Consider the following 113626-nt stretch of genomic DNA (forward strand, 5'->3'; position numbering starts at 1 on the left):
CTTGGCAAGTTAACAGCAACTAAATTAGGGATCGTGAAGGTTTCGGTGTAAAGGTTCAGTATGAAACATTCATGCATGCGTTTGTTGTTTTATGAAGTTTGTCCTGGGAGGTCATTTATCGACATTAACTCAATCCATGACTGTCTGAGCTGCCTCCAAACAGACTATAGTCCAGTTTCTGTGCAACTGTATGGCAACTTTTTACCAAAGATTCAAAAAATCATCAAACCATCAATGACACATATATATCAGAGGTTGGTTCGGCAGTGGAATTCTATTTTAATTGTCCATTTTAGTGAAAAGGTGGAGGTTGAAACTAAACAGTAACCCTTCCCAATCCTGTCCTTCAGTATCTGAACCATTATCTGTTCATTGACTTCGCTTAAGTGGATTTTCAAAGTTTGCCAGTTAAATGTAGTATTTCATGCAATTACACTGTAGGAGTTGACAGGTATAGTAAGTCTTTTTAACCATTTTTTGTTTGTTTTTTTTATGTACAAACTGAAAATGTGCTTGATGGAAAAATAAATAATAATAAAAACAATAAAAGCATAAAATGTTGGCTTACTTTTATACAACACCAAATCCAACAGTTGGAGGAATATTGTGCAACTATTGAGGTTAATAAGCAACAGGTCAGTAACTTTACTGGGTGTAAAAAGAGCATCTTAAGACAGGTGGAGTCTGTCAGAGGTAATAAAGATGGACAGAGGTTGACCAATCCATGGAAAAGTGCATCTATAAAATGTGGGACAATTTCAGAATAATGCTCCTCTGCAAAGACTTTGAGCATGTCATTATTTACGGTACGTAATACAACGAAAATATTCTCAGAATCTGGAGATATATGTGTGTGCCAAGGGTATAATAGTTTTGGATTTTTCATTATAGTTTAGTTTTATTTAGTTTGGACTTTTTTTTCTCCAATTCAGTTAGTTTTAATCCGTTTTTAGACCAGGTTTACCAGTTTTTATTAGTTTTTTGGTTTTTTTCTAAATGCTTAGTTTTAATTTATTTTTAGAATTAGTTTCAGTTTTGTTGTATCTTTTATTTTCCTCACCGTCATATTCAAATTAATCCCATACAGGACTCTGCTGCTTTCTTCCAACTTTACTCTCCATGTTGCCAGGTAGAGTGGGGATGAGAAGACGACTCTAACGAGAAGTGATGGACCGTGAAGTGCCATATGGTGTCACTAGCTAAAATTACTAGAGCAAAATAAATCAATTTTGTATCAGTCCAACATTGACAAAGACGAAAACGAAGGGAATTTTATCCATAATTTTTATACGTTTTAGTTAGTTTTGTAACTACACAATACAGTTTCAGTTAGTTATCATTTTTTCTTTTAATAATAGGTTTGTTTTATTTATTTCAGTTAACGAAAATGTTTTTTCAATTCTAGTTTTTGTCATTTCGTTAGTTTTCGTTAACGATATTAACCTTGGTGTGTGTAAAAGACAAGGCTGACAATAAATACTGGATGTCCATGTTTTGTGGACCCTCAGGCAGCACTGCATTAAAACCAGGTATGATTCTGTAATGGACTGGACAGAACAGTGTGATCACCATGCCATCCAAAAATACAGGTTAAAGCTATTTTGGATATCCAACACAAGCAATGCCAAAATAACCACAGATTTAAACTGGTATATAGACATATGGTCTGGTCCCAGTATAAAGGCAGAGGGTCCTAATATTTATACTACATCAATATTCTGTCTTAACCCTTTCATGGATACTGGTCACTACAGTGGACAGCTATTCTACAGCTGTTCTCTTGTATTTTCATGGATTTTTTTTTTTTTTACACATATCTTTATTAAAGTTTTAAGACACTACATATCTTTTCTAACATGAATTGGTAACCTTGTGTAGATCTTCCCTGACCATAAACCCCCAGAATCACAAGCCCCCCCTGTTACAACCCGAAGGGTGAAACATATTTACAGAGGACACCGGGAGTCAAGGAGTATAATTCGAAAAACTTTTTTTTATTTATTTGCAGTTAGTTTTTTTTTCTTCTGCTATTCTCTTCGTTTGTACCCAACATGGTTCTAATGAAACAGAATCTAAGAACCCCTTTTAAACCCCGTGCCCAAAGTAACAAAAGAAAAGACCAGAGTGGACCGGCAAACTAAACATAAGGACGGTGCGCTGGACAGGCCAACCCTGTACAGGGCCGTAGAAGCTGCCAGCGCACCGCTACCCTATCAAATGAAGCAAACTTCAAAAATAAGCCCTAACGAAAGGAAAAGCGAAAACAGGACGTCCGGATCCACCTGGTCAAACAAAAGGATAAGCTAACAAAAAGCTAACAAAAACCCCGCTGGCATGGAGCAACCTGCGTGGACGAGTGGAGCGGATGCGCGCCTCAACGTGCGTGCTCCGGACGCCGGCATAGCTGGAGGAGGTGGAGAGAACAGGAGGCGAGAGAGCGAGAGCCCAGCCCTGGTCCAATTTATAGGCTCAGCCGGTGGGAAAACCAATTAGCCATCTATTGAAGAGACATACTAAATACATATTATTTTGCCCAAAAATGTTATCAAGGCAAAAAAAAACAGAGCAATATTTACCCAAAAGTGTCAAGTAAGAATTAAAAAAAAAAAACCACAAAAGACAAGGGGGAAAAATAGAAGTGCATCGGAACATAACACCCCCCCATAGTTTTCACACAATTTATCAGTAAATACATGTTTCTTTGCTTCAAAAATTAAACGTATGGTATCCAGCTGATTATTATTATTATTATTATTATTATTATTATTATTATTATTATTATTATTATTATTATTATTATTATATTTTATTGTGTTACTTTTGTATTTTTTAATGTTTTTTTTATTTTTATGTATTTTATCGATTTATTTATTTTTTATAAGACATTTTTCAATTACATTGTTTTTTTTCATGTTTAAAGAGAAATGAAAACACTCAGGTAAAAAATCTTGGCTAAGGTTCTCATAATTCGTGCATGAAAGGGTTAAAATGTTAATGTGTGTTTGTTGTTCCTCATCTTGTTGGTATGTGTTGTCCATTACCTTCTGCTATTGTTCTTACCATTGCTATTATGTGCTGCCCTTTACAATTTGTGGTATTGTAGTTTGTTTTGGGTTTTTTTTTTACCATTGTTGGAATGTAATTATTATAATGTAAGTTGACGGTTAACTGTTACCCATGGTAACACCACCAGGAATGTACTTTATTTCTATTTTTCACACACATTTTTGTTAAATAGTGTAAATACTGTCAAATGAGTTCATTCTAATTTGGTATAGGCCTATTTTGTTCATTGTTCTGGCTTGAAGTCTAAGGACAGGAGTGAGTATTTAAATGTTATTATGTTAAATTATTTGATGATGATAAAGGGGTGGGATTAAATAAGTTTTTCTTCATTCCACTCCTTTTCAAGTGTAACTGAATGATTTTGGAATTTTGAATTTGCATATATTCTGTAAATGCTCCAAATAAACAATAAATGAATGAATGAATGAATGAACGAATGAATGAATGAACGCTCGATCACGCAAATATGAAGCCATAAATGGACATGATCCACAAGCACTGCAGTTTTCTCTGGGACGAAGCTCATTTGAAATGGACAAATGGACTGAGGCAAAGTCGGAAACTGTTCCATGTGCATGATGTAGCGAATATTTATAGACATTCACATCAGCAAGAGCCCCCGAATGTAGATTCCTCTAAAAGTACAATAATAACACTCTGTACACAAGCAACTCCCTAGGGTTTTTTTTTTCTTTAATAATAAAAACCAAAATACATGGGCAGTCTTAAAGAATCCACAATCATTGTCTCACCTTGATCAGTTTGATTTATTTATTTATTGTTCTTTTTAATGAACAGATTATACACCATTAATTTACCATTTTCAATATTAATTAATTCATTTGTTTTCTGTTTTCTGGGGCAGGTATGGGGGGTTGGGGGGGTGGGGGATATGTGCTTGGGTTTGTTCTATGTAAATGAAACTATTTTATAACACACAAGCAATTCCCCGAGTCAATAAATGCTATTGTGTGTCATGTTACAATTTATGTAAGATCATGTTTACTGCTGTTAAGAAACTAGATCACAGGGTTTGAACACATACCCTCGGGTGATACGGAGCATGTCAAGGACTGACTTTGACATGCAGCTGGAAAAAGTGATCTTATCCTACCAGACACTTCCCTCAGAATGAACCAATTACAGTTTAGTCGTCTTTTTACATAAACACTGTCAGTCACGGCAGCTGTGTGACATGAGAGAGTGAAAACGTGTACATTTTCTATGTAGACACGTCAATCCAGATACATTATAGCTCTAAAATAGATGTAGTGTGGATGTTTATTTTGTCTGAAACTGCTTCTGAACAGTGAAACAATGACGGATCCCCCTGTGGACGATGTTAGATAAGCGACGGAGAGTCTCTCATTCCCAAACCATTGCCTATTACTGACTTTGGCATCCACGCCCGTTGTATTATTATACAAGCATTCCCCTCGACTATAGACAGGAAATCACAAGCTCAGAGTCCCTGCACTTTTCATGCAGCGGCTCAGTGAAAAATGTGCCCGTCCAAACCATGTGGGGTACTAAAACAACTTTCTCAAGCTGCAGATTTCGATTAGAAAAACAAATGTCTGAACTCCAACTGAGAGATAATGAGAAAAGGTAGAGGGATGTAAACACTCATGTAATGTTTTAGTTTGTTGTTAAAAGCAGAAAAACCTTGACATACAACAAAAGCAGTTTTCCATGAACCATAATACTCATTGGACTTAGTTGTACTTAATACTGTATGCATTAAAAACCTTAAAATATGTCACTTTATTTACTTATTCTAATGGATACCCGTTACTTATTTTTAACTTTTTCCCCCTTATTTCCTTCGTCTGTGATTATGTATTTTTCTTTAATTATCATATTAATATTATATTAGTACATGTTGTTCAAACTGCTGTTCTAATTGTGTCTTAATAGAGCATTTTAATATGTATATTTGGTATATATATTTATATTCAGAGGTATATATGTTTCTGTTTAGAGCTTTATATATATGTTTGTTTTGTTTTGTTTGTTTTTATGTTGTTTTATTCTAAATAAATAAATAGATAGATAGATAGATAGATAGATAGATAGATAGATAGATAGATAGATAGATAGATAGATAGATAGATAGATAGATAGATAGATAGATAGATAGATAGATAGATAGATAGATAGATACATACATACATACATACATACATACATACATACATACATACATACATACATAAAAAATAAGAGACCACTGCAAAATTATTCCTTTCTCTGATTTTACCATTTATGGGTAGGTGGTTAAGTAAAATGAACATTTTTGTTTTATTCTCTAAACTATCAACCACATTTCTCCCAAATTCCAAATAAAGATATTATTATTTAGAGCATGTATTTGCAGAACATGATACATGGTCAAAATAACAAAAAGATGCATTGTTTTCCGACCTCAATTAATGCAAAGAAAACCAGTTCATATTCATTTGTAAACAACACAATACTAATGTTGTAACTTGGGAAAAGTTCACACATCAATATTTGGTGGAATAACCCTGATTTTCAGTGACAGCTTTCATGTGTCTTGTCTCTCCTCCATTGCTGTTGGATGACTTTATGCAGCTCCTGGCACAGAAATTCAAGAAGCTCAGACATGTTCCATGGTTTGTGACCATCCATCTTCCTCCAGAAGTTTTGGAAGTGGGTTCAGGTCTGGAGATTGGGCTGGCCATGACAGGGTCTTCATCTGGTGGTCCGTCATCCACACCTTTACTGACCTAGCTGAGGCCAGGAGCATTGTACTGATAGAAGAACCAGTCCTCAGAGTTTGGGAACATTGTCAGAGCAGAAGTCCAGGAGTTTTCAATAGTTATTTTTGGATTCCAGTTACTTTTGTGGGACTAATAGCACTGTTTTTATCTATTGTAAGAAGATGGTGATGGCCCCAGTAGTGGTTTGATATTTCTCCTTTTTAAATAAGACATGGATCAGGTGTTTATTCAGTAGAATAAGGTGTGATTGTGTTGGAATTCAACACACACAGAAATGGAACAGCTGTCATACATGCACACATGCTGATTTCACAGGAAATTGCAGTGGTCTCTGAATTTTTTCCAGAACTATATATGTATGTATGTATGTATGTATGTATGTATGTATGTATGTATGTATGTATGTATGCATGCATGCATGCATGTATGTATTTTCTATATTTCTTTTTTGTTGTATTGATCATCTCTTTCCTGCTATTTTTTTATTATACTTGAATGGTGCAAATGTAACACACAATCATTTACAATAAATAAACAATAAACAATAAATTATTATGATTCTGAAAAAAATCAAAAGTATTTCTTACTTACTAATCAGAAATTACTTATTAATATAAAATGCTATGCTGCTTCCATTCCATCCACATTTAAATATACCCAACACACTTTCCACTCAAATGTGGCAGTGATGTAAAACCCTGTCTCGTTGCATCAACATTTCTGGTTCAACAATGTAAGCAATAACATGTGTGACAGCAACAGTTGTGGTTTACCAACTCACTGTTTCCCTCTTCCATTATATCAAGTTTTGCAACTGGGTCGAAGTGTTTTCCTGTCTGAGTAAGTGGCAATGTAACACCAGTTCTGTTATTTAAACAGATAAATGGTTTAATAGACCTGGAACACAGCAGAAATGACAGTAACAGCAGATGAAAAATACTGTGACCGTAAGTCAGTGTTTCTCAAAAAGTGGGGCGGGCCCCCCTGGGGGGGCACGAAGGCTTGCCAGGGGGGCATGGGATCATTCCTAGGTGTTTATTTTTTCTTCAGGTTCAAACATGTAGCAGGTGGAACTAATGTTTTAGCGTTGGAGCACCCTGGACTCATTTTAGGGACGTACAACAAACAGATCTACTGCCATGGTGATCTGACACTAGACTAGACAAAGAATTTAGGTTTGGAGAATGGACAAGGACTGGACTGGAAAAGAAAACTGTGCAATGTTTCTGTTTTTGCACAGTTTGTACAATTTGCACTTTGATGTTCTCAGATGTGTAATGTAAACGGGCTCATTGCAGCCACTGATGTTGTTAAAATTTTCATCTTTGTGACCAAAATGTGTTTGTTGTTCAAAAAAAAAAAGTACCTTATTGTCATAGTTGTAAGATAATTAAAAATTTCCTATTTTTATTTTGAAAAATAATGTCTCAGGGAGCAGTCTTGTTGAGTTCATTTGTATTGTTCAATCAAAAATCTTAGTTATTTTTAATTTGCACAACAAATTATTCAAGGAAAAGCAAAAAGTATTCTTACAACATTGATGTTTCTTTCAATAAAAGTAATAATTGCACCACAGGTACAATGTTGTTGGGGTTGAGGGGGGCTTGGAGATTTTTCGTGTTCAAAGGGGGGCCCGACAGAAAAAGACTGAGAACCACTGCCTTAAGTAAAGTTAAGAAAAACTTCTTTCAATGTCATTTAACTATGAGGGACATAATACTGGCTTTCATTCTAATCATAAAATCGAAGGATAGTATCAACAGTCAAGATGAGAAAGATGAGCCAATCAGCTGTCAGAATCAGACACATTCATCAGATACCCATAGTCACCACAATGTGTTCTTTCTTCTTCTCCTTCTGAATAGATGACATCAGATAGAAACAGCAGAAAATAGTCATAAACCTTGTGGGAAAAGACCTTTGAGTCCATTAAAAGAGAAAAAACAACCTTAAAGTCCAGAGATAAGCAGCTTTCCAGTAAATCCTAATGAAATGAAGCCACTGGGAGATAGAAAACATACAGAGTGAGATTAGGAGGCAGAACATGATGCCCTACATCAGTGAACTGGCAGGTTCAGCGCAGAGATAAACAGAAGTGCTAAGTGCTATCACGAGTGACTAAAATGAGTAATTAAATAAACGGGCATTGTCTTTTTGGCAGAGATAATGGCGCGGTGCTACCACGTGTAAAACTGGGTCGAACAACAAACGAACCGACTGAGTGTTTGAATAAGTTTATTATGATGAAGATCAGCGTGTTTTGATGTGGCCTGTGATAAAAAACTGAATGCTGCTGAGTGTACAGCGGGGCGGGGGTGTCTGATCTGAGACACTGTGTTCTCTGCAGTCTGCACGTTGAACGCCAGTCACAACAGTAGCTCCCCGGGCAGAGGCCACCCCAGTGTGAACCTCCATCCAGCACATGCTCCAGCCGGGCACGTGCACGGCTCCTCAGCATGACTCTGCAAAGGGATGCTCACATAAGACCTGGTGTCCTTGAGGTAGCACTGAGGTACACTCAGAATAAAGAACGCAGTACTTATTCATAGCATATTTGCTCTTTATTAGTATCATAAAGTACTGCATGATCATACTCAAAAAATAATATAGGACAAATGGATTTGTAGCATGTTCAATCAATAATAAATATCAAGTTGAATGTGTGAGGTTGTCAGGTTCTGTCTCTATGTTAGAGTCCTGGTCTGGATGCAAGGGATCAATCTCTCAATAGAAGTGGGTGGTACATATTGGAGTGGTATCCACAGGACTTTAATATCGGTCTTTAAGGTTCATATTACTTATAACTTTTTTATAAACTCCCTGTATTTATTCTTCATTTTATGTTTTTCTGCATAAACATGTGTAATGTTTAAAGACCCCAAAGATATTGTAACGCTATGACTGCTTTTAAGTGAGAAATACTGAAATTGTAAGCACCCAGTTTATGTTAGCTGTTTTTGTTTTGTTTTGTTTTTTTTACACTTTTGTATGTATAAAATAAGAAATACAAAAAAGGTTCTAATAGATAATATCAGTATGAATGGTAATGTTAGAGATATTTTGTCACCTTTTTCAATAAGAAAAAATAACAAAATGAAAAAAAAAAAAAAGAAGTGGGTGGTACTTTCACTGGAGGATAACTCTACTAAGTCAAAGTCCAAATATGAGTTCCTATCAGTGTTCAATAGTAACTATATTGATGTCTGTAACCATTTACATGTTATAAGCCATTAAATATGGACCATTATAAGTAAACGCAAATTTGTAATATTTCAAAAAATTTGCCAAACATTTAAAAATCTAAATTTCTCAAAACTGTGATTAAACTTTGTAGTATATAGACATTGGTCCAAGGAAGCTACATATAAGAATCTAAACAATGGGGTGGGGTGGCCATGGCTCAGATGATAGAGCGGGTCGTCCAATAACCAAAGGGTTGGCAGTTCAAATCCCACTCTGTCCTAGTTAGTCTGTTGTGTCCTTGGGCAAGACACTTCACCCTCCTTGCCTCCAGTGCCACTCACACTGGTGTATGAATGCGTATGAACGTTTGGTGGTGGTCGGAGAGGCTGCTGGCGCGAATTATCAGCCACGCTTCTGTCAGTCTGCCCCAGGGCAACTGTAGCTACATATGTAGTTTACCACCACCAGAGTGAATGTGAGAGCGAATGAATAATGGGTCAATAGTGTAAAGCGCTTTGAGTGACCAAAAAAGTGCTATATAAATCTAATCCATTATTATTACTAAATGAATCCAACCTGTAGTTTCATCAGAGAAGATGTTCACACCTGCATGTTTTGATTTGCTCTGACTCAACCAAATGAAGTATGAGTAAAAATGTCCTTAACCCTTTCATGCACGAATTATGAGAACCTTAATCAAAAATTTTTCCTGAGTGTTTTTATTCCTCTTTAGGTATGAAAAAAACAACGTGACTGAAAACTTTCTTCTGAAAAATAAATTTAAAAACTAATAATAAGATACAAATATTTTTTTAAAAATTAAAAAATACATTAAAAAAATAATAATGAAAAAAAAAAAAAAAAAAAAAAAATCTTCTGAACCTATTTTTCATGAAGTTGCAGAAATGTCCACACAACTGGACACCATGCATTTAATTTTTGATGCACAGAAACATGTATTTACTGATAAATTGTGTGAAAACTATGGGTAACGCTTGTGATTCTGGGGGTTTATGCTCAGGAGAGATCTACATAATGTTACCAATTCATGTCAGAAAAGATATGTAGTGTCTTAAAACTTTGATAAACATATGTGTTAAAAAAAAAAAAAAAAAAAAAAGAACAACAAAATCCATAAATATACACGAAAACAGCTGTAGAATAGCTGTCCACTGTAGTGACCAGTATGCATGAAAGGGTTAAAATGGACAGTGTTAAAGGTTCAATTTGTAATATTTGAACATGTGTGGTTATGTGAAATTTGTGTTGAAGTTTGCTTTATGCTGGTTATTTTTAAGTTGACAGCTTTAAGGTTCGTTGCCTCCATCCATGGTAACAGTTAGTACACTAATTTCTATGTAGAGTGCTTTATTTGTTTTTTGTTTTTTTAACCACAAAAATCCTTGTTTACACAATTTAGTTCTTTATTACCTCCTCTGCTCTTCTACAGTGACAACAGTGTATCATACTAGCTAACATTGGTATTAAAATGGAATTTGCATCAAATGACTTGCTCCAAGGACAAAATAGACTGCAACACAAACCCTATGTAAACTAAAAGCAGGCACAAAGTTACACATTATACTGCATATTTGATGTAAAAAAAAAAAAAAAAAAAAAAGATCATGTTCATTAACCCATAAGGACCCAATAAGACTTTCGTGTCAGTTCCCAAATGATTTTTCCTCTCTATTTAACCTTTCTTTAGTGATTTATCACCATTTCTTATAATATTATACTCTGAATTTTGCTTTTTGCCCATGTAAATGTTCATAGTAGCTCAGAGTACAGTCAAAGGTTATGGTCTGAACTGTAGAGGAGCAGAAGAGGGAATAAAGAACTAAATTGTGTAAACAAGGATTTTTGTGGTTAAAAAAAACAAAACAAATAAAGCGCTCTACATAGAAATTAGTGTACTAACTGTTACCATGGATGGAGGCAACAAAGCTTAAAGCTGTCAGTTTAAAAATAACCAGCATAAAGTAAACTCCAACACAAATTTCACATAACCACACGGTCAAATATTACAAATTGAACCTTTAACACTGTCCATATTAAGGACATTTTTACTCCTACTTCATTTGGTTGAGTCAGAACAAATCAAAATTTGCAGTTGTGAACATCTTTGATGAAACTACAGGTCGGATTCAATTAGAATCTTATACGTAGCTACCTTGGACCAATGTCTACAAATTACAAAGTTTAATCATAGTTTTGAGAAATTTAGATATTTGAATTTTTGTCAAATTTTTTTTGAATATTACAAATTTGCCTTTACTTATAATGGGCTATATTTTAATGGCTTATAATATGTAAAGGGTTACAGATATCAATATAGTCCAAATGGGTCATATCTGATCACCATAAACTGCATTTTACACCAGTTATTTACATGTATTGACAGGATTAGTGGATGAAGAGTTAAGATCATTTGATGCTTTCGGTCGATGGTGGATGTTTGAGTCTTTATGGGTTAAGAGGTCTCACTAACAATCTTTTAGACCCACACTGAGAAAATATGTAATTCATGAACAACTTCCTTACTTATAAAGCAGTAGTTAGGATGTTTACGAGGAAACTGTAGTAATATATGTAGAATTTGGAGGTGTTGTATAAAGACTAATGAACCACTACTATACTAGGAGGATACATTAGTTTTTAACGTGTACCTGAATGTGCCATCAGATGTCATGTCTCGTGCAGTCTGAAACTAATCCTGAACTCATTTCTATTCCACTATGTCTGTAAGCAACCTAAATAAATGCACAATAAAAAACACTTTGCAAAGACTTCAGTTTAATTCTTTATTTTAAACATTTGGCAGCAAAAAAAAGAACAGCAAAGAGGGAATGACTTCATCCCCCATTTAGATGGACAGATACAGTACATTTTCCTTCAGTATAAAGGTACCATTGGTATTACTAACATGTCTCTAATGCATTTTCATATGAACTGAATTCCAAGACATTTCCTTATAACTTTTCCATATTAAAAAGTCATATCTAACATTGCACAAGCTTCATTCAGAGGCCACCTGTTTCATACAGTACAGAGATTTTATATGTACAAAGTTGGTCTGACAGATACTGAACAAAAGTTTAAAGTGACGTTGATTTGAGCTACACTTCCTGTTCACACCTGCAGCTCTGAATACTACTCGTTCCTGAATAATTGTTTCGACAAAACAAGTAGAGGCTTAAACGAGGATCCACCGAACCACTTAGACTGTTAAAGGTGTTTCTGGGTAATCCTATTCTTTTGTGAAAAATGGTTACATGTATAAATAAAATTCATTTTTGGGAACAGAACACCCCCACTGCCCAAAATAATCATCCTCCCAATCACGTTCCCCACCAGTGACCTTTTATTACCCCCCCTACCTCTGCGGTTCAGAACCAGGCCGATTGCAGTGACGCGTCGCCAAGTTAACCAATGGGCGGCCTTCGTTAAGGGTTGTGTCCCGAGCTAACATCACCGTGAGGCCAAAGTGAGATTTCTGCCCAGTGATGTGTGAGTGGGGGAGGGGATAGGGGAGGAGCTTACAGCATGGGCAGAGGGGGCACGTGGTACCCAACGAGGTTTCAGCCTGTCAGGGAGCATCACATCATCAGCCAGTGAACAAGCAAACAGTTTTGGAGCTCCACACCCGAAAACAGACGAGGGACGCGGCAAATCTGCCTCAAACCTGTTTGAGTAGCAAGGGACTCTGGGAATAATCGACCAACAAAACAAAACACACAGAATTAACAGATGAAAAATGTGCAACTTAGGAAATTTAAATCTATGAAGCAGCAGAATGTTTCTTCAATCTTCTATACAGTGACGAATCTTGGTAGCTTAGAAAATAAATCACTTCACAACTATGTCATCCAACTGAAATCAACACTGGTCTGTTAAAATGTTCCTTCAACACTTCTTCATAAACCTTCAAAAAGTGCTTTATGTGGAGCAATTAAACACTAACAGTCAACATCTGTCCCACTGAACACACCTTCCTCCATTTTACTACAAAACACACAAGTTGCAAGAGAAAAGATTCCACATTGACAGATTTTTTTTAACACCAGTACTTCCTTCTAACCCTTCACTCTACACTTTGCCATCATTAAAAAACCCAACGATGGTACTCATGCATTTACTGCATTCGAGCACCACATTCCAAGAATAGTCAAACTTATCCCTACTGCTCAAAAATCTAAATTTGGTGTTGCGTTTGCACACTAGGACGGTTCAAAAACTGCTGTCTCAAAGATAGAATGTGTGCAACAGTCCGACCACTTCCTGTTGCGTGCCTATGACACCACAGAGTCTCTGCTACAGGAAACACCGCCGTCTGCAGTGTCAGCCTTCGGGACGGTTCGAACGCGACTCAGTGATTAAATCAAAATCAGTGGATTAACCAGTGTTAGCATCGAGTATCTCAAAAACTACATCTGTACATCATATTCACAGCTTTATTCAATCATTACAAAAAAAAAAAGTTATACATTCATTTATCAGTAAAAACATTTGTTGATTAAAAGTCAGCACACCCATGCAATGTTCAGTAAAGTTAAATGATTGCATTATCACAGAAGGGTTTTCAACCAGGGTGCTAACCATGTAGCCACACACATAACAGGACTTGAATAATATTAAACACAATGGAAGAAAAAGTGAAATTACAGACAAGAAAAAAAAAAAAACATAAAAAAAAAAAAAAAAAAAAAAAAAAAAAAAAAAAAAAGGTAGTGAGTCGCTTTAAGTCCCTTTACAGATGTACTGTAGTCTTTAAATTATTGCAGCAGAACTGTGGAAATATTGACTGAATGCCTGACACATTTCACAGGAATATACAAATTAGTGATGCAGCTCCTCTGTTCTGTTCAGGAGGCTCTGCAATGTTTTCCAACTTAAGGAAATACAAAAAAAAAATAAAAAATTAGAGCTAAGAATTCTTCCCATTAAACCATCGTCTGGGCCTGACATCACTTTGCTACAAGGTACATCTCATTGCAGACTGCCTTCCCTTACAAAGGCATTACTGTTCTGATCATGGAATCCTATCTAGTCTCGCTTTGGCAAAATTCACAGTAATTTCAGGGTTTTTTTTCCCCCCTTTTATAGATCAGAACAGTATTGACGGCGTCTTGCAAGCATGGACCTTTGTAACACCTAATAGTCAGACCCAGATGAAAGCTGGTTGTGACCACCCACCCAAACCGGCCTCATACAAACCAGATCCCCACCCCCCACAAATCCCTCAAGGTCCTGACTATAGAGAAGTCCAGAAAACACTAGCAGCAGCCCTGAATGGTGAGTGAGGGGTCCCAGAATTTCAGCATCTTGAGTGACTATGACTGAGGAGAGAAAAAGGACAGTCCTCTGCGACGCCATCGTGTCTCTGCTCCTGCTTCCTTCACTTCTCATTGGCTCATCCATCATCTTCAAAGAGGTCAGAGTCGCCCGGGTCCTGTTCAGGGCGCCGGCTCGGCCTGAACCTTTGCGGTCATCTGTTTGGCACTGTAGTAGGAGAAGCTCAGGCCCATGATGGCCAGCATCATGGCTATCTGGTTGACAGAACGGTCCTGTGGTTGGGTCTGCACCTCACCGGCAACTTGCCTCTGCAGAGAGAGAGAGAGAGAGAGAAAAAACAGATAGGAGAAAGGTCAGAGGAAGCAAATAGTGGAAACTATGATCTGATCTACTGAAAACGGCAACAGCTAAAACCTCACGCAAACTAAACAACACCCAAGTACTTTAGTTCTGTCAGGTGACCCAAGTAAGAGCAGTGATTAAACATTTAAAATGGGCACAGATTTAGTCAAAAGGGGAACACACTGTTCCACAAAAGCAAGATGCGTCAAGAGTTCAAGCATTTTCATTCAGTTTAACTTTTGTTGGTCCTTTCAGTTTGGTTTATGTCTGATGTGCAGAGGTTGTCTTTGAGGACCTATTGGTTGCGCTTTAGTTTTTTTTTACCTCCGCCAAGTGTATCGGTGGAGGTTATGTTTTCATTGGGGTTTATCTGTTAGCAAGACAAAAAATTATGGACAGATTTTCATGAAATGATACTGGCACAAGAAACAAATGATTCAATTTTGGTGGGGATGGGGGGGGGGGACTGATCTGCCTTGGCAGAGGTCTGGGCTCTGAGTGCTTTTCTAGTTTTTAATGCTGTTTAAGCTTTACTTATTTCCAGGTAAAATGAGAAAAGACTTGATAAATAAAATGCTTATTTCATATTAGACAGTCCACAATTGTGCAAAGCCATTTTAATCTCAAAACACCATGAACAACTACAATAATCAGATTTGGCCTACAATTCTACATTTTATTAGTTTGTTGCATTGTTCACTGTAGATTTTGCTGTAAGTATTTATGTCTTTGACACTGTGGGGGTATAATGTGAGCAATTGCTTATAACTTTGATTTGTTTCAATAATTCCATACAGACAGGTTATCAGGGTTGAGTTACAGACATTCTATTCTCACTGATCAGTTTTACTACAGTGATGATAACCCTGATGCACACATTCTACAAGCTTAACCATGTATGTAAACTCTTACAGTCTGTACAGTAGACCAGGTAGCTGATCAAATGCACAACAAATGTAGACCTGCTTTGCTGTGATCCCTGTAGGGCCTGGAGCCTCGAGTCAGGAATGTCAGTGTGTGAAAAGCTACCCCCACCTTTGGATAGACCATTCCTGCCCACTTAAACAATGTGTACCTGTAGGCCATCAGATAAGATCAGCTATTGGAAGGACACTGGTGGGATGGGCTTTTAACTGAGCTTAATGAGACACTTTTCTCTACATTGGAGGAGCTGAATAAAATCTAAATTATTTCTGAAAATGGCATTATGGTTTGATTTTATACAGAGTGGATATAAGGTGACATTTACATACATGTTTCTGTGGGTTTTCATTAAAATACTAAATATTAGCTCCTGGGGCTTTACATAAAATTGGCGGCTCTGTTAAACTTTTTTTTTTTTTTTTTACTAGAGCTTATGTAACATCCAGTCACTTTTCTCCGGTCTATTGAGCTTTTGAGTTAATGTAAAGCCATACGAGGGGACAAGCTTTGTCTTCAAATTAGTGTAAACATGTGAACACAAACTTTTATACAATGGCGCAGACATATGGAGGCTCACTCCTGCTGAGCGGATTATGTTACAGTGATATGAACAAAGAAAAGTGGGGAAATGATTTGTGTCAACGTTAATTAAATTAGTGATGAAAGACGAGTGAGGGTCCGAATCAGCACCGGGCCCCTTAAATGAAAAGGGTTCAGAGTCCATGTTACTTTGAACAGAAACAGTTTGTTCGGGGCAATAAAAGTCTAAAAACAAAGGCTTGTGAAGCTTGTAGAAAATGATTGCAGTGAGAGTTTAAACTCTGTACAGTCACAGATGGTTAGTGGGTGGTGGAGATTAGAGATAATGTGACACAAAGCAGCAGTCACTCGCCATTCTCATTAGTATTTACACCACAGACATTATTTTACTACAACCAAATTGAAGTTTTCAGTCTAGTGATGGGTCAGAATGTGCTGTTCTGTACCTGGAGGAGGCGGAAGTATCCGGGTGTCAGTCTGCCCAGTCTGATGATCATGGTGGTGGATGTGTTGTGAGGTGGCGGCAGAGACAAGAGCTGGGGAGGCTCTGAAGACCTGCAGAAGAAAAGGAGGAGGTTCAAACCAGCGTCACAGCAAGTCAACGATTAAGTTAATTCACTACCATTTTGAGGAAAACCAAAAATCACATCATTGAAGCTGAAAAACTGACTCCTCCCTATCAAATAAATGAATTCTGAAAACATCTACTAAAAGACAAAAGATGAAGAGAACCCTCTAATGCTGCTAGACTGGAAATGAGTAGAACCACCATCTAATCAATGCAAGTGGAAGAACATCTTGTGCATGAAGTGAAGCATTTTCGTTGAATACATGACCGATAGAATCGCCACCAAGTGACGGCCCGGAACAAGAACGACTTCTACTATACATTTCACATCCGGAATTTCTTCAGGTTTGACCGACTTGGCACCGTTTCTATGTTTCCCAGTTTGCCCCGAGTGCCCCCAAAACCCCCACAGTTATTAGATTACGATTTTCAAAACACATCGTGACTAAAGCAACAGTGGCTCTATTCATGCTGCGTCATAAAGCGCTGCAGCAAAGAAAATGACAATTTCATTCATTCGCAGAAGATAATCGCGCATGTTGTCGATTTTACACAAATGTTGGAAGGATTGTGAAAAAAGGCTGTGAAAGCATGGTGTCCAGGCGTGGCTGAACAAAGTGTACCACATGAGCTGATGCCAAGATTTTAGATCTTTCTCCAACTTTGATGATCTTTACTAGCATAAAGGATGTGGAATAAAGGGCCATACCAGGAGTTTTTTCAAAAGCAGCCACATCAGATTATTTAATGTAGATGAGACTGTGCATAAAAACAGTCAAAACAAACCCCAAAGTGTTAACTTTCACAATTTTAGGCGAAGATTTGATCACTGCATTTGCAATCCAGGTTCCACGGAAAGGGGAGGAGGTACACCTACAAAGTAAAATACATGTGCAAACCTGGTTGGAGTCACTGCCTTCGACAAATGGAAATGTGATCCAAACTGTAAAGTTGGTCCTCCGTCAAAAGTCAACTTGCTTTTTAAAACCGACTCCTCACCTTCCAGAGACTGAGGAAGGGAGGTCAAAAAAACCCTAGTCGAATACGTTGAAAACCCTAAACAGATGCCAAACAGGGTCCTGAACTTGAACTACTGAGAAAGCTCCAGCGCTGCCCGTGCTCCACCTTTTTATACCGCCTCCCTCTCACCCAACCAGCTCTGCAGGAGTGACTGAGACACGCCCACTTTCAGACACATACACCGCTGTCCAAATGCATTACTCTCAAGGGGCTGCCTTCCTGAACACACCCCCTCTGCCTCCTTCTAAAACAAGAAGCTGTCCAATATGGTTTCATCATTTAGGTAAATAGGAATACCATTGGAACGAAAGGAGAGGGAAGGATGTGAGCATTAGGAGTTGATTACATAACCAACTTGATGCTTCATACGAAACAAAAGCAAATATTAATGTCACAGATGCTCAGGACTTTTATCCAACGCTAACCTGACAGATTATGGAACAAAAGGGTGGTCATATACATCAGTTATGCATTTATTTGTTCCCCATGGTTGGCTTCTATGTTATATAATCCATTTCACTGAAGAAATGGATGAGTTCCTCTTTACAACAACTTTACATAAGTGAGTGTTTACATCATGTAGTTTGATTTTTCATTAAATGAAGAGCTGTGCAAACACAAGTCGATCGTCACAAGCCACACCTTCATTAAATACCATCCGAATCTTGTTCAAAACTATTGCACCAAGTAGCATCCATGTCACAGGGACGAGAATCATCAGGAACCAAAGCAGTAGTATTAAGTGCAGAGTAAGCTCATTATAACAGCACCAGGATTAAAAGATTAAGTCAAATATTTACGCGGCCACTCACAAGTCTGCAGGTGCGGACAATAATCTGGGTTAAGTAAGTTTCACCTGCAGCTGTGCTTTCCTGATGATACTTCAATGATCCACAGATCACCTTTGTAACCTGTGGCTCCATATTCTATTCTAAAAGTCTGTGAGATGGATGTGGTGCCAGGTTCTCTCCATACAATGATATAGTGAAACATTTTGTTACTTTAAATGAAAGTTCAACTAAACAGTGAAAGTTTAGAAATGGAATTTTAAAGTAATGAAGTGAACTGAAGTGAAAAAGTAGGCCTACTGCACAAACAAGAATATTATGAAGCCCCCCCGATCAGCACGGGTTTCAAACTAGCATTTCCCTGAATCAAAAGGACTAAATCATGTTTCAAACTCTTTTACAGTTCAACTCTTTGTTTAACATCTTTCTGCAGCTCTTCATACCTAATGGTGTTCCAATGCAGTTTTCCATCTAATAAGGCATTTTATTGATAAGCTGACTTTTCCACCTCTGCAAAGCAATAAAACTTATTGAAATATTCTATAAGGTATGAGTTTTTCCTAGTTTTTTTTCTGTGCACATTCAAAACATGAATAAAAAACACTCTATACAAAAGGTACATATTACAAATGAGTATGTACATGCAGCAGGAATAAGAACATGTTTAGTTAGCTGGGATGTTCTGACCTGCTGCAGCCACAGTTGACTGTATAGAATATGTGGTTTGTTCCTGCTTGTTAACAGCTCAGGTGTCACTTGCTGTGACTGTGAAATGGAAAAGAGTGACCTGGTGTTGTGTTTCAGGCTAAACGCTGTAATAATCTTGACATTTGTGTCATTTTGTTGATGGCTATCAGAAGTGAAAATGCCCACTCTACTGTGTACAAATCTGGTAAAAATTCCCATAGTCTTTGAATCAGCATTGTCACCATTATAGCTTTTGATGTCTCTACATGATCTCAGGTGCTGTTGAAGTGTATTTACAAAGGTGTGTGAAGTGAGCAGCTGCTTAGTCAGTGTCTTTAGGAGTGGTTTACTTTACATATTTCGGCCTGAGTCCAAGTGAATCACATGTGAAGCATGCAGGTTCATCCCAGGCTCATAACAGAAGAGGGTGTTTCCTATTAAAGCATTTCTTGTGACCATGTTAAAACACCAGCTGTATGTCAACAAGGTAAGGTGAGGCTGACAAAAACATTCAGAAATTGCGTTCTAAGCTCACAATGCATTAGCTTTTATGGGCAGGGGAGGGTTACAAATTTGATGTATAGAAATCTGGTGTATCCAATTATAGCCAACAGAAAAAAACACTATTGAAGAAAAAAAAAAAAAAAAAAAACAACAAGCTGAAGGCCATTGGTCATCGTGCATCACATTGGAACTGGCTCCTATACATTTAATGACTTCATTGGGTACACCGTGTACTCTACTCCAACAGCCAATGAAGACACCTCAACACTATTTTCTTCCTTCTTGGTCCCGCCTACTCTTTTCACAGCTGACTGCTGCGCCACCCCCCCTCTCCTCCTCCTCCTCCATCCATCCATCAGCCTGAACGAGGGGATCTCCTGTGACCGTGTGTGGATAAAGACTGTACGGTACTGAGGTGCTGCTACTGAACTGCACACAGACAGAGCAAAAGCCTATTAAACAAAACAGCAATATCGATATGACCAAGTGTCAAGACCTGTGCATGCTGTCTCATCCTTCTGATTCATGACTATAACATGTACACGGCTGTTGCTGCGGTTACTCTAGGAGTGACCAGGGTGGTTTTGGTTCGCTACAAGCACAAATCAAGGAGAAATCTTCAGTGCAAATACATTCATTGGCAGTCATTTTTACACTCCTACAACTTTATTTTTTAATTTGTCAAGATCCAAGGACATAAATCTACCATTCTTTGACTCTGTAATTCACCTACATATATTTGCAGACACTTTCACTGTTATCCAGCCATGCAACACACCGACAATTCACTGCTGTGATTTATTCTATATAAATTCTCCAGAAAAGCAAATACAAAAAAAGTCTTATAAGCGGCACCCCCTTCCCTCAGTCTACTCAAGCTGAGGCAAAAGTTGCTATCTCTGTTGTGCACCCCCCCCCCCAGCTATTAAGACATTAACGTGCAACACAAAGAACCTGCAAATTTGTATTCAAGATAAGCATTTTGAGTAAAAATGAGCTACATACAAAGACCACCACCTAATTATATTCAAAGTCTTTCTCACCTACTGTTAAAAAACGTCTCCGCCTAAGTTGCCACCTCAGGGTAAATCAAATAAAAGGGTTAAAAACACACAAAAAGACTCCACTCCACACTACTCTTACTGTAAAAACCAAAAGGACAACAGCTGGCCACCAAATGGTGTGTGCAAAAACAAAGATCAGAGAATTTTCCTAAAGCCCCCACAATGCAGATTTTAACACGTCAAAAATGATAAATATTCATCTAAATCATAGATTAGAGTAATATACCTAAACTGCATTAGGTTAGAAATCCTCAGCTAGAACTACTAGCAACAGAACACATAAAAAATACCTCGAGAGCAAAGGGGACAGCATGTTTGTGTCCTATAGTGCCTGGGTACACAATGTACAGCTGATATGCCCTGCACACTGAACTCCATATATAGGTTCAGATAAGTACTGGCATCCTCTACACACATACAAAATGTTAAATATACACAAAAACACTTGCAGTTGGACCTAAAAGGGCATCCATTAAGCATTATGACATTAATGAAAAGTGCACAATGCAAAAATGAGGGGTGGGGTGGGGGGGGGAGTGGGGTCTGGAGTTCAACATCTACCAAAATTAAGATGGTTTGATTATCATTTAGCCTATTCTGCATGAATAACTTGAAATTGTTTTTAAATACAAACAAAAAAATAAAATAAAAACAGGATCCTGTAGTTTTAATTATAAAGACTTGGGTCAATGCAAACCATGCAGACAGACAAACAATGAAATTCCATCAGCTTTACACACACACACACACAGTGTTTGCTCCTGGAGGATTCTGTTGGGTTTCTGTAAATTGGCTTAAAATTTGATTTGATGCATCTCCCCTTTATGTGAAGCACTTTGTAACATGTTTTAAAAAGTGCTATATAAATAAAGCTTTACTTACACACAAAAAAACAAACAAACAAACAAAAAAAACAAAAAAAAAAAACAACCTATGCACCCATAAATTCATGTATCCAATTTTACTACTGGGTTCAAAAAACAAGCTTTGATAGTATTTTCACTCCTTTCAGAATATGTGATTTATCCAGCAATTACACGAAAAACACCGATTCCGGTACTTTAAAATGAATGACAATACGTTTAAACCATTGGTATGTTCGGTATGAACCCGTGTTAAAATGAAGTTCTTCCACATTTTACATTAAACAGTTTAAGCTAACACACACAACTGAAAACTAACTGTTAAACAATGGGACACTTTTCTGGACTAAACAGTTGCCGCAACAAGCTTTACAGACTTGCTCCCAAAAAGACACACCTTTTCACTTTTTTTAGTTAAAAAAGTACAAAGACGTTGACTTACCTGTCTGTTTAGGGCAGTTTTTCTTTTTTTTTCTTTTTTTTTTTTTTTTTTGGATGGATGTAGAGCCGCAGTTTGGGATGGAGCTGATAGTACAGTGTGTCCACGCGCAGGTCTTTATAGGAAGCCGGGTGGAGGACATGTCTATATGATGGTAGGCAGGGAGGGGGGTGGGGCACCTCCACAGCCATGCAGCGGCACACACAAGCCATGCCTCAGAGTATGTTCCTGCACATGGACCCCCGCGTCTGCGTCAGAATGAACTCGTCCAACGCAGCCGCGCACGTGCGATTCGTGTGGGAACAATTTGTACAAAATGAATCTTTCTATGTTCAATTTAACATGTCAGCTAACCAAACACAGAGGAAAAACCGGTGTGTTGAACGGTGTACAGCCAAAAGTAAGGCCTAAATTAAAAGAAAAAGCGAATTTGATAATATCCAGGATGTTAAAACGATATTTTAAATCGTCTTAGAATTAAAACAATAAGAATTATGTCCAGTTTAATATAGCAAAAGGAACAGATGTAGCCTAGCATAAAATTGGCTACCTTTAACATGACTGAATATGCACGCTTTATATTTTATTTAGCTTTATCAGCTTTATCTTCGTCAATCTTCCATTTACATTCATCTGCTATGTGAAGATACATGTTTATGGTTGTTTATGTTTGCCTGCAGCCGCTTCCACCTTCAACTTTGACCTGCTTAGCTAATATGTAGGCTATTGCTATCATAACATCCACTATTGTGACCCCCCCCCCTTCTGTACGTGCACCCTCCCACATACACTACCTCACATGGTTTCACCTTTCACCCCAAAACCTCAAACCCCCCCTTATTCTGAAACTACTCTACACTTATGTTTTTTTTTTTATGTGAACATTCTTCTAATTTCTGGTCTAAAATTGAAAAATATATCATATCTAAAAGTAATGAAAAGATAACTATAACATCCCAAAATGTAATGACATATTTTAAACATAATATTCACAATTTAGAATTTGTTGTAAATTTGTTTATTTTATTTGGAAAAATTTCATATACATAAAAATAAATATACTAACACACCCAAATTTTAAAATCTTCCAATTGGAATTTGAAAATTATATTAAATCTTTAGAATTTATCTATAATAAAAAAAATAAAAAAAAGCTCTAACACGCTGGCTATTTATAAACAATTCTTTAATATTGACTGAACTCTCTGTTGCATTTATTTATTTATATTTGTTAGATTTGTTATTTTTATTTATTTATTTACTTTTTTATACTATTATTTGTATATTATATATGCTTTGTATCTTTAAATCTATGCATTATTTTCCTAAATGCTTTTCCCCTTTTGACATCTTGTTGTTTGTTCAAATTTTTGTACTGTATACTCAAATGTTTTCAGTAAAGTTGGAGAAAAAAAACAAACAAACCCTCAACCCCCTCAAACTCAAACCCCCGTGGAGAGATGTAACAGCAAACCCATGTACGAAATAGTTACACAGGAGTAAAGTGTGTGTGGTTTATTTAGTCTTCTGTGGGGAGTGGACACCATCCTTGACAACACGGATAGGCTTTTCAGTTTCTTCCGGGGCCACATGAGAAACTGTGACAGTTGTTCTGGCCCGAACAGGTGTTGTGCCAAGATATCTATCCCCTCATAGAATTGTTTCCACTAACTGCAGGAGCATAATTTGGTCTTTTTATCTCAGAATTTTGACTTACCATTGGAATTTTTGTTGAAACTTTGTTGAAAAAAAAAATGAACAAAAAGTCATAATTATGAGACAAGTCGAAATTATAAGATAAAAAAGTCATTAATTATGAGATAAAAGTCGAACTTATGAGGAAAAGTTGAAAGTATGAGATAAAAGGTCATAATTGTGAGATAAGTCAAAATTATGAGGAAAAAGTCATAATTATGAGATTAAAAGTCAAAATTATAAGATAAAAAGCCAAAATTATGGGGAAAAAGTCAAACGTATGAGATAAAAAGTCAAAATTATGAGGTAAAAGTCATAAATCTGAGAATAAAAGTCAAAATTATGAGGGAAAAGTCATAATTATGAGATAAAGTCAAACTTTTGAGGAAAAGTTGAAAGTATGAGATAAAAGGTCATAATTGTGAGATAAAAAGTCAAAATTATGAGATAAGTCATAATTATGAGATAAAAAAGTCAAAATTATGAGGAAAAAGTCATAATTATGAGATTAAAAGTCAAAATTATAAGATAAAAAGCCAAAATTATAGGGAAAAAGTCAAAATTATGAGATAAAAAGTTGAAATTATGAAGGAAAAGTCATAATTCTGAGAATAAAAGTCAAAATTATGAGGGAAAAGTCATAATTATGAGATAAAAAGTCATAATGGGCTCTATGCACAGCCCCACTACTTCCTAAACTTCAGATGAGTCCTTTATTTCCTGTCTTTCATTATTGGACACACTGATTAATCCAGATGTGCCTGATTAATCAGCAGTCACAACAAAATGTAGCAGACACAACTGGATTAATCAGTGTGTCCAATAATGAAAGACAGGAAATAAAGAACCCACCTGAAGTTCAGGAAGAAGTGGGGCTGTGCATAGAGCCCATTTTGAAATAAAGTCAAAATTATGCTCCCATGGCCAGGGGAAACAATTCTAAGCGGGGATATGTACCCTGGCACAACACCTGACCAATACAGTTGCAGCTCTGCTCAATATATATCTCTATAAAAACAGTAAATGAAGCAATACAATGATAATTGGGAACAGAATACACTTATTTCAGGAATATTCACAAAAAAAAAAAAAGAAATGAAAAAATTAAACTGATATCACTTTAATTTTAAGACATTAATTCATGATAACGGAATGAAAATCCAAAAAAGTAATGGTGAGGTGCTTGTTCAGTGTGACGCACCAGAGTAATAATAATCAAATCTTTTTAAGATACTGATAAAATTATCAGTCTTTGGCCCCATATGTTTCATTACTTTATTTTTTTTTTTTAAACATTCAAAATCATTATAGTGTATGATAATTATGAAATTTAAGATTAGACACAGGCATATTTTGAACATATATATTCACACATTGCTGTTTACATTCTGAATTTATGCTGTATACATTCATTTATAACCTTGACTGATCTTAATTTACACTGTATTCTCATATATTTTCTTATATATCCCGTTTTAATTCAGGTACAAATTAAATAAACACAGTTTTAGAAACTAGAGATATATGTCTTTCATGCTGAGTAATCAAAAGTATTGTTTTAGAGAAAAAAGAAATTGACCCTGATGTTCGCTTCTGCTTGGCCAGGCCCATAACTCAGTTGTTTTTGTTTCTCTTTACCTCTGACTTCAGTAAGGAAATACTTAGAAGTCCATATATTGTTAAAAACTGAATCAATCTTTCTTTTTTTTTTGGCATTAGCTGACATCATGAACTGAAACTGACCAACAAACCAATCACAGCATAAGCGTTATGTGGAAAATATGAAGTACTTTAATTTAGCAGATCCTTCAAAATAAAAGCAGTGTTGTATTGGTTGCATCTATTACATTGATATATATTTTTGTATTGACTTTTAATTTGCTAGTGACCTCATGCGGGCCAGTCAGGGTCAGCCATCGATGCCCAGCATGATGCCCAGGTCTGTTCCACAACCACAGTATGAACTCAGTGACCCAGCTGAACAGGATGGGGGTTGGTGGTCGGTGGTCTTCAGCCACCTTTGTAAATCCTTACCATGATCCTTTGCTTCCCATGTTAGACCAGATTCTTACCCCAATTCTCATCAAAGCTTCCATATTAGAAAGAAAACCATTATGAAGATAACTGGCTTCATTATTATTACCTCCGCCAAGGAGGTTATGTTTTTGCCAGGGTTTGTTTGTTTGTTTGTTTGTTTGTCCGTTAGTGTGCAACATAACTCAAAAAGTTATGGACAGATTTGGATGAAATTTTCAGGGTTTGTTGGAAATGGGATAAGGAAGAAATGATTACATTTTGGTGGTGATCGGGGGTGGGGGGGCCCACGGGGGGGGGGCACTGATTAGCCTTGGCGGAGGTCTGCGCTCTCCAAGTGCTTCTAGTTTACATTGTTGTTGCCTGACAAACAGCTTCTTATAATGAAGTTTGGAATCCTTTCATTTGTCTTGAGTGAATTACATTAAGGTATAATTTCCCATGTTTTTAAGTACATTTTTAAGATGTGGTGCTTGAACACTTAGAGAAAGAAAAAAAAAAACATCTATAATTTCTTCTTCTTTCTTTCAACTAGTGAGATTGACCTCACCTTAGTTAACCAGACCTGGAAAGTCAGTAAAAACACTTAAATGTGAGTAAAGCATCAGTGGAGTTACAGGTACAACTGCCTTTTACTTTTATTCCCTACATTTTAACACAAATATCTATAGCATGATTTCTACTCTTTACACTTTTAGCCTAAACTAAATGGTACAATAACACAGAAAAGACAGTCCCTTTGTGTATTATTATGTGCATATCCCATAAATGTAACAAGATGAAAATGAAGTAAAAGATGTAATAAGACAAAGAGAGTGTCAAATATGTAATATAAGGTAAAAACATCAAGACAAGATGCATTTAAATGCATAAAAGATGGAAACAATGTGAAACATGCAGCAAGAAGTAAGAAGTATCAAGATACAAACAGCATAATATTTAAAAAAAAAAAAATTGTAAAAGATGATAGACGGGAAAAAAAATAATGATAGCAACAAGACAAAAACTATACAAAAGATGCAAGAAGATTGATTGTTTATTTCGAATATGAAATAAACAAACAGAACATTTAAACATAAGACATACAATACATATTTGAAAAGGAGTAAGAAGAAGTAAAACTTATAAACTCCCACCCCTTCTCCTTAAGAAATTATTATTAATAACAATAATCTTCCTAGTCTAAACATATCTATACTCTCAATGCCTGATACTTATTGTTAGATAATTTTGTTTCTGACTTTATATTAGAAATGACATACAAGACATAACAGAACATGATAAAAACAATGTAAAGGATGCCATAAGAGGAAAAGGACATGTGAGATGTAACAAGGCAGTAATAATGTAAAAGATGTAACAAAAAGAAAACAAAGATGGAAATTGAAATAAACGACAGTTGGACCAGTGTACACAGAAACAAATGAAATGTTCTACAAACTTTCTATACTTTTTTTTTTCTTTTGTTTTTTACTTGGAGTGCATTTTTTCCTTCATTTTCACTGCTGTAAAGAAGTTGAATCAGCTTATTTCAACTTTTTACACCAGTATAAGTATGTGTTTACCAGAAGTTGTCACCTCTGATAACATGCATAAACATAAAAAATGTAATTATTATTGGCTATTATTGATAGCTGTAACCCATAAAGACCCAGTGTGACTGTTGTGGTAGATCCCAAATGAATTTTTCTCTCTATTTAACCTTTCATAAGTGATTTATCATCATTTATTGTAATAAATGGTATTTTAAGTCACTGATCATGTAGATGTTCATAAAAGCTCAGATTAAAGTTGAGGGTTATTATATCAGAAACAGAGAAAACTGAAGAAAAACTGACTTTTTCAGCAAATATATCAGTAACTGAACATAAACCAAGTGTCTCCATCAAACTCCATGGGTTTAATTGGTGAATCAATGTTGCAGAAGATGATGATGTTTCCACGGTAACTACAGAGCCTCTGAATGTCCAAATGGGTCATATCTGATGACCATGAAAAGATGACAAACTGTATTTTATACCAATTATTTACATGGATTGATAGGATTAATGGATCAACAGATATTAAACAGTTTAGATCAGTAGATGTTTTGGTCACTAGTGGATGTTTTTGGTCTTTTCTCCTTGGCTTTTGAAACCATGTGAGATGTTTGAAGGTATTGTTTTTATTCTATTGTTTTTATTTGGTAGTGGTTTATTCTGATTTTTTTGGTTGTTTTTAATTGTATGGCTTTTTATGTTTTTTTTCTTTTTTTTTTAATCTATTTTTGTATTTTATTCTTTTATTCGGGTTTTATTTATTCTTCTGTACAGCACTATTTTCTTTTTTTGTACAGTTCTATGTCTTTCAATCTATTGTATTTTATTCTTTCATTTGGGTTTTATTTATTCTTCTGTACAGCACTATCTTCTTTTTTGTACAGTTCTATCTCTTTCAGTCTATTCTTGTATTTTATTTTTTTATTTGGGTTTTATTTATTCTTCTGTACAGCACTATTTTCTTTTTTTGTACAGTTCTATGTCTTTCAATCTATTGTATTTTATTCTTTCATTTGGGTTTTATTTATTCTTCTGTACAGCACTATCTTCTTTTTTTGTACAGTTCATGTCTTTCATTCTATTCTTGTATTTTATTCTTTTATTTGAGTTTTATTTATTCTTCTGTACAGCACTGTTTTCCTTTCTTTTTTGTACAGTTCTATGTCTTTCAATCTATTCTGTATTTTATTCTTCTATTTTGGTTTATATTAGTCTTCTGTACAGCACTTTGGTCCACTGTGGTTGTTTTAAAGTGCTTTACAAATAAAGTTAGATTGGATTAAGTATTTTTAGTTTTTTTTTTTGTAAACTAATAATGTGGTGACAAATACATACAATACACTATTATGGACTCAGGCACACATGAACACTATTGTAATGTTTCACTATTTTACGTAGCAGTTACTTGTAATAGAAATACTTAATAAACTGCACTGAAAGGAGCGTCATACACACACCGACTAAACACTCCTACTGGTTCCAAAACAATACGCGTCATATTTGACCGACTTTCCCAGACTGGGGAAACCAAAGCAGAGGGAGACCCCCACTGGACACAACAGACATGTTTCCTGTCTGTGTACTGATGTGACACTGCCCCCTACTGGTGATACAGCATCAAAACACACACACGTTCAGTTGAGCATTAGACAGGAAGGAGCACAGGCTTTACAAGTGGATTAATCAGCAGGTTCACAGAGGCTTTATTTTGAAACACTAAGTACATTAAATATGTCCATGTAAATCATACCAAGAACACAGTTGTAAGTAGTGAAGTCACCATTTCTCATACATGTGATTTGTAAATTCATCAGGGGTTTCTTGTGTACAAATGTGAAGGAAAAACTTGACATTATGCAGATTTTATGTAGAAATCAGCTGGATTAAAATGACAAAAATACAATTTTCTCAATAAAAGGCAGAATTCTGACTGGAGTTCTTCCTTTACTTATGTGAAAATTGACCACTTATAAATACATGCCGTTACAAAGTAGAACTAACCTCATTTATCCAGTGTTAAAATGAGTATTGTGTTGTTGTATTGACAACTGTTCACTGAGACCATTCATAAATGATTATCACAAGATGGTCTGTATTATCAACTTCTAAAGGATGCATATAGGACTAAGATATATGTAGATTTATACCATGAAACAGTCTTATCTAGAAAAAGAAAATACAGAGAAGACATTTTGAAAGGTTTTATTCAAGAACATTAAGATCAACCATTGAAGCAAGAAGAGTTTACTTTTCTCCTAATAGAACATAATTTAACAGATTACTTCAGACAAGCAAGATCACTTCATTTTTTTTGGGATATCAAAGTTTTGACCAAATACAGGTTCCAAAAAGACATTTTATGTGGCATTTCCATTGACTAAAACTCAGGTCAAAATATAGTACTTCATAACATTTGGTAAGCCGTTTTTTTTTTTTTTTTTTCCCAGTCTGACATTAAAATAGAAGATAAAAGCAAAATTCCTATTCTTCCTAGAATTTTAACAATGTGCTTTAGCTGCCATATAGTGTTTAATATTAGCCTTAAACTCCAACTCGTTGGAAAATATCAATCAGCAGTTAAAAAGAAAAACAAAATTGACCGCTATGACACCACACCTACAGGATATGGACGGTAATCGTTTTTAAATGGATATAAAATTGATATGACTGTGACGACAACTTTTGTTACATCAAGTGCAAGCCCAAAACAAACCTATAAATGACATGTATAATATAAAACTTGGTAAAAAATACTTATTTTAAAACTGTACAATCACCAAGTACACAGAGTGAGCACATCAGTCATTATTCATTTGGCTTCAGTGGCTTCGGCCTTTGGCTCCTGTGGAAAGAAAACAGATGAGTTTGGTAAATATTAAAGTGGATTCTTTTCTATTATGATTATTAAGATACAATGCAAACCTCGGCCTTGCTGTTCCCATTTTCCGCTGGCTTGGCCTTCTTTTGTTTGGGTGCCTTCTAAAAAACAAGATGACAATAATCAACAGATTAGACCACTCCCACTAGTATACAATTATTGCACAACACAGAAATATAATAAAAACAGCCCTGGACTAAGGGAGGTCTTTTTTCCTCTCCACTAACTACAGATTTTGCATGACTTTAATATTTACCACATAGTATACAGCTGTGTCCTGTTGTAATTCAAGCATTACACCAGTCGGTTTCATACCTTTGCTGCCGGTTTTCTGGTCTTGATTTCCCCTAATGGTTTCTGAGGTCTCTGCAAAAGAAAAAGAGAAGAAATGTCTAAACTGTATAGCAAACCAAATAAACTACAAAGGTGTGGTTGGAGACACTGAGCAGATAATGCTGCGTAGCAATTAAAAAACACTGAAAATACATTGTCTTGATACATATTACTCCAGTAATACACCTGAGTGCCAAATAATAACCCAACTGCTAATCCTGTAACTCTTGGACTGTTTAATACATTGTTTTTATAAATCACTTTATTCCTCTTATTTATTGACTTTGAATGTTGAGATGCTGTTTGTTATTGTCTGTTTAATTATATTTATCTGTTCTATCTTATACTGGAGTTGCACTTATATTTTGTTGTAAACTGTGCAATACCAATAATGTTCATGTATTCATATTTCAGCTGAGAAAAAAAAAAACCTTCATCAGAGAGGAATTGTTGATTTGTAATATGCTTACCGTAGCAATCCGTACGGATCTTCGTTGCTGAAAACAGGAGAAAAACTGTTAGTTAAATTAAGTAAACCACACTTTAATAGCATTAGATGCATAAGCAAATGATTGATAATTTGTCTGAATTTTATTAACTAGATTGCATTAATCATGGATCTTCAAGTAGGCTGGAAACAATAAAAAAAAAACTAGATCATCATAAACAAAACTGAGTTTCAGATAATGTAAACAAACAAGTTAATTTAACCCACCTCTCCAGCGGGGGTCTGAAAAGGCAAGAAGAGAAAAATATAATGTTATATTACGATATCAACACTATAATTGTTAGGTCATAATGAATCAACACACACACACACACACACACACACACACATAACAGTCAGTAGTTTATTGCACACGACATCTGCAGAGCCCTGCTGTTTTTCCCGCTCAGATTTGAATTCGAAAACGAGGCTGTCCTGTCACCATGACACCCACTTGGCGCCTTGACAGCTTCCTTTGTTTTGTATCAGTGCGCGCCGACACACAGCTGTTGTCAAACTGATAAGATCGCTGCTTTGACCAAAAAAAAAAAAAAAAAAAAAAAATCACCGTCTACCGAATTGACATAAATGCAGCCAAATATGACGGATAGTGGTTTGTCTGAAAATTTAAATAACGCTTTTTTTTTTTCAAACCAAAAAAATACCGATTTTGTTTGGTATAAAGATATTTTTAGGCATACAATATCCTCCAAAGGGGATTAACTACCAAACCCCGTCATGCACATTAGCCTCCGCCTAAAGACACAATATTAACCTTTAAACACGATTATTTAAATTGGCTATCGTTCTCTTTTAAGCTTCAAATAAGATAAACTAATCCACACCGATACGTCACCGTTAGGACTCGCGCGTGCACTAATATATTTATTTTTATTTATTTTATTTTTTTTGCAAATCAAATTCGTCTCCGCTGATAGATAAGGTGTTCAGATTTTACTTGGTATGCATGTTCAAGTTTGACTTTTCTCATGCAAAACAACGTCAAAAAAAAAAAAAAAAAAAAAAAACAAGAACATGAAAAACCTCCCCTCCCCCAACTTCTTGAAATTAAAATAGGCTGAGCTTCATCTGCTTAACAGGGCTGTGGCGCAGGACGTGAATTTAGTCCAATACACTTCAACAGTCCCAGGTTAACCTTGACGGAGATGTAATATTGTATTATCTGGGGCAAATAAAATAAAAAATGTGTGTTGTAAAGCGTGGGAGGATGCCTAAACAGGTCCCCCGCTCTGACCGCCATGGCTGTAACGTTTGTTAGTGATGATGACGTTCCTCTGATGCACAAATATCCTTCACAGACCTTTTACGTTTAGCTCAACTTAACACCGCCAAACCTAGTGCAACGACTTTAACACACACATACTTAGAAATATCTTACCTTTGCTTTGCCCATGTTGGTTGTTAGAAATGCAGGAAAAAAAAGTCACAAAAATTTAACTGTAAAAACAGCCTTGTACAGAGAGGATTACACACGACAAGCGACCGCTCTCTGTGTAAAATGGCGAATGTATAATGCAAACCAATGTTTTCGTAGTTTATACACTGACATATAAGAACGAAACTGGTTTGAACCGGTTTTGTGTTTCGGCGGCGCTCATTGGATAGAGTCTGTCACGTGGTTACAGACACCGCCCATTAGTTTAAAAGTCTGGAAGACGGTCTAGCTCAAATATCGAAAAGTATCGCGAGGTGGCGCTACGTTAAAGGTTTCTATGACATTTATGTGGAGAAGATATTTATCTCACCGTGATTTCACAAAAAAAAATAATGATATTCCATGTTTTGAATTATATCATGTTATTTTTTTATATGGATAATTTGGCCTCATCTGTTTCAGATATTATTAACCCTTTCATGCATAGTGGTCACAGTTATTCTACAATAGTTCTCATATATGCATATTTTGTTGTTTTAGTTCCACATCAGCCAACACAGCGGACACTTAAATGCATCATCCCATACACTGCAATTCATACCATTACTGTAATTTTACTGTTCTTGATAAACCTGATCTAGAGTAACATGTTTAAGTGTAAATCAAGTGCTTGTTATTGTTGTAAGTCTGTAATTAACAGTTTTGTTTTGTTTTTTGTATTAACCCTTTCATGCATAGTGGTCACTACAGTGGACAGTTATTCTACAGCGGTTCTCTTCTATATTGATGGGTTTTGTTGTTTTATTTACATATCAACCAGCACAGTGGACCCTTTTCTGTTCTTGATAAACCTGATCTGCACTAGGGTCAAAACACAGTATTCGAAATCTCTCTGACGGGGCATTTTAGACACAATTTGACAGATTAGTGTTGTTAAATGACCCACATTTTTACTTTTAAGTTAATTTTTGTTTTAGTTGGACCATAAGGGATTATCCAAAACAAGAATCTACTTTATATTGAAATTAATGTTGGAATGGCAATCAATTAAAGTTCGCTCTCTGATGGGAAATTACTGTGTTTTGACCCAGTAACATGTTTGAGTGTAAATCAATTATTACTAATTGTTATTAGACTGTAATTGACAGTTTTCTCACACAAAAAGTTTTTTTTTTTTTTTGTGCATATTATCTCCATGAAGTGAGTAATAACCAGTATCAGAGTATGTTAAAACGTGAGAAAACATCAGATTAGCTGCAAGAAAAATGTTTTTATTTCATAGTTTTCACATAGTTTATCACTTTCTGATGATGAGTTTTAAATACAGGGTGTCCCATAAGTCTCCGTACATAGGAAAAATAAACGTTTTTTGACATAAACCATTTTTATTTATATAATATGCTCTATATGACTGCCATTTTGTCGGGAACACAATTCAATGCGTGTCCTCCACTGTTGAAGAACTATAAAGAAGAAATATAAAGAAATACATGTTAGAACCATATATGTATGGAATGTATTATGTCTCCTATGTATGGAGACTTATGGGACACCCTGTACATGTTTCTTTGCTTCAAAACTTAAACACACAGTGTTCAAATGAGTGGACATTTTTGTAACTACATGACAAATAGGTTAATTTAAAAAATTTCAATCGCATCGTTTTTTTCATGCCTAAAGAGGAATAAAAATACTTGGGCGAAAAAAATCTTGACTAAGGTTCTCATAATTCATGCATGAAAGGGTTACGTTGTCTTTTTTTTTTGTTTGTTTGTTTTTTGCATATTATCTCCATGAAGTGAGTAATGACTGGTATTAGCATATTAAAATGTGAGAAAACTGCAGATTAGTAGCATTAAAAATGTCTGGTAAAGGTTCATACTGTCTTCCACATATAATTATTGTAGGTAATTCATTTATCAGACAAACTAGTAAAGCAAGTAAACAAACAACTATCCCTGTCTGAGAAATGAATTACCTGTATGAAGCATTAAAAATGTTTTTATTTTGTAGTTTTCACACAATATATCAGTAAATACATGTTTCTTTGCTTCAAAAATTAAATGCATGGTGTCCGGCTGAGTGGACATTTTTTCAACTCCCTAAAGAAAAGGTTCATTAGAAAATTTTCTTTAGACATGTTTTTTTCATGCCTTAAGAGGAATAAAAACACTCAGGAAAAAAAATCTTGTTTAAGGGTCTCATAATTCATGCATGAAAGGGTTAATATCATTTTATTATTAGGTAAATATCATATCCATTGTGCAAAATGGAAAATTAACAAGCCCTCCTTTTCTGGTTTTACAAACAAATTTAAAATGTTTGTCTTGGCCTTAAGACAATTGGAAAAAAAACAAAATTGCAATGAAAATAAAGCAGAACATTGATCATTACTTATTTTAATTTTTAAAAAAGTCTTCTATGTTGCATCTCTGCTCCTTTACTTTAAATTGCCTGATTATTTACACTGCATTGTTTTTGAATGTTTTTTTCTTGCCCTACACATCCCCATGATTGTTGTACTTTATTTTATGTTCATTTGTATTACTATGTTATGTCCTCATTGAGAGTTTGTATTTTTTCACAAGTTCAATAAAAAAAAAAAAAAATCTTACCATGTTGATTTTTTTTTTCTCCATATAAAGTGGTCACTAGTGTCAAAGCGGAAGTAAGGATGACACTGTTTAAGTATAAATGGGTGACACGGGTATTAGATTATCACAAGCCTATTGCTAAATATTTGATTGAAACAAGAGAAATTATACAGACACATTTTAATTTGTTGTGTTGTTTAAAATTAAGATTCCATTTCAAGTATTAGAGAAGTATTACATATTTAATTTGTAGCTCTGTGGGTTAAACCTTTCTGTTTGATAAAATAATTTGCAAGTCAACAAATATACAGCAGTACATGAATCCAAGTGCAACTGTTCAAATACAGTCATAACCTTAAGAGAACAAAAGGACAGATTCCTACATTATTGTTACATCTGAAACACAGTAATCACTTTATTCTGTTTTATTATGCTTGTCAAAATGTAGTTATACTCATTACCTCACTCAATACTTGACACTTCCTTTGGGCTTGAACAAAAAAAAAATACACTAACAGTACAACAGTAACAATCTCTATTCATCTGGAGAAACGTTTTGGAAACATTTCCAGGATTCCTTGCTTGATCTTGTTGAATCTCACGTTCAAATCAACAGCATGCTTCTCACAGTTTACACAACCATTGAACTACATCTTGAACAGATATTTGCACATATGAGTCTCTCTTTTAAAAATCTACAATTGTAAAAATCACAGTTGCTCTGCCGCCCCATAGAGGTAATTTCCCTCTCATCTTGTACAAATCAGCAACAAGATGAACACATATCCAGTTACTGTTCACTGTTGTGTTTCCCACAGGAGCCCTTATGAGAAGTCTAAACGCACTTCAACATGGGGGTGTCCTTCTGCGACTTCCTAGGCATGGCTGACTTGGCTGCATAAGTCTTTAAAAAAGGAGTCTCTCTTATGCTTCAGTGCTTCTAAGAAGTCCTGGACCCGTTCTTCCCGACAGACGATGTACTGCTGCAGTGCTTCTTGTTGTCTTTGGGTGTCGGCGGGCTTTCCATTCCCATGGTGCTGCATTTGCTGTGCTACACATGCACGTTCTGCCTCAAGCTGTGCTAAGGCCTGGCGCTCTTGATGAAGCTCTCTGGCTCTCTGAAACACAACATGGATTATAATTCTAATTAATCATATGAGAATAAAACACAGAAAATGTTTTCGGTCATATAATCGAAGAGGGAAACTGAATTTACAAATGCATTACGTTAGAGCAACTATTAAAAGGATGTGTGTTTCAATCACAAGTGTTGTATTATGGAAAAGCAAAAACATAAACCAGGAAAATATAAAACACAATCTGTAAAGGGGACCATGAAGTGTTATGTCTGAAATGTACTCCATTTCGGACATAAAGTGATGTTGAGGAGCCAGAATGAGGTAGTTGTACATTATATGACTGTCTTTTTTTGTTTGGCTTGTTGCCTTTGATATTCTGGAGTGTTCTAATTAAATGTGTGGTTTCTTTTTGCCTTTTGTTCACCTTTGTATTTTATTCCTGCTTATGTTTGAAATAAAGTTTATTATTAAGTCATTAAGTAACTGCTTTAAATACAGGTTTCTACAAATTAAACTAAGACCTTTTTAAGACTTAGAACAGAATTTAATATCCATTTCATATCCTAATTTGTGGCCATACTGGCAAAAATGTGTGACTCCTACAATTTAGGAAAATTTATTTATTTACTCCAATGCCTTAATTCATATTGTTCAGAGTCATTTCTCAATGTGGGCTGCAAAGTTAGCAATAAGTGGTTCCTAATTTCAGTATAAATTGCTGTGTTGGAACAGGTAGAAACAGGTAGACTAATGTTACTTTCTTTGCAGCTTGGACATTTAACAGACACATTTAAACACAATACAGCCAACAAGTTTATGGAAATATAACTTAAAACCAAATATATCAAATTGAATACATTTTAAAGAGTTTTTTCAGGTATTAAATGAACATTTATAAATTCAAGACTTTTAAGAATTTTTAAGACCCCTGCAGGAACCCTGTAAATACACACCAGTAAATGAGAAATTATTTGTTTTGGAGAACACAATGTAGATCTACACTGAAATCTTGGGGATTCTCAATATTTAATGCATAAAATCAGACAAGTTTTTTCATAAAGCAAGGTTGCAGAAGAGACCTGTGACCACTAAATCTTCATTTTGCAAAAACATTTATAAGTGATGCCGTGCAATACGCTTGTGTAATGCAACGGCCCAAAAACATCTACTTCATATTCTCTTCTGTTCATCGTATATTTTGTTGTGATGGAAAGAACACTGCTTATGCAACTTATTTTCCCTATTTGGACAACCCTGTGTGTACTTCCTGTTGGTGTGGAGTGCCTGTCAAAAACACCAGGGCATTTCTGGGTGGCGTAGTGGCTGCAAACAGTCCTGACCAGTGACAATATATCTAGGAATGTGTTGACGAGATCTCCAGACGTTCCTCACATAAGGCGTGATTCTCACTTGCTGCAGTGTGTTTGGGAATTTGGTACTTGTGTACACATTATCATCTCCCAGTGTTTATTATAACTGTCTACGTGCTTCTGTAGACAAGTAGCCAGGTGATAATGCATGGTCAGAGGAAAAGAACAGGTGCAGCAGAGAGAGAATAGAAACAGTGAAAGGCCCATCACAAATGCAGTAAACGGCTGCAAAATCGTTGTCATCATAGATGCTAAAATTGCTGAAAGACACGTTTTTTTGTATTGGAGTTCTTTTTGGACTTATATTATCATATTATTTATATTTTGCATTGTTATTCAGTTTGTACCTTGCAGTCTGGATAGTCTTCTCCCCAGACAAACATAGTAGCCAAAATTAAAACCTGCGATTTTACTGTTGTAGGTTAAACTTGAATATGTTCCACGTTTCCATTTAGTATTTTATATACCAGTATTTATGTTAGAACACTTCTCCTGTTTGACTTTTATGTCCCAGACATTGGCATTTTAGACGACATTAACATTTTATTTCACTATTTATTTGAAACTACATTTGAAATGTATTTTCCATTTAACTTTATACATTTTTACACATGTATTTTGTTATATTTGTATTTCAAAATGCAATATGAGATTTTAATCATGTTGCAAGGCCTTATTAGAGTACTTGCTTTGTGACACTGAGACCTTATTTGCAATAAAAATGTAATGGCAGTTAATGGTGACAGAAAAATAATTTTTTTATAACCCCTCTGAATTGTGCTTTCAACCATACATATGATGTTTTGTCTAAAATAAAATATTACAAGTCAATCAAGGCAGTAACGAAACATTTAGAGTTGGGCAAAACAGTTCAGAGGACTGCATCTCTATTCTTGTATTTTATTCTTTTGTTTTGGTTTTTATTTATTCTTCTGTACAGCAATGTGGTCCACTGTGGTTGTTTTAAAGTGCTTTACAAATAAAGTATATACAGAGAGAACTCAATTCTTAATCTTCCCCTGTAAGTCGCTTTGGAAAAAAGCGTCTGCCAAAAGCATAAATGCAAATGTAAATCTCTTGTCTCAGGTGATACACATCACCAACACCAAAACACCCTGAGCATATTTTACCTCAATCTTCAAGAGCAATGTAATAAATTACTAAAAAAGTGGAAATCACTAAAGTCTGTTCATGTTGAAGATGCACAGAAAGGTTAACCGACTGAACAGACCGTGTGGAGAGAAAGTTATGATGAAACTATAACTCTACTGACATGAAAAAAGATCTTTTAAACTAAAAAACATCATATACGTAACTCATGGAATGTTTCAAACAGCATCAGAAAATTAGTTATTTCTTTCCATTGACTGTGATGCATTTCTTTTCCTCACACTGGAACTGGCAGGATCATCCATTTCTTCAGTCAGTTAAAAACATAGTATGCTGCTTATGGTTACAGCAAGGTCTCTTTATTATGATGACATATTATCATGCCAATTCTAATCCCATTTACCTTTTCCAGTGATAATTTCTGTACTGGGGACAAGACAAGAAACAGAATAACAGTTTGTCAAAGAGCCTTACCTGGATGGAACTGTGATTTAACTGATATTCGATAATAGCTTGACAAAAGTTCCAAAACGAATACTCGGGCCACAGAACAGACTGAAAGACTACACATGAGTGTGAGGTCTGCAGGATAGAAGATGAAAAGACAAGTTAGTCTGTTTCATTAGTACACATCCAAGAAGAGAATGTACCTCTGTGCTATTTCACGTCTCAAATGGAGGCATAATGACACGTATACTTTTTTATTCCTCACCTGCCAAAGGAGGAAGTCACTGAGACGCACCTCTCCAGAGGTTCGAATGAGCAGGTCAGGATTGGGGGAATTATTGGTGTACAGACATTCGCTAAGTAACGCTTCGGAAACATCACTGAGCACCACAGAGACACAAACAGCTTGTTAGAGCATGAACTCCCCAGGTTTCCTTCTGTTAAGCTACGCATGTCGTAACATGGGCGTTTGTAAGATACTGACAAGATCAACCTGTTATTTAGCTCTGTTTTTATCTTTACCTTGGTCTGATTAGGCCTTTCTCCACTCCCCAAGCCATTTCTCTGATTGCGTTGGCAATTTCATGCCTAGATGTGTAGGCAAAACACACATTCAGGAAACATCTGCAAAAACAAGAAGACATCACCACAGATCCAAATTAGTCCATGGCTGCTAAATAAACAGTATACAGCCTGGTGATATGTGTCTTTAAGTATAGTGTATGATTTATATCCATGGTCAACCTCAGATAAAAATGCCTCCAAATGTCATATAACCATTTTTGTGTGTATGTGTATACTTAATAATCCAGTAACTTAACTATTTTTGCTCATATTACAGATCTGTGGTTGTTAACCTGAAAGGTGGACTTGAAGCTAATATAAAATCTGTTGAGTCACTAATGATTAAGGCATTGCAGAGGCCAAATGTTTCCAAAAAATGTTAATATTTGGCTTATGTAATGCCTCCCAGTAATTTATTTCTACACCAGTTCTTTGTTCTAACAGAAAAGAAAGTACATAAGCAAGACAAAACGGATACATTTTTTAGCCCACTAACATTTTTTTTTTAATTGAAAGTAATTTCATGGCGTAATAATGTGGTTTAGATTAAGCTGTCTGTTTCACCTCTAATTTTACATTTTAGAACTTGGCCATTTTTTCCACTCATAACAGTTTTACAATGTAAAAAAAAAAAAAAAATCAACCTATTCACTATGACATGAAGTTAGCTGTTAATATTATTTCTAAAATTGTATCAACACTGTGTGTGCATGCTGCAGTGACATGAGATTTACTCCTTAGATACTCAAAGTTAGAACTGAAAAACATTTTTAACCCTTAAAGACCTAGAACTATATTTGTCATGGCTTCTAAAATGAATTTCCCTCTATGTTTACCTTTCTTAAGGAAAGGTTTCAGGTCATTTTGCAGTGAAAATCATAAATTTTCCTATATTTAATTTACTGACCACGTAGAGGTTTATAAAAGCTCAGAGTAAATTCAGAGTTTTTACATCAAAGTAAATTGAAGAAAAACCAGACTGATCTCATGAAATCGTGTTGTATGTCACACCAGTTCTTATGGCATTTGGCGTGCTATAGGTACGCATTTTCATTCTTCTGCGTGTTATTCAACACCATTTGATCGTGTGTCAATTTACACCAAGATCTTCGTAACTGCTAACCCTAACCGCTAATCGCATGGTATTTGACGCACCGTGAACATACATGCGGAAAGCTTATAATGCATACAGTTAACACACCAATTAAAAGTGGTGTGTATATTTACAAAATTCATGAAAAAAATGGACTTTTCAGCAAACAATACAAAGAACTGATTGTACAAACAATTGTCTACAATAATTTCCATTTGTCAAACTACATAGGTTTTACTGGTAAATCAGTGTTGTAAAAGATGATAGCGTTTCCATGTTCACTACAGAACCTCTGAATATCCAAATGGGTCAAATCTGATGCCAGTGAAAAGCTGAGAATCTGTATTTAACATGAATTATTTCAATGTATTGATAGAATTCGTGGTTCTTCAGTTATTTAACATTTTAGATCAATATATTCTTTTGATCACCGGCAACTGTGTAGGTGTTTGAGGGTTAAATACTTGACATGTGAGTACATATACTACATATACTACTGATAAAAGCACAAATGACAAAAACATTTACTTATTGTGATTCCTGGTTCGGACAACAGATTCAGCAATAAGCTGCTGAAGGTCAAGTGGCAGCATGTTCAAATCACCCAGCACTCGGATACACACTCCATGGCTCTCAAGCTTGTCCCTAGAGAAAAGAGAGAAGAGAGGTTCCTGAAAAACAAGAAATGCACGAGGGAGAACAGGTAGAACGAGAACACTGTTCCATTTATGTCAGAAAGCAGCAACATCGGCGTGTGCCCTACAAACACACAAAGGCGTCTACGTGTAGATGCCATGTTGTTCCGGGGTTCGAGGTATGTGTGGTATTTCATTTGACAGTTAGCTCAAAGGAATTTCAAGTTTTGTTTGGGAATTCCTCTAAAATGACATCATGATTTTCACTTGTACAACAAATGTTAGAGTTCCCAATATTGGTTAAGAGCCAGTATTGGCCCTAAAGTAAAGAAATGTAATCGCACTTGGTAATATATGCACAGAATTAGAACATATTGCAAACATATTACAGTACATTCTGTTATTTGATTTCTACATTGATGACACTTCTTTTGTGGGCCTATTAACTTGGTAGAAGACCCTGTATATTCAAGATTAATATGAGGGAAAGCAAGCCAGACTTTGCTGAATCCTATCACCTGCCTCACCCTGGCATCATCTGAGCAGCTCCACAGCTGCAGTACTGCACAGCTGCCAACAGGTGTCAGGAGTGCAGTCTGGGCCACTCTTCAGTGAGGTTGAAGTAAAGAATGTGAAGGGGAGACGGCGCTGATGAAATACCGAGTGGACTTTGATTTAAGATTTCAGTTGGCTTAGACGTGAAGGTGTTTAATGGAAAAGGTATGGTTCACAAGCACAAGTAACACGGGTGTTTTGAAGGGTTGTGATCACATTTATCTTTAAGCAACTTCAGTTCACTAACTGACCATCTCCAAGTTCTCCTGATTCATGTGGGTCAGAATGTCCATGGGTCTTAAACATTTTGCCCAGACAAAGTCTCAAAACTTAACCATGTATTTATTTATATTTTTACTTTTCTGGTATGTCAGTGTAGGTGTGTCTGTATGTATGTAGGTATGTGAAGATGATAAATGAAGTTAACTGATCCAAGGGACTTGATTTTTCATATTATGATGATAGGAAGCTAAATAATAGACTGTTTTGTGGAGAAGGGGTGGGATTAAATAAATTATACTTCCTCCCACTCCTTTTCAAATGTGAAAATGAAGTCATACTTTGTTTTCATGTATATGTACAGGTTTTGGATTTTTGTTTGTTTTGTTTTCTTATAATCTGTTTCATTTCTAAAGACTAAAAAGGATTACTTTGTTTTGTTGCATATTCGAACTAAACTAAACTTTTGAAGGACAGAAAAATAATTTCCAAGACTACTGACAACCTGTAAGTACACAAGCAGACATACTTCAGGTAATATAATAAACTCCAATTGTCGATTGTTTTCATATTCGCTTCAAATACTATGAAGGTAACAGGCCATTTGTAGGAACTGAAACATGAGAGATCAAAAATTATCCAAAAATGCATCATTTATCTTCAAATAGCGACATCACAAATCTATCCCAGCACCTTAGCCCTCCATAAACGGAGGTCAAATCCAGAGATCTACTCCAGTTTTAAAATACCTTTTCAGTGTCCTTCCCTAAATATGATAGGCTTATTCATCGATTTTGAGGATTTTATAGGAATAACACCCTCTGCAGACCAATACAGATACTTCACTAAATGAGTATTTTCCCCCTAAATATTACAATAAAAATTCTGTCCATGTTACCTTCGATTTAAAAAATATCTCTAGACACAATGAAATGCAAAAACAACTACAACAGCTACAAACACTCAGACAAACATTGTCCTGGTTAGACTTTAAACTGTGGATACTGTGAATAATACTGGACGCAGCAGTTGCAGAAGCTTTAATCTGTCATAAAGATGTGCAGCCACAAGTTAAGCTATAAACTTAAATTACTTTAAGTGTTTATTTGGCTTGAAGTATATTCTTTATATTCTTTGGGTTTCACCGCAACACCAGGACATGTATCTGTATCCAAGATGTGTGTGTGCTCACTGTAACCCCTTCTGCAGTTCATACACTGACTTATACAGATCTGTGATCCATATTTGATATTTCAGATATTTCAGGTTTCTGACATAAAGAAACAATAGACATGCACATATTGGGGTGTGATCCCATCATTTTCTAATTGTTCTATTTTTTTTTTCATCCACACAGACTGGACTTTTTAAAAAAAAAAAAAAAAAAATCACTCTGGAATATGTTTTTATCAGTTTTGCAGCCAAATACACCATTTACATATGGAATGAGAAACCCAAACATAGAGAAAAATAAACTGCCATATAGTATATTGTATTATATATGGATGCTTCTATGAAACTGGGTTCACTTTGGTACCTGGCACTTTGCCAGCTTTTTAAACCCAATAGTAAAAGAGAAATGTAGACATATTTCCCCCCATGATGTACCTAATGATGACCTCAGATAAATGCAAAAAACATTATACACTTGCTCTGAGCCATCCTAAAATTAATGAATTTTTAATAAAATATTGGGGAGAAAAATAGGACCAAAATTTGGACATGAAAAGCTACCTAGGCGATAGTGCATTTTATCTTGAAAACATGGCTGTAAATGGTCTTAAATAGCGCTATAAATAAAGACACTGTTAAATCTGACGTGGTTTTTCTAATCCAGACATGTGGGTTTTTCATGAATCTCAGTCTCATTCCAGCTTTCGTGTGTAACCCATCATGTCCACTGGCAATACATGCAGAACCTGTCCATTTAAACACATTTAAATCGCAAGTCATTTTGCAACAGCAGTCATTTTTGTGAAACACTCTGCCTTGCATAATTAGTTACATTCTCAAAATGTACCTGTGAGAGAATAAGAAGATATTCAAAGAAAGAGTAGCGCATAATTGTTGTGTCCTTTTCACTGTTGTGTGGATTTTTGTATAAAAATAATATAAAAATGTGTTTCATCTGAAAAATAGTTTCTCTTTTATCTCTGTGAATATTTAATTTTAAAATAGACCCAAAGTGCTTCCAAACTTGCTTCATAACATTAGTCTACATCTGGTTTGAATTTTTTGCCCCTCTGTCCTGTTTTTAGGGACCAGTTTCATAGAAGCACCCATCTAGTATATTGTCGGCTCTGCGATGAACTGGTGACACGTCCAGGTTGTACCCTGCCTTCCCTCATAGGTAGCTGGGATAGGCCCCAGCACCGCTGCAACCCTCTCGAGGACAAAGCGAGTCAGAAGATGAATGAATAGTATATCGCAAACTACACTATATTTTGCAGTACACTACATTGCAAAATATCCATTTTAGTGAGGAAATGGCAAAATATTCCCAAACTTTTCCAGGTTTTTCCTGATTGATGTATGTGCATTCTCCTCCCAAGTTTATTTTTGATAGATGACCATTTTTAAGAGGTGACTCATACCCATTTCAGGCCCCAACTCTGTAGTAAACGCTAGTGTAGCATCTGGGACACTAAAAGGTTTCTATTGGACTGTTCTGATGCTTCTGAAAACAAGCTTACAATTTGGTTAGATTGTGAAGCACCGTACCACAATAAGACAAACTCCTCTTATCTGTGCAGGTGTTTATGCCCTCATGGTATTGTGTGTGTAAAACTAATTTTATGATTGAGGATATTTGCACATACTGTACATCCCTTTGTGACGCAAGCATATCGGAAGGTTTATTTAACTCATAAAAATAAGAACCTGTATAGGCCTAGTATGACCAATAAAATGCAATGCTGGGCAACAGCTGAGTGTAGGATCTTTTTTATAAAAGATTTTGCTGAATTTTCTCTCAAAATCACAGAACAGAAACTGAAACATGTTGACTGCACATACAGACAGCAGTGTCTGAGCAGAATGTTTGGCTCCTCCTTATATGACTTTGACCGTGTTGTGAATCACATGGTGTATAAAATGTGACTTCTCCCACATTACAAATAGAAGGCCATTATCTTCAATCTGATACTCACATTTCCTCCAAGAGTCTGACAAACTTCTGTCTAGCCAGCTCCATCAACCCTTCCACTTCATCTTTAGTGCGCTTGAAGTTCTCAATGCTGAAGGCATACACTGTTACCTCCTGTATGTTCAGATGTTTGCACCAGCGTAGTGTCTAATGGGAGGAAAGGAGTTCATATTTTAGAAAAGTAAGAGTAATTTCCCTGGTCACACGGGTTTGAGAAGACTAAACACAGCCTCACCTCTGCAAGCTTGTTAAAGCCCTGCATGTGTCCTTCCTCACGTTCTAAGTTGTTCTTCTGTGCAAAGCGACGGTTTCCATCCATAATGAAGGCCACATGCTTTGGTATAGGTCCTTCCTGAGAGAACCAATGCAAAAGCAGTGATGAGAACTGATAAAATGTTACTAACACCAGTAACATTATTGAATAGTTACTGGCCCAACGATTTCCCTTATGGTCAGTTTTACAGAAATTACACCTATTGCCATTGCTGTCTTTCTATTTGAAATAAAACCACACTCTGGACTGTTTTTCATCTCTGCCATGAATCTGTCTTGTTTCCAAAGTTTATACAAAATAGTTTGACAGCATTGTTTTGCACTGAAAAACATGCTGGCAGCAAACCAAACTGAAAAGCTCAGAGGCATATGATTCTTATAGAACAAACTATTTGGATCAAGTCCTTGATTTCCATTTCTAGTCTCAAGAAACAAGTACTGAATTGGAAATAAAGAAACTTTGTCAAGCACTAAACTTTCCTGGTGGCTTCTTAGTTTTATTTGCGAGAGCTTTTGAAACAACATACAAAATGTGCTGAGTGAAGAAAGTAGAATTCTTGACCTTGGAAATAAAGTTTGGATACATCAACTCATGTGTCTAATATCTGCGTAAAATATACTCTGTGATGAAAAGTTTGAGATTGATCTGAATATCACAAACTAACAAATTTATTATTAAAGATCATAGGGCTATGCTATAGATAAAATAAACAAGTTAGACAAATTGTGATACATGTAGACAGTGTTGACTCAGAGATTCCTTAGTTGAAAATCCTATCATTCAGGAGTGAATGGCTGTAACAGGGGTCAGTAACCCTGGTCCTAGAGAGCCACCATCCTGCATGTTTTAGATGTATCCCTCTTCCAACACACCTGATGGTCATTATCAGGCTTCTGCAGAGCTTGATGATAGGTTTATCATTTGAATCACGTGTGTTGGAAGAGGGATCCATCTAAAACATACAGGACAGTGGCTCTCTAGGACCAGGGTTGCTGACCTCTGGGCTATGAGAATTTCTTGCGGTGCAACACTGATAGCTCTGTGCTCATAGAAATTTTTAATGCCAGTTACACATATATAAATAGATGCAGATATAGACTTACCTTCAGGACACTGGCCGTTAGCTTCTGAAAGAAGTTTAATTCACCTTCCCGTATCCACGACATTTTTTGGCTTGATCCTGCCTGAAAACAGCTGATTAAATGTATATGTGGCGGCCTGACGACTCAAACCACACTGAAAAAGAGAAGTAACTAAATCACTGCTTAAGTTACACGGACGGTTGTATTAACGCGTCATCTCGGCGGTTTTTTTCCACGCAGCCCCAGATGGATTTCTCCTTTTACTGCCAGTTTGGCTCTGAGGCATGCAATGAATTAAGTGATATGAGCTTCAGGAAGCACAAATGGATTTACAAAACCGCCGAGAAAGAGTCACTATTAACGACAAACGCTTCATTCATTCGCGCTATGCAGCCATAAGCTGCTCTATTCATTAAAACTAATCTAATTTCAGCGCATTCACAGCCCCTTCCAACCACTTCCAAGTGACAGTTTTTACGATGACGTCCACTTCCGCATTAGAAGGAAGTGACGTTTCCGCGCTGTGATTACTTCCGGTAAGAAGGACGTAGATTTAACAGTCAAGTGGATGGGATAAATATATGTCTAATGTTCAGGCTGGAATTATGTCTTTTGGGCGAATGCATTAATTAAACAAACAAAACGTATATTACATTTAAAAAGTGGACGACTACTAATGTAGTAACCCATACTCAACCACTTCTACCCATAGACTTTAAAGGGAAATAATGACCGTGCTCTTGTCAGACTTTACCACAGCGCCGCCATCTGTGGAGGACCGAATCACAGCAGTTCCTGAATAAGCGACAAAAGAATCTCAGCAATTTATTAAGATATGAACAATTCATGACAATAAATTTGTTTCCCATTTCAAATACATTACTAATACATTATTTATTGATTCTGGATTATTGAAATGGCAGGAGCTAGTTAAGTTACAGACATTACTTGTTATGTTCAAGGCCAAAAGTAAAACACTAGCAGCTAAATTACAAGAACTGTTTGTCTTCACTTCAGAGAATGAAGAGCATAGAAGGAAAGGTCATTTCAAACACCAGTGTGCACGGACAGCTTTGAAGCAGATGTGTGTATCAGTTGTTGGTGTTAAGCTCTGGAATTCTCTTTATAATGAGTTGAAGGACTGTAAAAACATATTCCAACGGAAAAAAGTGTATAAAGAAAGAACAATGAGATTATATGAACAGTTAGAAGTTTTACATTTGGCTTTGTTACCTCCGCCAAGGAGGTTATGTTTTGCCAGGGTTTGTTTGTTTGTTTGTTTGTTTGTTTGTTTGTTTGTTTGTTTGTCTGTCCGTTAGTGTGCAACATAACTCAAAAAGTTATGGACAGATTTTGATGAAATTTTCAGGGTTTGTTGGAAATGGGATAAGGAAGAAATGATTAAATTTTGGTGGTGATCGGGGGTGGGGGGGCCCACGGGGGGGGCCACTGATCAGCCTTGGCGGAGGTCTGCGCTCTCCAAGTGCTTCTAGTATTGGATTTGTATTTTGTGACATTTATTTACTTGCTTTGGACTGGTAAAATGTTTTTGCGTCATTTCATCAGGTTTATATTTACCTATGTTTTGTACTTTCTGGATATATAGTTTTGCACTTGGTTTTGTATTCATTTGGTACTATCTTTGGATGTATTTAGTTTGGTTTGTCTGACTTTATACAGTATGATTTTATAGCTAGTTGTATATGGCTAACCATTAAGGTTATTATTATTATTTAGAAGGGGGCAGGAAATATAAGATTTTCTTCATCCTGCTCCTTTTCAAGCATGGGTGTGTACATGTTTGTTTACTTTATGATTATTGAATGTTTACTGATGAAATGCACAACCATGAACTAAATAAATAGATAGATAGATAGATAGATAGATAGATAGATAGATAGATAGATAGATAGATAGATAGATAGATAGATAGATAGATAGATAGATAGATAGATAGATAGATAGATAGATAGACTAGAAGCACTCGGAGAGCACAGACCTCCGCCAAGGCTGATCACTGCCCCCCCGTGGGCCCCCCCACCCCCGATCACCACCAAAATTTAATCACTTCTTCCTTATCCCATTTCCAACAAACCCTGAAAATTTCATCCAAATCTGTCCATAACTTTTTGAGTTATGTTGCACACTAACGGACAGACAAACAAACAAACAGACAGATAGACAGACAGACAAACCCTGGCAAAAACATAACCTCCTTGGCGGAGGTAATAATACAACTATGTATTCAAAGCAGTCCTTAATGGTATTTTCTTACTGATAAAAGGTCAGTCAGTCTTAGTTATCAAACATCACAGACAGATAAACCTTATTAATGAATTAATTGCATTAATATTTTTAGCTCGAGCTGTAATAACAAGCATATATGCAATGCATTGCATGAAAAGAGGAAAATTTCCCCCAGAGGCCTTTCAAAGAATATAACTCAGTGATAAAAGCAATCCCCTCTGGCTTACTTCATTTAATGAAAAATCACTTATCCTTCTGTCAAGAAATTAGGCCAGTGGGCACGTCTGTGTTGCTTTTGAATGGTATCAATATACAAGACAAGAAATGTAACAATAAATATATAAGAAAAATTTTTCAATTTAAAAATAGGTTTTCACTACGAGGAAAATTTTATTGGCGCTCTTATTTCGAGGACATAGACTGGGAAAAAGCATGGCTTTTACCTCACAAATGCTGTATCCATAACAAAGTAAAAGAAATTCATTTCAAAATTCTTCACAAGATATATCCTGTCAACTTTTTCATTTCAAAATTCAAGGATGTGGATAACTCCTGTGTTTTTTGTGGACATGCTGATGAAACTTTAAACCATTTGTTTTTTGAATGTAATATCACAAAGCAATTTTGGTCTAACCTGTGTTCTTATATCTTCACCCAAGTTAACATGTCATACTGTTTTTCCCTGAAAGATGTTATATGTTTTTATGAAAATAAGGACGAATGTCTGCAATATTTAGTTAATTTTTTATTTTATTGGGTAAATATTTTATTCATAAACAAAAATTTTCAGCCTCCAAACCAACCTTTCCTCTTTTTTTAATTGAATTTAATTCACTTCATAAATCATTCACCCTTGTCAGTGATTTTAAAAAAAAGGACATTTCTTGATAGTTATGATAAGTTATTTAATGTTTCCTCTGACATTTGATGAAATTTTAGATGAGAAATTATTTATGTATTTATTCATTTATTATTTATTTTTTGTATATGAATTATTGAAAATGTATTTGTTTTTATATCTATATTCTCTTGTATTGTATGTATTGTGTTATATGTTAAACGTTTGACAAAGTTTGTAAATTGATGTTTAAATAAAGTTGGGAAAAAAAATAAAAAATTCCCGGGGGTCACTTGGAGCCTATCCCAGCTACTTATGGTTGAAGGCGGGGTTCATCCTGGACATGTCACCAGTTCATCACAGGGCTGAAAATATAGAGACAAACAACCACTCTCACATTCACACCTATGGGCAATTTAGATTAACCAGTTAACCTATCAGTGCATGTGTTTGGATGGTGGGAGGAAGCTGGAGTACCCGGAGAGAACCCACACAGACACGGGGAGAACATGCAAACTCCACACAGAAAGGTCCCACCCCCTGTCGACAGGTGTTGGAATTGAACCCAGGACCTTCTTGCTGCGAGGCACGAGTGCTAACTACTGCACCACCATGTAATTTCACTATCCTAGTTTTTAATACTGAGGGATTTCAATCTGCTTTTATTCCGTACCTTCATCTCTATCTTTATCCTTTATTGTCTTGTCAGATTTCAAGTCATTTAATTACAGGGGGATAGATAGGGATAATTATTCATTTCATCATGTTTTGTTTGTCTCTTACACTGGCATTGGACCTCGGAGGCAGCATGTGATGGCCTTTCCTCTGGACGGAGGTTTTTAGTCCCAAGGTGCAGGACACAGCGTTATAAAAACAGCTTTGTTCCTGTCGCCGTCACTGAGCTCAATAAGAAATAGTGACATTGCACTATATTAACTTATTTTAGTCATATTATTATTATTATTATTATTATTATTATTATTATTATTATTATTAATTCTATTTCTTTGCTCTATTTTATTAATTTTGTGACTTCAAATTTTAAAATTTTATGTTCTTATCCTGGTTTTTATCCCAGACTGTTTTTATCTTCTCTGGGTTTTTATTGTGTTTTATTGCATCTTGTTTTTATTTATTCAATCTTATTTATTTATTTTATTCTTTTACTTATCCATGCTGCTATACTGATGAATGGTGGAACACTGAACACTTTTTGCCCTGTCTGGAAGCTTGATCAAGTACCTGCCTAACAGGTTCAATGTATGTTTTGCTGTAGTGCCAAAGCAATCATTTCGTCTGCAAAACAAATCTACCCTCGAGTACAAATAAAGTAACCTTGAACCTTGAACCTTAAGTCCAGTTCTGTACTTAAAAACAAATACCATGTATTTGTACTTCACTTGAGTATTTCCATTTTATGACTACATTATACCAGAGGCACATTTTATACATTTCATTCCACTACATTTGTCTGAGGGCTTTTTCAGACTAATTTGGTTACTAATTCATTACTTTTCAGATTACAGTTTTTCATTCCTTCCTGGCCAGTGATAACCATGTACATCTAAGTATGTTTATTTTAGATGTTTTATGGGTTGGGAAAATTCTCCTCCTTCTTAAGCTAAATTAGCTCTATAAAATACCCCGCTTAGATTTGCTAGAAAATGCATCATAAAGCTGATAACAGACATGTTTCTCTTTTATAAAGGTATGTGGTTCTCACAGGTAGTGTTAGTAACATTGGTCTGGTCTTGAAAATCCTGGTCTCATCTTGCTCTCAACCACACTTTTGCTCAGTCCTGTCTTGGTTCTGGAGAAAGAAAATACAGGATTTTATTTCAAGACTAACCAAGACCACAACTGCAGGGATGTGACCAAACTGCCCATAGACTATCCAGTTTTACTATGATTTGAAATATAAAATAAAATAGAATCTAATTTATTTCAGTAATTTATTTTGTTGTGAAATGTTATTTTGCAAACTCTCAATTCTGCTTACACACTGAAAAATTAACCCATAAAGACCCAAACACCCACCATCAACCAAAACCACCTAATGATAAAAACTGTTCAATACCTGAGGATCCACTAATCCTATCAATACATGTAAATAATTGGTATAAAATGCAGTTTGTCATCTTTTCATGGTCATCCGATATGACTCATTTGGACGCTCAGAGGCTCCGTAGCGAAACACTGTCATCTTCTACAACATCGATTCACCAGTGAAACCCATGAAGTTGGATAAATGACAGTGGATGGAGACACTGGGCTTATGTTCAGTTAATAATAAATTTTGCTGAAAAAGTCCCTTTTTCCTCAGTTTTCTCGTTTTCTGATATAATAACCCTCAACTTCAATCTGAGCTTTTATGAACATCTACATGATCAGTAAATTAAATATAGGAAAATACCTGATTTTTGCACTGAAAAAAACACAAAATACAGAAGATAATATTACAAGAAATTGTGATAAATCAGTTAAGGAAGGTTAAATATATGTATGAAATGGAGTAGGAAGAAATCGAGCTTATATTGTCCTACCACAATTTTACATGACTAATATACAGGGGTTGGACAAAATAATGGAAACACCTTAAAAAATCAACAAAATATAATTTAATATGGTGTAGGTCCGCCTTTTGCGGCAATTACAGCCTCAATTCTCCGAGGTATTGATTCATACAACTTGTGAATTGTTTCCAAAGGAATTTTAAGCCATTCTTCAGTTAGAATACCCTCCAACTCTTTTAGAGACGATGGCGGTGGAAATCGACGTCTTACTTGAATCTCTAAAACTGACCATAAATGCTCAATAATGTTGAGGTCTGGGGACTGTGCCGGCCATACGAGATGCTCAACTTCATTAGAATGTTCCTCATGCCATTCTTTAACAATTCTAGCTGTATGGATTGGGGCATTATCATCTTGAGGTGAAGGTGTTTCCATTATTTTGTCCAACCCCTGTATACAGTCCATAAAAAAAAAAAAAAACAGATCCGCTACTAAGTTGCTGAAAAAGAGCTCAAGTTAACCCTTTCATGCATAGGCCACTCCAGTGGACAGTTCTTCTCCAGCTGTTCTCTTGTATATTCATGGGTTTTGATGTTTTAGTTCCATATCAGCCAACACAGTGGGCACTTATGCACCATCCCATACACTGACCTTCAGACCATTACTGTAACTTTGCTGTTCTTGATAAACCTGATCTGCACTAACATGTTTAAGTGTAAATCAGTTGTTATTTGTTAGACAAGAAGTTTTTTTTTTTGCATATTATCTCCATGAAGTGTGTAATTACTAGCATATGTAAAAATGTGAGAAGACATCAGATTAGCAGCATTAAAAATGTTTTTATGTCATTGTTTTCAGATCACTTTCTGATATTGGGTTTTAAACACATGTTTCTTTCCTTCAAAAATTAAATGCATGGGTATTTTTGTAATTCCATAGGAAAAAAAAACAAACTCGATCGCATTGTTTTTTTCATGCCTAAGGAGGAATAAAAACACTGAAGAAAAAAATCATTACTAAGGTTCTTACAGTTCATGCATGAACGGGTTAAAACATACCATAGAAAACAGAACAGCACAAAACATTACAGCTGTATTCTTCAAACACTTCTGTTACCATCCTGGGTTAAACTGCTGTCTCTCATCCTCATATTTCTTTAAAAATTGTATTTTATATTTTCCTTTTAAAGTAATTCATGTGTTTACTTTGCTTTAATTCATCTGTTTGACTGTTCCATAATTTAACCCCTGTGATTGAAACACCCATCCTTTTTTTCTGTTTGTTTTTTGAACTTCTTTTTATTGGGTTTTTCAAACACAAATATATTTCAAACAAAGTACAGTGACAGGCATATGTATATACTATCAGTTCCCAAAGGGGAAAGTGGAAGACAAATGAGTGAATATACGCACATAACAGACACACCAAACCAAACAAAAGAGGACAAAACACATCAACAACAGGAGAAAAACAAAACACACACACACACACACACATACACACACGGAGGATGTCATATATTCTTTGCTTTTTGTTGTTTTTGAACCTATTTATCATGGGTTATTTTTAATATAATAGTCGATGAATGGTTGCCATGCTGAATAAAATATGCCTACTTTGCCCTTTAGGGAGTATCGTATTTTTTCCAGCTGCAAGTGCTTCATAACATCATTGAGTAGAGCTAAATGAGCTGGAGGGTTTGAAACATAGATCCTTTTAACAGTTGTTCTGACACTGCATTTGTAAATCCAGTTTCCCTCTTAGATTATATCTCCCTTGTCTCTCTGTGAATAGCTTCTGTATTTCATTTAGAAGAAATTTATATCTTGCTTTAAATATTAGTTTTGCTTTTTTGAACTGAATTAAATCTGGAAATTTTTGAGTTTATAATCTTAAAGGAAAAGTTTATTTGTTTGTTTTCTATTTCCTGCATTATTTACAAGTTTAATGGCCTTCTTTTGCATTGTATATATTGTTTGTATATTGGTTTAACCCTTTCATGCACGAATTATGAGAACCTTAATCAAGATTTTTTCCTGAGTGTTTTTATTCCTCTTTAGGAATGAAAAAAACTATGCGATTGAAAATTTTCTTATGAAAAATAACTAAATTTTAAAAAAGTAAAAAAAAAAAAAAAAATTAAAAAAAAAAAACATTTAAAAAAATAGTAATAATAATAAAAAAAATTCTTGGGAACCTATTTTTCATGAAGTTGCAAAAATGTCCACTCAGCTGGACACCATGTATTTAATTTTTGAAGCGAAGAAACATGCATTTACTGATAATTGCGTGAAAACTATAACTATTACACTCAGGGGAGATCTACACAATGTTACCAATTCATGTCAGAAAGGATACGTAATGTCTTAAAACTTTAATAAAGATATGTGTAAAAAAAAAAAAAAAATCCATGAATATACAAGAGAACAGCTGTAGAATAAGTGTCCACTGTAGTGACCAGTATGCATCAAAGGGTTAATATGTGTTTTCCCACACCTCAACACAGTAAGTCAAATACGATAAAAATACGGTACAGTGCAGATGTCAAACATGTGGCTGACAAAGGGTCCAATCCGGCCCGTGGGATGAATTTGTGAAATTCAAAAATTACACTGAAGATATTAACAATCAATGATGTCAAAATCATTTTAATTTAGGTTCCACACACAGACACATACAGACCAATATGATCTCATTTGGGTCAGACCAGTAAAATACTATCATAATAACCTATAAATAATGAAAACCACTAATTCTGCCTGTTGCTAATGTATAGTGTATTTGTAATTATAATATAAGCTGTCATGCACATGTGTAAATGAGAAACTGAGGCAAAACATGGTTAAAATTGCACTTGTTTCTCTTAAGACATATCAAGTTGTTTGTGTTATTCAGATTTTTAAGGAAACTTTGTAGATGTAAACATTTTCATAATATAATTTTGCCTTTTTCACTGCTATTGTTTTACTGGTCTGGCCCATTTCAGATCAGATTTTGTGTCCAAGATCATACCAACAAATTTAATTTCATTAACCCTTTCTGTGTTTACTTTATCAGTGGTTACAGTTACTTCTGCATTTCTTTTCTGATTTCCAAATGACATGAATTTAGTTTTGTTCAAATTTAAAGACGATTTATTTATATCCAAACATTTCTTTTTTTTTTTTTTTTTACTGATTTATTCCCTTTGTGACCGCCTCCAAAAGCTGCTGCAATTCCTCATTAGAACACAAATATTTGTGTCATCTGCAAATAACACAAGTTTTAAAACATTTGATACTGTGTCATTTATATATATATATATATATATATATATATATATATATATATATATATATATATATATATATATATATATATATATATATATGTAATAAACCATTTAGGACCTAAAACTGACCCTTGAGGTACTCCCCAAGTTATATTCCTCAATCTATATTTATTCTAATTACTTTGTACATATTGCTGTCTACATAGCTCTTTAACCAATCCAAAACATTACCTCTGAAACCATATTTCTCCATTTTTCTAATCAATATATTGTGATTGACTGTGTTGAATGCTTTATTTAGATTTAATAACAGTCCATCCAAGTGCATACTTCTTAACCCACAAAGGCCCAGTGCTACCTTTCTGGTCATTCCCAAATGATGTTTTCTCTATTTTTAACTTTTCTTAAGTGATTTATCACTATTTATTCTAATATTATGCTCAGTATTTTGAATTCTGAAGTGAAAATCAAGTATTTTCCTATATTTAATTTACTGATTATGATTGATGTCCATAAAAGCTCAAATTGAAATTGAGGCTTATTATACCAAAAACAGAGAAAATGGAGGAAAAGTGATTTTTTTCAGTAGAAGATGTCATTAACTGAACATGAACCCAGTGTCTCCATCCACTGTCATTTATCAAACTCCATGGGTTTTGCTGGTGAATCAATGTTGTAGAAGATGACGGTGTTTCCATGGTAACCACAGAGCCTCTGAACATCCAAATGGGTCATATCTGATGACCATGAAAAGATGACAAACTGTATTTCACTCCAATTATTTACATGTATTGATAGGATTAGTGGATCAACAGGTATTAAACATTTTATATCAGTAGATGATTTTGGTCGCCAGGGGATGTTTGGGTCTTTATGGGTTAATATTGTGACATTCAGTTATTTGTTCTACCAAGTCAATCAGTGCCAAGGCTGTCAGTCTATTATTCTTAAATCCATTCTGGCTGTCTGTCAGCAACTCATGTTTCTCAATAAAATTGTCTAATCTTTTTATGAAGAGCTTTTCTAATATTTTAGCAACCTGGGAAAGTACTGATATGAGTCTATAATCAGTAAAGTGGTGTTTATCTCTTGGTTTGTCAAGAGGAATTACGGTACTTTTGCTACTTTCATCTTTTGTGGAAAAACCCCACTTTTGAAAGACAATATACTGTACGTTAGTGGTTTATGGAGACAGTCCTGAAGTTCTCCAGAGAAGGCAGAGTGACCAGTGTTTCTCTAATAACCTGAATATGATGTTTTGCTGAATATCAAACTACCATATTTTAAGTAGTAAACAAAGGCCAATCTTAGACATGTGCAGCACTAAAATACAATATACACAATAATGCAACTGTGAATGTATGTGTAATATATGTGAATATATGAATCAAAAACATTATTTATAATAGTGATGACACTTTAACCCTTTCATGCATGAATTATGAAAACCTTCATCAAGATATTTTTACTGAGTGTTTTTATTCCTCTTAAATTTGACATTAATTGTACAGCTTTTTTATGTTTTTAATCTATTCTTGTATTTTAGTCTTTTATGTAGGTTTTATCTATTCTTCTGTATTTTTATCTATCTATTTTATTTTATTTTATTTTATTTTATTTATTTATTAATTTATTTATTTATGTTTTTTTTTTTTTTTTTTTTTTTTTTTACAGTTGTTCTGTCTTTTAATCTATTCTTGTATTTTACTCTTTTATTTCGGTTTTTATTGATTTTTCTGTACAGTACTTTAATCCACTGTGCTTTACATGTTGGATTGGATTGGATTAAAAAAAAACAATGTGTTTGAAATTTTTTTTATGAATCTATTTTTCATGGAGTTGCAAAAATGTCCACTCAGCTGGACACCATGTGTTTAATTTTTGAAGCAAAGAAACATGTATTTACTAATATGCTGTGTGAAAACTATGAAATAAAAACATTTTCCCTGCTGCTAATCTGATGTTTTGTCACATTTTAACATACCATAATACTAGTCGTTACTCACTTCATGGAGATAATATGAAAAAAAAAAAAAACTTTTTGGTGTTAATTACAGTCTAATAAAAATAATAAGCAATTACTTTACACTCAAACATGTTACTGCAGATCAATTTTTATCAAGAACAGCAAAGTTACAGTAATGGTATCAGTCGCAGTGGGATGATGCATGAGCACTCACTGTGCTAGCTGATATGGGACTAAAACAACAAAATCTATGAATATACAAGAGAACAGCTGGAGAATAGCTGTCAACTGTAGTGACCACTATGCATGAAAGGCTTAAAGTCATGGAAGAATACACTGCTATTTAAAAGAGAATGCAAACAAGTGTTAATCGACTCATACAAATGCATTGAGTAATCAGACCACTTCCATATTTTGGTATGTGTAATTGGAGATGTTTTTGATGGGTCTATATGAAGTTTAGGGTTTATGTATTATGCCCTGCATAGTTTAGTCTGTATTTGTTTATTTTTTATTTCTTGGCAGAATGGTTGCGCACTGGTTATACAACCAATACAAAGGTGCTACGACTAGTTATTTATTGTTATCTGTTTTAATGTGATAGATAAGCCAACGAGGGAAATTTATTTGGTTAAGAATCTGACATGGAAAGTAAGGAAGGGGCAGGACTAGATAAGCCTTTGCTTCTTTCTGTCCCTTCTCAAACTGTGTTTTATGAGTTGATTTATATGTACATTTATGTTTGATTTATTGTATTTTGTTCCTTTTTCTGTGATTAATAACCATTAATGGGTGCATATATAATGGATTTCTTGGTTTTATTGTTTTTTTTTTAGTTTTTTTTTTTTTTTACTTCAAAGTTTGAGACAAATAAACTAAACTAAACTAAACTAATCGTAAGATGCAGACAGGGAACATGTTTTTTTTTTATTTCAAATATCAAAAACCAAAAACAAGGGAAAAAAGTAAAAAAAAAAAAAAAAAAAAAAGACAGAAAGAAAGAAAGAAAGAAAGAAAGAACACAAAAAAACAACAACATTTGAAAAGGAGTGGGATGAAGTGGAACTTATATACTCCCGTCCCCTTACCCCATCTTTTTCTAGTAAGTAAGTAACTTAAATCTTACACGTCAGAATAAATTCTAACCAAACTTGCACAAAATGCAAAAATATTATACATATCAAAAATAAATTGTCCATTTCATAATTGCATTTCACAACAGTGTTTGACATATCAAAATAAACTTTGTTCATTTCATAGCTGTATTAGATAGACTTCACTTCAAACATAAGTAGGCAAAAGAAATTCCAGATCCAAACGGACACTCCAATATATGGAAATAAATCAACCAAAAAAGAAAACAAATATCATACAAATGTACAACAATTTCACTCTGACTCTTCAACAACACTCAGTGTCTGAAAGGAACAGGAGGAAGTTTACTATTTATAAAATCACACACATTGAAATTCATGGATTTGGTTAAATTTAAAACAGCGCAGATAATGTACAGAGCAAGAAATAATTTACTGCCAAAAAATATTCAGGGAATGTTCACTGAAAGAGAAGGAGGCTACAATCTAAGGGGAGAGCTAAATTTTAAAAAGCATAAAGTAAGAACAACAATGAAAAGTATGTGCATAACAAGCTGTGGAGTGACTTTGTGGAACAATCTAGAACAGGAGATAAAAGAAAGTACAAACATAAATGTATTTAAAAAGAAGTAGAAAGAATTGTTTCTAAATAGGTATATGGAACATGAAGGATAAAAATAGTATTGTCGCAAAGATCAGGTGTGGTTTCTTGGAATTAAGAGAGAGTAATTCGAATTTCAGAGATTTTGATATGTGTGAGTGGATTAGAGTGGGGGCAGATGTGAAGTCTAGATGAATTGGGATTGTGGGGGTGAAATTATGGAATGGACCTTATGATGCATTTAAGTTATCCACTCCTTTGGCGAAGTTAAAAAAAAAATAGTACTTTAATTTTAAATTATTCAGAAATATTGAATTGAGATGGTAGATGTGTTTTTGTTGTTGACTTTTTTTTGTTGTTGTTATGATTATGGTGTAAATGCTCGATGCTGTACACATTTAAGTTGATGTAAGCAGTGTGTTAGTTGAAAAGGATAGGCAAAAAAAATAAGCTTTTGCTTCTAGCCTATTCCGTTTTTTTGGTTTTTATGTTTATTACAATTGATGTACTGAGTACAATGACTGATGTAAAACCAAAAATAAATTTATTCATTCATTCATTCAAGTTGAGCCCACATTGTCCCGCCCCAATTCCATATGACCTGGGAATCAGCCAATGGATACAGTCCACAACAAAGAACAGGCCATTGACCCTTTCATGCATGAATTATGAGAACCTTAGTCGAGTTTGATTCTTTTTTTAAGTGTTTTTATTCCTCCTTAGGCATGAAAAAACAATAAGATTAAGTTTTTTTTTTTTTTTTTTTTTTTCATGGATTTACAAAAATGTCCACTCAGCTACACCATAAATTTTATTCTTGAAGCAAAGAAACATGTATTCAAAACCCAATATCAGAAAATGATATGAAAACAATGAAATAAAAACATGTTTAATGCTGCTAATCTGATGTTTTCTCACATTTAACGTATTCCAATACTAGTTATTACTCACTTCATGGAGATAATATACAAAAAAAAAAAAAAAACCTTTTTGTTTAAAAAAAACAAAACAAAACAGCTGTTATTTACAGTCTAACAATTAACAGTTGATTTACACTAAAACATGTTAGTGCAGATCAGGTTTATCAAGAACAGCAAAGTTACAGTAATGGAATGAATTGCAGCGTTTGGGATGATGCGTAAGTGTCCACTGCATTGGTGATATGGAACTAAAACAACAAAATGTAAAAATACAATATGCATATAAAATATACAAGAGAACAGCTATAGAAGAGCTGTCCACTGGAGTAACCATTATGCATGAAAGGGTTAAATTACAAAAAAGAAAACAAATGATTGCGTACCATCAACAACTATTACTGTCGGACTCGCATTCACTGCCACTATGTCTCTGAAAAATAAGATTTTGGTTTTTTGGTAATTATCTTTTTATTATTTTTTTCAAGCAGCCTTATCTTATCAGCATTTTACATCATGTATATAACTTCTATATATGTAAAGAAAGATAAAGAAAAAAATAAAACATACTCATACAGGGGAGCAATGACAGAAATAGCAAAACAGTAACCAAAAATAGAGTTAATGGAAAATAACAAGCATATTTCCCATTCCATTCTTTCCTTCCAGAAACCCTTTTCCTCTGTATAAGATTAACACAGAACATTTAAAGTGTGTAGCAGGAACCAAGGGTTTACATGGGTCTATATGCACGTTACTCTTATCAAGTAGAGTCTGCTCCTAATAGTGTTATAAAATCAACCCAGTTTGTCCAATAATTGGTAAATTTGTCTGAATCAAGTCTGACAGAAAAAGTCAACTTCTCCATCCTATAGATGTCATCCAAAACCTCTACCCAGTCCTCCATTTTTGATGCATCCTTTTTCAGCCACTTCCTAGAGATGGCTTTTTTACCTTCCATGACAATATTCAGAATAGATATTGATCCTGTGAATGTGTTATCCCCTGGTTCTCTTTTCCCAAGTATATGGATTCAAACGTGAAAGGAAATTGGACTTTAAAAATTTTCTCCATGCTTTTCTTCAAAGCCAACATAAATAAATAAATAAATAAATAAATAAATAAATAAATAAATAAATAAATATAAGGTCAATCCCAAAATATATGAAAATGATTGGCTTTATTTTCACCACATAGTCTCCAGCATTTTGTATCGTGACATTTCTGTGCTGGTGTAACACAAATGTCTTACAATGTTCTGCCAACCATATTCCCTCCATGATAGGGAGAAAAATAAGGTTTTTATACATCTTTTTAAATTTTGTGATGTTTTCACACTGTTTGATATTTAGTTTCATTCTGTTCCACAGAACCACTCCACAACATGAAATGCATATCCTTTTAAGATGTGTGCTAATGAAATGTTGTTTCATACTTAGTCTCTGTAGTCATAACCACCCTCTCCAACTGTGAATAATTTCTGTATGTTACTTAAAAGTAATGGTAACACTTTACTTGAAGTTCTAGTTTATAATACATTAAGCGCACATTCATAAGCCATTATAATGCATTTATAATGCATTTTAAAAGTCATTACAACAGTTTATGATCATGTACAACAACTTATGCCAAGATTAATAAAGTATTATAAGTGTAGGCAGAATGTATTATAAATTCAGCTTTCATAATGTTTTATACATCCATACCAAAGCAGTGTGAAGGAATTTATTTTTTTAGGTGGGGAACTTTTGTTAGGTTTTTTCACTGGTCCCTCTACCCATCTATTTTAGGGATTTCATATTTATTAAAAAAAAAAAAAGTATGTGTTTGAATTAACAAAGATTTAGAGCTGCCACATTATTTTTTATTTATGTACAAAGCAACATTTAACACTTCTATTTACTGTCTCTGTTCTTTTAATGTTTTGTTTTTGCAAAATAAAGAGTTATTAAGAACACTTGGATGTATAATTTTTGATTTACACTTTACTTAGAGCCAGCAGATACTGCTCATACGTCATCATACTTGTGTTATAATATCATACAATTGATAATGTGTTACTTAACCCAGAACTTGAGATTCTTCCTACAAACACTTGTCACTTTGGTATGGATGTATAAAACATGAAAGCTGAATTTATAATACATTCTGCCTACACTTATAATACTGTATTAATCTTGATATAAGTTGTTGTACATGATCATAAACTGTTGTAATGACTTTTATAATGCATTATAAATGCATTATAATGTCTTATGAATGTGCGCTTAATGCATTATAAACTAGACCTTCAAGTAAAGTGTTACCAAAGTAATTTATTTCTTGCTTTGTATAATATTTGTGTTGTTTTAATTTCCACCAAATCCTTTAATTTGAGTGTATGTTAGAGTAAAAATAGTTATATGTTCCAGGTATCCTGTCATGTTGATTACCTTTACTTTTCAAACATTAACCCTTTCATGCATGAATTATGAGAGCCTTCAAGATCAAGATTTTTTTTCTGTGTGTTTTTATTCCTCTTTAGGCATTAAAAAAATAATCTGATTGAATATTTTTTATTAACCTATTTTTCATGGGGCTGCAAAAATGTCCACTCAGCTGGACATCATGCATTTAATTTTGAAGCAACGAAGCAGGTTGTTAGCGTGTTCTTTTGTTGGAAGCTCCAAGAATAAGTCCAGATTCATCTCGGTCTCATTTTTATAAAATTATTTTGACTTGATCTGATCACAAACAAAGCATTATTTAGTATGAAGGATCCACCCCAAGGAGGAAATGTATGCTGACCAAGATGCTACAACCAACCCATACTATCCTAAAAACTTACTAAGTGAAACAAAGGAATTCCATCTTAAAACATTAACTACTGACTAATATGTGATTATACTTAAGACGTTAACTATCTAAATTAAAATAATATTTCAGTGTATTTACTGATATACTGTTTGAAATCTATGAAGTAAAAACATTTTCAATGCTGCTAATTTGATGTTTTCTCACATTTTAACATATACTAATACTAGTCATTACTCACTCCATGAAGATAAAACAAAAAACAACCTTTTTGTTTAACCCTGCGCTATCCCGTCCAGTAAGGCCCTCACTAAGCACCAAGTGTGCCTTTTTGGCACACTTGTGGAATAATGTCAAAAAAATTTTCATACAGTTTGTTTTTAATTCTTTTACACTTTTTTTCTATTTCATCAACTTGAGCCATAAATAGAAATACCAAATACTCAATAATTGCCACATTTTTAACCCTTTAAATTTGTATTGTAAACAAACCATTTTTGGATGCAAAAAACACAAAAAATATTTTTTTTCAATATACTACATAAAAAGTGGATCACATATTATTTGATTTTTGCAGCCCGGCACATGTCAATGATTAACTCTAACACTGGTTAATTTGCATGATTATTTTTGGCGCTAGGTCAAATGTTCAAAAATACTAGCATCTGTCACCAAGTGTACGAAAAATGCACACCTATAAATCAAACTATTAAATATTATATATTATTATAATTTATTTTTCTGCTCTAATTTGATTTTATTTTTGTAAATCAAGGTCAGCCCTAATCATACATATGAAATGGAAGAAATAGTGCGTTTTATGCACACTTGGCAGACAGATGCGAGTCTTGTAATTTTCTTTTGTTTACAATGTGCACATTTTAGTTGGTGGCCAGAATTTTAAAGATCATGCAAAAATGAACAACTTTTGAATTCTAACCTTATTTCAATTGTGAAAAATAATATGAAGTTTTTTAAAACGAAGTGCAAAGTGTGCCTAAAAGGCAGATACCGGAGGGTTAAAAAACAAACAAACTATAAATTACAGTCTGATAGCAATAACAAGCAGTTGATTTACACTCAAACATGTCAGTGCAGATCAGGTTTATCCACAACAGTAAAGTGACAGTAATGGTGTAAATGTCAGTGTTTTTGGTGGTGCATAAGCGTCCACTGTGTTGGCTGATATGGAACTAAAACAACAAAACCCATGAATATACAAGAGAGCAGCTGGAGAATAACTGTCCACTATGCATGAAAGGGTTAAGTAGTCTACATTTTGTCACTTAAGTGCTAAAGTGAGGATTTGAATGCATCATTTTCTTGTGGTGGTATTACTATTTTTACTGTATCCTGTAGCAGTGAACTCTTTTCTTTCCTTTTCTTTTCTTTTCTTTTCTTTTCTTTTCTTTTTAATATTTATCGACAAAATATACAAAAACAACAGTATAACAGTGCCTTATAACAAACATGGCATTGTGAATGTGCATCGGCAACAAATGGGAACAATTAAATTTCAAGAAAGAGAGGGTGAGAGAAAAAAGAAAAAAGAAACAAAATCAGTCTGCAAGGGGAGGTTAGTTCATTGTTCATTTGCGTCCAGGGGAATGTCACATAAATAAGTGAAGTTTTACTGTAGCAGTGAACTCACACATGTCCAGTATGTGCATATCTGTGCTGCAGTTCCATCTTTGGCCGCTAGGTTGTGACTCTAAGTTCATTACCAGTTCCTTTGCACTTTTTTTAATGGTAAAGAAGAAGTTTCAGATTTTTGGGGGGTGAGGGGCTGGCCTTTTTGTTCCGCTGGAGAATCCTGCTTGAACGGTGAGCAGGAGCACAACAGACCGTCAAGAAATCCCGACGCCGCGGACAATCGGCGAAAGCACCGGACCGGAGCTGCTATCACTCCCCGACGACAGAAGGCTGAGTCGGAATAAGACGCTATCGTCCTCCAGCTCTGCCGTTAGTAGCTCCAGGGTCAACGGGCAGACAAGCAACGGGCTGCTATCGCCGTTAGCCTCAACTCCTCTGCGGGTCTGGGGGGCTCGGGTAGGGGCAGGGGGCGGGGGTACACCGAGAAGGGAAAAGACTACACGCCGAGAGGAGGGGGCTGGAAGTCTGAGACGCTTCCAGCCTGAAGGGGCCGGCGGTTTGGCCACAGCACCCCCGGACTAGCTAGCTTGTACCCGCGCGGCTAAGTGAATGGGATGGAGCCGGGACCGTCTGGCGCTGGTAGGTTTATTTTTATTTCTGTGGTTTAACATGCTATCAATCTGGATGTCCGCGTTATGGCTGCAGTCATAAATTGCAGCTAAAGAAAAAAAAAAAAAAGCGGGGCAGTGACTGTAGCCTGGCCGTAGCGTCAGGGGGATGTAGAAGGAGGAGGCTTGGTGACAACCCCGTGTGCTGCATCGTAGCGTTTAAAGAAGAGACAGAGGCAGATGAACGGGGCTCTGTGGGAGTCTGGACCACAACACTTTGTAGTAAACGACATAATTTAGCCAGATTTATAACTAAAGACAAGCCTTTGAAACGCTAACAATATCCCGAGCCGTGCGCAGGGGCAAGGAGGTCGTGGGAATCTCGGTGAGGAGGTTCGAGGTGAAGCCCGCCTTCAGGCAGCGGCAGCAGCTGTCTGCAGCCGCACAGCCCGGCTCTGTGACAGGCAGCCCGGCAGAGGTCCTGCCCTGGTACTGCTGTAAACACCGCTGTGGAAACATGCACACGAACAGGCCGAACGTCTTTGGAGACAGATGAATTATTAATTTGTGTGGAACCAAAAATAATCTTCAATTGTGTTGTCTGCACATCTGCAGTTGGAGTTGACAGACAGGGTTTTATGACTTTGCATGTGGAAACTATGCATGCATGCATTAAGTATAAATGTACAGCCGGTGCTTATTGGAATCTGTGCTGATCTCAGTGTCCAGTTTTGTCGGGTGACAGGTGTGCATCAAACGACAGACTAGGCAGCACTTGACTTTATGCTCAGGTCTGAAGTCCACCTATTGTGGAAAATCGTGAACTCTTACTGCCATAATTCAGCTTTGAATCAGTCTGGAGCATGTGTATGTAGTGAATGGAATAGAATAGAATAGAATAGAATAGAATAGAATAGAATAGAATAGAATAGAATAGACTTTATTTGCCATTTGCACAGATACATATAGGCGCATTGGATTTCTTGTGCGTTTCCCTGAGTCAGAAAAGGGAGCTTGAACAAAAAGTAAAGATATGATATGTCAAAAAACAAACAGATACAAAACATAAAACATAGCTAAAACATACAAGAAAACAGTTATTGCACATGCAGCTCAGATACACATTTGTAAAAATAGAGTATCATATCAAAAGAGGTCATAGTAATGATATTAAGAGTCCTAAGAGGTAGCAAACAAGTTATTGCACATTCAATTTAAAGTACTAGGAGGTAGATCAGTTTATTGCATATTCAATTAAAATACTGGAAGGTACCTTGTCTTGTACAGAGGTAGTCTTGTGAACTCATTGACCCTTGCCAGTATCTTGTTGCTTTCTGTATTTGTAAAATAGGTATTAGATATAATGTTTTGTGGTCACTCCAGATACTGAATTTGAATTCAGCTGAGCAGAGTGGTTCTATTTTTTAAGGATGGGGGAAGGGCCCCTGGCCCTGGGGCCCCCTCATCTACAAGTCTGCATTCGTGTTTTAAGTGTAATGATTCAATGAGATAGTTTCCAAGATAGTTTTTCTTTGCTGATTGCCACTTTAGCTCATGGTCAACGGCCAGTTATTTAAAGAGCCAACTAGTTTGGCCAAAACAATTGGTGCATAATTAGCTGTTCCTCTCATTGATGTACTTGGCCTCTTGTGATCGCCTAATGAAGGGGGTGCCCAGTAAACATCCGCAGTGATTTTTAATTTAGGATGTAATAAGGCCATATAAATTTTTAATGTTTGTGCTAACATTGAAAAACAGTATCTATAACCTGATAACATTAAATCAATGAATATTTATGTTGAAAATGCTGTATACAGAACACAGATATAAAGTGCACAGTTTGACAAAAATGTAGTTCTAGTTCACTCACAAGCTAAAGTCACTCCCATGTGAGTTTGAGTTCTTGCTCGTTATGTCATCGCAAAGACAGTACTGAGTGTCTTCATGTTGTGATGCAGAACCAAAGACGTGTTTTAAGTCTTCCCACCCAGGAAAGACTGCTATTGTCTTGGGATATGTGTGAGCCCTGGCTCTGCTTCTCACCATCTGCCTTCACTGGCACGTCGGTTAGGTGTGTGTCACTGCTGCGTGTGAGTGTGCAATGATCACCATGCAGTCTAGACACATATTTACACACGTGCAACACACTTTGCACATAGAATATGTTGGGTGAACACATGCTTAGAGTCTGTGTTTATCGTGTTTGTCAGATTGCATTGTATTGAAGTGTGATTCCACACGTTGTAGATACACACCCAGAGGCAATGTAGTGGAGAGATTTTCTGTATCTTACAGCTAATCTTCCTGTCAGTGTGGTATTTGAGATTTGGTGTACGTATGATTGAATAGCATGCTTGACCCAAGGGTTTTTGCATCGGCTATTTAAGGCAGGGCTTTTCCAGTTTGGGATACACAGGCGCCTTGGCCAAAAGTGGGAACATGCTCACTGTAGGACCCAAAAGGCCAAGGTCTCTTCTGCATGACCACAGTGGCACCCTGCCTCCTCCCATCTCCTCCACCAGCCCCTACTCACACCGGTCCCCTGATATCCATGACAATACTGTGTTGCCGTGGTGTCTCCATGGTGAGGCTGGGAATGTTGAGGGGGGCCCCCCTGTGTTTGTGTGTTTGTGTGTGTGTTCTCCATAGCGAGGGCGCTCCCTCTGTCGCACACCCGTGTGTTTGTGTGTGCGGCTGTGAGACAGAGGAGCAGGGCAGCTGGGGTCTTTGTTGTGGTGGAGGAGGGCTGCTCTCTGGGGACCCAGAGGTTAAGGCATGGGCCCCTCTCAAGCAGGAGTCACAGCTAACCTCACACCGAGCACCCAGTCTGGGACCCCCCCCCCTCCCATCCCACTCCTCCCTCTGCAGCAAACATCCTGACTGGCTCAGACTTGTTCTTTAAAAAATGGCAGTGCTACACTGATAATCTAATCCAACTAATCAGTCTCACTAATGGGCCTCTTGTCTTTCCAAATGGAGGTTTTTCTAGTGGAGAAATATTGCCTCTGTAATCTGGCTGAGATTAGATAAAATAATCCAGTAAAAGGGGTTATTATGTAGTTATCAAAAACTAAGTCTGAATGACAATTGAATGAAAACTACAATCAACAACACAACAGGAACTAAAATGTAACTGAAATGAATAAAGGCAAGTAATTGCATTTTCATCATCCCCAGATTGCAAATGTCTTCGTGAATCATAGTGAGTGTGCAAAATCATCATTTATATGTATGCAGCATACAAACATTTCCCCCACATCAGTTAAAACCCTAGCTAGTCATCAGATAACCTGAGATTAATTATTAGTTTGGTGGTTTAGGGTAGTGTATTTATTGCAAGTTATATCATTATTTAACAGTGCTATTGCACATAATAGCTAGATTGTTCAGGCTTTTTAAAAAAAAAAAAAAAATTTACAATACTTTGCAGGACCTGATGTTGCCATCATTTCTGATGAAAAGCAGTACATTAAGTTGAAGTTACATTTCATTTTACTTGGTGCATTAAGCAAATTTAGGTAAATATGAGCTCAGTTTGCACTGCAATTGCTGTACAACAAGAATAAAATGGCTAAACATGGGTTTGTCATGGGTTCTTTCATTCTGCCTTTTTTAGCTTCTGAGAATCAAGACTTTTCTCATAATGCTGTCCTTGGAAAAAAGAAAACTCAATTAAAAAGAAAAATCCAACAGTAAAACATAATGACAACTAACCTAAAACTAATACAACTAATTCAGTCCCTGAAATAAACAATGAATGATGCTCCAGTGATTGGCTATTGATCATAATAAAACAATAATCATTTTGAGTAGTGTGGTTGGCAGTTTCCATCGAGGCCAAGCAGATGACACAAAACTTAGACAACTTATTCATATGCAGTTTAAAATAGTTTTACCCTTTCAAATTGTGTCTCTGAACATTAAAAAAATAGTTTGTTGACTCATAGTAACTGTCTGTTTTCTTGATTGTAGTGTTTAAAATAAAAATGTTGTTAAGAAGAAGAATAGTTGATAGATAAGTAATGTTAAATTTCTGAAGTTTTCCAGTGGTTGGCCCTAAAGAAGCTTTCACTCAGGACTAAAAATCTGCTTTTAGTTGAACCTGAAAAAAGTATTGGTTTTACATTTATTGTAATAATTATTGAGATAGCCCAGCCCTATTTATAAAATTGTAAAACTAAACTGAATTCAAAATCCCAACTGAGAAAGACCTAACACAAACTAGGCTGCAACTAGAGATTATTTTCATCATTGATAGTTCGTTTTGTCTATACAATTCCAAAATGGTGAAGAAGTGTTTCCCAAATCCCAAGATGTCACAACCTAAAGATACTCAGTTTACTGTCACAGAAAAGGAAAGGAAGAGAAAAGAACCAGAAAATATTCCTGAATAAGAAGATACAATCAGAGAACTGAGACTTACTATTCTGACAATGAAAATGTCCATTATCAGTGACTCTGGTTTGAATAAATCTGTTGAAATGTAAACATCACTACAAAACCCCTAAAAAAACATGAGAGGGAAACAGAAAATGGTAGAGTCGAGCAACATGACCAAACAATGAAATCTTTTCACAGTAGACAATGTATGATTTTAATCAATTGTTTTCTGGCTACATCAACTGAAGACAAAGTATGAATGAAAAAAACACTCAAAACACAATTATCCAGCCCTCCAAAACACTAAGCTTTGTTGTGGTGATTAAAAAAAGAGAAAAGGAAAGAAAAAAACCTACAAAGAATTAACATTCAAATACAGGTAAATGTCCAGATTCTGTCCTATAACTGTTAATCCTTTGTGACAGTCATGAACGAGGCTTGTCCTGCTGTTACCCTGTGTCACCCTTTGACCTTTTATCTCTGTCCTTAAACACACTCTACCTCTGTCTCCTCTGCTTAGACTCTAGTGCACACTTTGCCATTTCCCATTCATTGTTTCTCTTCTTCCCATCTTCCCTGCCTTCCTGTTCCTGCCCCTCACTCTTCTGTCCACCTAGCTGTATCCTTTGGGACTCTGCCTACACTTCCTTCCAATGCTTATGCCCACATTTCCCTACCTCTTTGCCCACTTCTTACCTGCCGCCTTTAGCCTTCCTGTGTTTTGGCTCTGTTTCTGTTATCCCTGTCTCTGGTTCTGTCCTCTCTTAACTCTCTCCCTCTGTCCTCTAATGGCCTGTTTTGATGGTTTCTTGTTTCTTGTGTTTCCAGTGCCCATGGGGGTCTTCCCCCCACCTCTGCAGCAGGTGTTCCATGCCCCCCGCCGGCCAGGCATGGGCACTGTGGGCAAGCCCATCAAGCTACTGGCCAACTACTTTGAGGTGGAGATCCCAAAGATGGACGTCTACCATTATGAGGTGGACATCAAGCCTGACAAGTGCCCCCGACGAGTCAACAGGTAACAGCTCACAGAACCCACTAAATGTCCTCTTTCGTGTAATCAGTCATATGCTTCTAGTTTTTTAGCTCTTCAAACATTTTCTCCTCTTGGATTTATTTCACATTTTTTATGTAGCTTCTTTTGGACAATGTCTACAAAGTCAAATCACAGTTTTGAGAAATTTTGATTTTTGCATTCTTTTTACAAATTTTTGAAATATTAAAACTTTGTCTTTACTTATAATGGTCCATATTTTGATGGCTTTTAGCATGGAAATGGTTACAGATACTGCTATGGTTACTAGTGAGCACTGATAGAAGTCATATATGGACTTTCATTTAATTAGTTGAGTTCTCCTCCAGTGAAAATACCACCCACTTCTATTGGGAGATTGATCTCCTGCATCCAGACCACAGGACTCTAACATAGAGACAGAACCTGACGACCTTGCAAATTCAACTTATTGATTCTTGATAGAACATGCCGGTGAGATACAGGGCCATTGGTCCTATTTTATTTCTTGTGAGGTCCCACAGTAACCTGACAAATCAGTGCTTGAGATTTGTCATAAGTAGTTATTAAGTTCTGAACAGGCTTGTGTCTTTTAAGAAACCACGAAGTAGCTAAACTGTGTATGGCTTGAAAAAATGGATAATGACAGTCCAAGTACGACATAATCACAGTGTTGTCACTCCTCTACGAGGCAGAACTAACTACTACAGCACAAAATATACAACTTAGATTTTTAATGTAAGTTTCTGTTTATTGATCGGTTGACTTTAATGTCCTGGTGTGGGAGGGCTCGGTATGGCTGTGTTTAGGTTCAGCATGTGCTCAGTGATAATTCCAACATGATGTTGTTGTTTAGCACATGTAGTTTTCAGTCACCATTCCCAGTCATGTTCATTTACCACCAAGCTTCATATTTTCCTGAAGGCCTAGCCACACCAAATGGTACTCCACATCAGGCCCGTCACAACCATTACATAATCACCTTATCAGAGTTGTTTGAGCCAATTATTTTGTATAATACTGATAATTGGCTCCATTCAGCTGGATGAAACCTGACCGGACTGACTAAGTAAGTAATAGAAATGTGATATTTCCTTCACTACTTCCACATCATGTCATGCTGTTGAAGAGTTAGCGCTCTTTTGATGAACCTTGGAATAACCGTAATAGAAAAAGACAACTGAAAATAACTGGAGTTAATTTCAAGACTGGTACCTGTCAACTAAAATTTGCACATCTGCCAATCATTTGCACATAATTTTGCACATAAATTGCATTCAAACTGTACTACTGTGTCACTCTGCATAATGTGTTTTTACTTTTTTTCCTTATACAGGGTGGGGAAGCAAAATTTACAATGAACATTTAGTTGTTTTTTCTCAGCAGGCACTACATCAATTGTTTTGAAACCAAACATAGATTGATGTCATAATCATACCTAACACTATTATCCATACCTTTTCAGAAACTTTTGCCCATATGAGTAATCGGGAAAGCAAACGTCAAAGAGTGTGTGATTTGCTGAATGCACTCGTCACACCAAAGGAGATTTCAAAAATAGCTGGAGTGTCCATAAGGACTGTTTATAATGTAAAGAAAAGAATGACTATGAGCAAAACTATTACGAGAAAGTCTGGAAGATACTATTAAAGAACAATGGGAGAAGTTGTCACCCGAATATTTGAGGAACACTTGCGCAAGTTTCAGGAAGCACGTGAAGGCAGTTATTGAGAAAGAAGGAGGACACATAGAATAAAAAACATTTTCTATTATGTACATTTTCTTGTGGCAAATAAATTCTCATGACTTTCAATAAACTAATTGGTCATACACTGTCTTTCAATCCCTGCCTCAAAATATTGTAAATTTTGCTTCCCCACCCTGTATATGATGTACACAGTTCCCGAGGGGTCTTAAAAAGTCTAGAATTTACAAATATGCGTTTAATGCCTTAAAAAGTCTTTTAAAGGTATTAACATTTGATTTGGTAGGTCTTAACCCTAAGCCTAAAATGGTCTGTCTGGACTTTTTTTTGTTATTTTGACTATAAAAAGGTTAGAAATTATGCTGTGAGTGGGTCCTTCTGCCCATTTTTTTAGAGCACTTAGAACTTTCAAAATGTAGCATTCATTTACAATTGACTGTATGTTATAATTCTGCTAAAATGGCTTCTTCTCTAGTACAGGTGTGAGTGACAGTACCATAATGACCCAATAAAGCCTATAAGCACAACGTCTCGGGTTTCAGAAACCGTTAGGACTTTTCCAATTGCACAAACAGTGAAAGAGTTACAGCCATCCAAACTGCATATGTGCATGGTGTGTCAGTGATGACACATCAGGTTTTAAAGAGTTAACTTATGTCACCATAAACATCTTGGCTGTATTGTGTTTAAATGTGTCTGAAATGTCCAAGCTGCAATGAAAGTAATGTAACCCAACAATTTATATTGAAATTAGGAACCAATTATCACTAACTTTGCAGCCCCGGTGAGAAATGACTTGGAACAATGGGAATCAAAGTGTTGGAGTAAATGAACACATTTTCCTAAATTCTAGGAGGCACAAATTTTTGCCAGTGTGGCTGTGAAATGGGCATTAAATTCTGTTCCAAGTAGTCTTCAAAAGTCCTAAATTTAACTTGTAGAAACCCTGTATACATATTCTTATAGTAGTGTTTTACAGCTGTACATATTCTTTAGTGTGTTTTATATTTCTGAGTGTCATTTCAGCCCTGCCAAAAACCACCTGCCAAAATTTCATTATGTGCACATAATGACAATAAACATTCTCAAATATTGAATCTTAAATGTCCTGATCGTGACAGCTCTGCACCACATCGGGCCCCATGGAGCACAAAACAGAGGACCTCATTCACAAACGTGTGTAGAAATGTTGTTACATGATGCACAGCGCAAGTGCGTATCTTATTCGTGACATCTGCACATTAACCATTTCTGCTCTTGCCACTGTGCATATGGTTGCATTCCAAAGCACACACTGGTTATTTTTACTTGTAGTACGTGCTGCAGCTGCCCTTATAAAGCATGTACAGTTACATACATGATGAATACAACATGCTATGTCATCCTTAACATTGCACCTTAAACTTAGAACCTTTTACTCATACTCATCTGTCACAGACAACAACATGAAACTTTAAGTAATTAAAAAAAAAAGCAATTTCAAGTGCAGCCATAACTTCACTACACACTTTGGGCAGTTCAGTCAGTCTGCTGTATCTTATACTGCACAGATGAATAGAAAACAGTAGTGGGTTTGTAAAGGTCAATATAATAACAGTAATTTCAAGGAAGGAAAAGCTAATGATTTACTGTCCGATAAGCCCCATCCCAGTCCCAAATATTTCACTTTAGAGAAACAGGATTACTGTTGAACTGAACATCTGATTCAAAGTAATAGTGTCAATGAATAAATCTGATTTACTCAATGTTTTTTTTTTTAGCTTTTGCCAGAATACCTGTTTAAATTCCTGTTATTTATCATTGTCGCTATTGTTGCTAACTGTTGTGAAACGTCTTCTTGATGTCAATCGGCTGAAGCAATTAATCAGTCTTTCGTTACAGAGGATTGTGGGTAGGAATAGCCTGAACAGCATGCAGCCTTGCATACTGCGTAGTGCAGGCAGATCAATCCAGTAACAGATCCTCATATTTCACTGCATTTGACATGAAATGTATTGGGACGTACTAAATGTTTTGGCTTACTTCATAGTGCAGTAGTATGAGGCCTGGAATGCAGAGTATGGTAGTGAACGGGAATCATTCAAAACTGACAACCACTATTAAACTGACAAATCCTTACCCAAAGAAAATTGCATTTTTTTGTTTAACCTTAACATTTCAGCATGTTGTTTCAGCTTAGATGTTGTTAACATATGCTATATGGACAAAAGTATTGGGACATGTTGAATTCAGGTGTTTCTTTTCTAACAGGGTCTGGGATACAAAACAATAACCACAAATGTCATAGTATAGTTTTATGTTGTGATTAATATAATTGCATTGGTTAGTTTGGTTTAAATGGTTTTTACTTAATTTCTCTCAACATTGATTTACTGGGGGGGGGGGGTTTGTGTTTATTTTTATCCATGACTATGATTTTAAATGTTCCGCCTCCTAAATTTCTAAAATATTTCTTGTGCTCTAATAATTTTCTACCACAACTAACCATCGACTACTACTAGAAAAATCTCCCATTAAACTTTAAGGAAATGATCTTTGTATCTCAAATCCTGAATGAACAGGACATCTAGCCATGATGTGTCCCTGTATTTTTGTCCATATGGTTTAGAATAGAGAAATGAAGTAAAACCATCTGAGGCATTTTGGAAGCACAGATAACAATTTAAACAAAACTAACCAATCCAATGATATTTATCCCAACATAAAACTATATTATGACATTTGCCATTAATGTTTTGTAATCCAGACCCCTGTTAGAAAAGAAACACTTGAATTCAGTTTGTTCCTATACTTTTGTCCATATACCATAGGGTAGGAGACTTGGTAAAATTGTAACACACAGATAGCAGAAGGGAGGGGAATATTGACTGGATTATTCCTGCCGAGAACATCCTGTGAATCAGACTCACAAAAAGGTTAAGACTTTCTTCTGACCAACAGGCTTGAAATATGCGGTATTTTCCACTAAGATGTGATTTAAAATCTGAACACCAGCAGAAGGTAGATTTTAATCTTTTATCTAAAGCCTGTAAGTTGACATTGCAATGTGATGAAAACCTAAACTGTTAGATCACAACATGGTCTCTTGTACTTTTCTTAAATTTTTTCTACGCAAATGAGTGTACAAGTGATTGTTAGTGGTTCTAAATTTGTTAATGGAGTATATATTACATGTTCACACACCATTGGTTTTGGTAAATGTTGGAGCTGTTAATGGTTGATTGTTAATATAGGGGTTCTAAACTGGAAATACTTACTTCAAGGATAAATAACTAAAAAAAAGTATAAGAAATGGGCCCCAGATGGGTTTTTTTTTCCACAATATTTTGGAATTCACTTTCACATTTATCAGTGAATTACTTTGAGTCTGATGCTCGGTGATTCAGGTTGAATTGTTTAGGTACTGACTCAGATGTTCAGTTACTTGATGTTCACTTTAACCCTCTGGTATCCAGGTGCGCCTTTTAGGCACACTTTGCACTTCGTGTTAAAAAACTTCATATTATTTTTCACAATTTAAATAAGGTTAGAATTCAAAAGTTGTTCATTTTTGCATGATCTTTAAAATTCTGGTCACCAACTAAAATTTGCACATTGTAAACAAAAGAAAATTACAAGACTAGCATCTGTCTCCCAAGTGTGCCTAAAACGCACTATTTCTTCCATTTGATATGCATGATTAGACCTGACCTTGAGTTACAAAAATAAAATCAAATTAGAGCAGAAAAATAAATCAATATATAATATTTAATAGTTTGATTTATAGATGTGCATTTTATGCACACTTGGTGACAGATGCTTGTATTTTTGTACATTTGACCTAGCGCCAAAAATAATAATGCAAATTACCCAGTGTTGGAGTTAATCACTGACATATGCCAGGCTGCAAAAATCAAATAATATGTGATCCAATTTTGGGTAGTATATTGAAAAAAAAATATATTTTTTTTGTGTTTTTTACATCCAAAAATGGTTTGTTTACAATACAAATTTAAAGGGTTAAAAATGTGGCAATTATTGAGTATTTATTCATTGTTAGAATATTCATGCTGAAGGAGCGTGGTTTATATCAGACAGTTAACTGGTCATCTGCATCTTTCTCCTCTAAGGTATTTTGATAAGATAAGATAAGACTATTGATCCCACCATGGGAAATTACACAGTTGACGGCAGCAAATACAAAATAAAATGCAGGGAAAACAGAAAATATATACTTGTGAAACATAAAATATAAAGAGAAGAAAGAAAATCTTCTATTTATATAGATTTAAGATTTAAGTTTAGATATTATGTACATATTTACATTGTGGTTGCACATGCACTATTATGCATTATTAAGTCGACCTCTAAAATTCCCACCATCGGTCAACCTCTAGTACACATTCACACTTTGGATTTGTGCGTCGAATGTTTGTACACATGGTTATGTAGAGATTTTTGCCGACACTGAGCTGCAATGCGAGGCCAGTCTGTGTATCTTTTTTGGAGTTTCTGATGCTATTCAGCGTCAGTGGGAGGTCTTGTGTTCTGCAGCAGCACCGCCTAAGTGACCACACTAGACAGATGGCGGAGTCAAAAGCGAATCTGACTGAAGTGACCCGTTAGCCTCGGCTGTTTTTCGTGATGCAGAGTGTGAAGTCCAATGCACCAAGGAAAAATACCAGATAGAAACAACATACTTTATGTTCTAATTTCCTTTTTGACTCTGTGACATGAAAGAAAAATAAGCCAAAAGATGAAAATAACCATCTTACATTTCACTGGCAATTGGATCATACAAGTTCAATGCTTATGTTTAATAGAGGTTTATTCTCAAGCAGATGATTTGTTTATTGTAAACAGCGTTGCTTTGTATGTTGGGTAGCTGTCTCTGTGCTTGTGAGATAGAGAATTAATATTTTCCACGACCTAAAAACTAAAATCTTCATCTGGTGCAAATTAGAACCACCCCCCACACACACACACACGCACACACATCTTCCCATTTGTCAGTTCTATTACCCTGATTGGGACGGCGAATAGTGCACAAACATACATTACTAAATTCAGAAGGGCGGGCTGTCTGTCATAATGACTTTTGTCACGGCTTCCTTCGGAGTCATTTCCTTAAAATAAAACGCAGCGTCTCGTCTCCCCTGAGTCGACATCGAGACACACTGTGTAATTTTTTGTGATGTTTGATCACGTAGAAGTGAAGGTGTGAATGTCATTTTCCGTTTCAATTCCGACTTGTCCTGCTTTCACCTCCAGACAAATGTTAATACACACACGTCAGCGAGATAGGATTGATCACCCCAGTGCACAGTGGTCTAAGGTGTCAGGGGTAGGTGTATTATATATAGTGTACTCTTTTAGTGAACTTTAATTGTCAGCTTAAACCCAGCTCTGTAGCCCTGTCTCATTGTGACCCACTAATGACCGCAGCTTTAGATAAAACTCACTAATGATTTAAGCTTTAGAAGGAGTACAAACTGAGGACACTGTGCCATTTAGTCTAGAGCTGTACAGTTAATTGAATTGCAATCACATTGTCAGTCTGTGCAATTATATAATCACACAAGGCTACAATTTAAAGGTCCTGTGTGTGTGTGTGTGTGGTAACATGTTCGATTCAGTGACACTGAACAGAGGCGTATACTGTATAAAACGTGCAAAATGAAAGTTAATACATTTTTTTGTAGTTGTTTTGAACTTTTTTTTAATGCCTTTTCCATATTCATTGCATACAATCCATATTCAATTCAATTCAACTTTATTTATAGAGCACATTTCCTGTACAAGGCACACTCAATGTGCTTCACAACAGGTATATAACATAAAAACATAATTTAAAAAAAAAGTTGTAATATGGTCAAAGTATTTAAATTGTATAGTTTGTTAATAACACCTCAATCTGTATATTCCACCTGTATAATATGTCTATAATCTGTATATTATATCTCTACCACTCAAACATACCCATTATTATGTCTATTTACGTATTCATTGGACTTTAATACTGTATATTGTAATGTTTATTAATCTGTATATACAGTCGTGGAAAAAAAAAATATTAGACCACCCCTTGTTTTCTTCAATTTCTTGGTCATTTTATTGCCTGATACAACTAAAGGTACATTTGTTTGGACAAATATAATGATAACAAAAATAGCTCATAATAGTTTAATTTCAGAGTTGATATCTTGCCATTTTCCATGTTTTTTTTGATAATAACCAAAATCACTTCAGTTCTCACATCAATAGCTATGGCATTGTACTGCCAAAAACAGTGCTTTTAGGCACTCCATGTTTTCTTTTATTGTCTGTTTTAGTCACATGTTACACACAGGAGTTAGTACTTGATCGCATAACCATTGTTTTTGATGACTTTTGATGGTCTAATAATTTTTTCCGCGACTGTATCAATCCATATAGTATATTTATAGCACCCTAAAATCTATCCTGTATATTATACATGCTGTATCTACTGATTGCACTTTTGGTTAGATGCTAAACTGCATTTTGTTACCTTGTACTTGTATGTGTAATGACAAAGTTGAAAGTTGAATCTACTAGACATTTTTCTCTATGTTTGGGGATGTTATCGACATAAGCAGCATTTTTAGAACATATATCAAAGTGAGTAAATTTCTAAATGAGGTAAGAAAAAACATGGGAAAAGGATGGCGTCACAGCTCTATCCTTGCATGTTCATTGTTGTATCCATCATAATCATGATACGACTTTTTCACCAAATAGTGCAGGCCTGCAATTTAGAAAGCTTTGAGTTTTATTGTTTCCCGCAGAAGTTCAAACGGTATTCAGGATAAAACGTTTCTGCAAATCGATGCCAAACTACACTGAGAGGATGAAGGATTCAACGCTTTTTTTTTTTCTTCAAAGGCAGGAAGTGGTTTTGGACTTAGTGGAGGATGCATTCCTACTCCTAAACTTTTTTAGGTTTAGGCAGTAAAAGTACTTTGGTTGGGATCAGAAAAAGACTTAACGTTGGTTTAAATATTACTAAATACATGCAAGTCACTTTTATTTTTTTTAATCACATCTTTCCAGTCTTCTTCTGTTTGAAACCAAGCCCTGGTATCTTTTTCTCAAACTTAACCACAAAAACATTACATACATATGAACATGAGATGTTGAAACAGTCTATAAATACTGAAGGTGAAGTATTGAGCTTATATTGTACACATCTGTTTGCAGAAACATCCAAAGGCAATAGAGGCGTAAATGTTGACTGGTGTCATGATTCAATACTTTTACAATTCATTTGTCAACAGTTTAATGGTGGAGGGAGTCTCAATGCATCCGACTGTATCACATCTGTAATATTCTCCTATTATTGTACATTTGTGCTTTGTTATGAGCTAATACAAGCAGTCATGTAAATCTGAAATGTGTAACGTTTTTTCAGAAATCATACAAATAGAAAAACAGCTGCCTCTTTTCAGTATCTGGTATCAGTCTATAAACAGTGAAAAAACAGAATTTCTATACTTCTAAATAACAACATTTTTTAAAGGCGATTGCATTGCTATACCTTATGTTAATCCTACTGTTTCATGGTTTTTTTGACACATGGTTTTTGTTCTTGCATTTATTTTGCCTCTTCATTTTATTATGTTTTTACCTGTATTGAATGTTTCACCAAGGTTAATGATTCACTCTTAACGTAAGCATTTTCATTTCATATCTAGGTCTTAAAGGCTCTCAGCAGAAAGATGAGCTTTACCTCAGAACAACCAAACAAGAGCCCTCAAGTGTTCTTCGATTAGCAAATGAGGATATGAACAACAAAATGTGGAAATCCTCTGATCTTGTATATCTGAACATGAGTAGCTGGGTTGGAAACATTGCGTTTCTACCACATCGAGACGGTTTTTCAACTTCAGTCGCTTTTGCTTCGAAGATTTGTGACAAAGAGCCCAAGAAGGTATGCAGAGGTCAGGACCTTTGACCTCTCCCTTTCAGAAAGACTCCTCACCCCCCAGCCTTATATGAAGGCCAAGGCACCTCGCATTGAAAGGTGTCCCCCGTCCACGCCCACAGCCCTCGCTCTTTTTTGTCCTCGTCTCTCCCCCCGTGACCATGAGCTATATTGCGTCCAGCAGCTGGGCCCGTTTGATCGATATTCCCTCAATCATCGCTCACAAAGGATCCCGATCAGGCGACCGCTTTAATTGGCCGAGCGTCATCCCTTTTGTGCTTGCATTAACGCGATATCGTCCCTGTTTTTCCCTTTGTCTTCTCTCACAGGGAGGTGGTGGAATACATGGTGCAACACTTCAAACCACAGCTCTTTGGCGACAGGAAACCGGTGTACGACGGCAAGAAGAACATCTACACGGTGCTAGCACTTCCTATCGGGAGTGAGAAGGTACACGTCTGCAGCCGTTTTGGGTTTCACAGTTACACTACACCTTTATCGCCAGCTAGTTTCTCCTCAGGGATCAATATTGTCTGCTTTTAAGGTACTTTCCAACTTCAGGGTCATTCTACACCAGCTCACCTGGGCCTCCCGGTTCATGTCACAGATTTTTGTGAAGAAATTCCTTATGTGTAGTTCACAGGATCTAGCAAAATCCTAAAGTGAAAATCCAAATGGATAATTCTCATAAACATTCAGTAATTTACACTAACAGTGAAAGACCCCTGCATTCACATTTGTACCTTTTATGAGATCTAATTTCACTGTTCAAGTAGAAATTATGTTGTTTCAAGGTATGTGCAGACAGGAGAAGTTTGTGTGGATGTTCATAATAAAAGAGGAAAATGATCAGTTGTGAAGTGCAGAATAGTTCATTATTGCAGTCACTGTACGATTACTGTGATAAACAAGTTACATTTGCAGTGATTCATGCTTCTGACTCTGTCACCAGGTCCTACTAGTCATTACAGTTTAAACGAATAGAATAGAATAGACTTTGTCAGAACACAGGTTGTACAATGGAATTGTAAGTGGTCTCTGCACTTGCACTTGTAACTACTAACAACACAATAAAATACAGACATATATTAAGAAAATATAAAATAGTGTGCAATAGAAATATGTGCAAATTAGAGATATACTGTGTAACAAGATAGAATCAAGGTAAAATCTCTAATGTTACTTTCATGATCTAATAATTATTTGAAAATATCAATACTGAGTATTTGGTAGTAACTACACCATGGTGATAAAATGATAGTTAAATGCACCAGTGATAGATGTTGAATCATAAGGCTTGATTAGCTGAGGTTTTGCCAGCTGAAAACCTTGAAAATAATTAAGTTGCTAAATAGAAATGATCCCTATTGAGACTTTTATTGCTTAGCAAAAACTGAAAATGTGAAAGTACTTCTCCAGCTGTATATGAAATATTGTTTTATTAAAGACAGTGTTTTTGAATCATACTTTGTCTTCAATTTGTTGATTAAAATTGTAAATCATCTATAACAGTGGGGGGAAAAAATGAAATTTAGAGCTGGCCCAATCGCCTAGTTTTATGTTATAATAGCAAAAAGAAGTAGTTTGGTCAAATGTTTGAGATTTTTTGTCTTTAATGCAATAAACCACCAGAAATGCACATAGTGAATAACAAAAGTTCTGTCGCATGATCAGACTCCATAATTTCCGCCTCATCGGTTCATTAGATAATGCCTCCGATAAGGGAGTGAGTTATGAGTGACATGAACAGATGATCATGCTGTGTAGGTCTCAGCGTATTATGCAAAATCTAAACTGGAAAATATCAGTGAGACTTGGTAAATAGGAGCTAAAGCTGTTTACTGCAATAGAGTACATGACAGTAGGCATTTCTCAATATCAAGTTCGCAGAGTTCCCAAGTCTGACCAGCGAGTACGTTCTTAGTAAGAACGGTCTCAGAGAACGGACTTCATAAGAACGCAAGTCTCTTGTAATTGGAACTGTTGGTGTTTGTGGTTGTTCCTCCATGGCTCTGCTTTATTTCCACCATCTTCTCCCTAACATATTCCCACAATCCACCACAATATATCACTTGATTTGATTTCAATACATTTGTACTATTTACATGTCATTTATAGTTTTATGCATTTTGCATATTCTTAAATACTGGATAAACAAATTTCGTTGAATCCCATATCATGATAATAAAGATTTTCTTTGCTATTCTACCTCTCGCACGTGTTCCAACCAAGGTTATAATCGTTTTGGATTTTTCTTTATAGTTTAGTTTTATTTAGTTCTGAATTTTTTTTTCTCTAATTCAGCTAGTTTTAATTAGTTTTTAGAGCAGGTTTGCAAGGTTTTATTAGTTTTCGTTATTTTTTTTTTAATGCTCAGCTTTAGTTTAGTTTTAGTATTATTTTTTTTCATATCTTTTGTCTTCCTCGCCGTTGTACTCAAAGAAATCCCATACAGGACTTTGCTGCTTTCTTCACACATTAGTCTCCATGTTTCCAGGTAGAGTGGGGATGAGAAGACGACTTTAAACGGCATGAGACAAGAAGTGACGGACCGTGAAGTGCTGTATGGTGCCGCTAGCTAAAATTGCTAGAGCAAAATAAATTGATTTCGTATCAATCCAACATTGACAAAGACGAAAATGAAGGGAATTTTATTTAGAATTTTATACATTTTAGTTAGTTTTGTAAGCACACAATACAGTTTCAGTTAGTTATCATTTTTTCTTTTAATTGTAGTTTTTACTTATTTCAGGTAACGAAAATGTTTTTTCAATTCTAGTTTTCATCATTTTGTTAGTTTTTGTTAATGATAATAACCTTGGTTCTAACATTGTATCACATCATCTGGTGACAATCATCTACTCAATAAAACATTTCTCAATTAAGTTGTCACAGAAGCCGCCAATGCGTTTGAGTGTAGCATGAAATGCATCCTGGGATATTTACCAGCCAAGTCTACATGAGTCACCAACCACTGCATCCTTGGAGATAAAAACAACATCCAGGAATGCCATCCAATCTTGGTTTGTGTGAACTTTTAAACGGAACAGTACTGACTGATGACGTTTCACGAGATCACAAGAACAAAAGAACAGATATGAACGTATATTGAGAAATGCCTAGTGTCTTCACGTATCGTTTATAAGCGTCATATAAACCGGTTAAATGAACACTGTTCCAACCAGCTGATTAAACTTGAACTTTAAGTGAAATATGCTGTATTGACAGTTGTGTGTTAGAGTTTTTAATGACAAAATAAAATGTGCTTTAATAGGTTCAGTAACACATTATTGACTTGTCGTTCAATGTTTGTTGTACTTTAAAAAACAATGTATTTACCAATTGAAATGCTGTGGTTGCTTTAAACATAATTCTGTCCATACCAGGCTTTAGTCATCCGTTTGTATATTGATAATCAGTGTTGATTTGGTGTCTGGTCTTTGTACTAGTTCTTCTCCAGCTTTGGTTTTTAACTGTCCTCTCCTACTCTAGGTGGATTTTGAGGTGACGATTCCCGGGGAGGGGAAGGACCGAATCTTTAAGGTGTCTATCCGTTGGCTGGCCAAGGTGTCATGGCGCCTGCTGCAGGAGACTCTGGTCAGCGGCCGGCTGCAAGTCCCTCTGGACTCAGTTCAAGCCCTGGACGTCGCCATGCGCCACCTAGCCTCTATGAGGTAAGTTACAGTTAAAAGTAGATGCATATGAGGAAGGTTTATATCTGTTAGTTATACCAGTACAGATGTGGGTTAACGCCGACTACAAATAGTATAATATAATTTAATAGTTCAAAGTCAGCTGAGTTATGATTTGTAAAACTAATATACTGCAGCACATAGGTGAAGAACTCATTTTAGTTCAGGGGCCACATGCAGCCCAATATCATCTCCAATGGGCTGAGCCAGTAAAATAATATCATAATAACCTATAAATGATGACAACTACAAATGCTTTGTGTGTTTTAAAGTGAAGAAAGTAAGATTACATTCTGAAAAGGTTGATTGCTACAAACTATTCCTTAAGAAATTGTGACTAACATGGACAGCCTGAAATTTCTTAGGCTAAATAAGTGCAATTTTAACATTATTATGCCTTAGTTTATCATTTACACATTAAAATGTCTAACGATTTAGATAAATCACAAATTGTTTAGATCCTGAAATTAATCATACTTAACATAAGTTGTATTAACTTGACTCTGACTTCATAATATATTTTTGGGTTTGAATCGTTTCTGTTAATGTTACTGTCAGCAATTATGGGAAAGACTAACGCTCAGAGTGTTATTCTTTTTCTCCCAATGAGGACATGACATAGTTCTTCAATGGAATTAATAAGCGCCTTAAAGGTTTTTAAGAATCTTAAATGGAAGATGTAGCAGAATGATGATAAACTGCTTTGAAGTATGAATATGCTTAAAGAAGACATCATCAAGATCTTCCTGGTCTATACTTCTGTTTCAGTTTGAGTTTTGTTCTCGTGTAGCTTGTTTTTTCTTGTTTTCCAAATGCTTACTCACTCCTGTAAAGGCTGACTTTGCTCTTAAATATCCCACATGAGACATGAAACATTACTGGATATGAACTCACGCTGAGGTCATGGTCTGAATTCAGTATTTCTTTGCACATTCATCGTTTTCGCGTTCCCTCCTCCTTCTCCTCCTCCTTTTCATTGTTCATTAGGTACACCCCAGTGGGCCGTTCCTTTTTCTCCCCACCTGAAGGATATTACCACCCACTGGGCGGGGGCAGGGAAGTCTGGTTTGGTTTTCACCAATCTGTGCGTCCTGCCATGTGGAAGATGATGCTGAACATTGACGGTGAGTCACCAAACACAGTTTCAACACAGATCTTGTAGTTGGGCTGTGAACTCCTATGACACTGCCTCATCAAGAACAACCTGTCACAAATGTGTTTACAAGTAAATACTTCATGAAACTGACATCATAAATTAACACTACAGCTTCTGTTTCTGTTAGCAGCATCTTACAGACATTACTAGAATCATTATTTAGATGTTAATATTAACCCATAAAGACCCAAACATTCACCAGTGACCAAAACCATCTACAGAGCTATACTGTTTAATACCTGTTGATCCATTAATCCTATCAATCTGTGTAAATAATTGGTGCAAAATGCAGTTTGTCATCATAGCAGTTGTCATCAGATGTGACTCATTTGGACGTTCAGAGGCTCCATAGTTACCATGGAAACACTGCCATCTTCTACAACATGGAGTTGGATCAGTGACAATGGATGGACACATTGGGTTTATGTTTAGTTTGTGTAGTGTTTCTCAAACTGTGGGGTGGTGGTGGTGGTGGTGGTGGTGGTGGGGGGGGGGCTAGGGGAGGCGTGAAGGTTTGCCGGGGGGGGCATGGGATCACTCCTGGATGTTTTTTTTTTCTTCTTCGGATTAGAATATGTAGCAGGTGGAACTAATGTTTTAGCGTTGGAGCACCCTGGACTCATTTTAGGGATGTACAACAAACCAATCTACTGCCATGGTGATCTGTCACTAGACTAGACAAAGAGTTTGGGTTTGAAAAATGGACAAGGATTGAACTGGGAAAGAAAAATGTGTAATATTTCTGTTTTTGTACAGTTTGCACTTTAATATTTTGAGATATGCAATGTAAACAGGCTCGTTGCAGCCACTGATATTGTTAAAATGTTCATCTTTGTTACCAAAATGTGTTTTCTTGTTCTAAAAAAAGTAACTTTATTGTCATAGTTGTAAGATAATTGCGCATTTCCTCTTTTTATTTAGAAGAATATTGTCTCAGGGAGCTGTCTTGTTGAGTTTATTTGTATTCTTCAAGCAAAAATCTGTTATTTTTAATTTGAACTAAAAATTATTAAAGGGAAAACATAAAGTATTCTTGCAATATTGATTTTTCTTACAATAAAACTTATAATTGCACCACTGTTACAATGTTGTTGGGGTTGAAGGGGGCCTGGAGATTTTTCATCCAGACAGAAAAAGATTGAGAACCACTAAGTTAATGATAGACTTGCTGAAAAAGTAACTTTTTGACCAGTTTTCTCTGTTTCTGATATAATAACCCTCAACTTTAATTTGAGCTTTTATGAACATCTACATCATCAGTAAATTAAATATAGGAAAATACAGGATTTTCACTGAAAAAATGCAAAGAGAATAATATTACAATAAATGGTGATAAATCACTTAATAAAGGTTAAATGGAGACAAAAATTCATTTGAGAACTGCCCTAGCGTACCACTGGGTCTTTATGGGTTAAGTTGTGGATATTGGGACATTGTTCTTCTGTCTGTGGTCATACCGTTGCTCTCTGTCTCCCTCTAGTGTCTGCCACGGCCTTCTACAAAGCCCAGCCTGTAATTGAGTTCATGTGTGAAGTCTTGGACATTCGCACATTGATGAGCAGCCCAAGACTCTTACTGACTCGCAAAGGGTTCGCTTCACCAAGGAGATTAAAGGTGGGCTGCGCGACAGTAAGAAGAGTTTATACACTTTCTAACCCCCATGTTCCTGTTTCTAGTTTCTTTACCTGTGTTTGTATTAATTCAGTGGGTGTGTAAAATCTAATAATCTGAATTTTAGCCCTTAAAATGTCTTCTTTGCAATTCTTCAGATGGTTAGTTAAAGTTATATTTATAAAACTGCATCAGCATAATGTGCCAACAACAAAACCAAGTCAACATTTAATTACTATGCACTGATCTGGGCAGGTGCAAAGTTTGTTGAGATCTGGTTCTTAATGTTAAATTTGTGGTTGAAATCTGCAGAGCCCTAAGTCAGTGTAACTTAGAGCTGTTTGATAAAATGATAATGAATATCTTAATGATTATAATTTTGTATTACATTATTTGTATGTGTGTGTGTGTGTGTGTGTATATATATATATGTATATATACAGGGTGGGGAAGCAAAATGTACAATATTTTGAGGCAGGGATTGAAAGACAGTGTATGACCAATTAGTTTATTGAAAGTCATGAGAATTTATTTGCCACAAGAAAATTGACATAATAGAAAATGTTTTTATTCTATGTGTCCTCCTTCTGTCTCAATAACTGCCTTCACACGCTTCCTGAAACTTGTGCAAGTGTTCCTCAAATATTCGGAGACAACTTCTCCCATTCTTCTTTAATAGTATCTTCCAGACTTTCTCGTAGTAGTTTTGCTCATAGTCATTCTCTTCTTTCCATTATAAACAGTCTTTATGGACACTCCAACTATTTCTGAAATCTCCTTTGGTGTGACGAGTGCATTCAGCAAATCACACACTCTTTGACGTTTGCTTTCCTGATTACTCATATGGGCAAAAGTTTCTGAAAAGGTATGGATAATAGTGTTAGGTATGATTATGGCATCAATATATGTTTGGTTTCAAAACAACTGACGTGGTGCCTGCTGAGAAAAAACAACTAAATGTTCATTGTAAATTTTGCTTCCCCACCCTGTATATATATTTGTTTTGGGTTTTTTGTTGTTTTTTTTTGTATTGATGAAATTTTTTCTGCTAATTTTTATTATGCTGGAATGGAGCAACAATAACACACAATAGTTTCCCCCTGGGATTAATAATGTTTTCTGACTCTGATTTTTGACATTTTTATGTTCTGAGGCTGTGATTATCACATGACCTGGTACCATGATAGTTATCATTTTTTGTCTTCTGGGTTTATTTGGTTTTCATTGTCAAATCTACCACCTTTTAGATTTCTGAAATATCTTGCCCATTAAGAGAAGAAAACATGTTGAAGTCTTTTTTTTTTTTTTACATTGTCTTGGCAACATTATTGCCCAGTCCAAACGTGGTTAGATGAATTTAAATAGACTCTTAGGTTTAATTGTGCTGTGATTTAATAACATGTGAACTGGAATTCTTATTTAGCTGTTGCTACCTTCACTTTTTTAACCCTTCATTTCTGTGTGTTTTCTTTTGCTCCCCACTGGTTTCCTGACAGGCCTGAAGGTGGAGGTGACCCACTGTGGCCAAATGAAGAGGAAGTATCGAGTATGCAATGTCACCCGACGTCCTGCCAGTCACCAGACGTGAGTACAGCTGTGATGTACCCCCCTCTGTATCAGTTACAGCAGATGGAATCAATCAGAATACTTTATTAATCCTAGGAGGAAATTATTATGTGTTACAGTTTGCTCCATTCTAGTATAAGAAAAAGTAGAAGGAAAGAAATTATCAATTAAAAATAAATAAATAAACAAATAAACAAAAAAAAAACTATATATATATATATATATATATATATATATATGTACACACACACACACACACACACCAAATATACATATTAAAAAACTCTATTAAGATACATTTAGAACAGCAATTTGTGCAATATGTACTAGATAATATATTGTCAATATAATAGTTACAGACATGCATAAATTATTATGCAAAAATATCGTTGTGTAATTATAATTATAAGGTTATATGGTGGAATTAAACAGTCTGATGGCCACAGGCAGGACTTTCCTGTGTGGTGCATTTGGGTGGAATCAGTCTCTCACTGAACGTTGCTCCTGTGACTGACTAGTACGTCATGGAGTGGGCGAGTGGAGTTGTTCAATACAGGCTTGATCTTGGACAACATCTACCTCTCTGACACCACCAGCTCCACCCTCACAACGTTACTGGCCTTGTGGATCAGCTGGTTGAGTCTGCAGTTAATGGCTTGATTGTTTTCCCCAGAGCTTTTGAAGTTAATATCAACATGATGGACAGTTATAAAGATGTAAAAAGTTGCTAAAACAAAAGTTCACTTCTGTTCATGTACTTCATGGCTGTGAACGGTCATGGAAAATACTCTGAGCAAAAATACATAAATGCCCCATGTACAGAATTAGTGTAACCCGAGATGCATGACCCAAAATGAGCTCATGATGCCTTATAAATAAATGTGAAACATGGTTAATGCTCTTGGTTTGTAAACAAACTTTGTGCCAGTTTGCTCAGTGGACAGTGGTGGTTACTTTCAACTGGCCCCCACCGTGTCCACATGAATGTCCCTGAATGCCAGACGCTACTATCGTATTTTATTGGACACTAATCTGTACCACATTGATCAACAAAATAAACTGTGTATGATTTAATATATCGTGCATCACCTAATACTGTTAAAAATTAAAAGTGTCACATGGGGCATGTATATTTTTGCTCATTGTACATCATAGGCCCTTGGAAAAACAAGAAAAGAGTTAGAAACCTGTAAAAATAGATGCGTTTGAATTAAGGTAATGTAAATCTTAATAACAGTGACTCCTTCTCTGTCAGATCATGTACTTATTTGTTTTTCTTTTCTTAAAGGTTTCCCCTCCAGCTCGAAAGTGGGCAGACAGTAGAATGTACAGTGGCCCAGTACTTCAAGCAGAAGTACAACCTGCAACTGAAATACCCCCACCTACCCTGTCTACAGGTGGGCCAGGAGCAGAAGCACACCTACCTGCCCCTCGAGGTGAGGATACAGGACTAGAACTATGCCTTCACTTGTTTAAAGATGTCAAATGATAGTGAGCTTCATACAACTTTAAAGGGCTCATATTTTGCTAAACCCACTTTTGTTAGTCTTTGGTTTATTTATTTGTGTATTTGGACCCTAATAGTTCATAAAGTTTGAATTTGAACCCTCCAGGTGCTGCAAAGCTATCTTTATGTTCATTCCGGAAAAAATCGAGTGGATTTCTACAACCTGTTTTAATACATGCTTAATTTGTTGTGTTTTATAACTAGTTATGTCACAACATTGTTACATATAAGGTCAAGACTTCCAGTAAATATTTCTTCAAGTACGACATAATTGTTTATCAGCAGCAGCGGTTGTAGTCCATACTGAAAATATATCCAAACTTCAAGCCGATTACCTAAAATGTTCAGATGTTGGCTGTGTTAACGAACACTAGTGGCTGAACGGGATAGAAGGCACGGTCAACAACCTGGAGGTGGTGGGGCATGAAGTAGCTCATTTGCTTTTAAAGGGCCAGCGCTCAAAACGACCTTTCTGGTGTCATTACTCAGAAATAGGGTTGAAGATGGACCTGTGGAGTTGAATTAATGAAGAATTCAGACCCAAACATAGCATTTACAGTTTATGTAGACCATAGGGAAATGTTTTAAAGTGCATAATTTCATTTAAAAAAGCAAAATATCAGTCCTTTAAATAACCAAATGACTTGGGGTTTCCCTGCAGGTGTGTAACATTGTAGCAGGTCAACGGTGCATCAAGAAGCTGACGGATAATCAGACCTCCACTATGATCAAAGCCACAGCTCGCTCTGCACCTGACAGGCAGGAGGAGATCAGTAGGCTGGTGAGTTGTCCCCATTGCTGGTGAACAGCGAAAAAATCACCCAATAGGCTCTGTTTTATTTAACCCAGGTTAACATCTACAAACTATCCTTTCAAAGATGTGAATAACATGAACAAACTGAAAAAATTTGTGTAATTTTAACAATATTATGTCTCAGTTTATCATTTACACATGTACATTATAACTTACAGATCACAGTGGATCTACAAACACACAAAACATTTAGTAACAAACAGAATATTGTTGAAATTGTACTTACTTCTTCTAAGACATTTCAGGTTATTCACATTTTTTGCGAAATTATACTTTGTTTTAGTGTAAATACATGAAAATATTTACATTTACAAAGAGAAAAATTTGGAGTTGTCATTACTTATATGTTATTATGATAGTATTTTACTGGTCCTGCCCACTTGAGATTGAATTGGTCTGATTGTGGAACCTGAACTAAAAGGATTGTTAATATCTTAGTGTAATTTCACAACATAGTCTAAAACAGGGGTGTCAAACTCAGTTTAGTTCAGGGGCCACATTCAGCTAAATTTGATCTGAAGTGGGCTGAACCAGTAAAATAATAACATAATATATAAATAATGTCAACGCCAAACTTTTCTCTGTTTCAGAGTGAAAAAAGTAAATTTACATTATGAAAAGGTTTACATCTACAAACTGTCATTTCAAAAGATGTGAATAACATGAACAAACTGAAAAAATAAGTGTCATTTTAACAATATTCTGCCTCAGTTTATCATTTACACATGTACATTATAACTTACAGATCACAGTGGATTTACAAACACACAAAACATTTAGTAACAAACAGAATATAGTTGAAATTGTACTTACTTCCCTTAAGACATTTCAGGTTGTTCATATTTGTTCAGGTTATTCACATTTTTTTTGCAAAAATATACTTTGTTTTAGGGTAGATACATGAAAATATTTACATTTACAAAGAGAAACGTTTGGAGTTGTAATTATTTATGTTATTATGATAGTATTTTACTGGTCCTGCCCACTTGAGATTGAATTGGTCTGAATGTGGAACCTTACATAAAAGGATTGTTAATAACGTAGTATAATTCTTGCATTTCACAAATTCATCCCAAGGGCCAGACTGGACCCTTTGGCGGGCCGGATTTGGCCCCCGGGCCGCATGTTTGACACCTGTGTTGTAGAAGATGACGGTGTTTCCACATTCACCACAGAGCCTCTGAACGTCCAAATGGGTCATATCTGATGACCATGAAAGGATTTTTACACCAATTATTTACATGTATTGATAGGATTAATGGATCAACATGTATTTAACAGTTTACATTAGTAGATGGTTTAAGTTGACAGTGGATGTTTGGGTCATTAAACCTCCGAGTCAGTTACACATGATGGATGTCCTTGTCACTCTCCCCAGATGAAGAACGCTAACTTCAACCTGGACCCGTACATCCAGGAGTTCGGTATCAAGGTCAAAGACGACATGGCCGAGGTGACGGGCAGGGTGCTCCCAGCTCCAATCTTGCAATACGGAGGACGGGTAATAGACACTACACTAATTCAACGAAAAAATCCATTTCTAAGCTGCTAAAGCAAAGAAGCCTTGAAGTACCGAAAAGAAACCCAATCGACCTAATTCACTTAACATTCTCTTCGGTTGTCTCTTCTGCAGAATCGTGCCATCGCTACCCCCAACCAGGGAGTGTGGGACATGAGGGGGAAGCAGTTTTATAACGGTATTGAGATCAAAGTGTGGGCCATCGCCTGCTTTGCCCCCCAGAAACAGTGCAGAGAAGAAGTGCTCAAGTAAGTGCTAAGAAGTGGTTGCGCTGCAGAGAGGATTATGGTTTTGAGGGGGATTACATAATTTTCACTCTAACATTTTTGGCCAAGAGTAGGACATTATTAGAAGTACTTTGAATCTGCCTGTGATGCAGAGGAAATGTGTGCATCCATGACTGTCAAGGAAAGTGATTGAATTTACAGATTTTAGAGATTACATTGGATTAGAATAGACAAAACTTTATTGATCCTTTGGTCAGAGCCTTCAGGAAATTGAGGTTCCAAAAGCAGCACAACAATGAATGTACACATAAGAAATACCACAAGAAAATAGCAAAACAATAACTATAAAAAACAGTATTGGAAAAAACAAACAGGCAGCTGCTCATTGGAAAGTACAAGTGGAGACAACAAATAGCAAAGTAAGATAAGATAAGACTTTATTGATCCCACCATGGGGACGTTTCACAGTTGACAGCAGCAACATACAACACACAAGTGCAAAGAAAAAGACAGGTAGAAAAAAAAACACGAGAGAAATGAAATATTAAAGAAAATAAGAAATTTTGTATTTATATAAATATTTATATAAATGGAGAATTAGAATTAAACTTTCTTGAAATGTGAATAGTATGTACATGTTTACATTGTGATTGCACATTCACAGGGTAGTAGTAATAATTCAAAATAATAATAAATAGGTAATTATGTTGTAATTTTATCATATGCACAAATGTATGTGTACATGTATATGCATTTGTCAACAGAAATGGTCTAAGTTAAAAATAATAATAATAATAAATGAAGTGGCAATGACAACAAACAAACATTGCACAGTGGATATAATAAACTATATTGCACAACTTAAAAATGCATAGCCACACTGGTGGATTAATAGACATTTGCTCATCTCTATCTTTAAATGTCTTGAAACTGTCTGATCTTCTGTATTGACACACATTGGACAGTGTGAGTCAAACTAAATGTCAAATCCCAGTATGTCATATATCATCTGTCATCATACAGCACATTTTCTGTAAATTCAGTAATAGTTCTACAAGGGCCTGTTTATTACTGCAATTTGAATACAGCATATATTCAACAAACCCAAGGAATCCAAACCGGATTCATCTGTTGTATTTTTCATTGAACTGAACATCTGTCGTCACATATTTTATGTCTAACACTCGTATGCAGCTTTCTGTTTGCTGGGACAGAAAGAGCATGCATTGGTTGTCGACGCTGTTCATGTGACTCTGAGCCAAGGCTTGAAATGTAGTAAACACAACAAAAACAAAACAGACTCAAATACAGTTTTTACCCACAAGCACAAGTAGCTAAATGAACCACCCCCCAGACTGATTAACCACCACCCCCAGTCTAATGGGGACAGTGTAATACTCTCCCTACCTCAGTGCAATAGTCATACCCATGCACCTTGTGTTTAACTTTACCTTGTATTTATCCATTATTACCTGTATGTATCATTATATGTTGTACAGATTTCTTATCTATAGTATAGTTAACTTTTTGTAGAGTTTAGTAGTATTTGTATATTTAATTTTTTTTTTATCTCTGTAGTTTGTGTAGATTGCCAATATTTCCCAGTGTTTTGTGTGATATTTTTATACAGTCTTTTTGCACTTTAATTCTATTCTATTCTATTCTATTCTATTCTATTCTATTCTATTCTATTCTATTCTATTCTATTCTATTCTAAATACACTGTCACTCCAAACTATTTAGATGACAAAAACAACACAAAACTCTCATGTTTTTTTTTTTTTTTGACAGATAACTTATCTGTAATATTGGCATCATCTGTCAGGTTTAGATGTTCAATTCAACCGGAATACAGTTTGTTTGAAAGTCCAACAAAGGGTTACAAATCCTAATTTCTCTCCCAGGAACTTCACAGACCAGCTGCGTAAGATCTCTAAGGATGCTGGGATGCCGATTCAGGGCCAGCCATGTTTCTGTAAATACGCCCAGGGAGCTGACAGCGTGGAACCCATGTTCAGACACCTGAAGAACACATACTCTGGACTGCAGCTCATCATTGTCATCTTACCTGGAAAAACTCCTGTCTATGGTAGCGCACGGCAATGACCTAATAGTTTTTATTTTGTTTTGACTCATCTTTTATAATATAAGGTGCCCATCTTGAACTTTCTTTTCAAAGTTCTTTTCAACATTCGTCCATGGTGCTTATCAAATATTTGTTTTTTATCATAGTTAATTCTAGTCTCTTTGTTGTAATATGGGGTAAGTCTCCCAGTTTTTGCAGTCAGATTTTTTGCTATTTGCTGCCATCTACTGGTGTAAAAGTGACACAGCTCAAACACCAGAAGCTCATTTCATATCCAACCAAAAATAATACACGCATGGAGAAAATACAGGGCATCCACAAAGTCTATTTACAGTTGAAAAAAATTATTACATCAGCGATTGATGAGATGTGTTAATCAGATTTGTTCTATGTTCTCAGTGGTTATCAAAGTTTTTAATCACATTGTGGGATCATGTGCAATCAAATCACTGGTCCATTTTTCTTCAATGCGAGATCAACAGGGTTCTTGCAGGGTCTTAAAAAGTCTTTTAAAGTCTTGAATTTACCTTTTTAAAAAGTCTTTAAAAGGGATTAAATTCGATATGGTAGGTCTTAAGTTATGTTATATTAACTTGTTTATTGTATTGTGTTTAAACTGTGTTTAAAGAAAGTAGCATTAGTCTACTCAGTTCCATCCGTTCCAACCCAACAGTTTATATTGAAATTGAAACCAATTATCGCTAACTTTGCAGCCCCCAGTGAGAAATATGACTCGGAACGGTGGGAATCAAGGCACTGGAGTAAATAAATAAATTTTCCTAAATTCTAGACGTCACAAATTTTTGCCAATATGGCTGTGAAATATGCATTAAATTCTCTTCTTAGTAGTCTTAAAAAGGCCTTAAAAAAATCTTAAATTTAACTTGTAAAAACCTGTAGGAACCCTGATCAGTTACTGCAAATGTTCACCCAGACTTTTTGACTGAATATGTGGCACCACAACTGGATGGCTTTGTGTCCATATAGAGATGGATTAAATGAGGCAAAATACCTTCAATATCTACTTTTCATTATATAATAATTTCCACAGATTTGTCTTCTTTTTCTTTTGTTTTTATTTCAATTTGTTAAATTTTAAGGAGACTTTATGGACAACCTGTACACTGATGAAAACCAAAGACATTTTTCATGCTGTTATTTGTGCTTTGGGACATGCGCAACATTATTTTTAGGTAATTCTTCAGTTCTTATTCTTATTTAGTTTTTGTGCAGACAAGTGAATAAGTGCGAAAGACTGTCCTCATCACATTCCACATTAACCTGTAGATGTACTCTACTGTAGCAACATTAACAACATGTATTAAGGCAAAGCTCTGTTTGTGTTTCCTTGTCTCATAGCGGAGGTGAAGCGTGTGGGAGACACCCTCCTTGGCATGGCCACACAGTGTGTTCAGGTGAAGAATGTGGTGAAGACGTCGCCTCAGACCCTCTCCAACCTCTGCCTCAAGATCAACGTCAAGCTGGGAGGCATCAACAACATCCTGGTGCCTCACCAACGGTGCGTTTCCTGGGCGGTTTGTGGTGTAACCCATAGGTGTCAAACATATGGCCCGCCAGAGGGTTCAGACCAGCCTGTGGGATGAATGTGCAAATGCAAAAAATTTCACCTCAGGTATTATCAATCATTTTAGTTCAGGTTCCACGTACAGACCAATTCAGTCTCAAGTGGCTCAGATCAGTAAAATATGATCATAGTAACCTATAAATAATGACAGCTCCTAATTTTTCTCTTTGTTTCAATGTAAAAAAGGCAAATTACGTGAAATTGTTTACATTTACAAACTATCCTTTCACAACAAATGTGAATGTCCTGAACAAATATGAACAACCTGAAATACCTTAAGAGAAATAAGTGCAATTTTACTAATATTCTGCCTGTTACTAATGTTTCATATAGTTGTAGATCCACTGTGATCTATAAGTCATAATGTACATGTGTCAATGATAAACTGAGGCAGAATAGTCTTAAAATTGCACTTATTTAGTTTAAGAAATTTTAGGTTGTTCATCTTAGTCACAATTTTTTAAATGATAGTTTGCAGATGTAAACATTTCCATAATATAATTTTACTCTTTTCACTCTAAAACATAGAAGTCAAACATAAAAATTTTGGAATTGATGTTATTTATATATTATGTTATTATTTTACTGGTCCTGCTCACTACAGATCATATTGGGTTGAATGTGGCCCCTGAACTAAAATAAGTTTGACACCCCTGTTTTAACTCTGCACCTTTATAACAGTCAAATACATACATACCAAACTAGTGCCACAGTTTTTTTGTAGATACTGTAGACATTGTGCTTGTAGCATTAGTGAATGGCACTTTCAAATTAGCTATAAAATAAAAGTTTTAGTTTGTTGCTGAATCCACCTACACTTGAGTTTTAACTCAGTAATTTAAAATCCACAAAGTTCTGCTGGATGATGTTGACTCATCTCCGTACTTTAGAGTGTGATGTTAACACAAATAATCCAAAAATACCCTGTGCTGGACTTATGAACAAGTCTAATTTGCATCTCCTCCTCCTCTGTCGGTCCTCTCAGGTCAGCGGTGTTTCAGCAGCCGGTTATCTTCCTGGGAGCCGACGTCACACACCCTCCTGCTGGAGACGGCAAGAAGCCCTCCATTACTGCCGTAAGTGTCCCGCACAGCGCCTCAATGAAACTATTCAACCTTGAACACAATCTGAGCAAATGGAAAAGGGAGTATGCAACGTCTCCCACACCGGGTGTTCCACAAAGCCAGGCCCCTGGTCAGATGGGGTGTGCAGGTTAAACCCACACTGGGCTGTATTGCTTTTGGCTTCGTGAACACAGGGAGGGTAATTGGATTAATTGACCTTTTCAGACAGACTCTGTGTGAGCTCTATAGCACAGTAGTCACCTTTTAAGGACAGTGGACACTTTTTTAAGCACAGGGACTTATTCTGTTCTAACCTTTTCCTTTTCAAAGTAAGCACAAAGTTCTCTTTTAAAGTCTCTTAATAAATATTAATGTTGTGCACTGAAGGTAAAAATAACCAAACCAAACGTATGCGTGCCTGGTTTCTCTATTAGAAGTCCAGATGTGAGGGCAGGAGGAACATCGCATTTATAGTCGGACAGAGTCACCGAAGGCCTCTAAATAACGTCAGGAAATGACACAACGATGTTGTACAAATACAAACGCAGTGCCGTTGTTGCTAGGCAACAGTGACATCGTTGGCTAAGCGTGGTGGGCTTCACATTGTAGATCAGTCTCATTACATGCAGCTCACTTGTGAATATATTTCTTTTCATCAGAAATGATTTTTTGTTTTGTTTTGTTAGACTGGACAAATGTATGAAATTTAGAAAAATTCACTGACTGAACAATTCAACTCTGTTTTTTTTTTTTTTTTTAACTTACTGGTTGAAGGATTTTCTTACTTTGTCTGTAGACCACCAGGAAATGCTGGTCACCATGGCAGAGGTCATTTCCAAAATTGGAAACGTGTGTGTTTGATCCGGGCAATTTAGAAACAGACATAACTCGTCCTGCCCTCATCGTACCTATATTGCTGTGTTCACTGGCAACAATAGCCCCTTATGTTGTATATTTACAGGTGTTTTTACACTATAAGTGTTTCAACCTATGGTTCTGTTTAATCCGTACTAACCGAGGACCCCAATGTGGTCTTGAGTTAGCCTTCACATCTCCACATTTTCTTTGGATGGATCTGAAAATTCTTAAACTCTGGACCACGGGTGTGAAACATACAACCCACCAAAGGGTCCAATCCAGCCCATGGGTTGAATTTGTGAAATACAAAAATTGCATTGAAGATATTAACAATCATTTTAGTTCAGGGCCCACATTCAGCCAAATTTGGTCTCCAGTTAGACCAGTAAAATACTATCATAATAACCTAGAAATAATGTCAGCTAAAAATTGTTTTTTATGTTTTAGTGTTTAAAAAAAAAAGTAAAATTACATGAAAATTTATACATCTACGGACACAAAAAATTTGATTAACATGAACAACCTTAAATGTCTTCAAGTGTAATTTTACCAATATTCTGCCTGTTACTAAATGTTTTGTGTATTTGTAGATCCACTGTGATTTGTAAGTTGTAATGCACATGTGAAAATGATGAAGTAATGCATACAAAATGAACTTATTTTTCTCAATAAATTTCAGGTTTTTCATGGTTGTTCATGTTGGTCATTTTTTAAAGGATATTATGTAGATGTAAACGTTTTCATCATTGTTTCACTCTAAACCATAGAGAAAAGTTTACAGTTGACATTATTTATTGGTTATTATGTTTATATTTTACTGATCCAGCCCAGTTCAGATCATATTGGGAGGACATAGCCCCTGAAAATGAGTTTGACACCCCTGGTCTAGACCAAATGAGGTAGGTCTGAAATATAAACATACATGACCTGACACATTCCATGTCACCATCCAAAAGTAAAGCCAAAATTTGACAGTTATGGGTGCTTCTGTGATGAGACGATGGGTAGAGCAGTAGAGTGATGGATTCCTAATATATATTTACCACCACTGCAGCTTGAAAACAGAGTCCAGGGGACACGAAGAAGTCTTGTTTCCACTCAGACCAGTTGAATTTCATAACAGATACAGATAGAGATTAACTTTATTTATCCCTGAGAGGAAATCATTTTTTCATCAGCTTAAAAAAAAGAAGAAGAAACCCTGATAAAAACAGAATTAACTAACAATCATCATTTAATCAGTCATCATTCTAATACAATATCTTTTGGGAGCAGTAGGTGTGTAAGTATGTAGAATCAGCATCTAAACCTACATAGTTCAACAAAAAGGATGAACATAATTTACATATTTTCTCTATAACAGTTATTACATATTGACAGACAGACATTGTTTTAGTTTTGTACTTACACTTAACAGTATTAATTATTTTCTGGACTTTTTATCTTGTTTTCACTTTTATTTCCGGTAACATAAGCATTTAAAAGCTGCTTAGCCAAATAAGCAGGAATGGAGATATTTAATCACACTCACTTTTCTCATTTTTTAAGCACTAGTCCCCCCATCCTTCTGTCGTATTCACAAGACTGAACTGTTTTTTATGTTTAAATTGGATAGACGCAAGATATAAGATGTAACATTTCTGATTGTTAGGAGTATATATAACCCAGATATACTTTATGGAGGTTTAACACCAGTATTCTGAAGGACCCACTTGTCAAAAACAGAGAATTTAAAGATTACATGAGTAACATAAGAAAAATGGAGCATCGTTTCCTTGTACGTTATGGTGGTGGGTTGTCATTAGAGGTAAACTCATAGTGCAGTCAGCGCTGTGATCCTTTCATTTAGTAGCATACGAGAACATCTGCACTTGAACTTTTTGTTTAGACTCGGATACAAAGTGAACGAGGCAGAACGAAGGCTTAGCGAGGGATAAAGGGAAACAAATGGCTCATCATTGACTCACGTTCATAAAGGAAATGACGTCAACCCCCGTCTGCCCTTGGCCTCAGGCCGGCTGCGGTTGGTTGTGGTGTTGCCTAGCAACTCCAGCAGATGACGGAGTCAAACATAGAGGATGGGAGAGGGAAGAGGCTGTTTTTGATCCAAGTTTATGAGGCTGCTGAAAAATTATACAGTAACGAACAGAACGGGAATAAAAGCAATGAAAAATGAGAAAAGATTGACGTTGAACCTCTGACACTTTCCAATGTCAGCCTTCGTGAGGCGCTAATGTACAAGTAAATGACAGGAGCGCTTTAGTAATCTGAGTACTGCATTTATTTTTTCCTAAAATTGTCAAAATATTTCTGGTGCTTTTTTGTTGTTGGCATTAGTGACAACGAAGGGCACAATATCACAATAAAAAAAAATTTAAAAAGACATAAATAAATAAATTCTACAACATGATTTGGCTGTGGCCTTAATAAATGTCAGATGATTTATCTTATAAACAATTAATTTCTGTAACATTTTTAATATTACCACAGTAATATGAGTGTTGGAGGAAAAAGGTTCACATTTCCTTTGAGGTGTTGTGAATATAAACTCATGTATTATATGTAAACTCATAATGTTTTGATAATTAAAGTCCCAAATGAGAAATTTTTTATAAAATTATCATTACATATACTGGAATATCTATATGGTATTATTAAGTATCAAACCTTTTTTTTTTTTTTTTAAAGAAGGCAGAAAATGTGAGATATGTAAATTACAGTGGAGGCATAGAGTTAACAGAATGGACAATAGTATTTTTAATCACAGTGATGACAGTTAGTCATCAGCTCTAATGTAAATATTGTTACAGTCGTACTGATGAAAACATGCCTGTGAGTCAGCTGTATCCTTAAACCCTTCCCTTCTGTGTGCTCCAGGTGGTCGGCAGTATGGATGCCCATCCCAGCAGATACTGTGCCACAGTGCGAGTCCAGAGACCCAGACAGGAGATAATCGAAGATCTGTCGTACATGGTGCGCGAGCTGTTAATTCAGTTTTACAAGTCGACCCGATTCAAACCCACCAGGATCATCTTCTACAGAGATGGAGTTCCCGAGGGGCAGTTGCCACAGGTACATAACTGTACCGTAGTTCCAGCTTGTCTAGAATATCTGTGTTTGTAAATTACCACATTATCTTGAGTGCTAATAAGGGGATGTTGTTCCACAGATTCTCCACTATGAGCTACTGGCCATCAGAGATGCATGCATTAAACTGGAGAAAGACTATCAGCCAGGCATCACTTACATTGTGGTGCAGAAACGCCATCACACGCGCCTCTTCTGTGCTGACAAGTCTGAAAGGGTGAGCTTTAAAATATAGTTTGTAAAATGTGTCACGTCACATTGACATTATTTGCTTTATAACCAGGTCCCATTGTCATGAAAAACCAGAAAAAGTCAGACTGTTAAAATCTCATTTTCCAGGTGTAGAAAAGTATTTCAAGGAATTATGTTATTTAATTTTTCGGGATGTAAACCTCTCAACTTTTTAGTGCAAGAAGTCATTTTGAGATCAAATAGATCATGAGATTAGTCGAGAAGGGACACAGTGTTTTTGCACTGAAATAAAAGACGTAATATTATAACAGTAAAACTAAATAAAATGATCAGCTATTCAGCTGATCCACAGTTTAAAGCCAATATTTATGTGTCTTCATGGGGTGATAGATAGATAGATAGATAGATAGATAGATAGATAGATAGATAGATAGATAGATAGATAGATAGATAGATAGATAGATAGATAGATAGATAGATAGATAGATAGATAGATAGATAGATAGATAGATAGAACACAGACATCCTCCATTTCAGACATCTTCATCATATATGCTGTCAGTCTTAGAGGCTTAAAGGGGTCATATTTTGCTAAGCCCACTTTTATTAGTCTTTGGTTCATTTATTTGTGTATTTGGACCCTAATAGTTCATAAAGTTTGAATTTGAACCCTCCAGGTGCTGCAAAGCTATCTTTATATTCATTTTGGCAAAAATTGAGTGGATTTCTACAACCCCTTTTAATTCCTGCTTAATTTGTTACGTCTATAACTAGTTACATCATGACATTTGCACATATAAGGTCAACACTTCCGACGAACATTTCTCCGAGTACGAGATAATTGTTTATCAGCAGCAGCGGTTGTAGTCCATACTGAAAATATGTCCAAACTTTTAGCCGATTACCTAAAATGTTCAGTTGTTTGGTTGTATTAACGAACACAAGTGGATGAACGGGACAGAGCAGCACAGCCAACAACCTGGAGGGGGTGGGGCATGAAGTGGCTCATTTGCATTTAAAGGGTCAGCGCTCAAAACGACCTTTCTGGTGTCATTACTCAGAAATAGGGTTGAAGATGGACCTGTGGAGTTGAATTCATGAAGAATTCAGACCCAAGCAGAGCATTTACAGTTTATGTAGAGCACAGGGAAATGTTTTAAAATGCATAATTCCATTTAAAAAAGCAAAATATCACTCCTTTAATGCGGTCATTTGGCATATACGTGTGCATTTACACACAACATCCCCAAAAAACAAAAACAAAACAAACGGTAAGTAACAGTCAGTAAGTCAACAGGCACACAATTTAGTTTTGTTTGCCTGTTGACTTCCACAAAACAAGAGAGTAAACCTGCCAGATTTAGACACTGAGGACAAATGTCAAAAATAGTGTGGTCTCATCACTGAGCAAGTTTAGATCTGTATTATTACATTCTGTAGAAAATATTAGCTCAGTGGTTATCCTGGGTATATTTGAAGTGAATATAAGAACTAACAGTGTGTTGTCTTTCAAAATATATTACTAAACCTTGAGAAGTCATGTAAAAATTATAAAAATGTTGTCTGCAAAAATGTGTGTGACCCCTCTGGATCATGACCTTCCTGTCCGTTTGATTTCCACAGATTGGGAAGAGTGGGAATATTCCTGCAGGGACTACAGTGGACACCAGCATCACTCATCCCTTTGAGTTTGACTTCTACCTGTGCAGCCACGCAGGCATACAGGTAACACTGGTCTACAAGGAAAATGCTTCCAGAATAAAAGTAATGAAATTTTACCCCATGAGAGTCACTGATAAAGAAAAATCAAGTAAAAAATGCTGGTTGGCTGAACATTTCAAGCTACAGCCTTGGGTCAAAATGTGAAATTCAAGAATTAACGAGAGAATGGGTTTGACTCAAAAGGAATATTTGTCTCAGAGCTACATGATCTACTTCAAAACACTGTCTGCACATTAGAATACATTCACTTTACAGGTTCTATTTAGTGGAAGATTTATAAAACTATTATATAAATGTACATAAACCAATATATATGTGTAATAACACTTAATCATATACCTTGAAAACATCAGCAAACCGGCACTTTTGTCATTTATTTTCCAATTAATCTTATTAAAATGCGTAACATTTAGCACATTTAATCTCTGAAGCAAATCATTTCTAAAAAATTGTAGACCAGTGTAATCACAGCATTAAATTTTTTTAGTGCAGAGTTCAAACATGTTCCACAAGTTTTTTACATATTTGGGTCAATATCACTATGCAGTGCCTTTGGTGTCCCCCAGCAGAATCTAACTGTCACCATGAATACACTGAAAAATAATGAAAGTCTGGGGTTTTAGTATGAATGGGCAAACACTTACACATATATCGGTACAATTTTAAACCTCTTTATTATTTTATATTTCTTTGAGGGAATGTACATGATTTGTGCATGTCCCTCACACTGCCCTTCTATGTTTTTTGAGTTTGATAAGGGTTTAAATAAAAGAAAAAAAAAAATACTCTTTAGATGTTCTCATTGTACTCAAGTTTTTCGATAAAACAAATCATTTTTATAATTTATATTTAATTTTCATAATAATATTTAACATTCTACACGTCCTTGAAACTGATGTTCACCCTGTTATTTTCGGGGAATTGCCCCTTTAATAATCTGGTTGATGACATCATGGATGACATCATCATCCTTTTGAGTGTCTTTGTTGGAAACATAGTCTAAGACAGCATTTACATTTCAAAATCATCATTTTGTGTTTGTACTTAGATGTGGTCCAATTTAGCATGTCCACCTTGTCACCATAAAAATATCATTTAATATGAAACTTTTCAGAAATTGTAAATATATTTGTTAAAGGTGCCGTATGTAGGATTGTGGCCAAAACTGGTACTGCAGCCATATTCAAAATACTGTAGAGCATGGTATCCTCGCTGCCTCTCCCCAGACTAGGGGTTGCCAGATCCAGCATGAGCGTCTACTACTAGCGTTTCCACTAATCCTTGCCACCACACCATAAATTTCATACAAAAAAATCATCACCAGACTTATTATACGTAAGTATATATAATAGGCCAGTACAAATATCCTGCACACTCAAATAAAAGTTTACAAAGATTCAGGAGGTAGGGAAAAGGTAAATGAGCCTTAAGTTTTACTTTTACTTCCGTGAAGTACAAGCGGCACGGCTTGCTACCGTACGCCCCCCCTCCCCACACACACACACACACACACACACAGTATTATAAGATTCCTTAATGTCTGGTGACAGTCAAGGCCATTTTATAATTACTTAGAACATAATTCCCACATACTGCACCTTTAAACATTACACGGTCCTCTTCAAAGATGACCTACAACATGTGGTCATTAAATTCTAACTTTAGCTAAAACTGTCCACCCTGTCACTTATTTTTACATGCATTTGTCAGTGACAGGGTGGACATATCTGACATATTTTGTGGTCTGCTTGCAAAAAAAGTATTAAAAATGTGGGAGCTTGACCAACATGCATTTCTAATAGCCTACAGTCGACCTAACACATTGAATATAAAGTGAAAATCTCAAGGTTATTTTTGAAATTTTGAAGTCTGAAAGGCAACTTATAGTGATATCGATTTATTTACATTGTCTTTGACCCAAAACTTCATATCTTTTTTTTTTCTTCACTGTCAGAATTTAACTTGGCTTTCAACATTGTATTCTTCCTGTTTGTTTCCAGGGTACCAGCAGGCCGTCTCATTATTATGTTCTGTGGGACGACAATCGCTTCACTGCTGATGAGTTGCAGATCCTAACCTACCAGTTGTGCCACACTTATGTGCGTTGTACCCGCTCTGTCTCCATTCCTGCGCCAGCCTACTACGCTCGACTCGTAGCCTTCCGTGCCCGCTACCATCTGGTGGACAAGGAGCATGACAGGTAAGAGCGTTACATTCCAAGGAACATCTCATACAAAGACAATATTTTACATCTTTCAAAAATATGTTTGTGTAATTCTTATTGTTTAGAGCCCATTCTTATTAATATGAGATCAATTGTTGCTTGCTACAATTAAAAGAGGTCTTCGATGGTCCATGAATGGTCCAGACGTACAGTTCCCTTCTACTTAACTATTACATAAGCCAGCATGGGCAAAAATGTAAACAGGATTAGCCCTGTCATACTCTTTAATCAGCATCTTGCAATTATTTGAAATAACTTGGGATTTTTTATATATGTATTTTTTAAGTTTTTAGCATATTTATTATCAGAAACAACTGTAAATGTCAACTATTTTACATCTTTTTAATTTTTTAATTTTTTTTATTTTATTTTATTTTTTTTATTATTATTAGTGATAGTTAACAAGACATTGTGGACAGAAAAACAATAACAACAACACATAAACAAAGGGAAAATCAAACAAATAAACAAACAAACCAAAAACAACAACAGAGTAATGACAAACAACAACGACAACATCATATTACAATGAAAAAGATAATTAATGTAAAGAGCAACTAAACAGTGTAGCTTGATTAGGGGCGATAGGGAAAAGGGGAAGAGGGGAGTATGAATGAAAGTGAGAAAGAGAGAGGGGGGAGTGAGGGGGAAATAATAATTGTTGTAATAACCAAAAATATATAATATTAACACCAGTAGTCTAATAATAACTTGTGATTATTTTCTATAATGGTAATAATTGTCTTCATTTGGGTGAAACTAACAAATACCATTTTATCCTTATCTCTGCTTTGAAATTTCAGTGGAGAACTTGTACTGTAATGGTTAATCTTTTCAACTTTGAATATGTCAGTAGGGGCTTTGTATATTTAAATCATAGTATCGGTTTTTATTAACAAAGAGGGAGTGTTATACACAATGTGGCCAAAAAAAAGTCCTCACCTGGATTTAACTAAGCAAATACACAAGAGCACTGGTTTTCACTTGGCTGACACAACATATTTTCCTACGTGCTCTTTCTCTGCTGATGTGAGTGTATTCACCTGTATATGTGTGTGTCTGTGTCTGTGTGTGTGTGTGTGTGTGTGTACGTCAGAGTTCTGCACCGATGCACGATACAGAGTACAGAGAAGAGACAGAAATGACCTGCTGTTGTGTAAATAAGATAAATAACATAATGCTATTTAGTTTGTTTCATAAAAGGACAGAGTATTGACCTGTTCTATTGGAAAGGTATCTTTAAATGACTTCTGCTGTGATCTGGCGCTATATGGAAAATACAATTAAATACAATTAAATAGCCCTGCGGGGGGTACAGTTTTAGTATGATGGTAGGGGAAACACTGATTTTCACACATGGATCGGACACCACAGGGTCCAGACCTGAACTCTATTGGGAGTCTTTAGAATGTGAAGGAGAAGACCTTCCACAGTGCTCTGACTCTCCGTCATCACTACAAGGTCTCTGAAAAATTCATGTAACTAAAGACAGAAATAAATGTTGTAACTTTTTCTGTGATAGTTCATAAGCATTGTGTGGTATCATTTATGCTCTTCCAGTCAAAAGCTAAATGCGGTCTAGCAGAACATTGTGAGATTTTTTTTTGGCCAGGTTTTGCATTATAATTGTATCTTCTAAACTACAGTGGTGGCATAATGTTCACAGTCATAACTACTTGTATAACAGTCAGAAAAGGTAAGATATTATCAGCGATGATGCATGAGTGTGAATGTGTGAGTGAATGAATAATGGATCCACTGTACACCCTTTGAGTATGTGTTCATAGAAAAGCGCTATATAAAAAATCTAATTTATTACCTCCACCAGGAGGTATTGTGATCGCTTTGCTTTGTGTGCGTGGGTGCGTGCGTGTTTGTTTATTTGTGTGTTTGTTTGTTAGCAAGATAACTCAAAAAGTTATGGACGGATTTTCATGCAATATTCAGGAAATGTTGATACTGGCACAAGGAAGAAATGGTTAAATTTTGGTGGTGATCGCTTGCCTCGCTTAATCATATCTTCCTTGTGCCAGTATCAACATTTCCTGAAAATTGCATGAAAATCCGTCCATAACTTTTTGAGTTATCTTGCAAACAAACACGCACGCACTGGAGGCAGATCTGTCCTCGTGGAGGTCTGCGCTCTCCGAGTGCTTTTCTTGTTATTATTATTATGAATATTATTATGTTTCACACCCTAAAGGCACATTTATGCTCCCTTTACGTTTGTAAATAGGTTTCAAATGTTGTCAAGCATCACTGCCTTCATACTTCCACGCTTCTTGTGTTGGAATGACCGTTTCTCAGTCAATCCACCAGAGGGTGTCACTCTTAATTAACATACTGGCCGAATACCACAAAGAGGAGTAAAGTTTTTTAGGAAGAAGAACGTTAATAATGACAAATACAGTGACAAAACAGGAGGTATTACTAATGTGGATACTAATGTTGATATTGAGAAGGGTTGTTGTCGTAAATATGTCGGTAGTTTTTCACTAACTCACACAGTCACACTTTGAAAAGTTCTGCTGTTTTTGGAAATTATTCTCTTCAAATCTCAACACTGCCTCCACGGTTCTTGGTGGTACTGCTCCGTATTCTCCATTTGAGTTCGCATCCTCAAGCTCCCAGAGGATGGATATAAATATGGACGTAAACAGAACACTCCATCTGTGTACACATGTGTCATTAACATAGAGCATGAATGGGCCTATGGTTGTTCTGTATCAGTCTCCTGGCCCCTCATTTGAAAAGCTTTGCCAATAATAATTTCAAGTGTAATTTAATGTTGTCCTGCTTCGTCTCTCTCTGCAGTGGAGAGGGCAGCCATGTGTCCGGTCAGAGCAACGGTCGGGACCCCCAGGCGTTGGCCAAAGCCGTTCAGATCCACCACGACACCCTGAGGACCATGTACTTCGCCTGAGCTCCTCCAGCCTCCACCAACGATCCACCAACGATCCACCGACCGATCGTTGATTGGTTTCCTCCCACCTCATTTCTACCTGAGTGGGCACATGGTCCGCCACCACCTCCACTCCCTTCACCCTCACCACCACCACCTCATCCTCATCCCTTATCCCCAATGACTGCCCACTACACATCAACTCCACCAACCTGCCGGTCGAGTCACCCGATTCCAAGAAACACAAGGCCCTTCACCTATAAAACAGGCAGACTCTACAGCCTCATGCACTCAAAAGGTTATGAATATTATTATTATTGTAATTTTGTTGTTTTTACTTTACCAGGACTATTGCTCTTTTTATGTTGAATTTTTAAAAACGTGGGTATTATGTAATTGTATTGTACGCTACCTTCACACTCCTATGTATGTAAGTATGCAATACGGATGGGAGGGGGATAATAGGCGATGAAAAAAAAAAAAAACGCGTTTTTTAACTGCCACCACAATGCTGCCTCCTTACCAATCCGAATGCCGGATGCCAGTGTTCCAAGCCCCTTACCACGGGGGTTCCTCAAGAAGGGGTGGTACTGGGCACGCACACTTACATGTATCATTTTAAAGTTATGTCATGAACTACATTCATGTTTTTAATGTTTTTTAAATAATGTATTTTTTTTTTAAACAGCCTTGAGGAGTCTGAGGTAATGGTACATTTAGCACTTAGTGTTAGCATGTAGGTGCCATGAGTCCTGCACATAAAAAAAAAAGATTTGTTAGTACGTGTGAGGCTAGCCCTCTGGTCTTTATATTAGCAGAGACAGAAAAGAGCAGGCGTAGCATATCGTAGACACAGAAGAGAAATCCTACCGCACTCTCTGTGCCAGTTGGCCAGTCCCTTAGAGAATTAGCCTTATAGAGGCAGACTTAGCATAACAGTAGAGGGACCATTTTGCATAGAGTGTGTCAAATATACTGTACTTGCACCCCATGCACCTAAACCAGCATTATTAACCAGCCAAAAGTGATGCCAACCAATGGAAAAAGGGGCACTTACATAGGAAGATAATCTTTTTATTTCTGCATGTTCTTTTTGGATTTTATGAGGCACTTTTTTTATTTACCTTTTGCGATTTTATTTTATTTTATTTTTTAACTTGACTTCAAAACGGTGAGATTGTCTGTCCTGAGGCTTGACTACTTTGAAGTTTTCACGCTCTAAACACTTGCATAGCTTTTCAGAACCGAAGGGGCAATAGGCAAGGTCCAACACACCTCCGTAGATTTGAATACAGGCAAATAGAGAGAAAGAAAAGTCTGTAATCACTCAAGTGCTGCAAAAAAGCTGAACTGGAAAATTCAGCTTATCGACCTTGCTCTTGATCATTCTGCACATTCCGACGTGTATCGGGGCAGAGATGACATCACACCATGCACTCTAAAAACGCATCCACCTACGCACTTCATCTTTGCATACTTGCCTGCACCCTTACTACACCCGTCCTTTGTTCTATTCTTCCCTCTTTAGACTCCCAGTATTTGGTAGCAGAAGCACACACATTTCTGCCCTCTTGGCCTCTTTCTTGGTGTGTATTGTCTTTCAATGCACTTGTCCCCCTTTTTCCCCCTTTATATTATAAACTGTCATCCATCATCACCTCCTTCTCCTCCTCCTGCTGTCTTCTTCTCACTTTTAACATCACACACCTGCAGCATCCCCTGCCCCCAATCCCCTAGTCTGTGTTAGCCAATCCCCATTGGTGCTCTGTGTGCATGGGCGGCACAGATAAGGGGGACCGCTGCATTGGAAAGGGTGGGCAGTTATTACTTCTTAATATGCCCTGCCTTTTATATCTAGTCACTTTCTGGATTTACAAAAAAAAAGAAATGCATGTAGTTATTTTTTAATGACTGGATATTCTGAGCCACCTTATTCTGGTTTCCTTAGAGGTAGGAGCCTTGCGCTCACCACTGCCTGTCAGTCGTTTTTTGCCTCGATTGTGTAATAGTTACAGAGACTGCTTTTTTTTTTTTTTCTTTTTCATTATTATGATGAATATTGTGACTAGTGTCAAAGTGTATCCTCAAGAGGGCACTGTGGAGACGGTCTCAAAATTCCACCTCAGTTGCCCTTTAAGCGCCTCAAATCTTGTCTGACGGTGAAAAAAACACCCCTTTGAGCTGAAAGGGATCAAAAGATAAGAGATCAGATGAGTTTGATTTTTAAATCATGTTTATGAACTTGCATAATCAAAATGCCTTTGTACACCATTTTACTGATCCTTCATTGTGTCCAAGGTGATTTGTATATATAAATATATAATATTAACCTGTTATGTATTTCGGCTCACCAGTTGCTGGGCCTTTCACAGTTGGGGCCAGTGTTCTTAATCACCCCCCATTCTGTGACTTAAAGAAAAAAATATCAGTCTGGGGGGGAGCATTTTTTCCAGCACCACTGAATTCCAGATGCAGTTCTTCACTCACTGAAGCCACAAAGCACCTTGTAAATGGGGGAGACGAAATGGCAAGTCACCCTGGAAATGCATCATGTGGACAGCGGAGAGCGCACTCCTCTCCACACAGCCTCACTGTCTGACTAAGCAATATTGAAGCCACTGATCAAGAACAGTCCTTGTCATAGCACTTCCCAATAGATTTGAATGAAAGGACATGGAAGCATATTATTTTGGCTCTGTATGTGATAGTATGGGAACTCTGTTGGGGAGGGTTATTTTTTAAAGAAAATAAAATTGTTTTTTATTAATTCTTTTGGTTTTGTTTTTATTTGCTCGTAATATAAAGGTTCAGGCTTATGTTTTCTTCATGCCGAATAGGTGACCTGCTCACTCATACTAAGGCATCAGGAACACAGTGATCCTTACTTTGATTGTTGATTTCTGTCCTGCTTAACCTACCCTCAAATCTTACCCACTGGACCTGTTATTTTCTGTATTATTTACCTGGTTTTCATTTTGATCTCTACCTTTTAACCCATAAAGCCCCAGCTACTTTTGTGGCACTTACCAAATTACTTTTCCCTCTATATTTAAACTTTCTTAAGTGATTTATCACCATTTATTATAATATCCTCAGTATTTTGCATTTTTTCAGTGAAAATTAGGTATTTTCTTATATTTAATGAACTGATCATGTAGATCACAGGTGTCAAACATGCGGCCTGGGGGCCAAATCCGGCCAGCCAAAGGGTCGAATCCGGCCCGCGGAATGAATTAGTGAAATGCGAAAATTACACTGAAGATGGTAACAATCAGTGGTGTCAAAATCATTTTAATTCAGGTTCCACATACAGACACATACAGTCCAATTAGATTTCAAGTGGGTAAGAACCAGTAAAGTATTATCATAATAACCTATAAATAATGACAACCCCAAATTTTCTTTGTTTTTTTTGGTGTAAAAAAGTAAAATCACATGAAAATGTTTACATTACCAAACTATACTTTTAAAAAAAATGTGAATAACCTGAACAAATATGAACAAACAGAAATGTCTTAAGAAAAGTCAATGCAATTTCATCAATATTCTGCCTGTTATTAAATGTTTTGTGCGATTGTAATGCACATGTGTAAATGATAAACTGAGGCAGAATATTGTTAAAATTGCACTTGTTTTTCTTAAGACAATTCAAGTTGTTCATGTTTTTCAGATTTTTAAGGAAACTTTGTAGATCTAAACCTGATCATAATATAATTTTACTTTTTTTCACTGTTATTATTTTACTGGTCTGGCCCACTGGAGATCAAACTGGGCTGAATGTGGCCCCTGAACTGAAATGAGTTTGACACCCCTGATATAGATGTTCATAAAAGCTCAGTTTAAAGTTGAGGGCTATTATATCAAAAATAGAAAACTGAAGAAAAAGTGACTTTTTCAGCAAACATAAATAACAGAATATTCAGTGATCTAACTCCATGAATTTTACTGGTGAATTAATATTATAGAGCAGGGGTGTCAAACTAATTTTAGTTCAGGGGCCATATTCAGCTAAATTTGATCTCCAGTGGGCCAGACCAGAAAAATAACATAATAACCTATAAATAATGACAACTCCCAATTTTTTGTCTTTGTTTTAGTGTTAAAAAAAAACATTAAATTATGAAAATACTTACTTTTATAAACCATCCAAAAAAAAAAAAAAAAAAAAAACCTGAAAAAACTGAAATTTTAATTAAAAAACGTAAGAAAATTTAGTGCAATTTTAACAATATTATTCCTCAACTTATCATTTCTACATGTGCATTATGGATCAGATCTACAAAGACACTAAACACTGAAAAACAGGCAGACGAATTGTTAAAATTGTGCTTAATTTTCTTTAGACATTTCAGGTTGTTCATATTTGTTAAAGTTATTCACATTTTAGTGTTACAGGATAGTTTGTAAATGTAAATATTTTCGTAATTTAATGTTATTTTTTGTACTAAAACAAAGAAAAAAATTAAGTTGTTAATTCTAGATTTTTTTTGGCTTAATTCAAGATTTTTTTTACTTAAAGATTTTTTTTTTGCTTAATTCAAGATTTTTTATTTTTTTTTTACTAAATTGAAGATTTATTTATTTATTTATTTTTTGCTTAATTCAAGACTTTTTTTCACTTAATTGAAGATTTTTTTTGGCTTAATTCAAGATTTTTTTGCTAAATTTGAGATTTTTCTTGGCTTAATTGAAGATTTTTTTTTTTTTTTTACTTAATTGAAGATTTTATTTATTTATTTATTTTGCTTAATTCAAGATATTTTCCTTAATTCAAGCTAAATATTTTTGCTTAATTCGATTCAATTCAAGACTGTGGAATTTTTGCACTTGGCTAAAAACATCCCAGGGGCCGAACTGGACCCTTTGGCGGCTGCATTTGGCCCCCGGGCCGCATGTTTGACACCCCTGTTATAGAGGATGACTGTGTTTCCATGTTCACTACGAAGCCTCTGAATGTTCAAATGAGTCATATCTGATGACAAACTACATTTTACACCAATTATTTCAACCTATTCATGGATTTATTGGTTCAGAAGTTATTAAACATTTTAGATCAGTAGATGCTTTGGTTACCAGTGGCTGTTTGGGTCTTTATGGGTTAAAGTCAGATCAGAAACAGAACTTTAACCCTTTCATGCATGAATTATGAGAACCTTAATCAAGATTTTTTTTTCCTAAGTGTTTTTATTCCTCTTTAGGCACGAAAAAAAACAATGTGATTGAATTTTTTTTTTTTTTAAATCAACCTGTTTTTCATGGAGTTACAAAAATGTCCACTCAGCTACACCATGAATTTTATTCTTGAAGCAAAGAAACATGTACACTCAACAAAAATATAAACGCACCACTTTTGTTTTTGCTCCCATTTGTCATGAGCTGAACTCAAAGATCTAAAACTTTTTCTATGTACACAAAAGGCCTATTTCTCTCAAATATTGTTCACAAATTTGTCTAAATCTGTGTTAGTGAGCACTTCTCCTTTATCCTTTGCTGAGATAATCCATCCACTTCACAGGTGTGGCATATCAAGATGCTGATTAGACAGCAGGATTATTGCACAGGTGTGATTTAGGCTGGCCACAATAAAAGGCCACTCTAAAATGTGCAGTTTTACTGTATTGGGTGGTCCGGGGGGGTCAGAAAACCAGTCAGTATTTGATGTGACCACCATTTTCCTGGCACAGTCTTCTTCATGAATTCTCTGAAACAGCTTTGGAGATGGTTTATGGTAGAGAAATGAACATTCAATTCACAGGCAAAAGCTCTGGTGGACATTCCTGAAGTCAGCATGCCAACTGCATAT

At 35.8% G+C, this 113626-nt stretch overlaps 2 protein-coding genes and 2 long non-coding RNA genes across 6 annotated transcripts; 2 read left to right on the plus strand and 2 right to left on the minus strand.

The window, feature by feature from the left end:
- Nucleotides 1–13427: 13427 nt before the first annotated feature.
- LOC115436424 (uncharacterized) lies at nucleotides 13428–17772 on the minus strand. The gene is made up of 3 exons (XR_003937815.1): nucleotides 17562–17772; nucleotides 16541–16649; nucleotides 13428–14596 (listed from the first exon to the last, which is right to left on the minus strand). It is a non-coding gene; the product is annotated as an uncharacterized LOC115436424 (long non-coding RNA).
- Nucleotides 17773–29480: 11708 nt separating this feature from the next.
- dhdds (dehydrodolichyl diphosphate synthase) lies at nucleotides 29481–47058 on the minus strand. Of its 3 annotated transcripts, XM_030159296.1 has the most exons (10): nucleotides 46577–47025; nucleotides 45435–45551; nucleotides 45204–45346; nucleotides 41174–41290; nucleotides 39511–39612; nucleotides 39284–39368; nucleotides 30976–31002; nucleotides 30488–30538; nucleotides 30217–30273; nucleotides 29481–30136 (listed from the first exon to the last, which is right to left on the minus strand). In XM_030159296.1, the coding sequence occupies exons 1-10, from the start codon at nucleotides 46637–46639 to the stop codon at nucleotides 30104–30106; spliced, it is 795 nt and encodes a 264-aa protein (XP_030015156.1). In that variant the 5' UTR covers nucleotides 46640–47025; the 3' UTR covers nucleotides 29481–30103. The 3 variants fall into 3 exon arrangements, 2 of the variants coding, with proteins under 2 accessions (XP_030015156.1, XP_030015155.1); XM_030159295.1 differs by lacking the exons at nucleotides 29481–30136; nucleotides 30217–30273; nucleotides 30488–30538; nucleotides 30976–31002 and adding exons at nucleotides 35211–36100; nucleotides 39016–39123 and having other exon boundaries at nucleotides 39254–39368; nucleotides 46577–47058; XR_003937814.1 differs by lacking the exons at nucleotides 29481–30136; nucleotides 39284–39368; nucleotides 39511–39612; ... (2 more) ...; nucleotides 45435–45551; nucleotides 46577–47025 and adding exons at nucleotides 31221–31235; nucleotides 32392–32611 and having other exon boundaries at nucleotides 30211–30273.
- Nucleotides 47059–50508: 3450 nt separating this feature from the next.
- LOC115436189 (uncharacterized) lies at nucleotides 50509–60913 on the plus strand. The gene is made up of 3 exons (XR_003937790.1): nucleotides 50509–50521; nucleotides 54590–54594; nucleotides 60790–60913. It is a non-coding gene; the product is annotated as an uncharacterized LOC115436189 (long non-coding RNA).
- A 3659-nt stretch (nucleotides 60914–64572) lies between these two features.
- On the plus strand, nucleotides 64573–110590 carry ago1 (argonaute RISC component 1). The gene is given in 20 exon segments (XM_030157199.1): nucleotides 64573–65027; nucleotides 70205–70391; nucleotides 80341–80461; nucleotides 83504–83685; nucleotides 84691–84827; nucleotides 86340–86405; nucleotides 86408–86473; nucleotides 87967–88054; nucleotides 89325–89472; nucleotides 90205–90324; nucleotides 91736–91858; nucleotides 91991–92124; nucleotides 94008–94192; nucleotides 95549–95708; nucleotides 96760–96850; nucleotides 100574–100768; nucleotides 100866–101000; nucleotides 102599–102700; nucleotides 104698–104897; nucleotides 107736–110590. Coding segments are annotated over 20 exon segments (2574 nt in total). The 5' UTR covers nucleotides 64573–65002; the 3' UTR covers nucleotides 107845–110590.
- The last annotated feature ends 3036 nt before the right edge of the window (nucleotides 110591–113626 follow it).

The sequence above is a fragment of the Sphaeramia orbicularis genome, chromosome 16 (assembly GCF_902148855.1).
Source record: "Sphaeramia orbicularis chromosome 16, fSphaOr1.1, whole genome shotgun sequence".
NCBI classification, from domain to species: domain Eukaryota; kingdom Metazoa; phylum Chordata; class Actinopteri; order Kurtiformes; family Apogonidae; genus Sphaeramia; species Sphaeramia orbicularis.

Bases quoted from the DNA above. Each gene is read 5' to 3' on its own strand.
- dhdds (XM_030159295.1), bottom strand. From the start codon at position 46,639: ATGTCGTGGATACGGGAAGGTGAATTAAACTTCTTTCAGAAGCTAACG. The intron at 41,291-45,203 runs GTGAGTATCAGA...TCTTTTCTCTAG, and splicing joins GTCAGACTCTTGGAGGAAAT to GGACAAGCTTGAGAGCCATG. The intron at 39,369-39,510 runs GTAAAGATAAAA...TGTGGTGCTCAG, and splicing joins AAAGGCCTAATCAGACCAAG to TGATGTTTCCGAAGCGTTAC.